The sequence below is a fragment of the Micropterus salmoides genome, unplaced genomic scaffold (assembly GCF_014851395.1).
Source record: "Micropterus salmoides isolate LMB-PRFRI ecotype aquatic unplaced genomic scaffold, ASM1485139v1 Ms_hic_scaffold_19, whole genome shotgun sequence".
Lineage (NCBI taxonomy): Eukaryota > Metazoa > Chordata > Actinopteri > Centrarchiformes > Centrarchidae > Micropterus > Micropterus salmoides.
The window spans coordinates 11,932,472-12,060,402 of record NW_024041039.1 but is presented as its reverse complement, the minus strand read 5'-3'; the positions used below and the strand labels follow the sequence as shown (position 1 = coordinate 12,060,402).

At 39.7% G+C, this 127,931-nt stretch overlaps 3 protein-coding genes, 3 pseudogenes and 7 gene segments (V, D, J or C); 7 read left to right on the top strand and 6 right to left on the bottom strand.

Moving 5' to 3' along the window:
* Positions 1-15,800: 15,800 nt before the first annotated feature.
* On the bottom strand, positions 15,801-17,507 carry LOC119910816 (annotated as a pseudogene).
* Positions 17,508-23,878: 6,371 nt separating this feature from the next.
* LOC119910443 lies at positions 23,879-24,564 on the top strand. The segment is given in 2 exon segments: positions 23,879-23,948; positions 24,138-24,564. Coding segments are annotated over 2 exon segments (363 nt in total).
* A 3,703-nt stretch (positions 24,565-28,267) lies between these two features.
* Positions 28,268-36,685, bottom strand: LOC119910814 (annotated as a pseudogene).
* Positions 30,276-30,901, top strand: LOC119910442. The segment is given in 2 exon segments: positions 30,276-30,361; positions 30,454-30,901. Coding segments are annotated over 2 exon segments (375 nt in total).
* Positions 36,686-37,111: 426 nt separating the features above from the next.
* LOC119910441 lies at positions 37,112-37,991 on the top strand. The segment is given in 2 exon segments: positions 37,112-37,320; positions 37,465-37,991. Coding segments are annotated over 2 exon segments (435 nt in total).
* A 1,239-nt stretch (positions 37,992-39,230) lies between these two features.
* LOC119910444 lies at positions 39,231-39,847 on the top strand. The segment is given in 2 exon segments: positions 39,231-39,300; positions 39,473-39,847. Coding segments are annotated over 2 exon segments (360 nt in total).
* Positions 39,848-40,766: 919 nt separating this feature from the next.
* LOC119910446 lies at positions 40,767-42,624 on the bottom strand. The segment is given in 2 exon segments: positions 40,767-41,333; positions 42,133-42,624. Coding segments are annotated over 2 exon segments (327 nt in total).
* A 144-nt stretch (positions 42,625-42,768) lies between these two features.
* LOC119910813 lies at positions 42,769-43,335 on the top strand (annotated as a pseudogene).
* A 4,865-nt stretch (positions 43,336-48,200) lies between these two features.
* Positions 48,201-118,650, bottom strand: LOC119910433. The segment is given in 4 exon segments: positions 48,201-48,804; positions 49,474-49,511; positions 118,121-118,442; positions 118,534-118,650. Coding segments are annotated over 4 exon segments (735 nt in total).
* On the bottom strand, positions 51,318-52,754 carry LOC119910448. The segment is given in 1 exon segment: positions 51,318-52,754. A coding segment is annotated over 1 exon segment (312 nt).
* Positions 83,760-87,418, top strand: LOC119910432 (tetraspanin-3-like). Of its 2 annotated transcripts, none has more exons than XM_038729060.1 (8): positions 83,760-83,902; positions 84,036-84,115; positions 84,746-84,937; positions 85,019-85,093; positions 85,210-85,308; positions 85,854-86,006; positions 86,117-86,200; positions 86,799-87,418. In XM_038729060.1, the coding sequence occupies exons 2-8, from the start codon at positions 84,053-84,055 to the stop codon at positions 86,874-86,876; spliced, it is 744 nt and encodes a 247-aa protein (XP_038584988.1). In that variant the 5' UTR covers positions 83,760-83,902; positions 84,036-84,052; the 3' UTR covers positions 86,877-87,418. The 2 variants fall into 2 exon arrangements, with proteins under 2 accessions (XP_038584988.1, XP_038584989.1); XM_038729061.1 differs by having other exon boundaries at positions 83,813-84,115; positions 86,799-86,912; positions 86,988-87,418.
* elavl1a (ELAV like RNA binding protein 1a) lies at positions 88,054-99,317 on the top strand. 2 transcript variants are annotated; one of them, XM_038729057.1, is made up of 7 exons: positions 88,054-88,200; positions 89,397-89,456; positions 91,508-91,700; positions 92,184-92,287; positions 92,901-93,054; positions 93,191-93,416; positions 96,272-99,317. In XM_038729057.1, the coding sequence occupies exons 2-7, from the start codon at positions 89,421-89,423 to the stop codon at positions 96,594-96,596; spliced, it is 1,038 nt and encodes a 345-aa protein (XP_038584985.1). In that variant the 5' UTR covers positions 88,054-88,200; positions 89,397-89,420; the 3' UTR covers positions 96,597-99,317. The 2 variants fall into 2 exon arrangements, with proteins under 2 accessions (XP_038584985.1, XP_038584983.1); XM_038729055.1 differs by having other exon boundaries at positions 92,901-93,063.
* Positions 100,314-111,252, bottom strand: slc1a8b (solute carrier family 1 member 8b). Its single transcript, XM_038729051.1, has 11 exons — positions 109,111-111,252; positions 107,401-107,480; positions 106,441-106,656; positions 104,319-104,361; positions 103,986-104,199; positions 103,642-103,741; positions 102,204-102,437; positions 101,835-102,029; positions 101,615-101,749; positions 101,367-101,514; positions 100,314-101,164 (listed from the first exon to the last, which is right to left on the bottom strand). Exons 1-11 carry the CDS (start codon positions 109,273-109,275, stop codon positions 101,018-101,020), a joined length of 1,677 nt encoding a protein of 558 aa, XP_038584979.1. The 5' UTR covers positions 109,276-111,252; the 3' UTR covers positions 100,314-101,017.
* Positions 118,651-127,931: the final 9,281 nt, after the last annotated feature.

Genomic DNA, 127,931 nt, shown 5'->3' with positions numbered 1-127,931 from the left:
CCCGCCATTAGGGCCACAGCGGTGCAATCACATGTATAGTTCTACAAAATTATTATTATTAGTGCTCAAAAGTTAAGAAAGTTTCATGTGCCCAGCGCTGTTTTCTGGGTTTTTTTATTAACAACGCCCGCTTAGGGTCTACAGTACTACAACAACAATCTGATCCAACATGACAACACTAAAACAACAGATTTATCTTAGTTTCTGAGCATTCGTCCGCAGCACGTCTTCGCTAAACAATGTTACGATTGCGCTTTAACAGAACAGTTGAGAATCATCCGTAAAAATTGTATGCAGTAGCTTGTAATTGCTGTCGTCTGATCACCAGCCCCATCAAACTCAACCGTCCTTTCACTCACGGTTTCAATAGTAAACTGCCATAGGATTGACAGATACTGATTAAAAAATATAATATTCTAACCAGAAACATCTAAGAAAACGTAAATTACAAGTATATTTGTATTTCATACAAATAGAAGGTTTTTCAGTAATTTAAACAAAACTCCACCGCAAAGCATCCCGGGATGTCTGAGGGATGGCCTTTAACGCTGATAGGCTAAGGTCCTCAAATTCCGCTGGAAGCCCTGAAGAAACATACTTACTCTGTGTTTTGCTGGCAACATCTTGATTATTAGCTAGTAAACAAAATACATCAGATGTGATACGTAAAAAACAAATGTTTCAAATGCATGCGTGGTTATTTTTCGTTCGCATTTTCGTAAGTAGTGACGTCACTGAGGGGGCGCGCACACACACACACAGACACACACACACAGACGGGTTGATCCCCGGAACTATTTTGGATTTGCCCATTTGAAAAGAGAGTGAACCAAATGCATCACGTCTGTGTTTAAACGTGTATTTAGGTTACACAAACAGTCCACTCACTTAAGCGCCATATCCGATCCCTTCAAACGCTTAAACTATCTATAATTGGTCAGTGGAATTAATATTAATACGTACTGACTGTGGGAAGAAAAGGAGGCAAACTCTGAAAGAGGAGCTACACAACGAGATTTAACTCAGTGGTTATACTGTCATATAACACAAAACAGATGGCTCTCACAAGATGTTTACAAACGCGTGCGTGATTATTTAGCATTCTTGTTTTAAACTGATTATGCATAAGGAGAACAAAACAGGCTCTCGAGCAAACGTGAATCGATATGCATATTTACAGGGTTGATATTATAGCTTTGAAGGGTGCAAGAATAGGATCCGTCCCCCACATCATATAGATGTTTTAGTGATCCATCCTTAATGTGTTGTGTATGATTTCTGCGAAGTTTCTCATGGAGGGAGAGAGTAATGCGCCCATCAACCTGTTGAAAGCAGGCGCCTATCGGCCTGCGCTGAAAGAGCGAATCTTGAATGTAGAAAACCTAACATCTGTCTGATCAACGTAATATCAGACGTGGGGTAAATCCGTTTTTTATCCTACGTGGAGCAAACGGTAGCCTATAGTTATGCGGATTATGCGTGAAAACATAAAACAGATGTCTCTCACATGATTGTAGTGAACAACGGTGTGGATTTGTGCATTTCTATTGAATAAATTTGGAGCTACTCTAAATTCCTTTCTCCTCCCCAGAAAAGAAGGGGAGGGGTCAAAGTTGCTTTCTCTAAGTGCTAGCCCAACCATAAAACTGGCACCTTTTTGATTCCGAAGCTGATAACGCGGGGCCTGACTGTTAAACTGACAAAGGGACACGAACCAGCCATTGGCATCTCCCTGCAGGGACGTGCACAGGGGGGTTGCTCTGGTTGCCCGGGCAACTGCCCGTTTGCCTTTCCTGACTCAAGTTGCCCTTCCGACTCGCCCTTCCGAGAAAAAAAAATAAAATAAAAAAATAATCGCGATCGCAAAGCCTCATTCACTTCCATTCGGGCACCGAAAGTGAAAGTCAGTAGGGGAAGGGCAAACTCTGTTTAAGTGGCTGCACTGCTGCAGCGCTGCCTGCACGTCAGTCAATTCTGTTCCCTACCGGAATTCCTGTTTCCTTCCTTTATGCAATCATACTACAACAAATCATGCGTAGTTTTGCCCAGTTACCATACGTGATACGTACCAACAGAAGTGAATACGAGCTAGAAGCGCAACTGAATGTACGGGAAGCCAAAAGGTTAAAAAAGGATTGTATTTTTTTCCGAAATCTAAGCGTTTTTTATTTAATATTTATTAGAAGCGAGTTTTCCCCATCTGTCAATTCAATCTAGATTATTTATTTTCAAAAAAAAAAAAAAAGGAAAAAAAAATAAAAATAATAATGATTAAAAAAAACAATAAACAATAATATAAGGAACTCTTTTTCTCATATGTATTTTGGTGACATATATTGTTAATACATTTGGATACTGTGTTTAGTGCCTTTTTTCAGGTCAGAGCAACTGCCCTTCAAAATTCCTGTGCACGTCCCTGTCTCCCTGAACAGCCTATCAAAACTGGCCCCCCACACGTTTCCGGGGCAACTGACCTTATTCTTTGTTTTATTACCACATCAAAAAGGAAAACCCCTGTCTCACTCAAGTGTGACATGGTCCAGACACTGAACTTTCAGTGTAAGAGAGTCTCCAAAGACTCAAAGCATTTAATTGAGTTAATTAAATCTTTAGTTACTTGATTACGTTTGCCTCTATTTGAGCAGTTAACATGTTGTTGCTATCTGTTGTTGATATTAGTGCTGAAAAGAAAGTTGCGTTTGCAGTGTTTTATTTTCAGCAAGACACTCCTTCATCTATGTAATCCAAGCTTTCCTCATGTAACCTGAGCTCCCCCAAGTGGACGAAATAAGTATTACATGCCCTCGTTGGAATTGCCGTTAAATGTATAAATATCCTGACCAATAATGTGACAATTGTTTCCTGTTACCAAATGCCTAGAACAGTACAACCGTTCAACCATTGAGGTTCGATTGTGGAAAATATTTGATTATAATACGTGCAAATAGATTTCTTTTTAAACATTAAGTTTAGAAAGGCAGTCCCTTGGGAAACCTGAGACGCCCCCTGGGGAACCACGCCCCAGGCAACAAAAGAGCGACACGCGACCTCGCTTCCCTCTCTTCTTCGCTGTTGGCTCTCTTCCGCTCTGCTCGGCCCTCTGGACGCTTCGGCACGCGCGTGGCGTGCCTCGCCAGGCAACGCCCAGACCTTTTGTTCGTCTGAAGCTACACACCTGAATTGCCGCGACATCGATCTGCCCTTCAGTTTGTTTTTATTTTCTTTATTTCTTTTGTTTGTTAAAGTTATCAGTCCGTTAAGTTACACTGGACTAATTCAGGAACGACCAAGTTCCATTTTAAGCCTTTTTCGTCAAGCCAACTTCACCGAGGTCAGACCAAGCCACGTGGGCTCGCCAGCTACAGCGAAGGAAACCTGAAAACAGCCGAATTGCCAGACGGAGGAGGCGTTTTCAATCAGACACGGAAAACCCCAGAGAATCCCTAGAATCCCAGAGAATCCCTAGCCAAAAGCCAGGATCGGGCAGCTAGCGTGGGACCCGTGCAACAGGCCAAAAGCAGGCTGTCGACAAGCAGTAAGACTTAACACATGTTCTGTGATCAGATATTCCCCTCTTAACTCCTAAAATCACAGCATTAGTTTACTTTCATTAGCTCTTCTATGCCGTATGAGTCAAATGCTTCCCACAATCGAACCTCCAGGCTCATTGTTCAGCAAATGTTTATGTTCCCTGTATCCAACCGTCTTTTTATCACCTTAGTTAGAGAATCAATTCACTGTAATATAATCAAGAGCTGTGTGTGTTGCCTATTTCTAGTTCCTGCCAAGAGAATTGACCCTTTAGATATGAGACTGACTGACTGATTTAAGATAATTGAGCGGTTATTAACTAACTGATCACTAGTAATAATTGTATAATTATTCAAAACTACCTAGAGGTCCGGAGACTCTAGGATTATAACAACTCGGTGGTGCCTGAAACGAGGAATAAAATTTTGATTTTATGAATCTTCAATTATGAATTCATAATTGGGTATCAATTCTCATAAATTTATTAAATTGCATGACTAAAATTTAGGTCTGCTATATGATGTTTGCAAATGCATGCGCGAGGTTTATTTATCGTTCTTGTTTAAAACTTTCTTTTAAAATTTAAAACTTTCTTTTAAAATTTCAAATGCATGCGCTTTTGCACCATAGGAAAAGAGGCTCCGTGGCTCTTCTTCCTTTATAACCGATCTAAAAGAACGGGTATTCCTCCTGCGTAGTGACGTCACTGACCGAAGGGGGACACTCATACACACACACACACACACAATACGGGATCGGGACACACATACGCAAGACGGGATGACAAAACAGATGCAAAACAGTCCACTCACAATGATGGCGATGAGTTAAAAGAAATAGCTTGTGACTTGTTGTAAACGCATTGAAATAGTGTATTTTCCATGACAAAAAGCGTATCACATCCATCCCATTTTCCGGTTTTATACTGCAACGCAGAGCCTCGGACATTGTGGGATTTAAGCTGAGATAGATATCACCCTATCTACTATCCGAACAATAGGAGACAATTTAAGTATCTGAGAAATAAAAGGCTTTCGAACTATAAATAAAACATTAGCTGCAAGACTTCAAGTTGTGTACACGATATGCAGAGTTTTTCCTGATCTGAGAACTTTACCATACCATGGCTGTTAGGGAGACTGATGGTTTTGATTTTAGACTACAACATCCTTTTAGTCTAATTGTGTCAGGTCCTTCAAACAGCGGTAAAACATATTTTGTGAAAATGTTGATTGAAAATGCCGATAAGCTCATTTCAAAACAGACTGAAAATGTTGTATATATTTTTTGTGCTGGCAACCATTGTATGACCAGTTATTGAAAATTAGAAATGTGAATTTCGTTGAAGGATTGCCATCTTCTTTGTGTGTTGATACATTGTTGCCTTTAGATAAAAATTATTTGTTGATATTGATGACTTAATGAGTGATGCTAGCAATAACATTGAGGTCCAAAATGTGTTTACAAAATATGTGCATCATAGAAATTTAAGTTGTTTATACCTAGTTCAGAATTTGTTTTTTCAAGGCAAAGTTAGCCGTACTATTAATTTGAATATACCAATTATCTTGTTTTGTTAAAAAATCCCAGAGATAAATACCAAGTCATGCTAATGGCTAGACAAATGTTCCTGGGAAGAGTAATTTTTTTATGGATTGTTTCGAGGATGCCACGAGTGTTCCTTACGGTTACTTGATGATTGATTTTAAGACACCTGATGATTTCAGACTCAGAACCGACTTGCTTTCAGACCTGCCTGTTGTGTATGTGCCTAAGAGAAAGTAAATAAACATGTCTGATTGCATTAAAAGAAACCTGTCTTTACTGCAAACTATGCACGGAGCATCTCCATCTCAGAGAGTGAATATTATTAAATCTGCATCACCAGACCTTTTGGTAGCGTTATGCAAAATAGCTTACAATGATTTAAAAGGTAAAATTCCTTTAAAAATGAAAAATGAAGAAGGCGGGGATTAGACTGCTCGCCAATAAAAAGGTTTGCGCTTCAAAGAAAAAGAAGACGTTGCTTAAACAGTCTGGCGGTTTTCTTCTCCCCCTCCTGAGTATCGCTGTGCCTTTATAACGAGTCTACCTACCTAAACAACAGCTTGATCTTTTAAGAAGACCTCTGGTACACGAGTCTTTTCGCGAAACTGTTGAAAATGACCTGGATCGTACTATAAAAGACATTCTGGATCAAAAGACTGAAGATCTTCATGAAAAAGCAACAAAATATTCCATCGCATTGCAGAGATTTCTCACCATGGTAAAACAAGGAGAAAAAGACCAGAACACACTAACTTTGTCAATGCCGGTCGCTGAGGATTTTCACTCTTCAGAGCAGAAGAATCACGCAGGAAGAGACTTTGTTTTTGAAGAAGTTTTAAAAAACATGCCAAAAAATAGCAGGAATAAAGCCCAGCATATTTAGGATAAAATGTCCTCCTCAAAAAACATATCTGCATGGACTGAACGTGGAGTTTGTGTTTAACGGTAAGGTTATTAATGGCAAGGCAATTTTATTTGTATAGCACAATTTAACAACAAGGTAATTCAAAGTGCTTTACATAAAACATAAAACTAACAGGGAAATATGTAAAAGCTTAAAAGCAACATAAAATATAATAAAACTTACAGTGCTACAATCAGGGTTAAAAGAGTTAAATGGAAAATAATAAAAAGCTAAAAACAAAGAAAAAGAAAACAGGACAGTGAAAGTTACAGTTCAGTGTAAGTTATCAGTAAAAAGAAAAATCTTAAATATTTAATTAAAAGCAATGGTAAAAAGAAAAGTCTTCAGTCGTAATTCAAAAGAACTGACTGTTTCAGCAGACCTGCAGTTATCTGGGAGTTTGTTCCAAATATACGGAGCATAATAAGTGAACGCTGCTTCTCCTTGTTTAGTTTTGACTCTGGGGACAGAAAGCAGACCTGCCCCAGATGACCTGAGAGGTCTGGATGGTTCGTAACGAAGCAGAAGATCGGAAATATATTTTGGCCCTAAACCATTTAGTGCTTTATAAACCAACAGCAGGATTTCGAAATCAATTCTTTGAAATACAGGAAGCCAATGTAAAGACCTCAGAACTGGAGTGATGTGATCCACCTTTTTGGTCTTAGTGAGGACTCGAGCAGCAGCGTTCTGAATCAGCTGCAGCTGTCTGATGGATTTCTTAAGGATGCTGTTACAGTAGTCAAGTCGACTGAAGATAAATGCGTGGATAAGCTTTTCCAGGTCCTGCTGAGAAATAAGTTTAACTTTAATCCTTGATATATTCTTCAGGTGATAGTAGGCTGACTTGTAATTGTGTTAATATGGCTCCTCAAATTCAGGTCTGAGTCCATGACTACACCAAGATTTCTGGCTTGATTTGTGGTCTCATGTGTATGATTTGATAAGAGGAGTAACTGCTTCTCACAATGTGTCTGACAGCCAGAAACCTACAGGTTGGGATGAATATCTGCAATCCTTGGCTATATTGAATATACCTTTATCAGTTGTACCAAATCAACAGGTCAAAAGAAAAATTGATCAGATTAAGAGAAAGACTTTTGGAGAATCTTCTTCTCTTATTAGTTTAACAGCTGGAGATACTGTGACTTTCTTTACAAACAGGCTTGCTGACATAATGTTAACCCGAAAGTCGTCCACAGTGTTGCGCATTAAGCAAAATTCGTTTTTAGATCTTATGAATTTTATCTTGAGGTCTACTCCATTTATCATTAACTTGTCTTGAAAAATCAAGACAGAATGTAAAGGGGATATTAGCTCCACTTCGCGGCCACCTTGTGTGTACTCCATTCTTTTAACTAATCCCTCATTGCGTCCTCCAGCCGTTGTGTCGTCCATATGACCTGCTGTATCCATGCAAAATAGTCCGGATCCAAACTGTGTCTGCAGAGCGTCCTTTCCGTAGTTCAAAAGGCACTCTATTATACCCCTTTAAGGATATGTGTTTGATGATTGCGTTATGAGTCGCTGTATCCTGGTAAATCACCACTCGCTTGGGCTGTATAATATGCAACGTACTTGTCCGCATTGTGAACATATGGATGGTACATGTTTGATATATTGGTACATGTTTGATGATATTTTACTGGTCGAGAGTGTAGCTTTATTATCACTTTGCCATACGTAAAAGGGATATGTTGATTCTGATCTGTCTTGAGAGAAATCTCGATACTATCAATGTGTGTTTTGCAGAGCCTCAGATAGTGTGGTCTGTTATAAGTATTTGTGATCATATAGTTGTTTGGACCCGATATATGTACTATTCTTAAAAGAGGGACGTAACTATCCCCTACCGTTTGATGATCAACAATATCTGTATAAACAAATATATTATACATCCTTACGTTAACATCGGCAGGATGTGGCACCAAATACGGCATCTGTGTCAACACTGTGTTAGTTCTCCGCTGAGATCCAAATGTTGCAATTCCCTCGTGAGTTTTAAAAGCCGCTCCGGGGATAAATCCCAACATTTTTCCTTGAAACGTTAATTCTACGTCTCTCGTTGGTAAAATGCTTACTCTGTTGGTAATGTTGTTGTAATCAAGCTCAATGTGACCCATGTCGTTTTCAGATAAACAACTGTTTAGTACAGCTATCATCTGTGACATTGTTGTATAGAATCCCTGTGTCACTGATAGAACTACCCTCTTGTTGGATTTTTTATCAAACACGACAAATTTTGAGTCTTCTGATGAAAATGATTTCCATGTTTTTGGATATTGTATTTCTATCAAACTCACCTCGTATGCTGACTTAAAGTGTAAAGGCTAGGATAGTTTTGTTCTAAAGTTTGCTATTGTATTGCTCGGGTAAAATAATGCAGACGAGTTGCTGGGCAGGGTGACAAAAAAATCCTCTGTATCCATTTATACATGTGTCTGTAATCTGCTAAGGTAGCTGAATGACCTGTATTTCCAAAATCCACGAGTTAAATTTATCTGACCATCCGACCCATTTGACTAACACCATGTCCCGGCCTTGTCTTTTCTTTCTAGATAAAATCTTTTCTATTTTAAATGTTTTGTTTTTATCTAATAACTTTTTGCATAAAATGTTCCCTGTAATTTCGCCATCATAGTCTTTTAACCTGTAAACAGGAGGGTCCCTTGACACGCATTCCTTTACAGTGAAATATTCATCAGTATAATTTTGCTCGTAACCTTTTTTAAAAGGACCACGTAGTTTTGAAATTCTTACAGTATCGCCCACCTCATATTTAAAATGAATTACTCTTTTATCTTTTGTTTTATACAAGTTGTCTTCAACTAAGATATCTTTAAAGGATGCTGTGACGCATTTACCACTCTTATGTTTTAAACAATGCACCCATGCGTATTTTGAAAACAAATCTATACACGTTAATAAATAGCGTACCCCATCATTTTCAGTATAAGCTGACATGTCAACTAGATCTATCTGGAATTGACAATCTATTGAATTCACTAAAACCTTGTTTCTCTTAAAATGCACTGGAGCCGTCTTGTGTAGAGTATAGGCATCTTGCTTCATGAGCCATTTTTCTACGTCTGAATCTGCGTACCGAACCCCAGTAGTGTCAAATATGGCCTTTTTTGCCTGCCTCCGTAACCCCCTGCATTTTCAGTTGCATAGTATATATTCCTCATCACCTCCTCCATGATCTTTGTTACAAAGACTGACGCTTCAACATCTGTGTTCAAGAATTTATTTCCAGCGACATACGCAACATATCCGTCAGCAATGATTACAAGTATATGCTTTTCAGAAAATCAGTACAAGCACCTATGTTTTTACAAAGATTCAGTTAAGCAATACATTACATCAGCAACATCGACATGTTGTTTTCTGGTTAGCATTAAAACACACAAATCAATGCTAAAAGTACAAAAACAAAACACATGACCCGTATGAAAATCATTTTTGTTCACAGGAAAAACATTTGCTATATCGAGTAGAGTAGATTTCACATCTGCATATTTATCCGCTGTCATTTGCGCCATGGTACGCCATCCAGAGGTCATTCATCTAACACATTCTGTCTGTTTGTCAAATCTAGAACAACATAGTGTCCTATCTGTGTCACATATAGCATTGTTAACAGCTTCACACAACAGTGTTCTCATCTTATACACGATGTATCTCTTTTTATTATGGTTTAGTAGACTAGACAAATTCCCCATTGTTTTTAGTGTTTTTCCCCCTTCCAGATATCCAGAGATTCCTTGACTACTGTGCTCACACTGTCCTCCACTCTAACTACCCGTTTAAGCGAAGCAATGAGAAAAGGGTTCCTCAGCCATATCTGTCGAGCAGCTGCTGCAATGTCTCGAATACTGCATTCACACGTTGGCACCAACCCAAGACCGCGTAGTACATACTTTTGAGCATCAGCATGTGTCTTTGTCGCAACAGTCCAGAGTGTCCAAACATGCACCCTTAAACGGCTTGGCCCTGCTCTTGTCCTCTTCTGCTTTTTCTTCAGGAACGAGAAATGTTAAATTTCTTTTCCACAGTTCTTTGCCATAGTCATCCACCCATGAGTTATCATCGTCCCATAGTACTGGAAAATATTTAGGGCTGCTCGATAGACCTCACCCGCTGCACATGTCCTCGTACCTGCACAAAACATTTTAATTAGAACAATGTCACCGTCAGCCCCATCGTGGAGGTCTTTGAGGTTGTCTGCGGTGTTGTTTGTCGTTCATCTTGCTTGTCCTCAGGACCAAAAGGTTTTCTTTTGATCCCTACATAGCTAACATAAGGTTTATACCATCTGAATAATTTATCAAAGTGCGAGAAGATTTCAAGGGTTCTATCCCATTCTCCCCACTAGACCACAAAGCCGGTGCTGAACCACATCTCCCACTCTTTAGACGTGATGGGTTAGCCTTTTTGTTGCTCTGGGGTTCCCATCCTAGCCTTTTGAATGATAGAATCGTCCTTGCACGATCTAAAAAAGATGTAGGATTCTGGGTCGTAGACTTCAAGGTCTGTTTCTACACGATAGAGCTCTCCTGGCACAGACCCGCACCATTGTGTGGTTTAGACTCCTTTTGAAGCACTCATATCTTTACAGACTTTGTTTCTGAAGTAATTCCAGTCTTTGGCTGAAAAACTAATGTGCGGTGTGCTTTCACAAAGAAAAATTTCATTTCTTGTATAAAGATGAACTGTTCCGTGCTCAAACAAGAATCCCGACATTCTAAAATCTTCCACCGCCCAATCAAACTGAGGCGCCCATGCCTTTCGGTTCAGAAAATCAGCCAGTGTTGTTGGGGGAGTATTCTTTCTGGGAGCCATACTCATTGCAACAGGATCTATAATTATACGTTGTTTTGGAGTCGTTACTCCTAATTGATTACCTGCGACGTCCATGATTGTGATGCTGCAAAGATGGCGCTGTTGTTCTGCAAGAAAATAGCTCTTTCCGATACGGATTCGTCCCAAAAATCGTTCAGTCACACTGTTCCACGCTCTCGCGGTCAGATGTAAGTCAAAAAACGATCCCGCTATATATATATACAACCATTGCTAAAGCCACTCCCAAACATCCGCTTTAAGAGGATAACACCAGACATCCCGTATACACAAACCCCCCTTTTCACGCCCTAATACACACCCCCATTTTCACACCCCCATGTCTTTGTTGTTCAACCTTGCTTTTTTAATTTAATTTTTTATTAATTTTTTGATTAATCAAAATTGTATTCATGTGCACGACTGTTACAAGCATTATGCGCGTTGCTGGCCTTTAGTTACTTTAAAAGGTCTGTGGGGTGGTGATGGTGCAATGGATAAAACACATGCCTTTGGTGTAAGAGACTCAGGTTCAATCCCCTACTGTGACCCATCCACATGCAACCTCAATTGTAAGTCGCTTTAGATCAAAGCGTCAGTTAAATGAATAAATGTAAATGTCTGAGTTTACTCAAATTAAGTAAATTTAAGGAAGTCTGAAACTGTCAAATAACCCTACTACAAGATTACTCACAATGGATTTCTGGTCTCTATTATAGGATAAATGAATATATGTAAAATAATGTGAACATGTGGTAATTTTTAATTATGAAAAAACAGGATTTAAATATGTTTACTTTAGGTTTTGATAATACACCTATAGCTAAGACTCTTCAATCAAGTATCTGTAAAATGGCATTAAAATTAATTTTTCATCACTAACCCGTAATTTTACAGGAAGTTTTTTAACCCCATTAAAAGGTGTGAATGCCTGTCATTTAACAATAAATAAAATATTACCTTTCTGTAATTTTACCACTTTGGGGCAATTATAAACTATGTTAATCTAACTTGTAATCTAAGAATTATAATAAAAGTCAAAAGCTGTGAAATTACAGTAATTATGGCTGTTTTCAATGATCAAAACTGTGTTTCAACAGTTTAACAATGCTTGTAGACACCATATACTGATTAAAATAACATTTAAATCAATGTTTTTATTTTCCATATATCCATAATTAAAGGAGATATTTGTCAATTAACAAGAAAATCTATGTCAAGTTACAGAACAAATGTTTTTTGTTACGGTTAACTGTTACTAATTGTACCAAGTTATATGGGAAATTCCTGAATGTATTGTAACAGTTTGTTTATGTCAACAATAACAATAACAAACAATATTTTCTTTAAAATAACAGAAATGTTATGGTTAATCACAGCTACGAGTTTTTCATGTATTTCAAAAATACAGGAAAAAAACTGTGAAATTAAAAGGAATAAAACTTTAAAATTACAGATTTTTTTTACAGTGTATTTATAATAGTGAGTACATCTGAACCTTAAATTCCCAGTTCCTCAACAGTTCTTGATCATACACTCTTGGAAGGCTTTAACTGAGGACTCCTCCTTGTGAACATGTGGGTTCACAGGTCCAGCTTTACATTCTGTGTTACATTTTGCATATCTATATGACCTTTACATTAATTTACATACGAATATTGACTAGTTAAAGAGAGTTCAGCTCCTTTCTGTCCTTGCTCCTCTTTTAGTTTGTCTCTCTCCCATGTGCAGAGTTTTCCCAAAAGTTCTTTGGCAAAGCGAAAGGAATTTGTTCTTTCCTTGAGAGTCTCTTATCTTTGCTGAGTCTAAATGTCAGTATTAGTAGATACTTTGCATTAATGTAATATCTGAATGCTCTCCACTAAAAGATCATCACACTTTATCTTGTTAGTAATAAGTGGAACAATTATTTGTGAAAAACACTCAACCATATGTTTGAAAACGTAAAAATGGACTACACTTTAGTGTCCTGACGATCAACAGTTATTAAGGTCACTTACATGTATCTGCTGAGCTAATCACATTATTATTTAAGATGTTGTTTTCCAAAACTTTACAACAGGTTTGTTCTCTGATTTCAGTCAAACTCATTCTTGTTGGATTGCTGTTAAACAATAAATCTGCATATAAATATTTTACCTTTTTCACTAAATATATCAGTTAATTACCACAAAAGAGCAGCTCCAACTGAGACATTTAATTTCATTTGTGTAACTATCTAAGATCCATGATGCCAAAAAGAGAAACCTCAAATTTTTCACATGAACAACTGGACTAGGTTTAAGTTACTCCAAGAGGTTTCACCTTTCTTCAACCTCATCCAGTTCCCTTTGATTTTCACTTAAAGATTAAACCTGTCATGATGTTTATATGAAATGTGAAGGGAAACATCAGGTGGTTCGTCACCTAAAACTCTGAGCAGGATCTAAACTCTGTGTGTGTTTTCACCAGAATGAGGAGGAGTACCATCAGGCACCATCTTATCTTAAAGAGCTCATAGTACCTTACTACCCCACCAGAGCACTGCGCTCCCAGAATGCAGGGTTACTTGTGGTTCCTAGAGTCTCCAAAAGTAGACTAGGAGCCAGAGCATTCAGCTATCAAGCTCCTCTCCTGTGGAACCAGGTTCCAGTTTGGGTTCAGGAGGCAGACACTATCTCCACATTTAAGAGTAGGCTTAAGACTTTCCTCTTTGATAAAGCTTATAGTTAGGGCTGGCTCAGGTGAGTCCTGAACCATCCCTTAGTTATGCTGCTATAGGCCTAGACTGCCGGGGGATTTCCTATGATGCACTGAGCTCCTCTCTCCTCTACTTTCTCTCCCTCTGAATGCAACCTCATCCCATTATTGCATGTTACTAACACAACTTCTCCCCCTTTCCGGTAGTCTTGTGCTTTCTCGTCCCTCTCCTCTGTCCTCCTATCACTTCCTGCAGGTTTTCTGGCTCTGGAGCTGTGGAGTCTGGATCTGTGGCTGCGGGTCACCTGCTGCCCCCGTGTTCCTGCTCGACACGCTCTGCTGCAACGACTATTGTTACTACTCCTATTGTTATTATTGTTGTTATAATAATTAACATTACGACTGTTATCATTAATACTACTATAAATATCTGTACCATTTTTCATTTAGTCTATAGCAACATCACCTTTACTGTCTGTACCTCTGTGTGTATATTGTGTAGGCTGCCTCCCTCCCCTCTCTCTCTCCTTCCATCCCTCTCTTTTTCTCTCTCTCTTCCTCTGCTGCCCTCTCTCTCTCTCTCTCTCTCCTTCACCCCAACCGGTCGAGGCAGATGGCCGCCCACCCTGAGCCATGGTTCTGCTTGAGGTTTCTGCCTCTTAAAAGGAAGTTTTTCCTTGCCTCTGTTGCCTAGTGCTTGCTCTTGGTGGGAACTGTTGGGCTTCTGTAAATAGCATCATAGAGTATGGTCTAGACCTGCTCTTTTATGAAAAGCTCTGTGAGATAACTGTTGTTGTGATTTGGCGCTACATATATAAATAAAATTGAATTGAACTGAATTGAATTGAAATTGAATGTGAAAATAAGGTAATTCAAAATCAATCAAATGTTGTGCTGGTTTGTCGTGAGTCCAGTGTTGATGCTATTTGCCCACAGGGGACGCCGTTCATCTGTTAATGAGCCTAAAATCATCTGGGACAAGACACAAGCAAGAGAAGAATGTTCACAGTGAAGAGAAACAATATAAGCCACAAAAAGTCAACATTTTCTAAATGTAGTTCTATGAATAAACGACAGAATAATCCTCAAAATTAACTTCCCCTCTATGTCACCGCTGCTTTCTGTTTCACAAGGACAGGTGTGTGTTTGCCTTCTTAAATATATTTTGCATGACTTTTATGCATCACTGCTCCTCAGAGTTTAAGTTCTTCTGTCACAGAGAGTCTGAACTGTTTTCATGCACTCACACTGAAAACTGCATCAGGATGATGTTGCCAATAACTCTGCTTGTAGTGTTGGGTTTTCTGAGTCAGGGTGAGAGAGCTTGAAAATGTGTCTGACATATTTTCATCTTTGGTCCAGTGGGCTTTTCTGTTTTTGTCTTTTTGTTACTATTTTAATCTAAACTTCTGATCCATGTTGTTGGGTATCAAAACATTCTTCTCAGGGTCAACATTTCATTTCTCATTTCAGAGTCTTCTGCAAACAAATTTCTGACTCAGACTGACAAATCCAAGTCTGTTAGTCTTGGGGGGACTGTGACCCTCAGCGCCACAGGGAGTTCAGATATTGGTGCTGATCTCAGTTGGTACCTTCAGAAACCTGGACAGGCTCCCAAACTTCTTATATACAAAGCATCAACTCTCTTCTCTGGAACTCCGTCTCGATTCAGTGGCAGTAGATCTGGTTCTGACTACACTCTGACCATCAGCGGTGTTCAGGCTGAAGATGTTGGAGATTACTACTGTATGGGCTGGCATAGCGGCAATGTGATCACACAGTGATTTAGAGCCGTACAAAAACCTCCTTGAGTTTGACAGTTTAGCTGGTCCAGTGAACACAACGCAAGAGTCATCAAGCAGAACCAAAGTGAATCTAAAACAAACTCACCTAAGCTCTTCCATATACAATTTTAAAGGTATATTCTTGTTAGTTTATAATGTCTCTTTATGAGTAAGCTGGGAAACTAAAATTCTTGTTGGACTATAGCCACTGATATCAACAAATGTTTAACAGTGTCTCTGATTGCTGCACAAAACAATTTAAAATAACAACAGAAACAAACATGTCAAATTTTATTATTCCTAATTTTTGTAGTATTTTCTATTTAAATGTCACAAAGTAAAAAAAACATTTAAATGTTAAGTATTTGTACTATCATGTATACTGTTAAAATCAGGAATGATGCTGAGATGATGTGTTGTAAAAGAAATACAAGGACACTTACTAATTATAATCCACAGTTTATTTTGATGATGGTTTAATATTCATGCCACATTTTTGATGAGTGAAAAGTTTCACTTGGAGTGAAAATAATATTATTCCGTTTAATTTGAAAAGTTAAGGACACAAAGAAGAATATGCAGAAAATATTAGAAAGCAACATGCACACTAACACTGAGTAGAGAGCTGTGAAACTTGCAGACATATGTGAACAGAGGAGATCTGTAGCTTCATCAACCCATCTGTATCAAAGAAGCAGCATCATTTCCAGACAGGAAGTGTTGCTGAAGCTCTACTCTGAGCAGCGGTCAGGGTCCAGGGTTTGAGTGACAGGGCTCTGGTCATTCAGACTGGCCTCACAGCTCACTGAGCCCGCCTTCCTCCACTGGTCTGCAGGGAGGCTCAGGGTGCTGCTCCAGCTGTAGTGGCCGTCCCTCCCCAGGACCTCCTGCTGCCCCCCACCTTCCAGCCCAGCCTCCATGCTGAGGGGAAGCCCCCGCTGGCCAGACACACCAGTGTGGCACTGCCCTGCTGCAGCTCCTCTGTGGAAGGGGGTAAGACAGTCAGGGTGGGCCGCACCACACCCACTGGAGGAGAGCGAGGGGGAGGAGAAGGGGAACAAATACAAAGGAATGAGAGTAGGGGCTTGTTAATAGAGAAAAATGACATGCTGGTAATTTCTCATATTTTATCAAATAAAATTGAACAACTTGTGCTGCTGTTCATAAATCACTCAGTATCAAACCATCAGACACAAGTGTAAATGCAACTAAAAAGGTTAACTGATAATGATTAATGATGACATCTTCATATGTGTTTCATAATGTGTGAATAACTCATCCCATTGAGGAGTTTCTTCTGTTTAATCTGACAGAGCTCGTGTGAGCAGTTAAAACATTGTCATCTGCCTCTTTCACTTCATTTTCACTACATGTAAAATGAATGAACTGTGAACACAAAGATAAGCTGCATTTACTGATAAAATCCTGTTTGTGTTTAACAGGAATCCACTGACACTTAAAATCGAAAAATACAGTTTGAATTTTCAAAATGAATTTAAAACAAATATAATGTTCACCTGATATTATTTTTATGCATTAAAAGCTTTACTTGACAAATTGTTACTTTAAACATTTTAGAACAATTCAACGTAATAAATAAAAATAGAAAACATAAAATAAATGAGTTATTTTTGGTTTCTTTAAATTACAGTGAATGTTATTAAGTTTTGTCTCAGAGTGTGAGCTCAGCCTGGTTTAAGAAAATAACCAAAATTATCAACAACATACAAACACTGAACTTGATCAGAGTCTACGTGAATATTAGATTAAAGTCACATTTGCAATATGTTGTATAAAACAAAAAATCTCTGGTACTTACAGTCAACGATGAGTTTGGTTCCTCCACCAAAAGTCCACCACAGTGATACAAACTCATTAAGTGGTCGTACAAAAACCTCCTGCACTGTGAACAAGCATCTATCCACTGAAAAAAATCTCTGTGTTTTCTAAATACACCGATAAATGTATACTTTATAGACTCTACAAAGCGATGGATTGAAATTATTGTATAAATTAAGGTTTTTTCTTCTTTATGTTTCTATACCTCAAAGAGAAACAATTACAGTCTCCTTTGTAACAAAGTATTTTCTCTCAGTTTTTATCTCTTGATATAGTCAAATGAACATGATACTTTTAAATAATAATTTCCAACACAATTTTTAGCAAATAGAGATGCGTTATTTATCTGCAGTGAACACTGGAAGTAAATTAAAGACCATCATACCAACCAAATGGACACAATCTTAAGTTGGAATGTATTTAATGTAATTATTTTCTTCTGTTTTATTATGATCATAGATGGTGTAAATCCAAGCAGTATTCCTCTTGATTTTGTCTCCCCTTCAGTCTGTTGAGAGCAGAGAAATCATTTCCATAGAGAGGAGGCTTTGCATCGTCAGCTGATCCTCCAGTGAACTGAGAAGATTTATAGTCCTGTGAGTTCAACACTGCAGGACTCAGATCTGTCAGTCAACACAGCAGAAACCACAACCACCATGACTCTCATCACCCTCCTCATCTGGACGCTGGCCTGCTGCTGTTTTACAGGTTCATTCACTCAGCAACATTTCAGACATGATGTGCTGCCTTTTATCTTGTTTCTTTCTGCTGATAAATGAATGATTTGTTTTTGTGTGCAGGATGCAGCGGTCAGGTGACTGTGACTCAGCCTGCAGTAGTGACATCAACTCCAGGATCCACTGTCACTCTCACCTGTAAAACCAACCAAGCTGTTGCCAGATGGTCTGATGGTGATGAGGGTATGTTCTGGTATCAACAGAAATCTGGACAGCCTCCAAAGCTCTTGATAAGACATGTCAGCATAAGGCACTCGGGAACACCAGCTCGGTTTAGTGGCAGTGGAAGCAGCTCTGACTTCACTTTGACCATCAGTGGAGTTCAGGCTGAAGATGCAGCAGTTTATTACTGTCAGAGTTACCATAGTGGCCCAGTGTTCACACAGTGATTTGTAGTCATACAAAAACCTCCCTCAGTCAGACTGCAGAGACACTGAGCTGTTACAGCAGGAACCGACTGCAGCTGCTGAAGAGGAAGAGACTCTGACGCAGACCACTGAACACAGAGCTGACAGTAACCTCACCAAGCACAAACTACATATTAACACTAACATGTTGATTTTATTTCAAGGTTTTTACTGTCACGTGTTTCAATGCAGTGTACACAGCAATGAGACAAATGTGAAGTTAGTAGACTTAATAAAGACAGTTTAATAAGGGCGATAAGATCAACGTTAAAGTAAAATTAGAAAATTCATAACAACCAAAAGAATAAGCACATATGGTATTTACATAAATAAAACCTTCAGTTAGGCTATGGGAATAACTGCACATGGTTGTCAGCAAGGAACAACAATGTTATATGTTCCTTGCAAAAGAAAGTGACAGTTATGAGGTAAACAGATAAAAACATAATAAAATAATAAAATGAATCGTACAATATGTCATGATATATTTCGTGCTACGTATGCTACAAGGTTGGTTAACAAGGAGTCAAAAGATAACACAACTCAAATGTTTATCATCTACACTTACTGTATTGCAGTGTTAGTAGATATTTTGTAATATCTGAATACTCTCAACTAAAAAATCATCACACTTCATCTTGTTAGTAATAAGTGGAACATTTATTTGTGAAATACATTCAATATTGTGTTTTAAAACGTAAAAACCGACTACACTTTAGTATCCTGACCATCAACAGTTATTAAGGACATTCACATGTAGCTGCTGAGCTAATCACATTATTCTTTAAGATGCTGTTGCCGTGCAGCGGCTTGTCTCTCCATGAAGGTCCTTCGTCTTCGTTGTCCTCACCCTCGGGTTTCTGCTGCCTGAGGTATCTCAGGCTTCCTGATCTTCCTGATGTACTCCTGGATCTTTGCCGTTTCATCCTGGACAGTGGTCTTGACACTCACTAGCCCTCGGGCTCCCTCGCTACGCTTGGTGTACAGTCTCAGGGTGCTGGATTTGGGGTGAAACCCTCCATGTATTGTGAGGAGATTTCTTGTCTTGATGTCAGTGGCCTCTATCTCCTCCTTTGGCCAGTTTATTATACCAGCGGGGTATCTGATGACTGGCAGGGTGTATGTATTGATGGCTCGGATCTTGTTCTTCCTATTCAGCTGACTTTTCAGGACCTGCCTTAATCTCTGTAGGTATTTGGCTGTGGCGGACTTCCTTGCTGCCTCCTTGCTGTTTCCGTTAGCCTGTGGCACCCCAAAGGTATTTGTAGCTGTCCTGAACATCTGCAATGTGGCCTTCTGGTAGTTCAACCCCCTCGGTTCTGATCATCTTCCCTCTTTGGGATACCATGCGAGCACACTTGTCCAGTCCAAATGATATTCCAATGTCATTGCTGTAGATCCTGGTAGTGTGGATCAGTGAGTCGATGTCTCGCTCATTTTTGGCATACAGTTTGATGTCATCCATGTAGAGGAGGTGACTGATGGTTCTTCCACTTCGTAACCAGTATCCGTAGCCAGTCTTTGTGATGATCTGGCTGAGGGGGTTCAGGCCTATACAGAACAGCAGCGGGGATAGTGCATCGCCTTGGTATACTGTATGGTGACTTGTGCAATTGGCTTTGAGTTGGCTTCCAGACTTGTTTTCCACAGCCCCATTGAGTTCTTGATGAAGGCTATTAGTGTCCTGTTGATCTTGTACATTTCCGAGCATTCCAGTATCCATGTGGCATTGAGTCATAGGCTTTCTTGTAGTCAATCCAGGTGGGGCACAGATTGGTCTGCCTGGTCTTGCAGCCTAGAGTGACTGCTCTATCAACCAGTAGCTGGTGCTTGGCTCCACTGGTATTACTACCCGTTCCCTTCTGGGCCTTGTCCATGTATTGAGCCATGTGCCTACTCATCTTAGCCGCTGTGATGCCTGACAGGAGCTTCCATGTTGTGCAGAGGCAGGTTATTGGCCGGTAGTTGGATGGGATTGTTCCTTTCTGGAGACCCTTCATGATCAGGACTGTCCATCCTTTGGTTAACCATTCTGGGCGGGTCCCATCCATCAGCAGTTAGTTAATTTGTGCTGCCAAGCACATATCCATATCCAAGCATCTCTAGGATCACTGTTGCTGTGGTGTACATCACTCATTAGTCTCGGTTAGGGCTTTAGTAGGGATAGTATGTTGTGCTGCATTCACATCTTCTAGCAGACTTTCAGAGGGTATACTTTGTTACTTAGCCTTGGCAATCTTGGTCGTTGTACTTAGGGGTCCAGCTGGGTTATGATCTTCAATCAATTTTCTGCTCTAGTCCTTGAATGTTTGTTAGTTCATCATGAGTCCAGTGGTGATGCAGTCATCTGTTAATGAGCCCAAAATCTTGTGGGTCAAGACAAAAGTAAAAGAAGAATTTCACAATGAAAAGAAACAATTTAAAGCAATACAAAGTCAACATTTTCTAAATCTAAGTCTTTGAATCAATGGCCGAATGATCCTCAAAATTAACTTTCCCTTTGCTTTCTGTTTCACAAGAACAGCTATGTATTTCCATCCATCCATCCATCGTCAACCGCTTATCCTGCGTACAGGGTCACGGGAGGGCTGGAGCCTATCCCTGCTGACATTGGGGCGAAAGGCAGGGTACACCCTGGATAGGTCGCCAGTCAGCTGTGTATTTGCCTTCTTAAATATATTTTGCATTACTTTTATGCATCACTGCTCCTCAGAGTTTAAGTTCTCATGTCACAGAGAGTCTGAACTGTTTTCATGCACTCACACTGAAAACTGCATCAGGATAATGTTGCCAATAACTCTTCTCATGTTGTGTTTTCTGAGTCAGGGTGAGAGATCTTTAACAGTAATTTAACATTGTTAATAAGTAAAAGGTTAATTTTTGGCATAAAGATCACTTACCTTTGTTTTTGCCTCAAGTCATTGATGTCTAATTCATTGTAATCTACCCTGCTAATTCACAAGGTTTGTATTCAATTTCTCATTTCAGAGTCATCTGCCAACAATTTTCTGACTCAGACTGACAAATCCAAGTCTGTTAGTCTTGGGGGGACTGTGACCCTCAGCGCCACGGGGAGTTCAAATATTGGTGCTGATCTCAGTTGGTACCTTCAGAAACCTGGACAGGCTCCCAAACTTCTTATATACAGTGCATCAACTCTCTTCTCTGGAACTCCGTCTCGATTCAGTGGCAGTAGATCTGGTTCTGACTACACTCTGACCATCAGCGGTGTTCAGGCTGAAGATGTTGGAGATTACTACTGTCTGGGCTACCATGGTAGTGGAGTGTTCACACAGTGATTTAGAGCCGTACAAAAACCTCCTTGAGTTTGACAGTTTAGCTGGTCCAGTGAACACAACGCAAGAATCATCAAGCAGAACCAAAATGAATCTAAAACAAACTCACATAAGCTCTTCCATATTCAATTGTAAAGGTATATTCTTGTTAGTTTATAAAGTCTCTGAGTAAGCTGGGAAACTTAAATTCTTGTTGGACTATAGCCACTGATACCAACAAGTGTTTAACAGTGTCTCTGATAGCTGCACAAAACAATTTAAAATAACAACAGAAACAAACATGTCAAATTTATTACTCCTTATTTTAAAAATGTAAATTATTTCATACTCAAAAGGTAGTATTTTCTATTTAAATGTCACAAAATCAGGAATGATGCTAAAATGATGTGTTGTAAAAGAAATACAAGGACACTTTCTAATTATAATACACAGTTTTATTTAATGATGGTTTAATATTCATGCCATTTTTAATGAGTGAAAAGTTTCACTTGGAATGAAATATTATTCAGTCTAATTTGATGCATATGCAGAAGATCAGTATTAGAAAGCAACATGGACACTAAAACACTGAGTAGAGAGCTGTGAAACTTGTAGAAATATGTGAACAGAGGAGATCTGTAGCTTCATTAACCCATCTGTATCAAAGAAGGACAGTCAGGGTGGGCCGCACCACACCCACTGGAGGAGAGAGAGGGGGAGAGAAAGACAAAGGAATGAGAGTGGAAGCTTTGTAATAGAGAAAAATGACATGCTGGTAATTTCTCATATTTTATCAAATAAAACAAAATAACTTCTGCAGCTGTTCATAAATCACTCAGTATCAGACCATCAGAAACACGATTCAAGTGTAAATGCAACTAAAAAGGTTAACTGATAATGATTATTGATGACATCTTCATATGTGTTTCATAATGTGTGACAGTGAATAACTCATCCCATTGAGGAGTTTCTTCTATTTAAACTGACAGAACTAAAACACTCATGTGAATACAGTTAAAACATTGTCATCTGTCTCTTTCACTTCCTTTTCACTACATGTAAAATGAATGAACCGTGAACACAAAGATAAGCTTCATTTACTGATAAAATCCTATTTGTGTTTTACAGGAATCCACTTCAGACTTTAAATCTAAAAATAATAATGAAAATAATAAATGAAAATTAAATAAATTACTGATTTTATGTTTTGAATATAAAAGGTTGTTCCTGACCAGATACCACTTTTAAAGATCTTCAACAGAGAACTTTAGAAAATAACTGAGCTATTCTCCGTTTCTTGAATTAAATAAAATAAAAAAAAACATTGATTTCATCAAAATTTCTTCTCAGATTTTGTGATCAGCCTTGTAATATAAAATAACCCAAATTATTACCAACATGAACTTGATCAGTCTGAGGGAATTTTAGATTAAATTCATATTTGCTATCTGTAAAAGTCTCTAGTATATTCAACGATGAGTTTGATTCCTCCACCAAAAGTCCACCACAGTGATCAAGTACTAAAACTGAAATGAACACAGAGCTGACAGTAACCTCACCAAGCACAAACCTTTTTGGAAACATTACTTTTAACTTCAAAGTATTATTTTTAACATTTTTAGATTGGTGCAGCAACCTTCTGAGATTTTGTCACTGCTTTATCACCCTGACCTTGGTTCAGAAAGACCGGGCCTCTTTCTTCATTAGTTTTGTTCATACTCCGATTCAGGAAATCATGATTTTTAACTACTATTTTTTCATCTGTAACAACCACCTACACCAAAACAATCTAGCTATTCTTGTGCCTCTGCCCCAAACTAGTGAATTCCATTATATTGTACCTATCAACTATATTTCTTCTGTAGAGGTTCACATTGGCTTCTCACTTTTTGTTATATTTTAGCGCACTGTCTGCCATAATCCTGACAAAAACATTATGACCTTGGGAACTTGGTACCCCTGGACTTGGTTGCTGTTCGTCTGGCACTTTCTTAATTCAACCATAATTAATCCAGGATTAACCAAGATTAATCCTTCTGTGGTAGACAAAAAGGTTTTACAAAATATGACACAATAAGTTTAATTTGAAGAATGTAAAATTATACTAATAATCTAATGGAGTCTGGTTTCGTAAAGATCCATATTAGAACAATGCCAAAGATATTTGTATGAATCTACAGCGGGAACAGATTTGACCTGCAACTGAAGTAAGCAAACATTTTACACAAACACAGATATTTGTTTGACTATTAAGGTGGTGTTTTGAATGACTGCTGTGCATCACTGCTCCTAGACCAATTTAAGATGAACCACTGAGTGACGTCTGTGCAGTCTGACAGTGAGATTAATCAAGATGATGATATTAGTGATTCCACTGCTGACTACACTGCTGTTTGGACTTCAAGGTGAGAAATATTGTGTTTCTTTTATGACCTGCCCACTGTTATATTGGAATCTAGGCTGTAAAAATGTCAGATAAATGTGTTATGATTTACACTTTCATTGTTTGGCATTGATTGTTTTACTTTACCTCACACTGACATTTTTTAAAGAAATGCATTTGAACTTTTTGTTTTTGTTTTTGTAATTTCCAGGTTCAGCAGCCAGTCCATCTGTGACTCAGTCTCCTGTATCAAAGTCTGCTAGTCTGGAAGAGACAGTCTCTCTGAGCTGCATAGCCAGTACAGGAGTTGATGATGATCTCAGTTGGTACCTGCAGAGACCCGGACAGCCTCTCAAATTGCTGTTTTACAAAATAAGTCGCCGTGAATCTGATACTCCAAGTCGTTTCAGCAGCAGTGGATCTGAACCTGAATTCACTCTGACAATCAGTGGAGTTCAGGCAGAAGATGCAGGAGATTATTACTGTATGGGTGTACACAGTGGCCCAGTGTTCACACAGTGATTTGTAGTCGTACAAAAACCTCCCTCAGTCAGACTGCAGAGACACTGAGCTGTTACAGCGGGAACCGACTGCAGCTGCTGAAGAGGAAGAGACTCTGACACAGACCACTGAACACAGAGCTGACAGTAACCTCACCAAGCACAAACTACAGATTTACACTAACATGTTAAATATATTTCAAGGTATTTATTGTTACATGTTTCAATGCAGTGTACACAGCAATGGGACAAATGAGAAGTTTGTAGACTTAATGAAGACAGTTTAATAAGGGCATTAAGACCAACTTTAAAATAAAATTCGAAAAATCATAACAACCAAAAAATTAGCATACAGTATTAACATTAATAACATTTTGAGCATTTTCAGTTATACAAACCCTAAAGCAGTACTGATGTATAAGGGGCTGAAAAATTAAGTGAAGGTGAAATGCAGTTTAACCTTAAATTATCTGAATAACTGCATGTGGTTGTCAGCAAATAAAAACAATGTTAAATTTTCTTTGCAAGTGAGATAGTTATGAGGTAAACAGATAAAAACATAACAAAATAATAAAAATGAATCTTATAGTCTGTCATGAGACATTCTGTAACATAGTGCGAAAAATGTATCCCCTTTCACATTATACTCAAACAAACCTCTATTTAAATTCTTTGTAGAGAAGATATGAAAATATATAAAATATAACTCAATATGTTCATCATCTACTCTTACTGTAGTGCAGTATTAGTTGATGCTTTCCATTAATATAATATCTGAATACTCTCCACTAAAAGATCATCACACTTTATCTTGTTATTAATTAGTGGAATATTTATTTGTGAAAAACATTTAACATTATGTTTTATAATGGAAAAACGGTTTTCTGACCTCTAACAGTTATTAGAGGTAGCTGCCGAGCTACTCACATTACTCTTTAAGATGTTGTTGTCCAGCACTTTACAGCAGGCTTGTTCTCTGATTTCAGTCAAACTCATTCTTGTTGGGTTGCTGTTAAACAGATAATCAACATATAAATATTACACCTTTTTCAACAAAAACATCAGTTAATTACAACAAAACAGCAGCTGCAACTGAGACACATTTGTGTGACTGTCTAAGATCCTAGATGCCAAAAAGAGAAACCTCAAATTTTAACTTTACATAAACAACTGGACTAGGTAGGTTTAAGTTACTCCAAGACGTTTTGCCTCTCTTCATCCTAGTGCAGTTTCCTTTGATTTTAAACCTCCTTGAATAACAGTAACCTGGCTGACTGAGAACATTCACAGACAGTATATTATATGTCTCTTAAAGTTTACACTTGTCATGATGTTGTTATGAATTGTGAAGGAAAAAATCAGGTGGCTTGTCACTTAAAACTCTGAGCAGGATCTAAACTCTGTGTGTGTTTTCACCAGTATGAGGAGGACAAAATGATTGTGAAAATAAGGTAATTCAAAATCGACTCAAATGTTGTGTTGATTCTTAGTGAGTCCAGCGTTGATGCAGTTTGCCAGCAGGGGACGCCGTTCATGTGGTAATGAGCCAAAAATCATGTGGATGAAGTCATGAAGACAAAAGTGAAAGAAGAATATTCAAAATGAAGAGAAACAATATAAAGCAACCCAAAGTTAACATTTTCTAAATGTAGTTCTTTGAATAAATGGCTGAATGAATCACCTCTGCTTTCTGTTTCACAAGGACAGATGTGTGTTTGCCTTCTTAAAAGTATTTTGCATGACTTTTATGCGTCACTGCTTCTCAGAGTTTAAGTTCTCATGTCACAGAGAGTCTGAACTGTTTTCATGCACTCACACTGGAAACTGCATCAGGATGATGTTGCCAATAACTCTGCTTGTAGTGTTGGGTTTTCTGAGTCAGGGTGAGAAATTTTTCACAGTTAGCCAACATTGGTAAATTCTCAAAAGTTCATATTTGGCATAAATATCACTTACCTTGCTCTTGCCTCAAATCATTGATGTCTAATTTATTGTAATCTACACTGCTAATTCTCAAGGTTTGTATTTCATTTTTCATTTCAGAGTCTTCTGCCAACAATTTTTTGACTCAGAGTGACAAATCTAAGTCTGTTAGTCTTGGAGGGACTGTGGCCATCAGCGCCACAGGGAGTTCAAATATTGGTGCTGATCTCAGTTGGTACCTTCAGAAACCAGGACAGGCTCCTAAACTTTCTTATATACAGAGCATCAACTCTCTTCTTCTCTGGAACTCCGTCTCGATTCAGTGGCAGTAGATCTGGTTCTGACTACACTCTGACCATCAGTGGTGTTCAGGCTGAAGATGTTGGAGATTACTACTGTCTGGGTGCCCATGGTGGAGCGTTCACACAGTGATTTAGAGCCGTACAAAAACCTCCTTCAGTTTGACTGAAGTGAAAACAACTTGCTGCAGGTGCAGAGGGTTGGTGAAGAGACTGTGATGAGGATAACTGTTCCAGTGAACACAACTCAAGAGGCATCAAGCAGAAGCACAATGAATCTAAATAAAACTGAAACAAACTCACACACACTCTTCCATATTACAGTTTTAAACTTATAATATTATAATATTATCAGTTCAGTAAATCTCTTTCTGAGTAAGTTGGGAAAGTAAAATTCTTGTGGGACTATAGACACTAATACAAATAAAATGTTTAACAGTGACTCTGATAGCTGCACAAAACAATTTAACATAACAACAGCCCTAACAGAAACAAACATTTCCAATTAATTTTAAAAATGCAAAATATATTTATACTCTAAATTTTTATTCATTTTCTATTTCAACATCACAAAGCAATAAAAATCCAAAGATCTCCTGCACTACATATTTATCCTCAGGAATAATGCTAAGATAATATAAAAGAAACACAAAAACAATAACTCATTATATTCCACTGTTTTTTAAGGATGCATTAATGTTCATACCACATTTATGATGAATGAAAAGTTTCTTTTGTCACCATGTAAAACTGTTACGATAACCAACATCCCATGATAATTATTTTAGGGAGAGTTAAACAATAGCTCTTCTTAGCTTTCTTGCTGACCGATACCACTTTCATAAAACAAGAAAGCAAACTATCTATCTGTCTATCAACATAATGAGACCACGATATGTTCTGTAAACATTTACTCTCTGCTCCAGACAAATGTTGCCTGATCACATATTTGAGCCGTGATTTTTACCTAATTAAAAATTACGTTTTGTCCATATTTATCTTCATAAAAATGTGTATTCTTTACTTTTCATTTCTACATAATGTTACATTTATTACCAATTCCAAAATAAAAGACATTGATATTTACATGATCAGCTTAATATTTTCCACTGAGAAGAGTATCAGTCGCAGTTATAAAACCACTTCATTCTTTCTGCTTTTTGGAAGATAAAAGACCAAACACTTCATAAAGATATTTTTCAGTGCAAGCTTTATTAGCAAAAACATTAATCATCAACTGGGTGCCCATGGTAGTGGAGTGTTCACACAGTGATTTAGAGCCGTACAAAAATTTCCTTCAGTTTCACTGTTTATCTGGTCCAGTGAAAACAACGCGAGACATCAAACAGAACAAAAATTAATCTAAATATATCTGAAACAAACTCACATTAGCTCTTCCATTTTCAGTTTTAAAGGGATATTCTTGTTTGTTTATAAAGTCTCTTTCTGAGTGAGCTGGGAAACTTAAATTCTTGTTGGACTAAAGCCACAGATATCAACAATTTAAATGTCACAAAGTAAAAAAAATAAAAAACAATGATTTGTACTATCACGTATACTGTTAAAATCAGGAATGATGCTTAGATAATGTGTTATAAAATAAATACAAGGACACTTACTAATTATAATACACAGCTTTATTTAATGATGGTTTAATATTCATGCCACATTTTTGATGAGTGAAAAGTTTCACTTGGAGTGAAATATTATTCAGTTTATTTTGAAAAGTTAAGGACACAAAGAAGAATATGCAGAAAATCAGTATAAGAAAGCAACATGCACACTAACACTGAGTAGAGAGCTGTGAAACTTGCAGACATATGTGAACAGAGGAGATCTGTAGCTTCATCAACCCATCTGTATCAAAGAAGCAGCATCATTTCTAGACAGGAAGTGTTGCTGAAGCTCTACTCTGAGCAGCGGTCAGGGTCCAGAGTTTGAGTGACAGGGCTCTGGTCATTCAGACTGGCCTCACAGCTCACTGAGCCCGCCTTCCTCCACTGGTCTGCAGGGAGGCTCAGGGTGCTGCTCCAGCTGTAGTGGCCGTCCCTCCCCCATGACCTCTAGGCTGTGTGACACCCCTGAGGAGCTGCTGCTGCCCCCCACCTTCCAGCCCAGCCTCCATGCTGAGGGGAAGCCCCCACTGGCCAGACACACCAGTGTGGCACTGCCCTGCTGCAGCTCCTCTGTGGAGGGGGGGAGGACAGTCAGGGTGGGCCGCACCACACCCACTGGAGGAGAGAGGGGGGAATGAGAGGGGGGGGGAGAAAGACAAAGGAATGAGAGTGAAGGCTTGTTAATAGAGAAAAAAGACATGCTGGTAATTTCTCATATTTTATCAAATAAAACAGAATAACTACTAAAAAGGCTAAGTGATGATGATATATGTGTTTCATAATGTGTGACAGTGAATAACTCATCCCTGTGAGGAGTTTCTTCTGTTTAATCTGACAGAGATGAAACACTCATGTGAATACAGTTAAAACTCATCTGTCTCTTTCACTTCCTTTTCACTACATGTAAAATGAATGAACCGTTAACACAAAGATAAGCTTCATTTACTGATAAAATCCTGTTTGTGTTTAACAGGAATCCACTTACACTTAAATCAAAAATACAGTTTGAATGTTCAAAATGTTCAAAATAATAAAATGTTCACCTGACATTATATTTCATTAAAAGTTTTACTTGACAGACTGTCTTTAAACAATTTTAGAGCAATTAAATCTTTCAATAACAAAAGAAAACATACAATGAATTAGTTATTTTTGTTTCTTTAAATTATATTCAATGAATGTTATTAAGTTTTGTCTCAGAGTGTGAGCTCAGCTTGGTTTAAGAAAATAACCAAAATTATCAACAACAAATAAGCACTGAACTTGATCTACGTGAATATTAGATTATAGTCACATTTGCAATATGTTGTATAAAATAAAAATATCTGGTACTTACAGTCAACGGTGAGTTTGGTTCCTCCACCAAAAGTCCACCACAGTGATACAAACTCATTAAGTGGCCGTACAAAAACCTCCTGCACTGTGAACAAGCATCTATACAATGAAAAAAATCTCTGTGTTTTCTAAATACACAGATATATATATATATACTTCATTGACTTTACAAAGCGTTTTTTAGTGATATGGATTGAAATTATTGCATAAATGAAAAATAAAAAAGTTTCTACACCTTGGTGAGGTTACGTCTCCTTTGTAACAAAGTATTTTCTCTCAGTTTTTATCTCTTGATATGGTCAAATGAACATGATACTTTTAAATAATTATTTCCAATACAAATGTTAGCAAACAGAGATGTGTTATTTATCTATAGTGAACCCTATCAGTAAATTAAAGACAGACAAACAGACATATCATACCAACCACATGACCACAATCTTAAGTTGGAATCCTCAACTGCACTTCTAATATAAATATTTTCTTCTGTTCCATTAACATCATAGATGGTGTAAATCCAAGCAGTATTCCTCCTGATTTTGTGTCCCATGTTGCCTTCAGTCTGTTGAGAGCGGAGAAATCATTTCCATAGAGAGGAGGCTTTGCATCGTCAGCTGATCCTCCAGTGAACTGAGAAGGTTTATAGTCCTGTGAGTTCAACACTGCAGGACTCAGATCTGTCAGTCAACACGGCAGAAACCACAACCACCATGACTCTCATCACCATCCTCATCTGGACGCTGGCGTGCTGCTGTTTTACAGGTTCATTCACTCAGCAACATTTCAGACATGATGTGCTGCCTTTTCTCTCATTTCTTTCTGCTGATAAATGAATGATTTGTTTTTGTGTGCAGGATGCAGCAGTCAGGTGTCTGTGACTCAGCCTCAAGTAAAGACATCTACTCCAGGATCCACTGTCACTCTCACCTGTAAAACCAACCAAGCTGTTTACAGCTCGGGTGGTTGTGAGCGTCTAAGCTGGTATCAACAGAAATCTGGACAGCCTCCAAAGCTCCTTATTAAATGTGTGAACACACGTGAATCAGGAACACCAGCTCGGTTTAGTGGCAGTGGAAGCAGCTCTGACTTCACTTTGACCATCAGTGGAGTTCAGACTGAAGATGCAGCAGTTTATCACTGTCAGAGTTACCACAGTGGTGGAGTGTTCACACAGTGATGTGCAGTTGTACAAAAACCTCCCTCAGTCAGACTGCAGAGACACTGAGCTGTTACAGCAGGAACCGACTGCAGCTGCTGAAGAGGAAGAGACACAGACCACTGAACACAGAGCTGACATTAACCTCACCAAGCACAAACTACAGATTCACAAAAACATGATTTCATGATTCATTACATACTTTCTATTAAGTCCATATGATACAGTGTGACAGACAGTGGGACCAACATCCCACTATGTGCATTTAAAAAAATATTTAAAAGAGACACCCAAATACACAAACATGTTTTATATAACATACTCAAATAATGAAAGGTGCATCAAGGAGGTGAAGCGGAAATGTCAGCAGAGACTGGAGAAACACCTCAACACCAACATCACCAAAGATATGTAGCAGGCCATCAAAACCATCACAAACTACAAAAGCAGGCGCTTCCCCATCATGTGTGAGGCCACATTACAAGATGAGCTAAACCCCTTTTATGTTTGCTTTGATGTCCTCAACAAAAAGTCTGCTGCAAAGTTGACTCAAGCGCCAGAGGACCACAGCAGATGTGAGGAGAGTCCTGCTGAGAGTAAATATGAGTAAATTAGTTGGGTATGATAACATTCGTGGCCGTGTACTGAAAACCTCTGGCAACCAGCTAGTTGATGTTATTACTGACATTTTCAACATCTCACTGTCTCAGGAGAGTGTTCCCACCTGCTTCAAGAAAACCACCATCATTCCTGTACCTAATAAGTCTGAAGTGTCTAGTCTGAACGACTACCGCCCTGTGGCACTCACCCCCATTCTGATGAAGGGCTTTGAGAAACTAGTTCTTCAGTACATAAAGAACAACATCCCAGCCTGCCTGGACCCTCACCAGTTCGCTTTCAGAACCAACAGACGACACCACCATCATCGGATGGATTTCACACAATGATGAGACTCCACATAGGAAAGAAATTGATAATTTGCAGAGTGGTGCTCAGAGAACAACCTACTGCTCAATGTCAGCAAAACTAAGGAGCTGATCGTTGATTTTAGGAAAAAGGGGACAAAGACGAACACTCCGGTCTACATCAGTGGTGCTGAGGTACAGCAGGTGAACAGGGAGAACGTGACATGGTCATCTCACATCTCCACGCTGGTGAAGAAACGTAAGAAACAACTGTATTTCTTGAGGAAGCTTAAGAAGGCCAAATTCCTGTGCCAAGTTTTTGTCAGCTTTTACAGAGGAGCAATAGAAAGCACCCTGACAGAAAACATCACAAACTGCCATGGGATGTGCACGGCCCAGGACTGGAGGGCTTTGCTGTGGGTGATTAAAACTGCTCAGAAGATCATTGGTACCCATCTCCTGAGCATCAGTGATATCTGTGAGGTGAGCTGTGTATGCAGAGCCCAAAGGATACTTAAGGACAGTACCCACCCAGCCACAGCCTGTTCTCCCTGCTGCCTTCTGGGAAGAGATATGAAGTTTTTGCTGTCACACCACCAGACTGCAGAGCAGCTTTTTCCCCCAAACTATCTGACTTTTAAACTCAAATTCATCCTCAGCACTGGTCCACTGACTATTGTTTATTTCTTTATTAATGTATATTGGGACAAAATAAACTTACCTTCCAACCTCTTATTTTATGCAATTTTAGAAAACCTAAAAGTGAAGGAGAAAGACCATGATGAACAGCCTGTTGTTAGTGTTCTTCCCCCAAACACAGTGCTGCGCCCACTGCCCGGTTCAAGCCTTCACTAAAATATTGTAAATAAGCTCTATTAAAGAAACAAAATATCTGGACCTCACTAATTTCGAACCCTGAACACAGTGATTCAAGCTGGTTAAAAACACAAAACCTCCACCACACAGCACTGAGCTCAAAACACACAAATGTGACAGAAAATGTTTTAAAAAGCTTTCTATCATTAATTGATGTCCTTCAAATTGCAAATTGATAACATGAATATTATGGTACAGTTTTTTTTAGCGTTTTGAAATATTTTGATAAAATGTCTAAATGTTGGAGGAAACTTAGTAACAGATATTTATCCAGTATTCATTTCCTTCATTCTTACAATGGAGAGTTTTCATACTGACACTTTGCATCGTCAGCTGATCCTCCAGTGAACTGAGAAGGTTTATAGTCCTGTGAGTTCAACACTGCAGGACTCAGATCTGTCAGTCAACACAGCAGAAACCACAACCACCATGACTCTCATCACCATCTTCATCGTGACGCTGGCCTACTGCTGTTTTACAGGTGAGGATGATTTTAAATATGAAATTCCAAAGTAATCAAATCACTAAAAGCATACATTAACTAATTGCTGGATATAACAAACGTGAACAGTTTACATCTTAAAATGCGCCAATTAATGTTCAGTGTTTTTCCTCCTTCTTTCAGGATCAAGTAGTGAAGTGACTGTAACTCAACCTGCTGTAGTCACATCTTCTCCTGGATCTACAGTCACTCTGACCTGTAAAACCAACCCAAAAGTTTATGTTTGGTCGGATGGAGATAGTCATCATAAATCACTAAGAATTATGCAACACAACTCTCCTGTAAATGTAATGGAAAAGTATCATTAATTATCATTCAATGAAACTTTTGTATCTACAGTAAATAATTTATCCCTGCAATGTTTGGCTTACTGCTACTTGCTACTACTACAACCTCCACTGTAGGACAGACTGCTACCATGGAATGGAATGGGAGAAATGAGGGACAGATGAAATAAAATGGTAAAATTCAGTGAAATGTGAATAACTGCACATGGTTGTCAGTAAGGAACAACAATGTTATATGTTCCTTGCAAAGGAAAGTGACACAGAACTAGATAAAAACACAATACAATAATGTAAACGAATCGTATAGTCTGTCACAATACATTCTGTGGTACATATGGTGCAAGGTTGGTTAACCTAATGCAGTGAAACCTATAAATGTCACCAAGCACATATTTCATATTCACTTAAAAAGTGGGAAAAATGGTGATCCTGTTTCACATTTTAGTTAAACAAACTTTTATTCATGAAGCAGTGGAGAAGACATGTGGCATTTGAGACCTGGATTCGATTCCTATTTTGAATTCCCATTCCTGCTGCAACACATCCACCACTGTGTCCCTGGCATGACACTTAACCTTTAGTTGCAGAGGAGTGTGACCTCTGACATATGTAGCAACTTCAAGTCGCTTTGGATAAAAAGCATCAGGTAAATGTATATTTAAATTTTTTGTTGAAAAGAGAGTCAAAAGATAAAATATAACTCAATATGTTCATCATCTACTCTTACTGTAGTGCAGTATTAGTAGATGCTTTGCATTAATGTAAAATCTGAATTCTGTCCCAAAAGATCGTCACAATTCATCTTGTTAGTAAATAGCGGAACATTTATTTGAGAAAAACATTTAACATTGTGTTTTAAAACGTAAAAACGGACTACACTTTAGTATCCTGGCCATCAACAGTTGTTCGTATCTTGCTGCTGAGCTAATCACATTATTCCTGAAGATGTGGTTGTCCAACACTTTACAGCATAAAACAGCAGCTCCAACTGAGACACATTCGTTTTTGTTGTGTATGTGTTGTGTGTCCTGAACCTGGAAAGCACTTTAGTCAGCTAGGGTTGTTTTTAAATGTGCTATATAAATAAACTTGAACTTGACTATCTGTTAATGAGCCCAAAATCATCTGGGACAAGACACAAGCAAGAGAAGAATGTTCACAGTGAAGAGAAACAATATAAATGTAGTTCTATGAATAAATGGCCGAATAATCCTCAAGATTAACTTCCCCTCTATGTCACCACTGCTTTCTGTTTCACAAGAACAGGTGTGTGTTTGCCTTCTTAAATATATTTTGCATGACTTTTATGCGTCACTGCTCCTCAGAGTTTAAGTTCTTCTGTCACAGAGAGTCTGAACTGTTTTCATGCACTCACACTGAAACTGCATCAGGATGATGTTGCCAATAACTCTGCTTGTGGTGTTGGGTTTTCTGAGTCAGGGTGAGAGAGCTTGAAAATGTGTCTGACATATTTTCATCTTTGGTCCAAAGACCAAGACTACACTTTGACCATCAGTGGTGTTCAGGCTGAAGATGTTGGAGATTACTACAGTCTGGGCTACCATGGTAGTGGAGTGTTCACACAGTGATTTAGAGCCGTACAAAAACCTCCTTCAGTTTGACTGTTTATCTGGTCCAGTGAAAACAATGCAAGAGTCATCAAGCAGAACAAAAATTAATCTAAATATATCTGAAACAAACTCACATTAGCTCTTCCATTTTCAGTTTTAAAGGTATATTCTTGTTAGTTTATAAAGTCTCTTTCTGAGTGAGCTGGGAAACTTAAATTCTTGTAGAACTAAAGCCACAGATATCAACAATTTAAATGTCACAAAGTAAAAAAAAACTAAAAATGATTTGTACTATCACGTATACTGTTAAAATCAGGAATGATGCTTAGATAATGTGTTATAAAATAAATACAAGGACACTTACTAATTATAATACACAGTTTTATTTAATGATGGTTTAATATTCATGCCACATTTTTGATGAGTGAAAAGTTTCACTTGGAATGAAAATAACATTCAGTTTAATTTGAAAAGTTAAGGACACAAAGAAGAATATGTAGAAAATTTTAGAAAGCAACATGCACACTAACACTGAGTAGAGAGCTTTGAAACTTGCAGACGTATGAGAACAGAGGAGATCTGTAGCTTCATCAACCCATCTGTATCAAAGAAGCAGCATCATTTCCAGAGAGAAAGTGTTGCTGAAGCTCTACTCTGAACAGCGGTCAGGGTCCAGGTTTGAGTGACAGGGCTCTGGTCATTCAGACTGGCCTCACAGCTCACTGAGCCCGCCTTCCTCCACTGGTCTGCAGGGAGGCTCAGGGTGCTGCTCCAGCTGTAGTGGCCGTCCCTCCCCATGACCTCCAGGCTGTGTGACACCCCTGAGGAGCTGCTGCTACCCCCCACCTTCCAGCCCAGCCTCCATGCTGAGGGGAAGCCCCCACTGGCCAGACACACCAGTGTGGCACTGCCCTGCTGCAGCTCCTCTGTGGAGGGGGGGAGGACAGTCAGGGTGGGCCGCACCACACCCACTGGAGGACAGAATGGGGGAATGAGAGAGGGGGGAGTAAGACAAAGGAATGAGAGTGAAGGCTTGGTAATGGAGAAAAATTACTTGCTGGTAATTTCCTATATTTTATCAAATGAAACAGAATAACTTGTGCAGCTGCTCATGTATCACTTAGTATCAGACTCATGTGAATACAGCTAAAACTTGTCATCTGTCTCTTTCACTTCCTGTTCACTACATGTAAAATGAATGAACCGTGAACACAAAGATAAGCTGCATTTACTGATAAAATCATATTTGTACTTACAGGAATCCAGTTTTTAAAATCAAAAAACATTTTGAATGCACGAAAAGAATAAACAAAAATTAAATTAAACTACTGATGTTATATAAGAGCACTAAAAGTTTTACTTAACAGAATGTTCCTTTGGACATTTTAAAACAATTCAAAGCTACCAAATAAAAAATAGAAAATCATAAAACAAATGAGTATTTTTTTGTTTCTTGAAATTTTAATTAAATGCAATACTGAATGAATATTGAGTTTTAACTCAGATTGTGAGATTAGCTTAATAAAATATTGAAAATGATTAACAACATAAAAACAATGAACATGATCATATTGTCGTTCAATGTCAAATAAATGTCATATTTGCAATATGTGTTATGAAATAAAACTTTCTGGTACTTACAGTCAACGATGAGTTTGGTTCCTCCACCAAAAGTGTACCACAGTGATACAAACTCATTAAGTGGCCGTACAAAAACCTCCTGCACTGTGAACAAGTATCTATACACTGAAAAAATGCTCTGGTTTTCTAATACACATAAAAAAAAAACATTTCATGGAATCCACAAAGCTTATACAACAATATGGATTAAATTTACGGTTTTAATGAAGTTTATTGATATTATTTTTTTTCACATATCTACACCTGACAGAGATACATTTACAGTCTTTTTGCAACAATGTAATTTCCTCCCCAGTTTTAAATGACTTAATCCATGGTTTAATTAACATAATGCATTTAGATGATAATAAAGACAATTTCATGTTAAGCAGACTGGAAATATGTTATTTAACTACAGTAAACCCTGTCATTAATTAAAAGCAGACAAATAAACATATCATACCAACTACAGTGGACACAAACTTATCCTTAAATCCTCAACTGCACTTCTAATATAATGTTGTTTTTCTGTTCCATTAAGATCATACATGGTGTAAATCCAAGCAGAACTTCTCCTGATTTTGTGTCCCACGTTGGCTTCAGTCTGTTGAGAGCAGAGAAATCATTTCCATAGAGAGGAGGCTTTGCATCGTCAGCTGATCCTCCAGTGAACTGAGAAGGTTTATAGTTCTGTGAGTTCAACACTGCAGGACTCAGATCTGTCAGTCAACACGTCAGAAACTACAACCACCATGACTCTCATCACCATCCTCATCTGGACGCTGGCCTGCTGCTGCCTCAAAGGTCAGGATTATTATGAACATAAAATTAGAAACTAATCAGATCACTAAAATCATTCACATACATGCAGTAATTGCAGGATTTAACATACGTGTCTACATGCTAATGTGAGTGAATTAATGTTCAATGTTTCCCTCCATTATTCAGGATCTAGTAGTGAACTGACTGTCACTCAACCAGCTGTTATCACATCTTCTCCTGGAGCCACAGTCACTCTGACCTGTAAAACCAACCCAAAAGTTAAGACATGGTCAGATGGAGATAGTAGAGTACACTGGTATCAGCAGAAATCTGGAGAAGCTCCCAAGTTGGTCATCAAACTGGGTAAAAATCCTACAAGTGAGTTTTCTTCCAGATTCTCTGGCAGAGGAGACGGAGTGAATGCTGAGATGACCATCAGTAGAGTTCAGACTGAAGATGCAGCAGTTTATTACTGTGAGAGATACGATGAAATAAGCAGTGCTTGGGTGTTCACACAGTCATTTGTAGTCGTACAGAAACCTCCCTCAGTCAGACTGCAGAGACACTGAGCTGTTATAGCAGGAACCATGTGCAGCTGCTGAAGAGGAAGAGACTCAGACCAATGAACACAGAGCTGACAGTAATCTCACTAAGCACAAACTACAGATTCATATTAATACATTGATTAAAAGACTTTTAAAATCTAAGGACACCACATCATATTCCATTCACATCTACTGTCAGCTAAACAGACTCTGACAGTAGCGACCTTCTCAGTTTTAGTTGCTGTATTATCACCCTGACCTCAGTTCAGAATAACAGGGCCTCCTTCTGCAACAGTGTTGTTTATACCCCAATTCAGTGAGTAAGGATTTTTGTAAAGCTGTTCTTTCATCTGCAGCAACCACCTACACCAAAGCAATCTGACTTCTGCGCTCATTCCTGATTATCCTCATCCTCATTATTACAAAGCATAGTATCACTTCTGCTGTTTGATCTGAACATTTCTCATTTTAATCCGCCCCAGCCTCAGTCTTGACTCTGGTGTAGCACAGAACAGCTGATATTTTCTCTCCTGCTCTCAGGATTAATTGTTTTGTAAACTTGGATTTGTGCTTGACTTTCACACACATGTTGTGTTATCATCTTCAAACTGAAGGTGACAAATCAACTCCAGTGAGGCTTCAACTCTTTTGTCTGTAACGCAATGTTAAATGGTCAATACTTACATAGTGGTCTTCCAACCACTCAAAACGCTTTTACACTTTGTCACAGTCACCTAATCAGTTTTATCAAAGTGTTTAACAATAAATAAATAAACAAGACATTATGAACTAATCGTCATATGAATACATTGTGTAAAATTCATAAATGAACCAACAATTTATAAATTAATTGAAGAAATGACTGAAACTTACCACACAATTATGAAAATAATTATATTTCACTTGATAAAGGCTTAAAAAGTTACTGATGTTGGCCTACTCTGCTGCAAATAACACACGAAGGCCTATGAATGCTAATGGTAGGAGGGAAATAAGGTTTAATGTCTGCTAACACTGAGGTTAAGTTTCATTCATGGCCTCTGTTTGAAAGTACAGTTTTATTTTTCTTTATATCCCAGCTGAAGCATCTGAATTAAGAGACTGATGTACATGATCATGGAAATAAAATACAAAATCAACCTCATGTCATTATAAAGTTGTTGTGAAGCTGGAGTGCCTGTATCTATTCATGAAGACAAAGGTATTACAGCAGAGAGGAACAGAAAACTATAGGTTTCCACATGTGCTTAATCAGTCCACAGGGAGATGTAGTCTGTACTTAATCCACCTCATCTCTCCCTTACACAACAGGTGTGCCCAAATGTATTTTGCATAACTTTTGTGCATCACTGCTCCTCAGAGTTTAAGTTCTTCTGTCACAGAGAGTCTGAACTGTTTTCATGCACATACACTGAAAACTGCATCAGGATGATGTTGCTAATAACTCTGCTTGTAGTGTTGGGTTTTCTGAGTCAGGGTGAGAGATTTATAACAACTAACCAACAACTTATCTAACCCTGTTAAATTCTCAATGTTCATTTTTTATATAAATATCACTTACCTTGCATTTTGTCTCAAATATTTTATGCCTAATTTCTTGGAATATACACTGCAAATTCTCAAGGTTTGTATATAAATTCTCATTTCAGAGTCTTCTGCCAACAATTTTTTGACTCAGACTGACAAATCCAAGACTGTTAGCCTTGGAGGGATTGTGGCCATCAGCGCCACAGGGAGTTCAAATATTGGTGGCACTCTTTATTGGTACCTTCAGAAACCTGGACAGGCTCCCAAACTTCTTACAAGCTCTGCAACAACTCTCTTCTCTGGAACTCCGTCTCGATTCAGAGGCAGTACATCTGGTTCTGACTACACTCTGACCATCAGTGGTGTTCAGGCTGAAGATGTTGGAGATTACTACTGTCTGGGCTACCATGGTGGTGGAGTGTTCACACAGTGATTTAGAGCCGTACAAAAACCTCCTTCAGTTTGACTGAAGTGAAAACGGCCTGCTGCAGGTGCAGAGGGTTGGTGAAGAGACTGTGATGAGGTTAACTATTCCAGTGAAGACAACTCAAGAGTCATCAAGCAGAAGCACAATGAATCTAAATAAAATTGAAACAAACTCACACACACTCTTCCATATACAGTTTTAAACTTATATTATCAATTCAGTAAATATCTTTGTGAGTAAGTTGGGAAAGTAAAATTCTTGTGGGACTATAGACACTAATATAAATAAAACAAACATTTCCAATTAATTTTAAAAATGCAAAATATATTTATACTCTAAATGGAGCATTTTCAATTTACATATCACAAAGCAATAAAAATACAAAGATCTCCTGCACTACATATTTATTCTCAGGAATGATGCTAAGATGATATAAAAAAAATACAAAGACAATAACTCATTATATTCCACTGTTTTTTAAGGATGCATTAATGTTCATACCACATTTATGATGAATGAAAAGTTTCTTTTGTCACCATGTAAAACTGTTACGATGACCAACATCCCATGATAATTATTTTAGGGAGAGTTATAACAATAGCTCTTCTTAGCTTTCTTGCTGACCGATACCACTTTCATAAAACAAGAAAGCAAACTATCTATCTGTCTATCAACATAATGAGACCACGATATGTTCTGTAAACATTTACTCTCTGCTCCAGACAAATGTTGCCTGATCACATATTTGAGCCGTGATTTTTACCTAATTAAAAATTACGTTTTGTCTATATTTATCTTCATAAAAATGTGTATTCTTTACTTTTCATTTCTACATAATGTTACATTTATTACCAATTCCAAAATGAAAGACAATGATATTTACATGATCAGCTTAATATTTTCCACTGAGAAGAGTATCAGTCGCAGTTACAAAACCACTTCATTCTTTCTGCTTTTTGGAAGATAAAAGACCACACACTTCATAAAGATATTTTTCAGTGCAAGCTTTATTAGCAAAAACATTAATCCTCAACATGATGCTCACATCTAGCTGCTGAGCTACACACATTACTCTCTAAGTTGTTGTTGTCCAACACTTTACAGCAGTGTTGTTCTCTGTTACACAAAGCTTTAGTTTCCTCTACAAACATTAAAAGTCATATTGATCAGAGCAGCAAGTGTGTTCCTCCTGCTCCCCACACACAGAGCTCCTGTCCTGGGCTTCAGCCTGCCCCTCTAACCCTTACACTGGCTCCTGTGGAGGGACTGGGTCTGGCTGTGGTCATGATGGAGGACCTTGCAGGAGTACAGCTCTCCTCCCATCCAGCGCTCCTTGCTCAGGCTCAGGGTGCTGCTGCTGCTGTAGCGTCCGCTCTTCTCCTCCTCTGAGCTGGTCAGGACTCCCTCTGTCACCTCTGTACCGTCCACCTCCCAGCTCACCACAGCTCCCTGAGGAGAGTAGCCAGTCAGCAGGCAAGCCAGCGTGGCCGAGCCCCCAGAAAGCTGCTCAGAGGAGGGGGGAAGCAGAGAGACTGAGGGCCTGACCATGGTGCCAGCTGGAAGGGAGAGCAGAGACACACAAGAAGCAGATCAACTTCCACTGTAGGACAGACAGCTGAACATGAGACACTTATGATAGAGGACAGAGGTTAACACTACTGTGGATCAGCTGTGTGCAGGATGCTGTGATCAGACAGAGGGGACGAGGTGAGGAATGAGAGGAAATGAGGGTTTAACAAATAAAACTTGATGTAATTTAAAGTTATAAATCTTCTACTGTAGCACTCATCATAAATCGCTAAGAATTATGCAGCATGACTTGCCTGTAAATTTAATTGAAAAGTATCATTACTTTTCATTCAATGAAATGTTCATAAGTACTTAATAAAGTGTGACAGTAAATAATTTTCCCTGAAAGGATTGTCTTTTTATATTTCTATACAGTTACAGACTTTGTCATCTGTTTGTTTCACTTCCTTTTCACCACTTTAAACAAACGAACTGTGAACGCAAACTGCAACTGTACAGGGAGTTCATATAAACCTATTTTTTTAAGGCATATTAGATTTAATTTAAACCCCTGTTAAAATGTAAAAATAAAAAAATAAGATATACCTGATATTCACTATTTGACTATTAAAATGACCCCAGACAAACTGTACAACTACATTTTGTTAAGCAAAAATTCAATTACTTTTGCCATATGTTTAACCTTAACATTATCAATAACATTAAAATAACATTTATCTCTGCACAAGGTTTATTCCAAAGTCTAATATCAGACAGCTTGATAAAAAAAACAATATATATATAACTAAAAAGGTACCCAAATTATTAAAAATCTCTGGTACTTACAGAACATGATGAGTTTGGTTCCTCCACCAAAAGTCCACCACAGTGATACAAACTCATTAAGTGGCCGTACAAAAACCTCCTGCACTGTGAACAAGCATCTATCCACTGAAAAAATCTGCTTTTCTAATAACACTTGCACAATGAAATTTTATTGAATTTACAAAGCTTATCTAATTATTTGGATAGAATTAATTTATTAATGAACATTTTCACTTGTTTTGCTTCACTTTTCTGCACCTGACAGAGAAATGATCACAGTATGCTTGAAACAAAGTAATTGTTATTAGAGTTTCATATCAGCTGACACATAGCTGAAAGCACATTACACTTTTAAATAATAATAATTTACAAGGTCAAATTTTAGCAGAACATAGAAACATTATTTATCCACAGTTAACTGTGTAAGTAAATTCAAGGCAGACAAACAGACATATCAAACCAACCACATGGACACAAACTTATCCATAAACCCTCAAAGGCACTTCTAATATAATTATTTTCTTCTGTTCCATTAAGATCATAGATGGTGTAAATCCAAGCAGTATTCCTCCTGATTTTGTGTCCTATGTTGCCTTCAGTCTGTTGAGAGCAGAGAAATCATTTCCATAGAGAGGAGGCTTTGCATTGTCAGCTGATCCTCCAGTGAACTGAGAAGGTTTATAGTCCTGTGAGTTCAACACTGCAGGACTCAGATCTGTCAGTCAACACAGCAGAAACCACAACCACCATGACTCTCATCACCATCCTTATGTGGACGCTGGCCTGCTGCTGTTTTACAGGTTCATTCACTCAGCAACATTTCAGACATGATGTGCTGCCTTTTATTTCTTCCCTGCTGATAAATGAATGATTTGTTTTTGTGTGCAGGATGCAGTGGTCAGGTGACAGTGACTCAGCCTGCAGTAGTGACATCTACACCAGGATCCACTGTCACTCTCACCTGTAAAACCAACCAAGCTGTTCACAGATACAGCGATGGAGATGAGGGTATGTTCTGGTATCAACAGAAATCTGGACAGCCTCCAAAGCTCCTAATAAGGATATGTGAAAACGCTTCAATCAGGAACACCAGCTCGGTTTAGTGGCAGTGGAAGCAGCTCTGACTTCACTTTGACCATCAGTGGAGTTCAGGCTGAAGATGCCGCAGTTTATTACTGTAAGAGTTTGCACAGCATAAACAGTGCTTGGGTGTTCACACAGTGATTTGTAGTCGTACAAAAACCTCCTTCAATCAGACTACGCAGACACTGAGCTGTTACAGCAGGAACCGACTGCAGCTGCTGAAGTGGAAGAAACTCTGACACAGACCACTGAACACAGAGCTGACATTAACCTCACCAAGCACAAACTACAGATTCACACTAACATGATGGTCTATTTCATGATTTACATTCTTTCTATTAATTCCAGATGATACAGTGTGACAGACAGTGGGACCAACATCCCACTATGTGCATTTAAAAAAATATTTAAAAGAGACACCCAAATACACAAACATGTTTTATATAACATACTCAAATAATGAAAGGTGCATCAAGGAGGTGAAGCGGAAATGTCAGCAGAGACTGGAGAAACACCTCAACACCAACATCACCAAAGATATGTAGCAGGCCATCAAAACCATCACAAACTACAAAAGCAGGCGCTTCCCCATCATGTGTGAGGCCACATTACAAGATGAGCTAAACCCCTTTTATGTTTGCTTTGATGTCCTCAACAAAAAGTCTGCTGCAAAGTTGACTCAAGCGCCAGAGGACCACAGCAGATGTGAGGAGAGTCCTGCTGAGAGTAAATATGAGTAAATTAGTTGGGTATGATAACATTCGTGGCCGTGTACTGAAAACCTCTGGCAACCAGCTAGTTGATGTTATTACTGACATTTTCAACATCTCACTGTCTCAGGAGAGTGTTCCCACCTGCTTCAAGAAAACCACCATCATTCCTGTACCTAATAAGTCTGAAGTGTCTAGTCTGAACGACTACCGCCCTGTGGCACTCACCCCCATTCTGATGAAGGGCTTTGAGAAACTAGTTCTTCAGTACATAAAGAACAACATCCCAGCCTGCCTGGACCCTCACCAGTTCGCTTTCAGAACCAACAGACGACACCACCATCATCGGATGGATTTCACACAATGATGAGACTCCACATAGGAAAGAAATTGATAATTTTGCAGAGTGGTGCTCAGAGAACAACCTACTGCTCAATGTCAGCAAAACTAAGGAGCTGATCGTTGATTTTAGGAAAAAGGGGATAAAGACGAACACTCCGGTCTACATCAGTGGTGCTGAGGTACAGCAGGTGAACAGGGAGAACGTGACATGGTCATCTCACATCTCCACGCTGGTGAAGAAACGTAAGAAACAACTGTATTTCTTGAGGAAGCTTAAGAAGGCCAAATTCCTGTGCCAAGTTTTTGTCAGCTTTTACAGAGGAGCAATAGAAAGCACCCTGACAGAAAACATCACAAACTGCCATGGGATGTGCACGGCCCAGGACTGGAGGGCTTTGCTGTGGGTGATTAAAACTGCTCAGAAGATCATTGGTACCCATCTCCTGAGCATCAGTGATATCTGTGAGGTGAGCTGTGTATGCAGAGCCCAAAGGATACTTAAGGACAGTACCCACCCAGCCAGAGCCTGTTCTCCCTGCTGCCTTCTGGGAAGAGATATGAAAGTTTTTGCTGTCACACCACCAGACTGCAGAGCAGCTTTTTCCCCCAAACTATCTGACTTTTAAACTCAAATTCATCCTCAGCACTGGTCCACTGACTATGTTTATTTCTTTATTAATGTATATTGGGACAAAATAAACTTACCTTCCAACCTCTTATTTTATGCAATTTTAGAAAACCTAAAAGTGAAGGAGAAAGACCATGATGAACAGCCTGTTGTTAGTGTTCTTCCCCCAAACACAGTGCTGCGCCCACTGCCCGGTTCAAGCCTTCACTAAAATATTGTAAAAAGCTCTATTAAAGAAACAAATATCTGGACCTCACTAATTTCGAACCCTGAACACAGTGATTCAAGCTGGTTAAAAACACAAAACTTCCACCACACAGCACTGAGCTCAAAACACACAAATGTGACAGAAAATGTTTTAAAAAGCTTTCTATCATTAATTGATGTCCTTCAAATTGCAAATTGATAACATGAATATTATGGTACAGTTTTTTTTAGCGTTTTGAAATATTTTGATAAAATGTCTAAATGTTGGAGGAAACTTAGTAACAGATATTTATCCAGTATTCATTTCCTTCATTCTTACAATGGAGAGTTTTCATACTGACACTTTGCATCGTCAGCTGATCCTCCAGTGAACTGAGAAGGTTTATAGTCCTGTGAGTTCAACACTGCAGGACTCAGATCTGTCAGTCAACACAGCAGAAACCACAACCACCATGACTCTCATCACCATCTTCATCGTGACGCTGGCCTACTGCTGTTTTACAGGTGAGGATGATTTTAAATATGAAATTCCAAAGTAATCAAATCACTAAAAGCATACATTAACTAATTGCTGGATATAACAAACGTGAACAGTTTACATCTTAAAATGCGCCAATTAATGTTCAGTGTTTTTCCTCCTTCTTTCAGGATCAAGTAGTGAAGTGACTGTAACTCAACCTGCTGTAGTCACATCTTCTCCTGGATCTACAGTCACTCTGACCTGTAAAACCAACCCAAAAGTTTATGTTTGGTCGGATGGAGATAGTCATCATAAATCACTAAGAATTATGCAACACAACTCTCCTGTAAATGTAATGGAAAAGTATCATTAATTATCATTCAATGAAACTTTTGTATCTACAGTAAATAATTTATCCCTGCAATGTTTGGCTTACTGCTACTTGCTACTACTACAACCTCCACTGTAGGACAGACTGCTACCATGGAATGGAATGGGAGAAATGAGGGACAGATGAAATAAAATGGTAAAATTCAGTGAAATGTGAATAACTGCACATGGTTGTCAGTAAGGAACAACAATGTTATATGTTCCTTGCAAAGGAAAGTGACACAGAACTAGATAAAAACACAATACAATAATGTAAACAAATCGTATGTCTGTCACAATACATTCTGTGGTACATATGGTACAAGGTTGTTAACCTAATGCAGTGAAACCTATAAATGTCACCAAGCACATATTTCATATTCACTTAAAAAGTGGGAAAAAATGGTGATCCTGTTTCACATTTTAGTTAAACAAACTTTTATTCATGAAGCAGTGGAGAAGACATGTGGCATTTGAGACCTGGATTCGATTCCTATTTTGAATTCCCATTCCTGCTGCAACACATCCACCACTGTGTCCCTGAGCATGACACTTAACCTTTAGTTGCAGAGGAGTGTGACCTCTGACATATGTAGCAACTTCAAGTCGCTTTGGATAAAAAGCATCAGGTAAATGTATATTTAAATTTTTTGTTGAAAAGAGAGTCAAAAGATAAAATATAACTCAATATGTTCATCATCTGCTCTTACTGTAGTGCAGTATTAGTAGATGCTTTGCATTAATGTAAAATCTGAATTCTGTCCCAAAAGATTGTCACAATTCATCTTGTTAGTAAATAGCGGAACATTTATTTGAGAAAAACATTTAACATTGTGTTTTAAAACGTAAAAACGGACTACACTTTAGTATCCTGGCCATCAACAGTTGTTCGTATCTTGCTGCTGAGCTAATCACATTATTCCTGAAGATGTGGTTGTCCAACACTTTACAGCATAAAACAGCAGCTCCAACTGAGACACATTTGTTTTTGTTGTGTATGTGTTGTGTGTCCTGAACCTGGAAAGCACTTTAGTCAGCTAGGGTTGTTTTTAAGTGTGCTATATAAATAAACTTGAACTTGACTGACTGAGATACTGGACGCCAAAAAGAAAAGATTTTTACTTCACATGAACCACTGGACTGGGTTGAGGATACTGCAGGATGTTTCGCCTCTCTTCAACCTAGTCCAGTTGCCCTTAATTTTAACCTTCCTTGGATAGCTATAACCTGGCTGACTGAGAACATTCACAGACATATGTTACTTAAAGTTTATACTTATGATGTTGATATGAAATGTGAAGGGAAACATCAGGTGGTTCATCACCAAAAACTCTGAGCAGGATCTGAACTCTGTGTGTGTTTTCACCAGTATGAGGAGGAAAATGTAAAAATAATGTAAAAATAAGGAAATTCAAAATCGATCAAATGTTGTGTTGGTTTATCAGTCCAGTGTTGATGTAATTTGTCAACGGGAGATTATCTGTTAATGAGCCCAAAATCATCTGGGACAAGACACAAGCAAGAGAAGAATGTTCACAGTGTTGTTCACAAGAGAAACAATATAAATGTAGTTCTATGAATAAATGGCTGAATAATCCTCAAGATTAACTTCCCCTCTATGTCACCACTGCTTTCTGTTTCACAAGAACAGGTGTGTATTTGCCTTAAATATATTTTGCATGACTTTTATGCATCACTGCTCCTCTGAACTGTTTTCATGCACTTACACTGGAAACTGCATCAGGATGATGTTGCCAATAACTCTGCTTGTAGTGTTGGGTTTTCTGAGTCAGGGTGAGAGAGCTTGAAAATGTGTCTGACATATTTTCATCTTTGGTCCAAAGACCAGGACTACACTTTGACCATCAGTGGTGTTCAGGCTGAAGATGTTGGAGATTACTACAGTCTGGGTGCCCATGGTAGTGGAGTGTTCACACAGTGATTTAGAGCCGTACAAAAACCTCCTTCAGTTTGACTGTTTATCTGGTCCAGTGAAAACAATGCAAGAGTCATCAAGCAGAACAAAAATTAATCTAAATATATCTGAAACAAACTCACATTAGCTCTTCCATTTTAGTTTTAAAGGTATATTCTTGTTAGTTTATAAAGTCTCTTTCTGAGTGAGCTGGGAAACTTAAATTCTTGTAGAACGAAAGCCACAGATATCAACAATTTAAATGTCACAAAGTAAAAAAAAACTAAAAATGATTTGTACTATCACGTATACTGTTAAAATCAGGAATGATGCTTAGATAATGTGTTATAAAATAAATACAAGGACACTTACTAATTATAATACACAGTTTTATTTAATGATGGTTTAATATTCATGCCACATTTTTGATGAGTGAAAAGTTTCACTTGGAATGAAAATAACATTCAGTTTAATTTGAAAAGTTAAGGACACAAAGAAGAATATGTAGAAAATTTTAGAAAGCAACATGCACACTAACACTAAGTAAGAGCTTTGAAACTTGCAGACGTATGAGAACAGAGGAGATCTGTAGCTTCATCAACCCATCTGTATCAAAGAAGCAGCATCATTTCCAGAGAGAAAGTGTTGCTGAAGCTCTACTCTGAACAGCGGTCAGGGTCCAGGGTTTGAGTGACAGGGCTCTGGTCATTCAGACTGGCCTCACAGCTCACTGAGCCCGCCTTCCTCCACTGGTCTGCAGGGAGGCTCAGGGTGCTGCTCCAGCTGTAGTGGCCGTCCCTCCCCATGACCTCCAGGCTGTGTGACACCCCTGAGGAGCTGCTGCTACCCCCCACCTTCCAGCCCAGCCTCCATGCTGAGGGGAAGCCCCCACTGGCCAGACACACCAGTGTGGCACTGCCCTGCTGCAGCTCCTCTGTGGAGGGGGGGAGGACAGTCAGGGTGGGCCGCACCACACCCACTGGAGGACAGAATGGGGGAGGAGAGAGAGGGGGGAGTAAGACAAAGGAATGAGAGTGAAGGCTTGGTAATGGAGAAAAATTACTTGCTGGTAATTTCCTATATTTTATCAAATGAAACAGAATAACTTGTGCAGCTGCTCATGTATCACTTAGTATCAGACTCATGTGAATACAGCTAAAACTTGTCATCTGTCTCTTTCACTTCCTGTTCACTACATGTAAAATGAATGAACCGTGAACACAAAGATAAGCTGCATTTACTGATAAAATCATATTTGTACTTACAGGAATCCAGTTTTTAAAATCAAAAAACATTTTGAATGCACGAAAAGAATAAACAAAAATTAAATTAAACTACTGATGTTATATAAGAGCACTAAAAGTTTTACTTAACAGCATGTTCCTTTGGACATTTTAAAACAATTCAAAGCTACCAAATAAAAAATAGAAAATAATAAAACAAATGGTATTTTTTGTTTCTTGAAATTTTAATTAAATGCAATACTGAATGAATATTGAGTTTTAACTCAGATTGTGAGATTAGCTTAATAAAATATTGAAAATGATTAACAACATAAAAACAATGAACATGATCATATTGTCGTTCAATGTCAAATAAATGTCATATTTGCAATATGTGTTATGAAATAAAACTTTCTGGTACTTACAGTCAACGATGAGTTTGGTTCCTCCACCAAAAGTGTACCACAGTGATACAAACTCATTAAGTGGCCGTACAAAAACCTCCTGCACTGTGAACAAGTATCTATACACTGAAAAAATGCTCTGGTTTTCTAATACACATAAAAAAAAAACATTTCATGGAATCCACAAAGCTTATACAACAATATGGATTAAATTTACGGTTTTAATGAAGTTTATTGATATTATTTTTTTCACATATCTACACCTGACAGAGATACATTTACAGTCTTTTTGCAACAATGTAATTTCCTCCCCAGTTTTAAATGACTTAATCCATGGTTTAATTAACATAATGCATTTAGATGATAATAAAGACAATTTCATGTTAAGCAGACTGGAAATATGTTATTTAACTACAGTAAACCCTGTCATTAATTAAAAGCAGACAAATAAACATATCATACCAACTACAGTGGACACAAACTTATCCTTAAATCCTCAACTGCACTTCTAATATAATGTTGTTTTTCTGTTCCATTAAGATCATACATGGTGTAAATCCAAGCAGAACTTCTCCTGATTTTGTGTCCCACGTTGGCTTCAGTCTGTTGAGAGCAGAGAAATCATTTCCATAGAGAGGAGGCTTTGCATCGTCAGCTGATCCTCCAGTGAACTGAGAAGGTTTATAGTTCTGTGAGTTCAACACTGCAGGACTCAGATCTGTCAGTCAACACGTCAGAAACTACAACCACCATGACTCTCATCACCATCCTTATGTGGACGCTGGCCTGCTGCTGTTTTATAGGTTCATCCACTCAGCAACATTTCAGACATGATGTGCTTCCTTTTCTCTCATTTCTTTCTGCTGATAAATGAATGATTTGTTTTTGTGTGCAGGATGCAGTGGTCAGGTGACTGTGACTCAGCCGGCTCTAGTGACCTTTACTCCAGGATCCACTGTCACTCTCACCTGTAAAACCAACCAAGCTGTTTACAGAGACAGTGATGGAGATGACGTTCTGCACTGGTACCAACAGAAATCTGGACAGCCTCCAAAGCTCCTAATAAAATATGTGAAAATGCTTCAATCAGGAACACCAGCTCGGTTTAGTGGCAGTGGAAGCAGCTCTGACTTCACTTTGACCATCAGTGGAGTTCAGGCTGAAGATGCAGCAGTTTATTACTGTCAGAGTGTACACAGTGGCCCAGTGTTCACACAGTGATTTGTAGTCGTACAAAAACCTCCCTAAGTCTGTTACAGCAGGAACCGACTGCAGCTGCTGAAGAGTAAGAGACTCTGACGCAGACCACTGAACACAGAGCTGACAGTAACCTCACCAAGCACAAAGTACAGATTCACACTACATAATGGCCTATTTCACAATTTTTATATTCTTTCAATTCCACATGACAAGGTGTGAAACTTACACAGCTATGATATCCAACGTCCCACTATGTTTATTTTCAAAGAATTTATATAAAAAAAAACATTAAACTTAGAAACCCAAATACACATTAACATGCTTGCAGACTAGTACCATTCTCATACCTATTTTTCGGAAATACTTTTATTTGATTTTTTCTGATCAATACCACTCTCATTTCTGTCCATTAAATATAAAAAGTAAACTACATAATCATACAAATAATTGAATTTATCAAAATATTCTCAAAAATCTAATGACACGTCACGTTCAACATTTACTCTGCTGGAGACATTTAATGCCTTATGACATATGAAGTTTTGTCTTTTATCTTCAATAAAACATGTGTTCTTTCATCATCTTGTCGACCATAAAATATCACTATTACCAATTAAAGTCAGAAAACAATTTAATTCTTCTCCTCCTAATAAGATAAAAGAACAAACATTTCATAAAGATTTTTATCAGTGCAAGCTTTATTAGCAAAAACATCAATCATAAACATGACAGTTATTAAGCACGCTCACATCTAGCTGCTGAGCTACACACATTAATCTCTAAGTTGTTGTTGTCTAACACTTTACAGCAGTGTTGTTCTCTGTCACACAAAGCTTTAGTTTCCTCTACAAACAGTAAAAGTCATATTGATCAGAGCAGCAGGTGTGTTCCTCCTGCTCCCCACACACAGAACTCCTGTCCTGAGCTTCAGCCTGCCCCTCTAACCCTTACACTGGCTCCTGTGGAGGGACTGTGTCTGGCTGTGGCCATGATGGAGGACCTTGCAGGAGTACAGCTCTCCTCCCATCCAGCGCTCCTTGCTCAGACTCAGGGTGCTGCTGCTGCTGTAGCGTCCGCTCTTCTCCTCCTCTGAGCTGGTCAGGACCCCCTCTGTCACCTCTGTACCGTCCACCTCCCAGCTCACCACAGCTCCCTGAGGAGAGTAGCCAGTCAGCAGGCAGGCCAGCGTGGCCGAGCCCCCAGAGAGCTGCTCAGAGGAGGGGGGAAGCAGAGAGACTGAGGGCCTGACCATGGTGCCAGCTGGAGGGGAGAGCAGAGACACACAAGGAGCAGATCAACTTCCACTGTAGGACAGACAGCTGAACATGAGACACTTATGATAGAGGACAGAGGTTAACACTACTGTGGATCAGCTGTGTGCAGGATGTTGTGATCAGACAGAGCAGAGGAGGTGAGGAATGGGAGGAAATTAGGGTTTAACAAATAAAAAAAAAAACCCTTTTTATTTTTATAGATTTAATTTAAACTAATGAATCCTCATGGCACTCATCATAAATCGCTAAGAATTATGCAGCACAACTCTCCTGTAAATGTAATGGAAAAGTATGATTACTTATCATTCAATGAAATGTTTATATCTGCCTAATAACATGTTACAGCAAATAATTTATAGCTGCAATGTTTGTCTTATTAAAAATGTAATGTCTCTTACAGATAAAGACTTTGTCATCTGTCTGTTTCACTTCCCTTTCACCACTTTAAACTAACGAACTGTGAACACACACAGCAGCTATACTGGATGTTCAAAAAAACTCACTTATTAGTTTTGAAGTCATTTTAGATTTAATTTTAAATACTGTTAACAATTAGAAAAAATAAGAATATTTATTTTTTTCAGTATTAAAATGTTCCTCAGACAAATTGTACAACCATTTTTTGTTGAGCACAAAATTAAACTGAAAATTTAAAACAAGAAAATTTCTTTCAGCATACATTTTAGCATAACATTGTCTTTAATGCTAAAACAATAATAATATCTGCACAAGGATCATTCCAAAGTGCAATATCAGCCATCTCCTTGGTAAATAACAAAAAATATCCACAACATATAAGGTGCCCAAAAGAAATTCTTGTTTAATCACGTTATTCTGCAAAATGTAGTGTTAAATTTTATGTTGTAGAAATAAAAAATTCTCTGGTACTTACAGTGAATTATGAGCTTGGTTCCTCCACCAAAAGTCCACCACAGTGATACAAACTCATTAAGAGGCCGTACAAAAACCTCCTGCACTGTGAACAAGGATCTATCAACTGAAAAAACTCTCTGCTTTTTGCAATTGCACAAAAAAGTTATACTTTATTGAATCTAAAAACGTTTTTAAATGATATGGATTGACTTTATTGTAAAAATCATGTTTATTTCATCACTTTTCTTCACCTGAGAGAGAAATGATTAGTCTGCTTGTAACAAAGTCATTTTTCACACTTTTATGTGAGTTGTTACACAATTAAATGTACATCATACTTTTAAATAATAACAATTTACAAATTCACGTTTAGTAGAACTTAAATATGTTAATTATCTACAGTAAACCCTGTGCATATATTAAAGGCAGACAAAAAGACATATCATACAAACCACAGTGGACACAAACTTATCTTTAAATCCTTAACTGCACTTCTAATATTAATATTTTCTTCTGTTCCATTAAGATCATAGATGGTGTAAATCCAAGCAGTATTTCTCCTGATTCCCATGTTGCCTTCAGTCTGTTGAGAGCAGAGAAATCATTTCCATAGAGAGGAGGCTTTGCATCGTCAGCTGATCCTCCAGTGAACTGAGAAGGTTTATAGTCCTGTGAGTTCAACACTGCAGGACTCAGATCTGTCAGTCAACACGGCAGAAACCACAACCACCATGACTCTCATCACCATCCTCATCTGGACGCTGGCCTGCTGCTGTTTTACAGGTTCATTCACTCAGCAACATTTCAGACATGATGTGCTTCCTTTTCTCTAATTTCTTTCTGCTGATAAATGAATGATTTGTTTTTGTGTGCAGGATGCAGCGGTCAGGTGACTGTGACTCAGCCGGCTCTAGTGACCTTTACTCCAGGATCCACTGTCACTCTCACCTGTAAAACCAACCAAGCTGTTTACAGATACAGCGATGGAGATGAGGGTATGTTCTGGTATCAACAGAAATCTGGACAGCCTCCAAAGCTCCTAATAAAATATGTGAAAACGCTTCAATCAGGAACACCAGCTCGGTTTAGTGGCAGTGGAAGCAGCTCTGACTTCACTTTGACCATCAGTGGAGTTCAGGCTGAAGATGCAGCAGTTTATTACTGTAAGAATTACCATGAAATAAATAATTCTGATGTGTTCACACAGTGATTTGTAGTCGTACAAAAACCTCCCTCAGTCAGACTGCAGAGACACTGAGCTGCTACAGCAGGAACTGACTGCAGCTGCTGAAGAGGAAGAGACTCTGACACAGACCACTGAACACAGAGCTGACAGTAACCTCACCGAGCACAAACTACAGATTCCCATTAATACATTGATCAAAAGACTTTTAAAAATCTAATGACACCACATCATGTTCCATTCACATCTACTGTCAGCTAAACAGACTCTGACAGTAGCGACCTTCTCAGTATTAGTTGCTGTATTATCACCCTGACCTCGGTCCAGAATAACAGGGCCTCCTTCTGCAACAGTGTTATTTATACCTCAATTCAGTGAGTAAGGAATTTTGTAATGCTTTTCTTTCATCTGTAACAACAACCTACACCAAAGCAATCTGACTTCTGCGGTCATTTTTGAGCCAAAATATTTTACTTTTGATAAACAGGTCCAAGCACGTGCACACATAGACATCAAAAGGGGCTTCAGCACCTGCCTTTTTCTTCCTCAAGAGAAGGTGCCCTTTTTTCTGGGATGCTTTTTTGTTTTTTTTTGTTTTTTTAATAAATGAATATATAGTATATTTATTCCTGTTTGCAACAGATTCCCTGTCAAACAAATGTGTTTATTGGGAAAAAAATCTAAATCTATCAGGTCGGAAGATGAAACTTTGGAGTTCCGATGCGCTCTCTCTCCCGCTCTCAATTCAATTCAATTCAAATTAGCTTTATTGGCATGAATGTGTAACAACAATATTGCCAAAGCATCATATATACAACATAAGAACAATCAACCCCATACATTTCACAAGTAATTAAAGCGTAAAGTAATCAAAGCGTATGTGTGTTTGTGTTAAAAAAAGAAGAAGAAATATTAAAAATTAAAATAAAATAAATAAATAAAATGGTAAGTGTGTGTGTGTTAAAAAAATAAAAAAATACATAAAACAGTGTGTGTGTGTGTTGAAAAAATATATATCTATATTAAAAATTAAAATAAAATAAATAAATAAAATGGTAAGCGTGTGTGTGTGTGTGTTAAAAAATATAAATATATATAAAAAATAAAATAAAATAAATAAATGAAACAGTAACGTGTGTGTGTATATATTAATAGACAAAAAAATTAAAATAAATAATAAATTGATTTAAAAAACAAACACAAAAAAAGAAATCAGTATCAAATGTAAAAACAAAACAATTACTAAAATATCAAATAATCAAAACAATAATAATTTGAACATCTGTACAATTATTTATCAGTCTGAGGTTCCACTGGTTCTACTCACTTCATGGCATGAGGAGACATATTTTGCAGCAATTATTTCACATTTGGGCATTTCTCTTAGTATATAGGGGAGTTTCTGTGTGTCTGATATGAATTTGAATTCGGGGTATATTTGGAAAATGTCTGCAAAGTGTTTTTGTCTTAGTGTTATATTTGGGGCATGAGGTTAGAAAGTGCAGCTCTGTCTCTACCTGTCCCCTGTCACACTGGGAGCAGAGTCTCTCCTCTTGTGGTAGCCAGCTCTGTCTGTGGCGACCATTTTCTATGGCCAGGCTGTGTTCACTCAGTCTGTATGTTGTCAACATTTTTCTTAGTTTGGGTTGGGTTTTCTTATCTTTTTAGGGTCAGATAACATTGGAATTTACTTTGTGTTTTGGTCATTTCTTTCCAGTATTCAATATATTTTTCTTTCTGCTTGCTGATAATTTGGTTTGGTCTGCTTGAGTTGGTATTGCTGTCCTGAGGCTGTTGGGGACTTGTTACTGCAGAGAGCCTCAGGACCAGCTGGCTGAGGGGACTCTTCTCTGGTTTCAGCTCCTGGTATGTTAGGGCTTTGTGATGATATGTCTGGGGGTTAACTGATTTTAAGTGATTGTAAAATTTAAGTGATCTTTTCTGTATTTTTCGTAGGAGGGGGTATTGGCCGAGCTCTGCTCTGCACAGGTTATTTGGTGTCTTTCTCTGCACCTGCAGGATGCGCTTACAGAACTCAGTAAGGAAAGATGATTGTTTTGTCCCCTTTGTCAAATTCAGTATGAAGTTTTGGCCCCCAGATTTTGCTACCATAAAGAATTATTGGTTCTAGTACAAATTGGAAAATTTTAAGCCAGATTTCAATATGAATATATATTTAATGTTTCTTTTATTGCATAGAAAGCTCTCCTTGCTTTGTCCCTCAGATCTTTCACAACCATGTGGAAGTTCCCTGTGTATGTAATGTTGAGGCCAAGGTAAGTGTAGTTTTTTGTGTGTTGTAATTTAGTGGTGTCTAAATAGAAAGTGTGTGTAACCTGATTTCTGTATTGTTTCTGAAAGATGATTATCTTAGTCTTTGCTGTGTTTACTGTCAGGGCCCAGGTCTGACAGAATCTCTGCTGGAGATTAAGGTGCTGCTGCAAACCTTCTTTAGTAGGTGAGAGCAACACTAAGTCATCTGCATACAGCAGACCTCTGATCACTGTGTCGTTCAGGAGGAGGCCAGGTGCCGTGGAACTCTCTAATTGGTTTGCTAATTCATTGATATATAGCTTGAAGAGAATTGGACTGAGATTGCATCCCTGCCTCACTCCCCGGCCCTGGGAGAAGAACGCTGTTTGTTTGTTTCCAATCTTTATGGCACATTCACTTTTTGTATACATGTTCTTAATCAAATCATATGTTTTCCCTCCAATGCCACTTTCAAGTAGCTTATAGAAAAGGCCCTCGTGCCAGATGGAATCAAAGTCTTTTTGGAAGTCAACAAAACAGGCATATACCTTTCTTTTCTTTATGTTTAATTCTTGATCAATTAGAGTCTGGAGTTTAAATATATGGTCCGTTTTGCGGTAATTTGGTAAAAAAAACAATTTGGTATTTATGCAGAATATTGTGGTTATCAACAAAGTTGACAAGTCGTTTATTAATGATGTTGCAGAATATTTTTCCAGGTTACTGGATACACATATTCCTCTGTAGTTATTTTGGGTCATATTTATCTCCGGATTTATGAATTGGGGTTATTAAACCTTTGTTCCAGATGTCTGGAAAAGTTCCAGTTGCTAGAATAGTACTGAATAGTTTTAGTATAGCCGATCTGATTTATGGTCTGAGTATTTGATCATTTCGTTGAGGATTCCATCAATACCACAAGCCTTTTTCCTTTCAGGGACTGGATGATTTCTGTTAATTCTTGTTCTGTTACAGGGTAATCTAAAGTGCCACGCCGGCTGCATCATGGGTTTGATCTCCACGCCCGCTGCGAGACCTGCCTTGGTCCTCAGCACGCTGGCCTGGCTCTGACTCCCTGGACCTCAACTCCCTACTGTGCACAGCTGCCCGTGGAGGAGAAGCGACGGTGGGTCGATGCCTTCGCGGCCCTGCAGGAGGAGGAGGCTGACGATGCTAGCTGGGCTAAGCCAGCAATGCAGGGCTTGAGTCCTCTGACTCTGCTCCCTCCATTGCTGGCTCCCCGCCAGGCTCTCCCCTCTTCCCGCTGGAAGACCTGGAGTTTGATTTTGAGTTGGATAAGAAGGCGGCGTCGCTAGCTCCTGCTCCACTTCCGTCTTCAAGCTTGCCGTCCTGCGGGGCTCTCTTCCGGGATCTCCTCGACATAATCAAGACGGCTGCTGAGCGCAAAGGCGTGCCGATGCCTGCTGAGCCTCCTGCACCTGCTCCTAGCGCCATGCTCGGCGACATCTACCAGCCAGAGCAAGTGTCCAGACAAGTCCCTGTGTGGCCCCTTTTCCCACCGCTTCGGCCCTTTCTCTCCGAAGCGGGGGCCGAGCCTGGGAAGCTGAAGGCGCCTGTGGCGAGGTACGTCAACTTCACTAAAGTTGAGGGCCTCACTGACCGTGGTTTTCCCTCCGTTCCACCTCTGGAGCCCAGCCTGGCAGCCATCCTGCTGCCTAAAGCCACTTTTTTTGGCAGGAGGAAGCCGACTCCGCCCTCTGCCCGCGACCAGGTGACTGCTCGAGTCACCGACGGCTCCCACCAGTGTGCCGCCCAGGTAGCAGCTGCCATCAATAATATATCGCTGCTGGCCTCGTCCATGTCGTCTGCCGCTGCTCAGCCCGACGCTCTTTCCCCGAGCTTGCCAGCGAGTTTGGGAAAGACACGGCCGCCATTTTGTCGCTCTCCACAGTGGTGGCGGTCAGCCTGTCTCGGATTATGGCGTGGATGACGATGCTGCAACAGAACATGTGGCTGTCCCAGCTGCCGGAGGAGATCAGGAAGGAGTTGCTGGACGGTTTATTTGCACAATAAGAAAACATGCAATGCAATGTAAACATAGAAGAAGCATATGTGCATTGTCCAAAAAAAGTAACTTAAGCTAAAAGAAAAAGCTGCTGATTACTGCATTATATTGTTATATTTTGAATTGTCACCTGCCAGCTGAATTGGTGCAGAATATTTCTCCAGAAGTCAGAAAATGAAGTGTTTAATGTTCAAAAACATCCGGGGGAGGACCCTCAGACTCCCCACTCATATATCTCAGCATTGAATATATACTTCAAAATAGGGTTAAATGGTTAAAAGGTGTATCGTCACACCCCTAATGTGAGTCCCCCACCACTTTTCAACACAAAGTTACTCTTTCTATCTATCTATCTGTATATGTACACACATATACACAATAGTATGAGGAAAAGAAAGACTTGCTGTGAATTGCCGCTATAAATAAATTTAAGTGAATAGATAGTATGTTGATTAGTGGTTTTAATTAATACATTTGCTGAGTGACATATTAATTAATACTGCAGCTGTGCAGCTCTGCAGCTTCTTTGTTTACTTTTTTAAAAATTATGTGCATTTTTTCATCATAAACCTTACACACATAGTGAGTAACAGCAAATACAGTACGCTGCACACGTCTTTAATGGGTTTCAACATCAATGAATCTGTGATCGACCGTGTGGTCTCTCGAAGAAAGCTGTTGACGCCCACTTATCTGAATTACTTAAACCTGGCTTGACATAGTCGCACCTTCTGAGCCTGGTTTGGCCTTTGTGAAACTGATAAAGCCAGGATGCACTGATCACACTAGGTCAAGCCTAGTTTTATCTTATCCTGGATTTCTAAATTCTGCTTTGTGAAACAGTCCTCAGATGCTCTTCCAAACGTTTATGGTCAGGACCCCCTCTGTCACCTCTGTACCATCCACCTCCCAGCTCACCACAGCTCCCTGAGGAGAGTAGCCAGTCAGCAGGCAGGCCAGCGTGGCCGAGCCCCCAGAGAGCTGCTCAGAGGAGGGGGAAGCAGAGAGACTGAGGGCCTGACCATGGGGCCAGCTGGAGGGGAGAGCAGAGACACAAGGAGCAGATCAACTTCCACTGTAGGACAGACAGCTGAACATGAGACACTTATGATACAGGACAGAGGTTAACACTACTGTGGATCAGCTGTGTGCATGATGCTGTGATCAGACAGAGGAGAGGAGGTGAGGAATGGGAGGAAATGAGGGAATAACAGATGAAATAAAATGGTAAAATTATGTGACCTGCATCTCAGAGACACTTGGCGCCATATAAATACAGGTAAGCAGATACTTTTAAAATTCTGCATAATAGTGTGTCTGAGTGCAGGCCTCCACCAGGCCTCCCAAGTCAGTTTCCAAACGCCACCTCGCTCAAAAGAACCTAACACAATTATAAAACAGCTAAATAGACACAAATTTGAAGTAATTTCATCTAACTTAAAGTAAAACATGCTGGAGTGGCAGAGATTGATGCAAACGTGTATTTGATGCAGACCAAGCATGAAAGTGAAAGGGCCCTAGTGCATGAATGTGAAAACCATGGTGTGGAGCGTATGGATGACATATTGTTGAATGTTTGCACTGTTTGTTGATTATTTGCATGTTTAGTATTTGCAGGGGGTATGATTTGGCTGTCTTTACAAGCACCCAAGCCTAAAGAACCCTAGCTTGAAAATAGAGAACAAATGAGAATAGCGTGGAGATTTGCCTTTAGTGTAGATGGAGTTAAAATAGTGTGTTAAAATAGAGATATATCAGGAGAAAGCAGGAGGATTTGTTAAAATTGGTGAGTATGTTTTGGAAGTTGAGCAGCTGATTGCTAAGAAGGAACAGTAGGGGTCTAGCTGTGTTGTAGGGCCCAGCTGAGTGTTGGAGCTTTCTACTAGGGACAGGAGTCTACATAATAATAAGAAAAAGAAAGCTGCAGACCTCGTTACTGTGTTAGGGAAGTGGATCAGTAACAAAAGGAAGAATAGAGGACTGAGCACCTTATCACTGTGTCGAGGAAGTGAATCAGTGATAAAAGGGAAAATAGAAAACTGTATACCTTATTGCTGTGTTGAGGAAGTGAATCAGCAATATAGGAAAGAAGATAAGAGAAGTGAAGTATGACACAGGTGGTTCAGGAAGAATCCAACAGGAATTACAGTACTGTAAAGTGTCAGAGGCCCAAGGAAAGGGTAAAGTCAAGGAAAAGTAGTGCACACATCACTGTGATTGCTGCTAAGGGGTTAAGTGGTAAGGCAGCACTGGCCAGGGTAACAAAGGAGGAGAAAACGCACGTGCATGTAAATATTGTTAAAATAACATATAGCCAATTGCATGAGTATAATCATAAAAATCTAGGTTATAATACCAAAAATTGAAAATTGTTTGATGTAACCTGTACGTGACATACTGTAAAGGATAAACATAATTAAGATTAATCACAACGTGGCAGCACCAAAGCGGTAAGAACAGGGTTGTGATATTCTGATGGAAATAGGAGATAACAGTGAAAAGGAGGTGTGGCGCCCAGATCAATACAAGGACGAAATATATATATCAGAAGATTATGAGGATGAGAAAGGTGTAGAGACACATGGAATAAGAACATAGTTTTGGTTAGAACAAACCTATAGAGATAAAACAGGCACAGAAAAGTGGCAGTGTGAGCAAGAAATCAGTCGAAAATTGTGGAGCATCACAAGTATTTTTAAATTAGAACAGGTACAGCAGGAATTCCCCAGTAAACCTTGGAAAAGAGTGCTGCGTGATTGGTGGACCACAAATACACTTAAATATATAATATTAAATAAATTGTGTAGAGACCCTGACCTGACGGCAGTCGTTTACCTGGCAACAGAATTAGGGTTACCAAAGGGGGATAAAGTAGCAGGTGACAATAGAATAGTTGAAAATCCACGTTTCTGTATCAGGGTCATACCCAGGAGAGTGAAGTGGGAGACAGGCTTACTGGGCTGTATTGAATATGCTACAGACAACGCAGTAGAATTCAGTCCCAGACAAAGTATAACATACACACCAGGTGTCACTGTTGGTAAAATACTAGCAATTTTACTTTTTACTGATAATACTGACGTGGACTTACAGACTTTTGTAGCATTTACAAGTACAATCAGACAAAAGCTCATGGGGGCCAAGGTGGCAAAGGGATGTGAGAGACTCCAGTGGATAAAGTTATAAGAAACCATCCAAAGCAGAAGAAACACATTCAAAATTGTATGAACAAATGGTACAATAGGACCACAGGAAAGCTGAGATGGCCACAAGAGGGCACCTTCATAGAGGCATACTGTGACGCAGTGGCTACAAATATCACACATCACAAAGCTATTGATAAAAGTGACAAACGACAGGGAAAGAGAGGTGTTGGGATGGTTTAAATCTGAAGGATACAAACACAGATATAAAGGAACACCTCCCAGACCTGCAGCAAGAAAAATAATGTTTAGCCAGAGTACAGGGACAGAAGACCAGGGACAGCAACCTACTGCCTCACTGTGGCCTGTAAAGCCACCTCCACTTTATCTAGCAGACAATAACCCGCCAGATGTAGGACAGTTCCCAATGGCAGGAATTTTGGAGGGAAGGAAAAGACAGGAAATAGAGGGAGAGTTACAGGGAAATTTCTTTCAAATCTCCCCTTCTCAAGCTCATCAATTAAGACAATAGACTTCTCTGGGAAAACTCAAGTGATACCCCTCACACAGCTGGTCCCAATGTTGATTGCAGGTAAAACTGTCATTGCATCCTTATTATATTCGCATAACACACCAGTAAACCTATTAGGACGGGACATTCTTTGTCCCCTGAAGGCCAACATAATGTGTACACAGAATGGCCTGTATGTAGACTTCCCAAGAGATCTACCAACTAGCATAATGCCAGTGTTAAGGAAACTAGATGAGGTAGATCAAGCCCAATCACAAGTATGCTGGCTTCAGCTGATGCAGGAATCCAGGTTGCTTCAAGAATGGAAAATATGGAACCAAGAGTTCAAGCTCAGATGAGAGTCACTTTGGAACCACATCTGCCACTACATTGTACTCTCCTATACGACGAACAGAAAAGACATTGTGACTATGAAGAATGCTGGAACGAACTGATAAATGGAAAGCCCTTTTACATAGTCAGTCAAGACATATATCTGGGACCACAAGGAGCAGCGGCTGCTATCATTCTTCCACCAGAATTAAAAGAATGGTTCCAGGTTGTAGACTCTATATCTCACATCACTCTGCTTGTGTCTAAGGGACATGTGTTGGGTCAGATGTACGACCAGGCTGGGCCAGTTAGGCCTGGTCCCCACCTCAAAAAATACTCTATTAAATCCCCACAATAGTCAAAAAACTTGCAGACAAGAACTTCTCTGGAGGCGGTCAAGAGTCGGTGCAAACAGAGTTTATTCCAAAACAGGACAAATAAACCCGTACAACATCCCAGCAGGCCGGAGGATGAAGTCCATCCTATAGTCTGCAGACAGCCTTATATACATCTCTTCTGGGCTGGTTTGCCCCCTCCTTTCCTCATGATGAACTTCTTTTCCTCTGTTTTTGTGTTTTTTGTACCAACTAACACTGTTCCCCAGCTGTCATTTATTACTGTATTGTAGACTTTCTACATCTTTATACTACTGGATAAGAAGTTCATCATTTACATTTCAACTTCAGTCTCACCGTGTTTTTTAAAGGTTGCGCATGCTTAATTTGACACATAATTGTATTTTTTAAACAATTAATATAAGAATAATATAAGTAAAGTTGCATTTCCCATTAATGCTCGGTTTCTTACAGCATTCTTGATGTTATGCTGGCTGCTTTCTGCTTTCTGCTTATCATCTGTCTGTCGTGTTTTTGCCAAGCGTCTGTCGGTTTTTTGGTCATCCTCTGTAGTGTTTTTGCAAAGCATCTGTCGGTTTTTTGGTCATCCTCTGTCGTGTTTTTGCAAAGCATGAATTCCTTCAGCAAGTTCACTCAAAGCTCACATAGGTCATAAGCAAATTCACTCAAAGCTCATACTGGCTTTAATTACCAGAGGTTGGAAGTTGACAATCAAACCCCCTTAATCAGTAATTAAGCATATAGTCTTAATGTTAGCAGATTAACACCTCAGCGGTTCCTCATGTAGTCACAACAACAGTAGATAACAGTAGACCAAAGCATGCACTGTCACAGTGTCAGCAGATCTTGCACACCTGCAGCCTTTCCTATGGTCATAATCTACAGTAGATGACAGCTGGACAAGGCAAACCACCTGCAGCCACTTCCTGCAGTCATTCCTCCCACTCAAGGATCTGTTTCTGTGTTCATGACTACAGTTCACTACTTCTAAGTAAAAACTAAAGCATATCTATGTAAAAAGAAAATGATTAAAAATGATTAATGATTAATACTAGTAAAATGATTGAAAATGATGATATAAGAATGATTACTTAAAGTAACTGATTAAAGATAATAAAACTGATTAAAATGATTAACAAAGATTATTATTGTTGATTAAGGGTAATCACTGATGAGTGTTTCTTGACTAATGTCTAACTTTTTGTCTGCAATGCTCCCCTTCTCTGTGTCCTAGGCATGCCCTCTGCTGATCATGCTATTTTAACCAAAACCCTGACTTTTTGGAACAAGCTGGTGTCTCTTTGCTGTGTGCTATAGACAGGACATTTGTACTGTATTGATGTCTGTTTTGTAACACAATTTTCACTAATTCTGCTTCTACATTTTCCTCTGCTAGGGTTTTTGATGATGCCTTCTGTGCTCATCCTGCTCCTTACACACATGCCTGCTTACACACGCATGTGCTACTGTTACCGCCTCCGGGCAGCTAGACACAGAGAGGACCACACACTCTCAGAGCTATAGAGTGTCAGCGTTGTGATCTTAACTTTTTACCCTATAAAATAACTCTTTAACTGGTGACAACTTCTACCCTCTGAAACAATACTTTAAATGATAAACGCTATACGTAATGGAATGATGGCAATACAAATAGCAACAATTCAGGCTGTAATGTTCTAAACTAATTTGTGACCCATCACATGAGTCGCATGAGTTAGGACCTATGGTTAAGGCAGCATTGCAGGTACACACATGGACACCCACTAAGGACAGGTACATTTTTACCTCACATGATAGTATGTATGACATACCGCCTGGCTCTGCAACAAGGCCACGCATGAAGGCAGCCTGTTGCATTGGTGACATCTTCAACCTTGTAGCCAGTGACACGACACTTGGTGGGCTAAGGATCTCATGTGGAATGAAGACGTTTACCGCAGCTTGTTGTTAGCGTTGACTAGGTGTAATGAGCACCAAATACCTATAAATATGACTTAAATGACATGATAAATAAGTATACAAAGACACAACTACAGATATGATAGTAATATGTAATAATACATACCCAACACAGAAAGATCACCTCAAAAAGAAAGATCACCTCAGTTTTCTTGAGCTGTAGTATTGTTTACCTCAGATCTCCATGGCGACTATTGAGCACTGTTAACCACTTTATCCAACAAAAACAGATGTGCGGTGGCACCCCTAAATCACCATGTACTGGAAAAATATCTTTCATGTGTTGTTTCTACATATATTGGAACACTTTTAGCACCCAGCCATATCAAAATTCAAGAATTGTGTTTTTTGATGCACCCTAATATGTAAAAATAACACTAAGAGCATGTGATGAGGGAACAGCTAAGAAGATTCTAGTCGATGGAAGGGCATCCGCACAGATGACACTCACAGCTGAACATGAGACACTGATAAATCAAGTGCCACAGGAGGTGTGGTCAAGGCATAAAACAGACAGATTAGTACGGTCAGCAGTCCCCATACGCATTAAGCTTAAGGAAGGAGTTAAGTTACCATACCAAAAACAGTATCCACTGAAACAGCATGCCTTAGAAGGAATCAGATCTAATTGAGGTGCTGAAGGCAGCCAGGGTCCTAGTAAAAACAAGGAGTCCCTCTAATACTCCTATCTTTCCAATTAAGAAACCACATTCAAAAGATTATTGATTGGTGCATGATCTCAGGGCAATTAATGCTATTGTAGATGCAGAGACCCCATCGTCCCAGACCCACACACTTTGCTCTCCAACATTCCATCAGACACAAAATGGTATACAGTGATTGATCTTTGTTCAGCTTTCTTTAGTGTACCCTTGCATCCAGATTCGCAATATCTGTTTGCGTTCACATATCAGGGGGATCAGTATACCTATAGTTGTATGGCACAGGACTTTGTTGACATCAATCTTTAACAGAGTGTTGGCCCAAGACCTGCAAAATATTGATGTTCAGAGTATGTTGATTCAATATGCAGACGACCTACTAATTTGTAGTCCCACTAAACAACAGTGTGAAGCCGATTCTGTTGCAATACTAACTGCACTAGCAGAAGGACACAAAGTGAGTAAGGACAAACTGCAGTTCTGCCAGAAGTGGAGTATTTAGGTAGAAAACTATGTGGAGACAAAAGGCTGATCTCGCCTTCACAAGTAGAGGCAATCACTAAGGCACCAAAGCCACAGACAGTAGGACAAGTGCTCTCATTTCTTGGTATGACAGGATACAGTCGCCCGTGGATTTGTGATTATGCAGTCAAAACATCCCCTTTGCGTGCCCTGATTAGAGCAACAGGTGGAGCAGATAGCTCAGCTATGTTACAGTGGTCAGAAGAAGCAAAGGAGCTAAAAAGTGACATGCAGTCAGCCCTAGCACTTGGTAATCCTGATTACTCAAAGCCATTCCATTTGTATGTAGCTGAGAAGTCTGGTTATGCCTGTGCAGTGCTGATGCAAGACTCTCCAACAGGTAAACATCCATTGGAGATCAAAGCTTTAACAGCTGACTGTATGCTAGCACAAGGAAAACGACAAAATATGTATACTGACTCAGAATATGCCTATGGAGTGTGTCATGTACATGGTAACATCCGGAAACAGAGAGGTTTTCGTTGGGCTGATGGTACTCCAGTGACCCACGGAGAAGCAGTGTCTGCACTGCTGGAAGCCATACAACTTCCAACACCGATAGCTATTATAAAATGTCCCGCACACCAGAGGACGAATACGCTGGTAGCAAAAGGCAACAATGCTGCAGATGAAGCTGCAAAGCGTGCCGCTGTAGGAGCAGTAATGGGCCCCATCCTTGTAGCTGAGGATTGTGAGCCACTAACTACCTTGACATCTCTTATTTTGATGCAAAAGAATGCTAGCATTTATGAGAAATCTCTGTGGCTGAAAAGGGGGGCCATTCAGGTTACTCAAGATGGACCACAGAAAGGGCTATGGAGGAGTGCACATGGTCATTTTGTGTTGCCTATTTCTCTGATGCACGCGGCTATAACAAATGCACTTAACATAGATCATAGACTCTGCACCCCTTGAATTTTTCATTCCAGCTAGTACAGAGGACGACGCAACGGCTGGAGGACGCAATGAGGGACCAGTTAAAAGAATGGAGTACACACAAGGTGGCCGCATAGTGGAGCTAATATCCCCTTTACATTCTGTCTTGATTTTTCAAGACAAGTTAATGACAGTAGAACTCAAGATAAAATTCATAAGAGTTAAAAACAAATTTTGCTTAATGCGCAACACTGTAGACGACTTTCATTATGTCAGCAATCCTGTTTGTAAAGAAGGTCACCATATCTCCGACTGTTAAGCAAGCACACGCTAAGGCATTAACGCATGGCAATGTTAAATATCCCATAGACAGAGTCTGTCTGTATGACTGAGGATAATAAACATAAGCGGAGATTCTGTTTCTGCAAAAGAACACCTCAAATGTTGGACCGTTTCTGTTTCTGCAAAAGAACACCTCAAATGTTGGACCGTTTAATCAGGAATCATATTAATTACTTGTATGCAGTACAATTTATTCTCATAATAAGATGAACAGGAGGACAAATTATATTTAAATTGATGCTGTTTTCAATGCGTCAGTCGAGCAAATACTAGTGCATAGTTTCATACTATATTGTTATCACATATTCGCTTCCTAATCGAGCCAAACGCTGTGTGCCAGAGTATGGATGTGATGCGCTGTTTGTCGTGGAAATAACACTATTTCATTGTCGTTTACAACAAGTCACAGGCTGTTTCTTTTAACTCATCGCCATCATTAAGTGTGTGGGCTGTTTGTGTAACCTAAATACATGTTTAAACACAGGTGGAATGCGTTTGGTTTACTCTCTTTTCAAACAGGGGAATCCAAATTAGTACCTGGGTCATCCCGTCTTGAGTGTGTGTGTCCCCCTTTGGTCAGTGACGTCACTACTCAGGAGGAATGCCCCGTTCCTGCAGATCGGTTATAAAGGGCATGGAGCCCTTTTCCTCCGGTGAACAAGCACATGCATTTGAAACATTTTTGTTGCCGAGAGTTTAAAACAAGAACGAAAATAATCACGCACGTATTTGAAACATTTCTTACTGAGAGCTTAAAACAAGAACGATAAATAATCACTTGCGCATTTGAAACAGCTTGTTACTGAGAAAGTTTTATTGTTATAAGACAGTTTAGCCACAGCCAAAAAGCATACATAAAATCCACACTGAATCTCAACACACCCGCCTCTACAGCACATTTTCACAACTAGATGTTACTGCATTGTAAGAGACAGAGGCTCACACACCCGCAACGCAGTCATTCAACACAAGAGGAAGGAAGATTCTCATGGCTTCCAGTGGAATTTGAGGCCTATCAGCTTTAAAGGCCATCCCTCAGAAATCCTGTGATGCATAGCGGTGACGGGAGCTTTGTTAAAATGTATTAAAAAGCTGCCTATTTGCTTGAAACACAAAAGATACTTTGTAATTTATGCTTTCTTAAATGTTTCTGGTTAGAATATAATGTTTTTTTATCGGTGATTGTCATTCCTATGACAGTTTACTATTGAAACCATGAGTGAAGGGACTGTTTTATTTAATAGGCTTGTGACCGGACAAAATGCTCTATCAGGTAAAGTTATGTAGCCCATAATTTTAATTTAAGTTAAACTGTGTAGCGCACAGAAACCTTTGCCATTGTTACTATCCATAGAGCGTCTGCCATTTAGCGCTGTCTCCCTGTCTTCACCTAGGGAGCGCTGAGCAACCCCGTGGGGCCAAGCGACGTCGTTGTGATTTTAAGAACGTTCCTAAGACCAACATCTTCCCCAATACTAATCAGCATGCAGTGTGTAGCTATCCACTTTGCTATGGCGTTTGATCGCTTGTCTTGCTTTTATTTATCTACTTCTCCCACATGCAGCATCCAAGTAGTCTGCCGAAGCCTCCCTCCCCTGCTTTTTTGGGTGGGTGATTTGCTGGCTGATCAACATCCCACCCCTCCTGTGACCCATGGTTTGATTGTGTGTGTATTCAGAGCCGGTGAGCAATGGACTTTCAAAATAATGATAACTGTGTGAACATGCAATATAATAATTGTTGGCGTTAATTAATTAGTGCGTTAACACAATAATTACATGTTAATGTGCCCAGCCCTGAATAAAATAATAAAAATTAATTGTATGGTCTGTCATGATGCAGTCTGTGGTATATGCAAAAGGTTGGCTAACGTAATGTTGTAAAACCTATAAATATTGGTAACCTCACCAAGCACAAACTTCATACTTACCGTGTATAAAAGTGGAAAATATGTTGATCCTGTTTCACATTTTACTCACATGCTCACAAATAGCTGCTGTGCTAATCCCATTATTTTTAAAGATGCTGTTGTCAAAGACTTTACAGCAAATATATATTACATTTGGTTCACAGTTTGAACATCACCATGGTACATCGATAAGAATGCAGAAGGGCCAAGTGGTTCTGTTTAAGCCATTTATAATCACTATTTGCACATTAAGAGCAACAGGAGATGATGAGGATTGATGATTTTTTTTTATCACGCACAACCATAGATGTATATCTGAATCACAGAGATGGAGGGCAACAAAGGAAACCTCAGCCAAGAATTCCCCAAATATAGACAGCTTATAAAGTGCCCAACCAGAAAGGGGAACACTTTTGATCACTGCTACACCACAGTTAGCAGTGCCTATCACACCGTCCCCTGCGCTGCACTGGGACACTCTGATCACGTCATGGTCCACCTGAATCCTACATACAGGCAAAAATTAAAGCTCTGTACGCCTGTGGTGAGGACATCAAAGAAGTGGACCAGTGAAGCTGTAGAGGATCTTCAGGCGTGTTTGGACTGCACTGACTGGGATATTTTCAGGACTGCTACCAACAATCTGGAGTTTACTAATGCTGTGACGTCCTACATCAGCTTCTGTGAGGCCAGCTGGTAGACAGAGAGACAGCTGGTACCCTCAGGTATTCCAAGGACAAACACTGGTTCACAGCCAAACTCAGACAGCTAAGGCTGGAAAAGGAGGAGGCATTTAGGAGTGGGGAGCGTTAAAGTACAGGTATAGCAAGGAGGCACGAGTAGCTAAACGACTGTACTCAGAGAGGCCAAAGGACCAGTTCTCTGCAAACGATGCCACTTCTGTCTGGAGGGGTTCAGACAGATCACAAACTACAGACCCAAAGCACCCCACTCCATCAGTGACTCTCACCTGGCAAATAAGCTGAACCAGTTACTGCCATTTTGAGAGTCAATCGGACACGATTCCCCGTGACTCCTCCACTCAGCTTCAGCCCCAGTCCACCATTTCCTCCTCCCTATCCTCAGAGTTGGACAGCTCCCCACCTCCCCCCCTCTCCATCTCAGAGAGGGAAGTCAACAATCTATTCAGGAGGCAGAAACCCCGCAAAGCAGCTGGGCTCCCCATCCACCCTGAAGCACTGTACTGATCAGCTGTCTCCGGTGTTCACAGACACCTCGCTGGAGACATGCCTTCAAAGCCTCCACCATCATCCCTGTCCACACAAAAAACAAGGACCACAGGACTAAATGACTTCAGACCCTTTGCCCTGACCTCTGTGGTAATGAAGTCATATGAGCGCCTTATGTTGACCCACCTTAAATCCATCACAGACCCACTCCAGGACCCCCTGCAGTTTGCCTACAGAGCCAACAGGTCTCTAGATGATGCAGTAAACATGGCCCTTCACTACATCCTCCAGCACCTGGACTCCCCAGGATACGCCAGGATCCTGTTTGTGGATTTCAGCTCTGCTTTCAATCATCCCATCATCCCGGCCCTGCTGCAGGACAAGCTCTCTCAGTTGAACCTGCTTGACTCCACCTGCAGGTGGATCACAGAAGCAGTTGAAGCTGGGAAAACATGTCTCTGATTCCAGGACCATCAGCATCGGTTCCCCTCAAGGCTGCGTACTTTCTTCTCTTCTCCCTGTACACCAATAGCTGCACCTCCAGTCACCAGTCCATCAAGCTCCTGAAGTTTGCTGATGTGACCAACCCTCATTGGCCTCATCTCTGGGGGGGATGAGTCTGCCTACAGGTGGGAGATTGACCATGGTAACCTGGTGAAGCCAGAACAGTCTATAGCTCAACGCTCTGAAGACAGTGGAGATAGCAGTGGACTTCAGAAACAGCCCAGCCCCACCCTCCCCCATCATCCTGTGTGACTCCCCAGTCACTGTGGACTCCTTCTGCTTCCTGGACACCATCATCTCCCAGGACCTCATGTGGGAGCTGAATATCACCTCCCTCACCAAGAAGGCCCAGCAGAGGATGTACTTCCTGTGGCAGTTGAAGAAGTTCAGCCTGCCAATGACAATGACGGTGCACTTCTACACCGCTATTATTGAGTCCATCCTCACCTCCTCCATCACCATCTGGTACGCTGCTGCCAGGGACAAGGGCTGGCTACATCGTATCATTCGCTCGGCAGAGAAGGTGATTGGCTGCAATCTTCCATCACTTCCTGTACACCTCCAAGACTCTGAGGCGAGCAGGAAAGATTGCAGCTGACCCCTCCCACCCTGGACACAAACTGTTTCAGACTCTCCCTTCTGGCAGGAGGCTGCGGTCCATCAGGACCTAAACCTCTCGCCACAAAAACAGTTTCTATTAACAAGTCCCCCCACTGACACGCCCCTCTTTCATAAAATACAAATGTCTCTGCACATTTAAATATTATTTCATTTCATTTCATATCATACACAGAAACACATGCATAAAGACATTCATATAATATGTATCAATGAAGAATGTAAATCATGTCAAGAAATATTGTGGGGTTGGATAAGAGAGTCGGTCTATAGAAACCTTTTAAACGAGTCAAGAGTTTTTTCCGTTTTTATAGTTCCAAAGTACAGCTGCTGAGAAGGCCCTATCACCAAGAAGTTTCTGATAAGTATATGGGATAGTTAGTAACCCTATTGAAGGTGTAATGTATGGGTATAGAAGTTCTGCGATGTTGTACAGACCATGCAAGGCTTTGAATAAAAAACAGTAGACGTTCGTAAAGGATTTGATACCGAACCATGAGCCATAGCCAAGTAGAGGTGTAATTTGCATCTGCATTCGAGAATAGGGGGAAAGATCAGGTGGTTTGACACTTAAAAGTCAGAGCAGGATCTAAACTTTGTGTTTGTTTTCACCAGTGTGAGGAAAAAAGGAATGTGAAAATAAGGTAATCAATCAAATATTGTGTTGGTTCATCGTGAGTCCAGTGTTGATGCACTTTTCCAGCAGAGGACAATGTCCAAAATTGTATGGGACAAAACAAAAGTAAAAGAAGAATGTTCACAATGAAAAGAACATGAAGCAACACAAAGTCAACATTTTCTAAATATAGTTCTATGAAGAAATGGTCGAATGATCCTCAAAATTAACTTCCCCTCTGTGTCACCGCTGCTTTCTGTTTCACAAGAACAGATGTGTGTTTGCCTTCTTAAATATATTTTACATGACTTTTATGCATCACTGCTCCTCAGAGTTTAAGTTCTCATGTGACCGAGTCTGAACTGTTTTCATGCACTCACACTGAAAACTGCATCAGGTTGCCAATAACTCTGCTTGTTGTGTTGAGTTTTCTGAGTCAGGGTGAGAAATTTTTAACAGTTTGCTAACATTGGTAAATTCTCAAACATTCATATTTGGCTTAAATATACTTTACCTTTCTTTTGCCTCATATCTTTGATGTCTAATTTGTAATTTACAATGATAAGTTTGTATTTCATTTTTCATTTCAGACAATTTCGACTCAGTCTGACAAATCCAAGTCTGTTAGTCTTGGAGGGACTGTGGCCATCAAATATTGGTGGCGATCTCAGTTGGTACCTTCAGAAACCGGGACAGGCTCCCAAACTCCTGTATACCATACATCAACTTCTCTGGAACTGGCACTCGCTTCTTTGGTTCTCACTACACTCTGACCATCAGTGCTGTTCAGGCTGAAGATGTTGGAGATTACTACTGTCTGGGCTACCATGGTGGTGGAGTGTTCACACAGTGATTTAGAGCCGTACAAAAGCCTCCTTCAGTTTGACTGAAATGAAAACAGCCTGCTGCAGGTGCAGAGGGTTGGTGAAGAGACTGTGATGAGGATAACTGTTCCAGTGAACACAACTCAAGAGTCATCAAGCAGAAGCACAATGAATCTAAAGAAAACTGAAACAAACTCACAGACACACTTTAGTTTGAACCCCTTGATGCCTGAATTTATTTACAATAAAAAAAATTACAAAATTATTTTCATTTGCTTTCAGGTTGATGTTAAATTAAGTGGAATTTTTTAAATTTGTCTATAGAATATAGAAAAGATATAAATTCAGGTATAAAGGAAGAGGTGTGATGCAAATTTGCGACAATCAGCGTTAAGGGGTTAAATTTATAATCTTGTCTTTTCAATAAGTGTCAAGATTTGTGGTTGGGTGAGCAGGTTGGTGGACCCAAATGCTAGGCTGACAGGTTCAGTTCAAAGGTTTAATTAAACAAAAGGCGAGCACACTTTTAGGCACAGTGGCTGAGCTGAGGTTGAGTCCAAATGAAACAAGGTACTCCAACAGAAAATCCCAAAATACACTGAAACAAGCTGGGCAAACAAACAGGCTGAATACATCCACAAGATATACATGCTACAAACATTGCAATGGCCAGACAAAGACTAAACAGAAAGACCAGGTATACATACACAGGGTTAACAAGCTGGGAGGAGGTACACAGGTGGGGGACATGAGGCTAATGAGACACAGGCAGGCAGAGAGAGCAGGGGAAAACAGAGAGACTGGCATGCAGAGTGATAACTGGGGAAACAGACATGACACAGGTTACTGAACACAAAACAGATCAGAAACTAATAAACACACAAGCAGACAGATCACGAAGAACTACAACCAACAATGAACCAACTGGGAAACAGGACAACATTAAACACAGACATAAACTAGGTTACTAGACCCAAGACAATAGACAAGACAGAACCCAAATACCCAACAGACTAAAATAACAGATAATCAACTGACCAAAACTCAAGAGTGCAAAACATGTCATGGCTGACAGGCAGAGTGTGACATTAAGTCTCTTAATGAATAAGTTCGTAAAACCCCTGTTAAAATTTAACTATTAAAATGACCCCCAGACAAATTGTACAACCACATTGTCTTGGGCAAAAACTCAATTGAAATGATGTAACATCAGAGAATTTAATTATTTTTGACATATTTTTAACCCTAAACTTATCAATAACATTAAAATAACATTAATCTCTGCACAAGGTTCATTCCAAAGTCACTGTGAACAAGCAACTATGCACTGAAAAAACTATCTGCTTTTCTAATAAAACATAGCAAACTGTATTTTATTGAATCTAGAAAGCTTATCTAATTATTTCGATTGAATTAAATTTATTAATGAGCATTTTCAATTGTATTGCTTCATTTTTCTAAACCTGACAGAGAAACAATTACAGTATGCTTGAAACAAAGTAATTGTTATTATAGTTTCACATCAGTTGACACATGGTTGAATGTACATGATGCTTTAAAATAGTAATAATTGACAAGTTCACATTTAGCAGAACATTTAGCATTTAGAACATTTAGCATTTATTTATCTCCAGTTAACTGTGTAAGTAAATCAACGGCAGACAACCAGACATATCATACCAACCACAGTGGACACAAACTTATCCTTAAATCCTCAACTGCACTTCTAATATAAATATTTTCTTCTGTTCCATTAATTTCATAGATGGTGTAAATCCAAGCAGTATTCTTCCTGATTTTGTGTCCCACGTTGCCTTCAGTCTGTTGAGAGCAGAGAAATCATTTCCATAGAGAGGAGGCTTTGCATCATCAGCTGATTCTCCAGTGACACATTCTCAACTGAGAAGGTTTATAGTCCTGTGAGTTCAACGCTGCAGGACTCAGATCTGTCAGTCAACAGCAGAAACCACAACCACCATGACTCTCATCACCATCCTCATCTGGACGCTGGCCTGCTGCTGTTTTACAGGTTCATTCACTCAGCAACATTTCAGACATGATGTGCTGCCTTTTCTCTCATTTCTTTCTGCTGATAAATGAATGATTTGTTTTTGTGTGCAGGATGCAGCGGTCAGGTGACTGTGACTCAGCCGGCTCTAGTGACATCTACTCCAGGATCCACTGTCACTCTCACCTGTAAAACCAACCAAGCTGTTCACAGATACAGCGATGGAGATGAGGGTATGTTCTGGTATCAACAGAAATCTGGACAGCCTCCAAAGCTCCTAATAAGATATGTGAAAACGCTTCAATCAGGAACACCAGCTCGGTTTAGTGGCAGTGGAAGCAGCTCTGACTTCACTTTGACCATCAGTGGAGTTCAGGCTGAAGATGCAGCAGTTTATTACTGTAAGAGTTACCACAGTGGTGGAGTGTTCACACAGTGATTTGTAGTCGTACAAAAACCTCCCTCAGTCAGACTGCAGAGACACTGAGCTGTTACAGCAGGAACCGACTGCAGCTGCTGAAGAGGAAGAGACTCTGACATAGACCACTGAACACAGAGCTGACAGTAACCTCACCGAGCACAAACTACAGTTTCACATTAACATAATGGCATATTCATTTTTTGTCCAATTCTTTCAATTCCGTATGACAAAGTGTGAAACTTACACAGTTATGATATCCAATGTCCAACTTTGTTTATTTTACACAGAATATTTAAAATTTAAAAAAACTTTTAACTCAGAAACTCAAATACACATAAAAATGTTTTGCATCTCTTCAAAAAATACATTTTAGTTTACTTATGACACATATTTGCTTTCTTGATGTCTAATACCACTCTCTAATCTTTCCATTAAATATGAAGGTACAGGTAGTAGTGAGGTAGCTCATCTTAGCTATAATACAAGATGAATTTCAATAGAACTTATGAAAAAACATGTAACTTTGAAACCCAAAATGTTGCGGATCACTTAAAAAAATACATTATTTTTCGGAAATAGTCTTATGTCCTTTGAATATAATAATAATAATAATAATAATAATAAATCTTTATTTGTAGAGCACTTTTCAAAAACAAGTTACAAGGTTCTTTAACAAGTGTAAAGACAATAATACAAAAACAATACATGACAAAAGCAAGAAGACATTGAAAAAACTAAAATACACGTTTAAGATAAATATAAAACAAGTAAAATAGAATAAAATAAAAGGGATAAAATAAAGTCAAATAAGATCGGGAAAGGCTCTCCTATGAAAGTGTGTTTTAAGAAGGGACTTAAAAGATGATTTCCTGATTTCCTCGGGCAGGCTGTTCCAGAGCCTCGGGGCCCTGACAGCAAACGCTCTGTCCCCTTTAGTTTTCAGTGGAGACTCTGGAACAGACAACAGACCTCTGCCTGAGGATCTCAAGGTACGTGCTGGTGCGTATGGGACTAAAAGGTCAGAAATATAACAAGGTGAGAGGCCATGAAGAGCTTTAAAAATGATCAATAAAATTTTAAAGTCAATTCTAAAACACACTGGGAGCCAGTGTAATGAAGCTAAAATAGGAGTAATGTGGTCATATTTCTTTGTTCTGGTTAAAAGCCTGGCAGCTGAGTTCTGGACAGTCTGGACTCGATCAGTAGATTTTTGGGTTAAACAAGTGAAAAGGCTGTTGCAATAATCCAGGCGTGATGAGATGAAGACGTGTAAAATGGTCTCGGTGTGCTTAAAAGTTAACATAGATCGAATTTTTGTTATTTTTTTAAGTTGATAAAAACATGATTGAACAAGCTTTGGTGTGCTGCTCAAAATTGTTATTTAAATATAAAAAGTAAACTACATAATTATACAAATAATTACATTTATCAAAATGTTCTCAAAAATCTATTGACACCACATCATCAACACAGCAGAAACCACAACCACCATGACTCTCATCACCATCCTCATCTGGACGCTGGCCTGCTGCTGTTTTACAGGTTCATTCACTCAGCAACATTTCAGACATGATGTGTTGCCTTTTCTCTCATTTCTTTCTGCTGATAAACAAATGATTTGTTTTTGTGTGCAGGATGCAGTGGTCAGGTGACTGTGACTCAGCCTCCTGTAGTGGCATCTACTCCAGGATCCACTGTCACTCTCACCTGTAAAACCAACCAAGCTGTTTACAGATGGTCTAATGGTGATGAGGGTATGCACTGGTATCAACAGAAATCTGAACAACCTCCAAAGCTCCTAATAAGATATGTGAGCACTCGTGAATCAGGAACACCAGCTCGGTTTAGTGGCAGTGGAAGCAGCTCTGACTTCACTTTGACCATCAGTGGAGTTCAGGCTGAAGATGCAGCAGTTTATTACTGTAAGAGTTACCACAGTGGTGGAGTGTTCACACAGTGATGTGCAGTTGTACAAAAACCTCCCTCAATCAGACTGCAGAGACACTGCAGGAACCGACTGCAGCTGCTGAAGAGGAAGAGACTTTGATACAGACCACTGAACACAGAGCTGACAATAACCTCATCAAGCAAACTACAGATTCACACTAACATGTTGAATACATTTCAAGGTTTTTACTGACATGTGTTTCAATTCAGTGTACACAGCAATGAGACAAATGTGAAGTTAGTAGACTTAATAAAGACAGTTTAATAAGGGCGATAAGATCAAAGTTAAAGTAAAATTTGAAAATTCATAACAACCAAAAGAATAAGCACATACGGTATTTACATAAATAAAATTTTGAACATTTTGAGTTATACAAACCCTAAATCTGTACTGATGTATAAGGGGCTGAAAAAATAAGTGAATGTGAAATTCAGTTTTACCTTCAGTTAGGCTATGGGAATAACTCCACATGGTTGTCAGCAAGGAACAACAATGTTATATGTTCCTTGCAAAAGAAAGTGACAGTTATGAACCTAATAAAATAATTAAAATGAATATTACAATCTGTCATGATACATTTTGTGCTACAAATGCTACAAGGTTGGTTAACAAGGAGTCAAAAGATAACACAACTCATATGTTTATTGTCTACACTTACTGTATTGCAATGTTAGTAGATACTTTGCATTAATGTAATATCTGAATAAAATCATCACACTTCATCTTGTTAGTAATAAGTGAAACATTTATTTGTGAAAAACATTAAATATTGTGTTTTAAAACGTAAAAACCGACTACACTTTAGTATCCTGACCATCAACAGTTATTAAGGACATTCACATGTAGCTGCTGAGCTAATCACATTATTCTTTAAGATACTGTTGCCGTTCAACGGCTTGTCTCTCCGTGAAGGTTCTTCGTCTTCCTGGTCCTCACCCCCGGGTTTCTGCTGCCTGAGGTATACACTAAGCCCTTTATTTTTGGGGGCCATCTTCCTGATGTACTCCTGGATCTTTGTCGTTTCATCCTGGACAGTTGTCTTGACACTCACTAGCCCTCGGGCTCCCTCGCTACGCTTGTTGTACAGTCTCAGGGTGCTGGATTTGGGGTGAAACCCTCCATGCATTGTGAGGAGATTTCTTGTCTTGATGTCAGTGGCCTCTATCTCCTCCTTTGGCCAGTTTATTATACCAGTGGGGTATCTGATGACTGGCAGGGTGTATGTATTGATGGCTCGGATCTTGTTCTTCCTATTCAGCTGACTTTTCAGGACCTGCCTTACTCTCTGTAGGTATTTGGCTGTGGCGGACTTCCTTGCTGCCTCTTCATGGTTTCCGTTAGCCTGTGGCACCCCAAGGTATTTGTAGCTGTCCTGAACATCTGCAATGTGGCCTTCTGGTAGTTCAACCCCCTCGGTTCTGATCATTTTCACTTTTTTTGGATACCATGCGACCACACTTGTCTAGTCTGAATGATATTCCACTGTCATTGCTGTAGATCCTAGTAGTCAATGTCTCGCTCATTTTTGGCACACAGTTTGATGTCATCCATGTAGAGGAGGTGACTGATGGTTGTTCCACTTCGGAACCGGTATCTGTAGCCAGTCTTTGTGATGATCTGGCTGAGGGGGTTCAGGCCTATGCAGAACAGCAGCGGGGATAGTGCATTGCCTTGGTATATGGTGACTTGTGTTTTTGGCTTTGAGTTGGCTTCCATACTTGTTTTCCACAGCCCCATTGAATTCTTGATGAAAGCTATTAGTGTCCTGTTGATCTTGTACATTCCCAAGTATTCCAGTATCCATGTGGCATTGAGTCATAGGCTTTCTTGTAGTCAATCCAGGCAGTACACAGATTGGTCTGCCCGGTCTTGTAGTCTCGAGTGACTGCTCTATCAACCAGTAGCTGGTGCTTGGCTCCCCTGGTATTACTTTCCATTCCCTTCAAGGTCCTGTCCATGTATTGAGCCATGTGCCTACTCATCTTAGCCGCTGTGATGCCTGACAGGAGCTTCCATGTTGTGCAGAGGCAGGTTATTGGCCAGGAGTTGGACGGGATTGTTCCCTTCTGGAGATCCTTCATGATCAGGACTGTCCGTCCTTTGGTTAACCATTCTGGGTGGGTCCCATCCATCAGCAATTGGTTCATCTGTGCTGCCAGGCGTTCATAGAGTGCCGTTAGTTTCTTCAGGTGGTAGGTGTTATCTGGAGTGCTGGATCTTGTTCTGGGCGATTGCTGTGATCTGTTCTTAAATTCACTGTCCACTGAGCATTGGCGTTGGCCTCTTTCTCCCATATGTTCTTCCAGTACTGTTCAGTCTCAGCCCTGGGTGGATCTGATCTTGTGTTATTACTCTGCCATTGAGAGTATATGTTGGATGGTTCGGTGAAGAACATCTGGTTTATTCTCCTGGCTTCTGCTTCTTCCTCGTATCTCTTTAGGCGGGTAGCCAGAGCACTAAGTCTTTGCTTGGCAGTCTCCAGAGCCTCAGGTATCGACAGCTTGTTGTAGTTCTTAGGTAGCCCTTTCCTTGCACCTTTCTGTAGCTCTGACAGCTGACTAACCTCTCTCCATGTTGCCTTGACCTTGGCCTCTGGCCTTCTCCTCCACGGGGGTAATGCTCTTTGTGGCTTGTGGTGTTCATCTTATATCCAAGCATCTCTAGGATCACTGTTGCTGTGGTGTACATCACTCATTTGTCTCAGTTATGGCTTTAGTAGGGATAGCATGTAGCGCTGCATTCATATCTTCTAGCAGACTTTCAGAGGATATACTTTGTCACTTAGCCTTGGCAATCTTGGTCGTTGTACTTAGGGGTCCAGCTGGGTTATGATCTTCAATCAATTTTCTGCTCTAGTCCTTGAATGTCTGTTGGTTCATCATGAGTCCAGTGGTGATGCAGTTTGCCAGCAGGGGACGCCGTTCATCTGTTAATGAGCCCAAAATCATGAGGGAAAAGACAAAAGTAAAAGAAGGATATTCACAATGAAGAGAAACGATATAAAGCAACACAAAGTCAGCTGTGTATTTGCCTTCTTAAATATATTTTGCATGACTTTTATGCATCACTGCTCCTCAGAGTTTAAGTTCTCATGTCACAGAGAGTCTGAACTGTTTTCATGCACTCACACTGAAAACTGCATCAGGATGATGTTGCCAATAACTCTTGTCATGTTGGGTTTTCTGAGTCAGGGTGAGAGATCTTTAACAGTAATTTAACATTGTTAATTTCAAAGTTCATATTTGGCATAAATATCACTTATCTTTATTTATGCCTCAAGTCATTGATGTCTAATTTATTGTAATCTACCCTGCTAATTCTCAAGGTTTGTATTCAATTTCTAATTTCAGAGTCTTCTGCCAACAATTTTCTGACTCAGACTGACAAATCCAAGTCTGTTAGTCTTGGAGGGACTGTGACCATCAGCGGGAGTTCAAATATTGGTGCTGATCTCAGTTGGTACCTTCAGAAACCTTACTTATTATATACAGTGCATCAACTCTCTTCTCTGGAACTCCGTCTCGATTCCGTGGCAGTAGATCTGGTTCTGACTACACTCTGACCATCAGCGGTGTTCAGGCTGAAGATGTTGGAGATTACTACAGTCTGGGCTACCATGGTGGTGGAGTGTTCACACAGTGATTTAGAGCCGTACAAAAACCTCCTTCAGTTTGACTGTTTATCTGGTCCAGTGAACACAACGCAAGAGTCATCAAGCAGAACCAAAATGAATCTAAATCTTTCTGAAACAAACTCACATTAGCTCTTCCATATTCAATTGTAAAGGTATATTCTTGTTAGTTTATTAAGTCTCTTTATGAGTAAGCTAGGAAACTTTAATTCTTGTTGGGTTGTAGCCACTGATATCAACAAAGGTTTAACAGTGTCTCTGATAGCTGTACAAAACAATTTAAAATAACAAGAGAAACAAACAAATTGACAAATTGTCAAATTTATTACGCCTCATTTTAAAAATGCAAATTATTTCATACTCAAAATGTAGTATTTTCTATTTGAATTTCACAAAGTAAAAAATTTTAAAATCAGGAATGATGCTGAGATGATGTGTTGTAAAAGAAATACAAGGACACTTACTAATACACAGTTTTATTTAATGATGGTTTAATATTCATGCCACATTTTTAATGAGTGAAAAGTTTCACTTGGAGTGAAATATTATTCAGTTTAATTGGAAAAGTTAAGGACACAAAGAAGAATATGCAGAAGATCAGTATTAGAAAGCGACATGCACACTGAAACACTGAGTAGAGAACTGTGGAACTTGCAGAAATATGTGAACAGAGGAGATCTGTAGCTTCACCAACCCATCTGTATCAAAGAAGGACGGTCAGGGTGGGCCACACCACACCCACTGGAGGAGAGCGAAAGGGAGGAGAGGGGGAGAAAGACAAAAGAATGAGAGTGGAGGCTTGGCAATGGAGAAAAATGATATGCTGGTAATTTCTTATATTTTATCAAATAAAACAGCTTGTGCTGCTGTTCAAAAATCACTCAATATCAAACCATCAGACACACGATTCAAGTGTAAATGCAACTAAAAAGGTTAACTGATAATGATTAATGATGACATCTTCATGTGTGTTTCATAATGTGTGACAGTGAATAACTCATCCCTGTGATGATTTTCTTCTGTTTCACTTCCTTTTCACTACAGATAAGCTGCATTTACTGATAAAATCATATTTGTGTTCAACAGGCATCCACTTTGGACTTATAGTTTGAATGTTCACAATTAATAAAAAAAAAAATACTCCTGATATTATTTTTATGCATTAAAAATTTTACTTGACAAATTGTTACTTTAAACATTTTAGAACAATTCAATGTTTCAATAAAAATAGAAAACATAAAATGAATGAGTTAGTTTTTGTTTCTTTAAATTTAAATTATATACAATGAATGGTATAAAGTTTTGTCTCAGAGTGTGAGCTCAGCGTGGATTACAAAAATAACAAAAATTATCAACAATATACAAACTCTGAACTTGATCAGAGTCACATTTGCAATATGTTGTATAAAATTTAAATCTCTGGTACTTACAGTCAACGATGACTTTGGTTCCTCCACCAAAAGTCCACCACAGTGACACAAACACATTAAGTGGCCGTACAAAAACCTCCTGCACTGTGAACAAGTATCTATACACTGAAAAACCTCACCAAGCACTAACTACAGATTCACATTATCACTGCTATAACAACTACACCATACTTTTTGGTTATAAACTTTGTAGCACAATATTAGACTTTGGGCATTAAAGCACACCATGCTGCATAATTTTTGTATCCATCTGATGAAATAGTGTAGGTTTGAGTGGAACATAAATACATTTACTCACGATGTGTAGGCTACTTCAGTACAATTTTCAGGCACTGTGAGTTCTCTAACACTTTTAAAATGTACTCCACCACATTTCATTGGGAAATTTAGTTTTTACTGTACTGCTGTCAAGGATGGGTTTGCCAGGGCAATGAGGATTGGACCCAAATGCAGGCAAAATGGGCAAATTGGTTACTTACAGGCAAGTCTTAGTACTAGTGTTATTTTGGTCGTGATTTTGGTCGTTATTTTAGGTCATTTTCAACTAATCTTTTATATGACTTGGGAGTAACAAGTAGTCTCAGTGAGTGATTCGCTCATTTTCACGCATGCATGAATGGTCTTGGACTCTTACGTTCAGTTGTCACATGGCAGCTGTATTGGCTCAGTCAACAGAAATGATTAGTTCGAACTCTTAACTTCTTTGGGTTTGAGTTGCTTAATTGTCATTGGGACAGCCAACAATAACCAGTCAAAATGAACAACATGAATCTAAAAAAAATGTGTTCAATTTACTGAGCAAGATTCAAAGATCCGAGTCAATAAAAAGACTCGGCGTTCCCATCACTATTTGGTTTGTAAGCAGGCAGCCAGGCAGGCAGGCAAACAACTGGGGCAGACATTGGTCTAGGTAATGGAAATGCAAAATTCAGCAATCAACTAGCAACATGGCAAACAGGATACAATGACAACAAACAAACATGTAACTGCAGGGCTGATGAGGGAAGTGAGTAGTTCTGTGTGGTAGTCAGATGAAAGGGAAAGGAGGAAATGTCTGAGGGAATCTGGTGGAGAGCTAGAGGATGGCAGGCGTGGGGAACCAGAGAACGGGACAGAGAGCAATCTGGAGGTTTATACATGAAACAGTGTGGTAGAAGAGAGGGACTGAAAAGCAACCAGTCACAACTACATTTGTTTTACAGCTTGTTACCTGACAGATTAAGACATTAAACAATATAATCTGTTTATAAAGTGAATACATTATTATAGATAATACAGTAGATAAAGTGGGTAAAATAGCTTCTCCTAGAAGTTAATTAATCAGTAACAACAATGATTGAACGTTGTACATAATGATAACACAGAGGGGTCCTTCGGCTTTTGTTGATAGTCTACACTTTTACTTGAGTTATGTTTTGAATGCTTCCCTTAAGTAACAAAATAGGCCTTTTCTCCCACCACTGATCATGAACCGCCTGGTCCCAGATCTGGATAGGATTGTTCATGTCTCCTTTTGCAGTTATTTCGCTTAAATCCGCTAGAGAGTAGCATTGATCACATGTAGAATTGCAAAAATGCATTTGCGGTGTCATTATCGTCTCAAACACATAATGTTGACAAATGAATGTTACACTATTTTAAGTTTTATTTGAATAAAAAAAATTGGCTGCACATCAAGCAAAGGATGTCAGATCTTGTGCAGGATCTTCTAAAACTATAAACCACAGTGCTGATTCCACCAACCCTCTATGTTTCCGCGTTCTTTGGGGAAGTTGGTCTTTGTCCATCGCGGAAGAGAAGTTGCACTTGTTTACAGCGCTATAGCCATCCTCGTGCCTGTAAGTTATCCTAATTTCATCAAACACATTGCATTTTCTTCACATTAAAGCTTTATTGTTCAGTTATGATTGAGCCATATTCGCAATAGCGCGTTCAGATTTGCGTCCATTACTGCGCGCTCCTTCCCCGCAGCTCTTAAAGTCCCGAAAATGAGTGATCGGAGGAGAAACGCTTTAAAAACAGCACTCCAGTTGACGTGTCAACTTCTGTGGGTATGTAAGACCTTATCACTGTTGCCGTATTTGCAGCATCTTGTATTGTTTTTTTATTCTGTCACTTAGGATTATTATGTTACCATAAAAAACAATCTTGATAGACTATTTATCTTTGGCCTAGGCCTACTTCTGTTTAAAATCATATAAAAAAGAGCTACAAGTAGTAAAATATACATCGTTTGTGAATTAAATGCCCAATATAATATGCAGGTATTTGATTTTTTCACATGTGACATGTCATGTGACACTAGAGTGCAAGTGTGCACGTGTTGCTTAGAGAAAGGAACTAACAAAATGGATTGGCTGTCTTTCCATAAAATTTATAACCATAATAAAAAAAAAATGGTGCATTTCATATCATTTAATTTTATTTTTGGCAGTCATGTAACTCAGTTCTATTGTAACAAGACATGTTCTGTTTAATGATAAATACAAAAAAAACGTATTTCCTAAATGGTTGAACAAATCCTTTATCCCTTTAAAAAGAGTTAAGGAATGTCAGAAAGGGGCTGGTGACTGGTCCTGGAGCTTATGAGTGTTGCCATGCAGCAATTACAGACACAATGCTCACACTGTCTGTTGTGTAATATTGAATCTTATTATTATTATTATTGTTTTATCTAACAGGTTTTGGGGTTGGTGGTGGGCTTGAGTGGAGTCTACCTGCTGATAAAATACAAACAAAACAGCTTATTTTTTTCTCACACCTACATCACTCTGCCAGCTGGCCTAGCTCTTTGCAGCGCTGTGTTCCTGGTGACCAGTGGGTGCTTCGGCACGTGGCTGAACCTCAGAGATTCCACCTTTAAGCAGGGACTGGTAAGGTTGTTTGTGTGAATGTGGGTATCTGTATGTAAGTCAGCCTTTAGAATGATAATAATAAAGTGTTTTCTTCTTCAGTTTGTTTATCTGCTAGTTTTGGTCTTTTGTCTGGAAAGTACAGCTACTGCCTTGGCTTATTTTCACTCTACAAAGGTATGTTATTTGAACAAAAATTAATGTGCACTGGAAAGTTTTGTTTTCATGACACTGTAGACTATTCGGAGGGGTGGTCCCATTTATATTCTTTGTGTGTACTTCCTTTTGTTTAGCTGGATTTAGACATAGCTCCCCTCAGAGGGGTGTTTCAGAAATACACAGGCAGCAGCCAGGACCCCAACTCTCGAGCTGTGGATATCACACAAGAAAAGGTGTGTGTTCAGTCATAACCCAACTGGTTCATCCACAGACCCTGTGCAGGTCTGTATCTGGTGTGTAAAATGTGTAAATACCTAATTAGAATGCCAATATACCCAACACAAACACTTACTTAAGCAAAACACACAATTAGCAGGGACATGAAAACAAGCAGCAGCAACTAAGTGTTGGTATATAAGTGCCTTGGGCATCACTTCCTCTAATGGTCGCCAGATTCTGTCTTGAAAATGAAAATTTTACATGGCAATTTGGAAATGTATTTTTCCTTAAAATGACATTGAAGCTTAAAGAGGGCTATGTCGGGGAGGTAATTGTCTTGATTGAAAGGTATCAGCTGTGATAGTTGGCCCTGATTTGCTCCACCTCACCTCAACCCAAACCAAACCTCAGGCCTCACATAATCCATTCATCAACTTATGGTGCCATCACAGATGTCTTGTCCTGCCTACAATAACTCTCACATTAACTGAAGATGTATTTTTGAAGATTTTTTTCTGATTGATATTATTAGAATATTTTCTGTTTTGGTCCCTGTTAGTTGCAGTGTTGTGGTGTCCATGACTACAGAGACTGGCTGGAAACCTCCTGGTTTAACCAAACAGGAGGACTCTTGGTTCCTCGCAGCTGCTGCAACTCTACTTTCCCCTCCTGCAATGGCACTGTGGACCAGCCATGGCAGCTTTATGAAAAGGTAGACATCTAGATATAGATTTAACGCCTATAAACATTAGCTCCAGTATGAATGTTCAATAGAACCCTTCTGTTTCTCTGTCTAGCTTTTCAAATGTCTTTCTTTTTCAGGGCTGCCATGTGAAGCTGGAGATGGCCTTACAGTTTGTGCTGAGTTTCATCATCTGGGGCTCCCTGCTGGTTTTTGTGGTGGAGGTGTGAAAAACTTAATAACATTTTTGGACTATTTGTGTACACTTAATACAAAATGTATCGTGACATAAAAATAAAACACAGATAGAAAGGATATTTTGCTACTTTAGATTGGTGGTTCCTTAAAGGTTCATTTCCTGATCTTTTAATTTCTTATAAAATTATTTTGTCCAAGATCTATACACAACATTGACATATTATCACCTTGACACCTTAAAAAGTTGTTGTGGCGAATGTGGTGAACAATAGCATTCATTTGTTGTGTTTCTGATCACCCACTGAATTTAAGTCCAATCTTCACTCTGCTTTTAGCTCTGTTTTTGTCTCCACCAACTCCAGGTGGAAATATCTGGCTCTTTAGCTGCTAAATGCTCCACTGTTTCTGCCAGTTAGCATACTATGGCTGTCAGTAATGATTATTTTCATTATTGAATAATCTGAATATTATCTCTTTGTATCATTTGCTGGTCATCAGAATTGTGAAAACATTTTGATTAATTGACAATAGTAATTATTCCAATCTGGACATTAATTATTGAGCATTATTTATTTTGGCAGTTAACCAGAAACCTCCTCTCCTTTCTTTCCTTTTATAATGCAGGTTGTTTTATTTCTGACGGTGGCACAGCTGATGAAGGACCAACCATATATAGAATACCAAGTACTGGGCATAAACTGAAGACAGATAAGACAGATGGGACAGCATTGCAATTATGTATGTAGTATGTGGTATTATGTTGTGTAAATATTCATCCATCCATCCATCGTCAACCGCTTATCCTGCGTACAGGGTCGCGGGCGGGCTGGAGCCAATCCCAGCTGACATCGGGCGCAAGGCGGGGTACACCCTGGACAGGTCGCCAGTTGTTGTGTAAATATGCAAATTATTATTGGAATGATTGTTCCTGAGCTGCAGACATTCTCACTACTGCTGATTAATCTTCCAATACACTAAAAAACAAGGATACATAAAAGTGGTGAAAGATCCTTTGTGTAATGCAGTTGTAATGTTAATTATTGGTATTTTTACACCAAAAAGATGACAATAGTTCATGTCTGGGTATGTAAGCTTACATTGTGTTGTCCTTTATGTTATTGTTTTATACAGAGCACATTTTACTGTCTCTAGTTGTATTTTTTTGTTCTATGTATCTGAAATTATAAACACAACAGAGAGTTCATTTCTGAAGGGACAATAAACTAAAATAAAACTAAACCCCATTTGCATGCACTGTGCACTTTATTACATTTGAATGGCGTGTTTATTGATCTGAATACTTGTTCTGTATATCCTGCACTCAATTGTCCCTAGGTAGATCTCTGCAAGTATTCCAAGGTACCAAATATGTACATGGTTGCATATCAACCTGAAAATTTGAAAAAGACACTAAGTATCAAGGAGATTAAATAATGTTAAGTATGTTTTTTTGGGCAAACAGGACATCAGGGCTATGACCAATGCAATATGTATATTGCAGCAAACCAGTCCACTGTGAGCGTGGAACATCCTAAGCTGCAGACACTGTATCCATGAATAGAAGACCAAAAGCATTTTGCTACAGGAAATGTAAAGTAGTTCAAAGAATGTGCGTGTTACTGCATGGTTCCAATTAATCAGTCTTAATTTCTCCAGTAACTAGAACAAACATTTTCTCCATGAGATTACAATTTCCTTCCTTACAAATTGAAAAGGATCTGTGCAAAATACTAGCATATTCTTTAACATGAATTGGCACCCTAAACGTTTGAAGGACCTTTAATTATACAACAGAAAAACACCGTTTAGCTGGATTTCAGTAGTGGATGTTGACCATTGGAAGATGACCACGCGGTCTCCTCTGCAGAGGCGTGGCTGGACGCGAGTGGGCGTGGTGGGATTCGTCACGTAGCTCCTTCATCGGCTTCTTCGCTACGTGTGGCCGACTTGGAGGGAAGGGATTGTCACCAAGAAAGGGAAAAACAGGAGAAAAGAGCAGAAACAATAAACTATCCCCTAAAAGCTGGTAAGATTTAACACAATGACGCGTGTCCCCTGAAGACTCAGGTTTATAACGTTACTTCGATATTTCGATGTTAGCAGGCTTGTCAGATGCGAACGACTGCCATGCTTTTCTCGCGGCCCTTGGAGTCGTTACTTAGCTGGCGGTGGCTAAAGTTAGCCTCCGTGGCCTGTTAGCAGGCCGCTGGGGTTTAAGCGCGGGGACAGACATGCATTGATCCGACGCTCTCCAAAATAGGGGCACGGTGCTCTACGTTCGCTAGCCGGAAAGAGACCGCCACGTAATATATCCCCTTTGCATGATGCGAGTGGTTGTGTTGACTGTATGTTAAGTTCAGAGTAGTAACATTGTGCCTTGTTTTTGTCGAAGCTGGTTGGACGTAGGTTTACTCTTCTAACCAGAGATGAGAGTGGACATGCAGCTGGCTAACGTTAGCCTGCTAGTGAGGCTAACTTAGTCAGGCCTCCGCACTTAGAGCAAGAGATCACCTCGTGAATTGATGAGCTCTTCACCCCTGACAAAAACACAAGTGCGCCATTAAAACTGAGATTGTGGTTGCATTACACGGTGTTTGGTTATTTCTGTAGTAATTCCTGTTTGTAGAACTACAAAACATTGGAGAAATGTCAGTGGATTTTTTTGACAGCTTCAGCTGCTGTCTCAGCATTAGCTAACTTACTAATGAAATTCAAGTGCAAGAGCAAGGTTGTTCATCCAGAGAAAGCTGGTCAAATCGTCATGAAACCGCCTTATGTTTGCACGACATTTCGTAGTACATTCATTCAAATACTGCACAGGCAAATTTAGACCCAACCCTCCTGCCACAACAGTTTCACTTTGACGCTCCCCTTTCCTCTGGATACTATACAAAATACTAGCACAGAGTAGTAGAGTAGTTTTCCACTAGGGGTACTGGTGCTCATTCATTAAAAACCTATGAGTTACCACTGAATTAATACAAATTGATCACTTAAAAACAGTCCCTTATATCGTTGTGTGAGAGATATTCCTACAGTTGTGCATCAGTCATCTGCACTGAACCTGGTGATACTTAAAACATAAATTAAAGAGTGATTCAACAAGAAGAGCCTTTTTAAAACTATATCCTTTCAAGTGTATTATTTTCTTAATGTCAAGTTTACTTGTTTGCTCACTGTCATATTGATTGAGTTGTTTTGATTTTGTCTTATCCCGCCCAGCCTCAGGAGCAGTGAAGTGTCTTCATGGCAGTTCGTCGAGGACACATTAAGTACTTGAAAGTAAGTATGATCTCGGCTCCCGTTTCAAACAACTTCACAGCCTTTGAGCTTATCTGAATGTTAGATCAGATATTTTTGGTGACTGGGTGGTTGACTTGAATGCTTAATTCTCGTTAGGCTATATGGTAGCAATCACATTTGTGGCTATGTTAAGTAATCTGGCTGCAGGAAATGTACAGACTCACTATAAAGTTTCACTTCATGTTGACACATTTGTGGAAAAGATGGCATGACTCTACACAGTGATTTAATATTCTTTAAATGTGAGATTAGCATTAAGAGAAATCAAAAACACGCAAGCATGCTAGCTCCCACAGGCTATGCCCATGTTTACTGGTTTAATACAGGACTCTCATTCATCCTCTCAGGCTGTGTATGTTACCCACCAGAATACACAATCACAACCCTTCTCTTGTATGAATGGATCTCTGTCAGGTTGACCGCTGGACTGGTTCCCCTTTCAGGCCCGCTCCCGTTTCAGCCACAAGCAAATGTGCCCACCAGGACGCGTTCTGCTGAACAGATAGCAGGAGCAACTTTTACCGAAGCATTTAGAAGTTGGGCTCCATTCTTGTTATGGGAACTTTAAATTGTTAATTCAATTAGTCTTGGACCCTGTCAGACTAAATTGCAGATGGATATGTGGCTGAGGTAATCTGGGGTTAAAAGTTATCTACTTGGCAAATGTAAAACGTGTGTGAGGGCTTTTTTTATTCCATTCCATTGTTTAAACTTCAAGTTGGATTACTGTAAACTACTAGATTGAGACCAATTTGCAGCTATAATCCAATCACATGCTTGTGTAATATAAGTCGTTACCATTATGTGGCCTTGAACCTTGGGACGTTTGAGTTGGATGTACAGAATAAATTAAAATGAGACACGCAGAGGTGGAGAACGAGACCCAAAGCTGGCATTCTGCAGAGTGTTTGGTGATTATTTATTTCAGCTTTAGAAAGTAACCGCCATGAAACAGCATGTTTAATTTCTCTTGTTCACACGCTTTGTTCTCTCATCACAGCTCCAGCGCTCGCTCTCTCATTCACTCGTGTTCATAGTATGTTCACACAATTCATCATTTTTTTAAACGAGAAGACAAGGCATAACTTTGTTTTTAACATTAATGAACAACGAGAAATGTCTGCTCCTCATCCTGATATCTTCAGTACTACAGTACTTTCTTTTTTATGAATGAAGCAGTTGTCAACCATATGAGTTAAAGCAGATGCTGTGTCTGTGTTTCACCGGTCAACAACAGTCATCCCTGCAAACTCCGCCGCCTTGAGTTCCTAATCCTTTGGAAATTACTACCCGTGGAGAAGGGAACTTTTCATGCTTTTTAACTAAATTTAGTCCCTGGTTCCTCCGGTTCACTGATAATTCGATGTGCTTTTTGTGGGAATTGCTTAATGCTTGAGAGAGAAACCACAAACAGACTTCTTCTTCTTTTTTTTTTTTTTAAAGAGTAGAGGTTTGTTTCTTGTGTTACCTGCTGTATGCTCTCGTTTGTGTGTTACTGTATCCGGGTCAGTGATGTAATGGGGTTGTTTGAGAAAGCAGGGTAGAGGTGAGGCCAGTGAAGCTCGAAGAGTATAAATTATAGGAAGTCTATGAGACACTGACAATTTTACTCTATTTTTAATTTGTGCTGCTGGCCACTGAAAAGATGACTACACTTTAATTTGAAAGTAATGTGTTTTCAATTGACTTCCTTTAGTGCCTGATCTTTTTTTTTTTATTCCATCTAGGTTTAGAGTTGACAGCCTCTAGGAAATTGTTAGTGTTTTTAGAGAGAGCTCAGTCTGTTTGTGCATTAAAATATTTTAAGACCTGTGTCGGGCTGCAACTAGTTATTAAATTTAATTATATCAAATGTTTGAAAATAGTGAAAAATGCCTATTATAGATTCCCAGAGCCAAAGGTGACACATTCAAATAGCTTGTTTATTTCCACTAACACCCACAAATCCTAAGATGTATTAAAATAGTTAGTTAATCGTTTCAGCTCTTCCTCGGTGTAACCCGTGCACTAACCTTGCTGTTGTGTGCCAGGCCGACCTGCAGGAGGTGTATGACATGTCTAACGGTTATGAAGACCACATGGGAGGGGACGAGGGGAAGGACGCCAAGACCAACCTGATAGTGAACTACCTGCCTCAGAGCATGACACAGGATGAGCTGCGGAGCCTCTTCAGCAGCATCGGAGAGGTGGAGTCTGCCAAGCTGATTCGAGACAAAGTCGCAGGTATGCTACAGTCTGAAGTGATAAGACCTGTCACAGACCAGATCGACGATTTTTTTTTCGTTTTCTTTTTTAATGGCAAAGGATTTGTGTTACAGACTTAACACAGACTGAATGTATAGGTGGTGGTTCAGTTCATGACATACAGAATAGGTTGGCCTGGCGCTCATTTTCAAATGACCTTGTCTTTAATGGCAGGAAATCCACTAAAGGCCTGCATTCTGGCTCCTCTGTCCTCAGTGTAATTTTTATTTGAACATCCCAAATTGATTACCTGTTTGAGTTGGGTAGTTTTTCACCACCACAAAGTTTTTATTTATTCCAACCCTGTTTAACTGTAGACAGTTTCTTTGTTGGTTTGTTTAGACTAGCATGCAATGTTAAGATTTGCTTTTGTTTTTAAACATTTATTTGTTTGCAGATTTTTTTTTAACTATACAAAGTTTTTTTTGTTTTATTTTATTGTTTTCCTTTTTTTTTCTCTAGGCCACAGTTTAGGGTACGGATTTGTTAACTATCTTAACCCTAGTGATGCAGACAGAGCTATCAGTACACTGAATGGACTAAGGCTACAGTCCAAAACTATCAAGGTAACGTGCAATAAGGTGTTCTACAATTCTCAAACCAAAGATGTCATGTCATTTAACTCTCCTGTGGCTCTTGTGCTGTCCGCTAACTAGCTAGTACATGTCAGCCCGAAGAAGTGAATACTGCTTTTACAGCTCACTTATTGCCCTATCTGACATGTCTGTTGAGTTTGACTTTAATTTTTACTTATTTTATTTGACACATTCTGTCAAATTCATTGTATTTCATGTATGTAATTCCTTAAAAGTACCTTTTTGACCAGTTTGATTTAATTTTTTTGTTGCTGTAGTTTTCTTTTATGCTTCTGACTCCACTCATTTTTGCTGAGACCAAAGACTTAATACCTAAAAGTTTGCAGTTTGCTTATCAGATAATTTTGTTTTTCATCTATACAGTCAAAAAATGTTGTTTTGATAGACAAAACTTTTCAGATGAATGAGTTGATGATTGTAACTTACAAAACACCTGATATATTTGCCCTTGTAAATCCAAAACATTTAAAATTTTGACAGTTCGATAGATTTAAGTACTTGTATTGATTGATTTTTGTTACTTTGTTTTGTACCTGTGTATCAGTGGAGTTTTAATCAAGCAGTTGTTGCTTCCTGTTGCCAGGTTTCATACGCACGACCCAGCTCTGATACAATAAAGGATGCCAACCTATATATCAGCGGCCTGCCAAAGTCCATGACCCAGAAGGATGTGGAGGACATGTTTTCACGTTATGGACACATCATTAACTCTCGAGTACTTGTTGATCAGGCTACAGGTATGACAGGTGAATTATTTCCTTACTTTTCAAACATTCTCTTCAAATAACAGATAGAGCCTGTGTTTGACAAAAAAGCCATCATTATGCTGCTTGTAACAGAATAGGCTGTCAACAACTGCCCTCTCATACCCAGGCGGGTCCCGCGGGGTGGCCTTTATCCGGTTTGACAAACGGGCAGAGGCAGAAGATGCCGTCAAAAATCTTAATGGCCAAAAACCACCTGGAGCCTCTGAGCCAATCACCGTGAAATTTGCTGCCAACCCAAACCAGGCGAAGAACACGCAGCTCATCTCTCAGCTCTACCACAACCAGTCCCGACGCTTCGGGGGGCCCTTACACCACCAGGCACAGCGGTTTAGGTAAGAAAATTTGTGAACACTTGCATGTACTGGATACGACTTAATCTTCTTACCTTTTGGTGATCACTAATTATAAATGTTATTTATCTACAGATAGTCAGTGTGCATAACAGTAGGAAACAGATGTTGACTTAAAAAAAACAGCCAACACACGAGTCAAATCTAAAACATGGATAAGTCTGTCTTCCACTGAGAATATACAGGTGCATCTCAAAAAATTAGAATATCATGGAGAAATTCATTGTTGGCACCAGAACCTGACTGAGAGATTAAAGGTTCAGGGCCCTGTTCCAGAAAGCTGGTTTTGTGAAAACTCTGAGTATGTTAAGCCTGAGATGAGAGAAACTCTGGGTTTTCAGTTTCAGAGACCAAGATCAGATAAACCCTAGCTCACTGAACGGTAATCTTTCATATTGTAGTCGAACTGATTGGAACATCAGAACTGAATGTGTTTTGACAGTATTTCATAAAATATGAAATGAGAGAGATTTTATTAATGTAAAACAGACGTCTAAAACTTTACAATCAGTTTGAACCTAGACACATTTCCCACTGCAAAAATCATTAATAGGCTAACTTGCTTGGTCAGACTGTGACTTTACAATCACAGGTCCATGAGTAGCCTAAACTATGTCTAACCTGTTCGATTAATATTTTCATCATCAGTTAATGCCACCAGCATTTTGTTCCGTCAGGTTACAGCTCAATAAATACAGCCCATTTAAAATTAATGTAATGGGCTGTAGGAGAATTCCAGCACATTCATTAGGGAAATTCCGGTCTGGTAAATGATGAATGTGCAATGCTGTATAAAATTTAATATTGGTAACGTTTTGGGACTCTTCCTCCATTCTTTTAACATAAATAGTAGATTTCACTTGAATCAAAATCACAGTTAATTGAACATTTCATCTCGATTACAATTTATTGAACTATTATTTTGTTTTTTGTGCAGTCATATTTCACTGACAAGGTTTGTAGTGTAAAAATACTATTAAAAATAAAACTAAAAAAATTAAAGCTGGGTTTATTTATTCAGATTTCACAAATCCATTATCTTAATGTTAATTAATAAGGTAAGGTTGACGTCCATATTACAGACATGGTTCCCATATATTCGGTGCTTCGCTTTCTGAATTATGACCGCTGCTACTAAACTTTCACTCAATTATTTAATGTCATCCGGAACAAATGATTTTCACCCGCACACTGTGTGAGCGAGTAGTCAGTCTGGCAGTAAATGTACAGTGTAGGTCACAGTGTGTCTGATATTAAAAGTCTGTCTGTTGTTTCCACAACTGCTGGAAAGTGAAGGCGGTTAGCGCTAGCTTACATCTCCCTGTGCATCAGACAGTCTGAAGGCTGAGCAGGACTGGATGGGGCGGAGTCACGTGACTACACACGGGGTGTTTCAAAGGGAAAGTACATGAACATACACACAATATTACCAGGATTAAATAACCGACATGGGGAAATTACGTCAGTTAGAGGCTCTGAATTGTGGTTTCGGTTACTTCAATTAATTGTCCAGCCCTAATAAATAGCCTATCGTGGTCTGCGTTGGCATGCATTCATATTTATAGCTCTGATTAAAATGGAGGCTCTGCCTTTATTTACCCTTTGCCATGGTGAATCGTAATATCGGCGCTCCATTGATGATAGCTTTTTTCATCTCCACGCACGCGCTTCCATTAGGTTCAACATACTCGAAGTTGACTGAACTAATTCTGATCGGCTTTTCTGAAACCAAAAACTCTGAGTTTCATATCTCAGGTTCAATCAACTCAGAGAGTTAAGCTCATAGTTTGTTAAACCTGCTTTCTGAAACAGGCCCCAGGAAACTTGTGCAGGTGTTTTTAGTGAATTAGAGCTCCTCTCAGGTGGACATTTCTATATTATAAATTATTTATTCTAAATGTCTGATACACTTTGAGATACTGGAGTTTTGATTTCCATGAGCTGTAAGCCGTAATCATCTAGATTAAAACAAATTAAAAGGCTTGAAAGATTTTACCTGTGTAATGAATCTAGAAAATATGAAATTTCACTTTATGAATTCACTTATTAAGAAAATGAACTCTTCCACAAATTCTAAAATTTGGAGATGCACATGTATAACTGCAGGACAGCCTTCTTGATTTTGTGTGCAAAAACCCCCGCAGGGTTTGGTCAGAGTTGAACTTGAATATTAGTTTTACACCTGAAAATAAAAAACATTTGTGGAATGGCCACAGTAGCTTTTCCTGTGCGCTTGGAAAGGGAGGGGTGAGTGGTGATTGATGGTGTATTCATGTGGTGTCGGAATAATCAGAATTTGTGTGTGTGTGTGTGTAAATAAATAAAATAAAGTTTTCATAGCTTTTTTTGTTGTTGGATTTAGAAATTAAATTGTTCTAATTATGCTTATCCAGCACATCTTTGTTGTAGCGTCTATGTTGATTCCACGATCGAACTTAAGAGAACATGAACACACAGTGAAGTTGGAAGAATGACTTCACAATTCAGGAAACGGGGCCGTTCGAGGAACATGTGAATGCATTGCGAGCCGTTGGTTGCAATTTGCAACCTTCACCACTAGATGCCACTAAAACTTACACACTGAATGTTTCATTAATGATACAATGAATTCACACACAAGGGACAAAGGTGGGATGGACCGGAAATGTTTTGAAACCTGTGATTGAAACAGTTCTTAAATGCAACAGAAAATCAACGGATTAATCAATGCTGAAAATGACCATTAGTTGCAGGACAGATCGTTATATTAAATACATTCTAGAGGTAATGACAGACTTTCCCTTTGATGTCCGTGTTATTGATAAATCCACCAGTACTCAAAACATTCTCATTTCCAGGTTCTCTCCCATGGGTGTTGATCACATGGGCAGCATGGGAGGCGTCAGTGTCCCTGGGAACGCCACTTCCGGCTGGTGCATCTTCATCTACAACCTGGGCCAAGACGCCGACGAGAGCATCCTTTGGCAGATGTTCGGCCCCTTCGGCGCCGTCACCAATGTCAAGGTGATCCGTGACTTCAACACCAACAAGTGCAAGGGCTTTGGCTTCGTTACCATGACTAACTACGAGGAGGCGGCCATGGCCATCGCGAGTCTGAACGGCTACCGGCTCGGAGACAAGATACTGCAAGTGTCCTTCAAGACCAGCAAGGGCCACAAGTAGAAAGATCTGGACAATCTGGTGTAGAGGAGAGATGGAAGTGACCTGCGTCAGACTTTTATTGCAGTTTGCAAAGTCTGACACATCTGTCTGGGTTTTAGTGTATTCAGAATTAAGTGAGATGTTCACTCTCCTGCCCCTTTGTACTCATTGTACCTGTTTTTTCCTTCTTTATACTCATGCTTGTGGCTTGAGGACACTCAGTAGTTTTAATTTTAAGGGAGGTGATGGAGAGGGAAAAATCCCATGAAGCCCCTCCCCTCAAGATATCTCTTGAAAATTATCTAAAAAGCTAAAATACTGTCTGTATGTGTTGCATGTATAACTGTAGGGACTAGATAAAGGAGAATGGCAAATGGTTCTTAGCAGTGCACTGAAAATATGGAGCATAAGGAAATCCCTGCAAATTGTTCTCCAAGTGTTGATATTTTAGTGGATGGTTTAGTGTAAAGAAAATGTTGCCCGTAGCCAGTGGTTGTTTCATTTTTGGAAAAGCATCGCTCTGTTCTGGATCCTTGTTATAATTAGAAATAGATGCCTTAAATTATCATCCAGTGGACACACAGACCTAAAATACCACTTACTGTCTAAAGTCAGTCTAAGAGCAAAGCACTTTTAACCAATCTGTTTTAGGTTCATATGAGGATCAGTCTTTTTGATGTTAATCTATGACATTTGCTCACCCTCGTACCAGGATAACACTTTTAAACATGACGAGCTCTGGAGGGAAATGTTGCTGTTTAGATGTCCCTGTGTAAACTGTCTTTTTATTATAAGTTGTATTTCAGAATAGTCCTGTTGAATATGAACCCCAGTCAATGAGTAGGGAATTAAGATGGACCAAAGGCAGGGAGAGATTGTGAGAGATTTGATCCTAAAACCTCAGAAGGGTTTTCTGACCTGGTTTTCCCAATGAAAATTTATAATTTTTTTTTTTTTTTTTTTTTTTTTGAGGTACCAAGGTTATATTTAGCGTTGACTGAGAGCAATGTAACTATGGCTCAGTTTGCCATTTTGTTTTTGGTTTTCCTTTTCTTTCAGTAGATTTGTTTTCTTTAAAGGCATAGATTGTTATTTGTTATACTATAAGTTACAAACTTGTTTAAACAAGTGCTTATCTCAAGTTTGGAGAGACATTAATGGCCTTTGTTAATGATTTCAGTTTAGATTTGCTTTCTTTTCTTCCTTTTGTTTTGGTTGTTTCACTTTGAGCATAAACCATTAAATTTTATTTCTTTTTGCTGAAAGTTTTGTTTGGTTTGTTTCTTTTTTAAATTTTTATTTTTTTTTTCCAAGGTTTGGTTTGGAATTTTGTTCTATTATTTTTCTGGTGGCAAATCTACAGTGACGACAAAAGATCCCTGGTCAAGGAAAAAGCGTTTCCAGTGGAGGCTTTTAAACGTCTGAAACAGGCTTAAATTAACAACATATGGACCAATGTTAGTTGAGATATGGTATTTAACTTGTACACCGACACCTGAAAGACAGTGATTGTCCTGCAAACATAGCTACTTTCTTACTTACTTTTGCCAGAGATTGAACCACTGAAAAGAAACATAATTAGCACGTTGAAGCTGTACGTTGGCACTTTTGGTACGGTTGTCTTTTCAGCAGTTGTTACTTGAATGTCAGGCGTATTTATTGACACCTGGCTCAGTAAATCTGCTCTTTGGTACCTGGCTGTTTAGGGAGGATTAAATTAGATTTCTAAGCTTGAGTGTAGAAACTAGTGAAGTCAGATTGGTTGTGCATTAGTCGGGTTTGATATTTCAACAAGGCAAATAATGAACACTGTTCAGAAGATTTAGGCCTTCAGACGCAAACCCATTACATTACTCTGATCTTTGTCTAATATGGATATCCTTTACTAGTGTGGATATGGCTTTATTTACTTGTTAAGTGAAACATTTATTTATATCATCCATTTCTGGAAGATCATTGGTATATCACAACTCATCTTTTTATAGTGATGAATTTGGTAGATTGTCTTGTTCTCCAAGGTGGTTGAAAATGGAGTTTTAGCATCGGTACTGTAATTGTTCATGATTAACCTGACCATGAAAATGACCATGACCCGGGAGCAGTACTGTCCGCAGGTACTGTTAGGATTTACTTTAAAGAACATGTTTGGTTTTTTTTCAGCAATAATTCCCCTGATTCTTCATTGAATGCCTATTTAATATGTGTGCCGCCTCTGAAAGGAGTATTCCCATCACAAGCTTCAGATGTTGGTCTTTAAAAGTGCTTTATGATTTAGTATTTACATGTTATATTTGTGTCCCAATCCTTAACTTTGTGCAATATTTCATGACTTGCTCAAAGCAGGTAATAGACATGTGTTGTGGTCTTGGGCAGTTGTCTGTTTTTTATATAATTTCTTTTTTCTACTGACATTATATGTTACTGCTTAGTTTTCTCAGCAGTCTAGTTGGAGTTGCATGAAAGATGCAAGTGAATTTGCTTTAGAGGCAGTCAAAATAAACTGCATTCTGCCTTAATTTATGTGGAAATGGTGTATTTTACATCAGAGGAAGCGCAAATATTTATTTGGCAATGTATGCGGTCATACGTGTTACTTATTGGAGTGTTTTAATGATTGACTTTTGTTTTCTTGGTTTTGAAGGATACTAAGTTAAAGCCCATTAAATGTCTTCTAACATTGAATCATTTCAATAAAAACATGGTGGCTTTTCAAAATTGAAATAATTAAATGTCTCTCCAGAAGCTTATTGTGGATTTGCTCTAAATGAGTTTCTTGACAAATGCTAAATGTATGGACGTGAATGCACCATTTGACTTTGACATCAATGTTTTGCATGTTAGTATTGTTAATACTTACTCATCAGCATGTCAACAAGTGGAAACAGAAATGAAGTGACGGAACACAACAGCAACAGAATATAATTCAGTTGTGACATTTGTGCTGTTGTCACTGAAGATGATTTATCTTGTAATGTCACCAGGCCTTCAGCATCATGTCGGTATAAGCCCAATGATTACCTTCTGAGACCAGATGTTGGAGACATTTGTATATATATGTAGTTTAACTGACTCCACTGTCCACACCGAGTATATTTGAAAACGGGAATATTAGTAATCTGAAGCAGTGGAAGGACTGCCCTTCCAATAGAAATTATCTTATAGGTTTAGAATTACGTTTTTGTTATCACTGCAGAGGAAACTGACAAATGTCAATTATATTTATGTATCACTTTTATCCAAAGCGCCTCTCAATCTCACACACACATGCCCCCCACTGGCAGCGAGCTTTAGGGCAAAAGCCTGATGTTTGGGAGCGATAGAGTTTACACATCATGAAGACAAGAGCAGCTGGGGAACCTTCAACCTGCACTACCTCCGGATCCACAGTCAACACTACAAGCCATAATGATCCTGCAAGTGGTGTTTTTTAGGATGGGCTTCTTTATTTTTCTCCAGTATATTTTGTCAAATATGGAATAGTATAACATTACTGCCACTTACAGGAGTACAAGCTGGATATTTCAACCAAATATCTGTTACTTTTATCTGTCAATGTGTACTTATGATGGCTTGCTCACTACTTTTTATGTTATTGTGACAGTAAATTTATTCTCCCTTTATTCTCCTTGTGTGTGATATTTTTTCTTGAAAACACATATGTAGAGATTGTGGATGTGTGTGTGTGTGTGTGTATTTAGATATACATAGGTCTAAAATTTAAAAAAAGTAAGTGAGGACTTGGAGTACAGCAGGTTTTTATTAGAAAACAATGAACACAAAATTAAGAGCATTGGTACAAAAACGCAAATGACAATCGAATTAGCATAATGCAAATATTCTTATTATGGTGCTTCAATATTTATCCATAAATGCATTGTCTAACAGATAAAGGTTCACTTCAACAATAGGAATTTTCTCCTTGTCTATCAGTTTACTTTCAAGTCTTTCAAGTTCTCAGAATTATTGTCAAAACTGAGATCATGTTAAGGCAACTCAAAACCTTGACTAAAGTCTAAACCTGCAATCAAACTGCATTCGGGTACATCTTCTGTGAATCTCTTATCTGTCACCACCACTGACCAATGAACACTAATCTATCTAATGCATGTCAGTGCAACACATTATCATAACTGCAGGTGCATTCATATTGTCTGTTTAGGTTACATGTGAAACTTGTGCATTTCCTCCCAACTTCTGCTTAAAGTGAATGGAGACATACAGTACATCAAGTAGTTTCCGGCTTGGCAAAGGCAAAATCCAAAAAAACTGCTAAACCCCATCACCACAAGATAATCGATAGTTTCATTAAGGACGGAAACCTCACTGGATTTTAACCAAACTAGACTTTTCCGGGCCTCTGATGACGGTCCCTTTGCTAATGAGAGGTGAATCTATGTGCTGTAAAAGGCAGTATCCCTTGCTGTCCATCCTGTAAAAGTGTCTCAGACTTGACAAAGGTTGTAGGATCCCACAGGTTTCTCAAGCACGTTGTCTCCATCCACCTCAAAGACATAATCGCAGCGGTGTGCAATGAGAGGAGCATCTGACAGTGCCACGCTCTGATTACCAAAGGAGATTACTGTGTCTCTCTGTAGGGAAGAAGTCACCAACAGTAGCCTACAGTTAGTCAAGATAGTAAAAGTAGTTCTGAAAGGTTAAAAAGGCTATAATAGAGTTAAAAAGTCTTGTTTTCCCATAGTGGCTTAATATTCAATCAAGTTTTTAATGCTTTGAAATGCTCTCACGTGCATATGCACTTTGACTTGAACAAATAGAAATTGTCCTCCTTACCCGTTGGGGGCCTCCTCCATTACTGGCAGCAGCAGAGGTAGTAGCTGCAGCAGCGGCTGCTTTCTCAAAGTCCTTCTTACATAAATGAGCCATAATCCCAGCAGCTAAGGCATCACCAAGAACATTAATCATCGTCCGGAACCGATCACTGAGAATGAGACGGAATAAATTATTTACACATTGTTCAAACAGCCCCTATAAGACCAACTGATGCTCCATAAAGTATGATAATTTTTGGTGGGACTCACAGAACCCAATCGATGGCCACAATCAGGGAGATGTCAGCAGGCGGTAACCCCACAGAGGTCAGGACAATCACCATGGTAACCAGACCGGCTTGAGGGATCCCAGCTGCCCCGATGCTGGCTGCTGTTGCTGTTATACTGATGAGAAAAGAGACAGGATCTTAGAGGTGTGAAATAAATCTACTCGTCACGAGAGGATAATGAGCTCAGTGGTTGCTCTCACCTAATTGTGACCAGCTGGCCAAAGTCCAAGTCATACTCATTGACCTGGGCAATAAATATGGCCGCCACTGCCTCGTACAGGGCTGTCCCATCCATGTTGATAGTAGCTCCCACTGGCAGCACGAAGCGAGCGATCTGCCGGTCCACTCCACAGTTCTCCAGGAGACACTTCATCGTGATTGGCAATGTGGCTGAACTGCAGAGGAACAGAAGGTCAGGGTACTCAGTGTGCTTCAGTCCCAAATATGACCATTTAAAACTGGTAGGATGTCCCCACAGGACATATTTTTAAGATTAAATAAGAGATAGCCAAGACACTGTGATCTACCTGGCAGGGATAAAGAAAAATTATAAACCTGTCTCCTCTTACCTGGATGATGTGGCCAGTGCAATGACAAGAGCCTGCAGCAGCCCTCTGATAAATGGGAAGGGGTTTTTGCGAGTGAAGAAGTAGAAGAAGCTAGGCAGCAGGATGAGGCCGTGCACAAATAAACCAGCCAGGACTGTGAGGAAGTACATGCCCAGCTTCTCTCCCAGGTGGGCCGGGTCATGCATATCCAGGATCTTCCCTGCCACGAGGAACACAATGCCGAAGGGGAAGTACCTACATAGGGGAGCGGAGAGGGAGAAGATCATGATCATGGATGTTGTTGTGAAAGTGTTGATTGCACACTTCACCATTTGGCTCAGCATGTGTATGTACAGCAACAAAAATAGACTCAGGAGGAAATGAGCTGTATCAGGCTTAAATATGGAGCTTCACTCCACAATATGAAAGACATTGTGTAATTAGACTTTGATGCAGTAGGTTTATTCATACACTATATTTCCAGAAACATATATGGACTCTGACTGCATATTTTTGTGCAGTTTTTCCTAGTTTGGTTTAGACCTCTTAGTGACAATAAAGGGAAATGACCAACAGAAACTCCACCCCCCAAAATTTTAAATGTGCCGGTGTATAGAACTCCCCCCTCCCACTGCCCCCTCCCCCTATCAGCACTAACTGATCAGCTGGGACAATGTTGTGTGGCAAGGTCCACACCACTTTTGTTGTTTTGCATTGACAGAGCCAGGTCTGTGTGGGAAAACCAGATTTTTTAAGAGCACATACAACACAGAGAGCGAGCAAACCTAAATATTCACTAAATTTAACAAAAATTTTACTGGATTACAATCACTTACTATCCCTTCAAAAACTGCACAGCCCTCTTGAACATCTGACCAATATGTATGTCTTTATTGTACATGTTTCACCTTTTCAGTATGAGCATGTAAAAAATAAAATCTGTCTGACCTCAACCCCAGCACCTTTGGGATTAATTGGAATGCAGACTGTTAGCCTTATCTGGTCTTATTGGCCAGCATCATTGTTGGACCTCACTAATGCTCTTGTGTGAGCAAATCCCTTCAGCCAGGCTCCAGGAGCGCTGAGGCAGTTACAGCAGCAGATTAATGCCTGTGACTTTGGAATGGTGATGTTCAAAAATCACATAGGCCTATGGGTGTAACAGTTTGGGGGACACAGTGTTGGCTCAAGTGTCCACAATCCCAACCAATTGTATTTATTATTGTATTCTATTATTGTATTATTATTTATTTGTATTTATATATGAAAGTGCCTCTTTGCTCCATTCACACAAATGTTAACCCCAGTTGCCTCATAAGCGCCCGTGATGAGCAGAAAAGGACACCGCCACTTCCCTGAGTTGCTGCGTGAGATTTATTTTTAGATGTAATCTGGTTCTGCTGTGCTAACTGTGTAGTCTGTTGTTGCGCGTGACAACAGCGTAGGAGTGCAATCTTACCACATGGCAGCGTTAATGATCTTCATGACGCACTCATTAATGCACTGGCACACATTGACCAGTGGCGCTCCACGTTCTCCCATCTTCCCAAGCAGCAGACCTGAGCGCAGACAGTACATTCACATGTGTTTTTGGTACCACTGTCTTACAAGTTAACACTGATAAAGGGTTCATAAGTCGTACCTAATTACTTAAATAATGGTTACTAGATCCTTCACTAATGCAAGTCTTCTTGATTAACTAAAGAACCAAAAAGAAATTAGTAACATGATTAAACTTAAATAAATAAGGGTTAGGGTTTTGAGATGTTTACTGTGATAAAATGAGCTGCGTGATTGTCTTACCCATGGTGGCAGAGAAGATGACAATCCCAAGTACGTTCATGCCCTTGCTGGTACTGGGGGCAATTTTATACTTGATGTCAGGAGCAGGGGTGATCTCCAGGAAGACTGGGTGGCCCAGCTTAGGGTTGTGGTAGTCGGGCATGACATATACATAGTTTGCCTGAGACTCTTTTACATCAGAGTTTTGTATAATAGGTACCAGGTCTGTTCGGTACTGCAGTAGGGTGAAAGAGAACAAACACACACAGATTTGTTAATATGTGGATACTAAAGAGTGAATGAAAGAACATTATTGCACAAGCCATTGTGAGTTTCCTCCTTTTGTCCACTCACCTGCTGAAAAGTTGCTTCGATTAGATTTGACGGGATCATGTTCCTGTAAAAGACAATATACAGACAAATATATCAGATCATGTCTGTAATTAAAGATATCATTCAACCTGTTGCTTTTGTATTCTTTTCATTTAATTTTGCAAATAATTAACAATTTCCATGTAGTCCACGGCTGTTTTACTGTACTTTTAAAGAGCTGAAGACTTTTGTGGTTCATTCTTAATCTTTGAAACAGCAGGGGAAAAAACAATATAACCACAAGGTTAATTTAGTATGAGGGCCCAGTTTCTTTTCTCAACTGTTGTTGTCTTTGGATCTTGTGTAACAAGGAGGAAACACAAGATAATTGTGCCTTTAAATGCCAAAGCAGTTACAGCGTGTTGATGTTCAAATGCAAGGATTTAGAATTATCTGGTGAAATCATTTACACTGAGGTACAAGATTCAAGAGATATGTTGGTGAATTTCAGACCAACCATCCATTTGTAAGAAATATAATGACTTGTTATGTACTTACTTAGTCTTACTTGCTATAAGTCTGTATTAGTGTCTGCTTGTGGATGGATATTAGTTGAGGTAATACTGTAATGACACTGGCAGTTGCCAGTGGTGAAGTGTACATTTACTGAAGTTCTGCACAAATTCAAAGTGCTTGTCTGAATATTTCTATTTCACTTCATTGTCCTATTCCACTTCATCAAAGGAAAATCACCTGACAACACATGAAGCTAAAGTAGCTCCAGTAAAATGAGAAAGAGGCCTTCACATGTACAGCCAGCATCATGAACTGGGACAGTATTTATACAGCATGCGTCATTGACACTAAAGTCAGACACAAAGCTTGTCAAAGACATAAGAGGACTGAAATGTACACTTGGCTTTTTGGCTTACAGCAAAAGATACACTCCGGCCACAGCTTACAAAAATAGTCAGGTTTAAGAAGAAGGAATTAGCTGATCTCCGTCATGAATGGCGCTGCAGTAAGCCCGAGCACGCAGACGAGACCGCAGGCTCTATCTTAGAAAGAGTAACATTGCCTAAAGACTTTCTGAGAAAGTGAAGGCTTAACAGATCACAATTAAGTGTTTCCCTATTCTTAGCCAACCGGCTGCGTAAAAGAGTGACCCTGTAACTAGGACATTTCCTCTTTAATTTAATGCTGAATTGCCTGGCAAAAAGACTTTTAGGTGTATATTGTGATTGGTTTTATCATATGTAAGCACTGATTCAAATGTGCTTAATTTGATTTATTTTATTGTTTGTTTCCTTGGTGTTCACTAAATGTTAGATGAAACCACATTTTTTAGGAAGGCTTACATGCAAAGGATTTCATGATTTCTGTCTTTCCCACGTTTTGTTGTGAAAAGTATTAGCTCCCAGGATCAAACTAGTGTCTTGAGATCTGGCGATTACAGGAGCTTCCTGCTCCCAAGGAAGCACAGGTATGTCATAAGGGCTGAACTGGATCTTACTGGATTTAATTGATCCGTACTGATATTTCCGAAGTTTTTCACACATATTAACGAGTATTACACATCAAATCCTCCTCCTAGAAAACAACACGACTCTACGGATGGCAATGTAAATCTGTAGGTTGACCGCTTTGGTCCAAACTGAAATATCTCAACATCTGTTTGATGGATTTCCATGAATTTTGGTATACATATTTATAGTGCAAAGTGGAAAAATCCCAGAGAGTAAGTAAAACATTTTGACTTATCCAGTAATATATATTCAATCTGCTAGAAGGACTGGCACCGAAACTTATGTAGACCTTCATTGGTTCTCAGATGATGAATCTGATTTTGGTCATCTTCCTGACTTTTACCCTTTTAATGCTGTCATGGCAAGCATGTTAGCATGTTGAAATTAGCATTTAGCTCAAAGCATTGCTTAAGGTGAGCCTTACAGAGCTGCTAACATAACTGTAAATATTATGGAAGGAAGAATTTTATTGTCAGAGGTCCTGTCAGAGGTCAGACAGAGAGCAGCATGCGGAGTATAGGGACCCAGCATCCTTGCTTAAGGGCACTTCAGTAAGGTAAATTTTTGAATCACAGCGTCCCCATCACTATGTTTAGGGCCTACTTTGTCAAAGGGTGATAGTGCTTGTATATATTAACCTGATAAGGTCCAGCAGAGCATCAGCGGAGGTCATAACAGGCCCTGAACTTGTATGGTGGCCATCTTTCTCTGAGCCCGTGCCCGGGTGGATGATGAGCACAAGCACGATGCCGACGATGACAGCGATGAAGGTCGTCCACAGGTAGTAGGTAATGGTCAGAACTCCCAGCCGACCACTTGCCTTCGTGTCCATGGCGGACAGGCCAGACATAAGACTGGATGTGAAAACAGGAGGTGTCTGATTTACTCTGGCTTAAACGGTGAACAGTTGTTTAACGCATCTCAAAACAATGAATTAAAGAGTTGTATAATTTAGTTTCAATGTATCTTTCTTAAGAGAAAACATTGGGATTCAGTGACTTGTTAAATCAAGCAAGTTCATTAGTTCAAAGAGAAGTAGGCGGCGATGATGTGGAAACATTTTTCCCATGACAAAATTCTAAGTCAGCATTTTGTTTGAATGCTGCATTAATCTTTGTGCACCACCAGCATTGCGCAGACTTCTCACTTCATACTTATATTTTTCTTTGATGCATTGCTCAATAAAACAATCAGCTTACACTAAATTGAAAATCCAGGTCTCGCTCTTTTAGTGATGAAGGCTTCCATTAAGACATGCAAGTAAAAACTTTTCATCCAGAATTCCAGGTGACAGGATGTGAACAAGTACTGCAATTATTGTGTGTGGGAAGTTTTGTGTTGCCAATGCTTAATGTTACAGTTGAAATAACATCAATATGTTTATTTGTTGGTATATTAGGGGTCTTCTCTGACCAGTAACAGTGAGACCCAAAGAAGCCTCTTTAAGTATCTTCAACCAAGTCCAGTTACCCTTGATTTTACCCACATTGGATAACTATGACCCGGATGGATGAGAATCTTCAATTACATATTTACTATAGCAGCTTCCACTGCATTTGACCTGAGTCTGGACTAACACGGGTGAGGACTTTTCTTACCTGGAGGTGATGAGTGGCAGGATCAACATCTTTAACATCCGCATCAGCAGTTCTCCAGGGAAGGAGAAGTAGATCTTAGCCTGAGTGTGAAAGATAAACATATTATGATTTATGCCACCCACAGACTTGCAGCCCTGTAAAACGCTCCCTTTAAAAGTTCTTATTTTACTACAGATTTGGATTCAGCACTTGGACGAGAAGTGTTTTGCAAATAGATTTACCTCTGATATTAGGAAATCTTATTATCAAGTACAACTAACTGTTGCTCGTTTTGACCAAATTAGTTTTGCTTATGTTGAAAAAACAATGCTCTGTTAATTCTTTTTGTCAAAATTTATCACATTTTTAAAATGCTTTATTTGTCTCATTTGAGTGTAATTCATATGTTAAGATCTTGACAGTAGCTCAATTATGGGCCTATGTTATTGTTAACCTTTAAATTGCTTTTTTAATGCCAATATCTTTCTTTGTGAATGTGTTAACTGATTTTAACTTCTTTTATTTATTTGCTTTTTTTTCTTTGCAGATGATAATGCTGATGGGAGTAATGAATAAGCTCATGCCAGCACACATTTAACCAAAACAACATACAATTGCTATAGATGTCAGAGGTCGCACGCCTCTGGAGCAACTAGTGGTTAAGTGTCTTGCTCAGGGACACATTGGTGAACCCGGGTCTCTCACACCAAAGGCATAGTCTTATCCACTGCGCCATCATCACCCCAACGGTTACATTGCCAACACTAATCACTGATTCAGCCTCTGCCAAACACATAAGCTACTTGATCCATTTAGAGCATCTTACATCACAGTAACGTAAAGTCAGGAGAACAAGCAACCTCAAAACAGATATTTTAACATGTCTAAATATTTTTCTGCGTACTGGAGAAAAAAATTTAATGAGAGAAATTTATCATGAAATGACAACAAAACACATTTAAAAGAGTTTTATCAAACAGTTGACTGAATTTGTGGCCACCAGTGGAAACAAACTGTAAACAAAACACTGACTTCACCTTTTGAGTTGATACTGTATGGCAAACTTGTTAGAAAATAGTTACAGTTACTGAGGAACATTCATTCATCTGGAGTTGTGTTTCTGTCCACCTGTTTAATGTAAATTCAGTCTCTTTTAGCTCTGTTTTGGTCTCCACCAGCAGCTGAGGGCAAAATCACTCTTATCTTCTACTTAGCTGCCAAATGCTGCATATAATCACCAGCTAGAATGTAATGGTGTCTGTCAGTATACAGTGGCAGTTTCCAGAACCTTTTTTTGGTTAGAACATCTGCGGCTAAAAACGTTGTTATGAGACTGGTGAGAGTGAACCAAGGTTGTAAATCCAAAACAATAAGGTAAAAGATGCGTTAAAACTTAATGCTGAGGGGAAACTTCAGTCGGGTGACAATTCACTGTGGTATCTAATGATCCAATATTAATATACAAATATTGACTGTAGCTGCAGTTCTTCTGACACCCTGTTGTACCGGCCACCTGCTTCTGTCCTCACTATGATATAACTGGCTTTAACTGCAGCATCAGTGCACGGAAGAACTGAACAGGACAAACTGGCTGTCAACCATCATGGATGTTGAGTTAATTTGCTCACAATGTTAAAAATCACACCACATTTTTTCAAGGTAATATAATGGAAGCCTGTAAGACATAAAGCCAGTCCCATTGCCACCTGTTCCATTTCTACACACACATACCTGTGTGGACAGGTTGAGCGACCTGAGGATGAATCCAAGCACACAGCCCGTTATTACAGCAATGACAGAGAGTGTCAGCAGGCCATTCCTCTTGCAGTAGTCCTTTATGTACGCTCTGACTTTTGACGACAACATACTCTTCAACAACTTCTTCAACCCCTCCATGATAATTCAGGCTCAGTCCGTAACCCAGAAAGACCCCCCTCCCCCCTGAGTTATTACAGATATCCAAATCTCCTGATGAGTGAAGTCGATCAATATGTGTCCTACGAGATCTGAGGCGGAGAACAGCCAGTTAGACTGATCCAGTGCGGGTCCTGTCTCACAATGAGGAGCTCATCCAGTCTGAGAGAAGAAGTGTTGACTGTTAACTGATTCCTGGTACAGCATTGCTTAAAAGGATTATCCCTACCCCTTGCTAACAGAGGCTCCTCGACAGCCACTCAGGCTTGGATAAAGACTAGACTTCAACACTGATTGGCTCCCCCGTTTGTAGCTCATTATGACTTATTACTACCTCCTCAAAGTCATCCCATTGATGAAACAGGTGTTTGAACTTTGCATAGGGCTAACATATATGTTCTTTACATTCTCAAATCAATCATCTTTTGGGTTCATTTTCTAATTAGATGACACTCATGAGACAAAAGTTATTGAAAGGAAATGTAAATAAGAGTAATCTAAACAAGATAAAAGCATTGCATTAAATGTTCATTATCATTCATTATATGCTTACCCTGGGCCGTGTGGCAACAGGCTAAGCGAGTTAGTCCTAACAGCAATCTTTTCCAGCTCCTCCATATGAGATATATAATCTCTCCACTGTGCTCTGGGTCTACCCCGGGGTCTCCTACCAGTTTGGAAGGCTCCCATCCTGTTTAAATGACCACTGATATAATTGTTCCTTTCTAAGGACAGTAAGTGGATCTTGATTTCACTATGTTTAAGTGAACGAGTTGCACTGTAGAGGCAGGATTATCAGAGGGCAGAGGCCAAAGGTAAGACACCAGCAATAGTCCTCAATGTCCAGGACATGCCTGAACTTACAGTGACATTAGGCTTTGTCAACTGTGCAGCCCTTAACAGAAATCAAGGCATGCCGTCCTGGTAACACTAGTGTGCTGTTTGCTTGTTTTGTTAATTCTTGCAGTTGACCTACGTCTGCTGACGTCACACCGTCCATGCTGACCCGGGAACAGATCCAAATTTGACTACGTCCTTTCCACAACATCAGCCTGTGTCACCTGTAACCAATCCAATAACATCTAATCCTTGTCTTGGACAGCGCATGCAGCAAGATCAATGAATGGTACAAAAGGACACACGCACTTAGAAAGATTTGTCTCTGTTTCTTTGTAAACATTTATACTTTGAGTCCTAAGATTAACAAATGATGCAAATTTAAACTTAACTTAATTCTAAATTTACTGTCGTACCAGAGTTGTCACCAATGTTTTGTATTCCCCATTCAGAAAAGAAATTTGGGTGTCACTACAGAAAGAGTTTACGGAAAAATGTATATCAGTAAAACTGATCTTCTGGGCTCCATGGTTATCTGAACCAAATTTCATAGCGTTCCTTCAATAGGTTATTAAGCCATTTCACTTAAAACCAAAAATGATAGCATGCTGGTGGTGCAAGCAGTGCTACTGAGTGAATGAACCTGATAACCTGGTATTTGCTATGTTGACTTGACAGTCCTGCAAAATTATATTACAGTATGGATTTTCTTCTAAAATGTAATGGAATAGAAAAAGAATGTAGAAGAAAATGAAAACACTTGAGCAGTTACAAGTGCCTCAAAAATGCACAGCACTTAAATGGTTTTAGATCTTCTATTTTTGGTCAGTGGTCTCTGTCAGAGTCTTTTCCTTTTCAGCAGCTGCACTCGGTTCCTGCTGTAACAGCTCAGTGTCTCTAAAGTCTGACTGAGGGAGGTTTTTGTACGACTACAAATCACTGTGTGAACACTAGGCCAAGGTGTACACTCTTACAGTAATAAACTGCTGCATCTTCAGCCTGAACTCCACTGATGGTCAAAGTGAAGTCAGTCTGCCACAAAACCGAGCTGGTGTTCCTGATTCACGTGAGCTAACAGATTTTATTAGGAGTTTTGGAGTCTGTCCAAACTTCTGTTGATACCAGTGCAGACAATTAGAGTAGGGCATATCAAACAAGTGGGTTGGTTTTACAGGTGAGAGTGACAGTGGATCCTGGAGTAGATGTCACTACTGGAGGCTGAGTCACTGTCACCTGACCGCTGCATCCTGCACACAAAAACAAATCATTCATTTATCAGCAGAAAGAAATGAGAGAAAAGGCAGCACATCATGTCTGAAATGTTGCTGAGTGAATGAACCTGATAATCCTCTCTGTGGAAATTGAAAAGCTTTGATCATGTAAATATTAATGTATCCCTGTATTTTTTGATACCAATGGCATATGTATATGGAAGAGCGTCTGTTAGCTTGTTTTAGTTTTATGTAGGTTCTTTGTGGTTCTGCTTGATGACTCTTCTGTGTTCACTGGACCAGTTATCCTCATCGTTACATCTCTTCACCAACCCTCTGCACCTGCAGCAGGCCGTTTTCACTTCAGTCAAACTGAAGGAGGTTTTGGAACAGCTCTAAATCACTGTGTGAACACTCCACCACCATGGTAGCCCAGACAGTAGTAATCTCCAACGTCTTCAGCCTGAACACCACTGATGGACAGAGTGTAGTCAGAACCAGATCCACTGCCACTGAATCGAGACGGAGTTCCAGAGAAGAGAGTTGATGTATCGTATATAAGGAGTTTTGGTGCCTGTCCAGGTTTCAGAAGGTACCAACTGAGATCAGCACCAATATCTGAACTCCCTGTTGCGCTTATGGTCACAGTCCCTCCAAGACTAACAGACTTAGATTTGTCAGTCTGAGTCACAAATTTGTTGGCAGAAGACTCTGAAATCAGAAAAGAAAATTTCCCTTGAGAAAAAATCTTTGACAACCAACAACATGGAGCAGCAGTTTAAATTAGAATAGTAAGAAGTAGACAAAAAAAAAAGCAAACTGGAAGCAAGCATGAAAAGAACAGACAGAAATTTCAACACATATACAATACTCCTTAAAAGTCAGATCCACTTTCAAGATCTCTCACCCTGACTCAGAAAACCCAACACGACAAGCGGAGTTATTGCCAACATCATCCTGATGCAGTTTTCAGTGTGAGTACATGAAAACAGTTCAGACTCTCTGTGACAGAAGAACTTAAACTCTGAGGAGCAGTGATGCATAAAAGTCATGCAAAATATATTTAAGAAGGCAAACACACACCTGCTCTAAAACAGAAAAGGCAGATGTGAGGTGGAGTGAGAATTCTTCATCTTGGAGAGCATTTAGCCATTTAAAGCCCATCTACAACATTTTGACTCATGTTTTTTTATTTGTCGTCTCTTTGTTGCAAACGCTGTCCATTTTACATTGTCAAGTGACTTTGTCCTCATGACCAGCTCTGTAGCAAATGTCCTTGTGCCAGGTTGTCCTTGAAAATAAGAAGCTGTTCTAAAGTGTCCTGCCTGTTAAATAAAGGTTTAATTAAAAAAAATGGATCAAGATTGAACTAACTATGAACTTATTTTTGAACTGATTTCTTTCTTTCTTTATTAATTTCCTTTATATAATATAATAATAATCCTTATTTGTAGAGCACTTTTCAAAAACAAGTTACAAAGTGCTTTAACAAGTGTAAAGAATAATACAAAAAAAGAGCATGAAAAATTAACATAAAATAGTAAAATACAATAAAATAAAAGGGATAAAATAAAGTCAAATAAGATCGGGAAAGGCTCTCCTATAAAAGTATGTTTTAAGAAGGGACTTAAGAGTTCACTGACTCAGCCGACCTGATTTCCTCGGGCAGGCTGTTCCAGAGCCTCGGGGCCCTGACAGCAAACGCTCTGTCCCCTTTAGTTTTCAGTCGAGACTCTGGAACAGACAACAGACCTCTGCCCGAGGACCTCAAGGTACGTGCTGGTGCGTATGGGACTAAAAGTTCAGAAATATAACAAGGCGAGAGGCCATGAAGAGCTTTAAAAGTGATCAATAGAATTTTAAAGTCAATTCTAAAACATACTGGGAGCCAGTGTAATGAAGCTAAAATAGGAGTAATGTGGTCATATTTCTTTGTTCTGGTTAAAAGCCTGGCAGCTGAGTTCTGGACAGTCTGGAGTCGATCAATAGATTTTTGGGTTAAACAGGTGAAAAGGCTGTTGCAATAATCCAGGCGTGATGAGATGAAGGCGTGTAAAATGGTCTCGGTGTCCTTAAAAGTTAACATAGATCAAATTTTTGCTATATTTCTAAGTTGATAAAAACATGATTGAACAATCTTTGTGGTGTGCTGCTCGAAATTTAAATTACTATCAAACCAAACACCAAGGTTCTTTGCCACAGGCTTAATGTGATTTACTAGGGAACCAGCAGATGGCAGTATTTGATTTGCCATCTGCTGAGACCCGATGACCAGGATTTCTGTTTTGTCTGAGTTCAGCTGGAGGAAATTATTTGACATCCATTTTTTAACTTCACAAAGGCAGTTGTTAAGTGAACTCAGCATTCCAGGGTCTGTGGATCTGACGGGCAAGTATATTTGTGTGTCATCAGCATAAATATGAAAAGAAATGCCATGTTTATGGATAATATGTCCAAGGGGAAGCAGATACAAGGAAAACAAAATGGGTCCTAAGACCGACCCCTGAGGCACACCATATTTAACTGGACAGAATGAGGAGACATAGTTGTTTACAGACACACAAAACTTCCTATTTGACAGGTAGGATGAAAACCATTGTAGGGCAGTACCAGAGATCCCCACCCAGTGCCTCAGTCTGTCTAACATGATGTTGTGATCAATGGTGTCAAAAGCAGCGCTAAGGTCCAGGAGTACCAGGACTGAGCACATGCCTTCATCAGCAGGCATTAAAAGGTCATTGGTGACTTTAAGCAAGGCAGTCTCAGTGCTGTGGTACTTCCTAAAACCAGACTGAAACTTTTCAAATATTTGTTATTTTCCAGTACAGTGAGCAGCTGTTTGGACACAATTCTTTCTAGAATCTTTGCAATAAAAGGCAGTTTTGAAATTGGTCTAAAATTATGTGGGAGGGAGGGATCTAAACCAGGTTTCTTTAAAAGTGGGTTCACTCAAGCCGTTTTAAAATAATCAGGGACACAACCAGTAGATAGGGAGCTGTTGAAAACAGAGATCAAATGGGGCCCAACAGAATCTATTACTTTCAGTAAAAATTTGTAGGTATTACATAAAGTGGGCTGGAGGACACTCTCATTTGTGATACTGTTTTTAAAAGCTCAGACAAGTCGATGGGATAAAACTGGTTAAAACTCTCTTGTTGCTGGTGAGGAACCTCTGAGTAAGAGGCAGTGGGGGTAATAGAGGCTCTGATTGACACCACCTTATTGGTAAAATAAGATAAAAACAATTCACAGTCATCATTACTTCCAGCTGAGGCACAAGGAGGGGTTGGGTTTACCAGCTGATCCACAGTCTTAAACAGAAACCTGGGATTGTGTTTATGTGTAGTAATGAGTTCAGAAAAATAGTGTGTTCTCGCATCCTTAACCATTTATTGTAGTTAATTAATAAATCCTTCAGACTGAGGTAAAGGACTTGGAGACTGGATTTTTTCCATCTGCGCTCTGCTTTCCTGCATTCTCCTTTTAGGCTGTGAATGCTGTCATTTATCCAGGGTTGCTTACTAGCTTTAGACGTAGGCCTAACCTTTAGAGGAGCAGTAATATTTAGTGACGACAAGCAGATATGATTGAAGTGATCGACTAGATTGTTGGTGTTGGAATCAGACAGGTTACATTGTTGGGGGTCATCAACATGAATATTCAAAATCGCCACAAACCAACCAATTCTGTCATAATTTAAAACATCAGAGTAGATAAAAATTCAGGAAGTTCTGATAAAAATCCTCCAGGCGGTTTTGGGGGGCGATAAATTATAACAAGTATGATAGGTTGCAGCCCTCCAAGTTTAAGAGTGAGAACTTCAAAGGAGTTAAATTCATCACAGCGTACTTGATGACATTTAAAATTTTTCCTATACACGCTCACTAGCCCACCACCACGACCACTGACCCTCGGTTGACTAAAACAATCATATTGAGGCGGACACAGTTCAGCTAGCTGGCTATAGTCATTCATCTGCAACCAGGATTCAGTTAAAAACATAAAATCTAGATTTGCAGACAAGATAAAATCATTTAAGATAAAAGTCTTACTTGAAAGTGATCTCACATTGAAGAGATCCATTTTAAATGAGATTTTAAATTACTAATATTTCTGTGTGGGATGTGCACATTTCGGTTTACTGGTCTATGCCTGATGATGACAGGAATATGAATCTTTGGAACAGCGCTGGGAGCAGACGGCTTTACATGCCAGCAGGTGGAGACAGTTGTTTGTGGCAGTGAGCCAGAGATCTGTTCAGTGGTGGTGTGTCCAGGTGTGCTGCATGAATGATTAGTCATTCACGTAAATCATGTGTGGACCGCACCACATGCTGTATGTGCGCAGCTAACATTTCTGAGCCCCGTTTGTTTGGGTGAAGTCCGTCTGTCTTAAAAAGAGACATTCTTTGCCAGAAAATATTAAAATTATCCACATAACACACACGATGAGCCCTGCAGGCGGACTGGAGCCAGTCGTGGAGGCCAAGGAGTCTACTGAAGCGGCCAGCACCGCGACCAACTGTGGGAATGGGACCAGAGATAAAAACGGACTTTCCACACTGCTTTAAAAAGTTAAGAAGACAGTTAAAATCTGATTTTGTCAGTTCAGACTGCTGAAGAGCTGTGTCATTTGTTCCGACATGGACTATCACTCTTGTGATGGAGGACGGGAGCGACGGCATCAGGTCCTGGAGTTTTTTTTAAATGTCAGCTGTGGTGGCACCGGGGAAGCAGTGAGTGGTAGCGTTAAAGAAACGGAGGTTTCTGGTTAGGGAGTCACCAATTATTAGTGTGGTTGGGGAGAAAAGGGGACGAGGAGATGCCGGCTGTGTGGTTCCAGAGCAGAATCTGCTTCAACACTGCGTGCGGACTGAGGATGGAGTGTGTGAGCTGCCGCGTGCTGTGTTGGAGTAGCAGTAACAGACCTGAGAGAAGGGCTACCCGACGGTGCAGGGTAGATACGGCCTCCGGAGCGTCTGAGCACAGCCTCCTTCAGGATCCTACGTCGGGAAGTGGAGGTTTTTGACCGGGATGACGGCCGCCGATCAGTCCCAGCGGCAGACCGGCGGCCAAGTGCAGGAGATGTAGCCGGTGGAGGAGATGCAACAGTGTTGGCAGGCACTGTCCGTCGAAAGAGATCTGTATCAGGGAGACTCGAAGCCACAGGTGCATCAGCTGGATAGACCGGAGTGTCTTCAGATAGGGCTGCATAGCGGTTTGAGAGGCCGATGTGCGGAGGAGAGGCAGCCCCGTCCGAGCCTCTCTTGCAGCCACGGGCCACCACTTCAGCCCAGGTTGACTGATGCTTTGGAGTCGAGCAGGATGAAAGCCTGGGAAGGCTAGAGGGGTCCCAAAACAGGGTGTCCTGGATGTTAGCGGTTGCGCTAAGAGAAACAATCTGTTTGGCTTGTACTGAAGCCACATCCATAAAGCCAGTCAGCAGGGAATCTTTCTCTTCGAGTTCCTCTGAAAGTCGTCGGATGTCTTCCATAAGGTCAGCAATCTTCTTGTTCGCTTTCTTAAGGAGTGTGCAGTCCTCACGGGGCAGCGTTATCTCGGCCAGTATAGTCACCGCAGCTTTGTTGCGATCAGTAGCGTTGATCGCGTTTTTACGGTCATCTAGCTTAAAATCCATGTCGGATGGCTAAAATCCTTAACCCACGTAAAACTTAAGTTAAATAAAAAGGATATAAAAAATGTAACGAAAAAGTGTGGATTAAAACTGGATAAGAGTCCGGTTTAAGACGGAGCTTCCGACAGGTGGCTACAGACGCCAACGCATGCGCAGAGTGCAGATTACTTACATTTATGTCCTAAATTTCCAGATCCATGTGTTGCACTTAGGATAATGGGATTCAAACCCATCTGACCTCAGTGTATTTATTTTAGAGCCGGCTCAGTGTTTCAGTTAACCATCTCATCTACCATTTTTCTCATCACTTTTAAAGGCAACATCAACACATGATTCCTCTTAAAACAAAGTTTTAAAACGTTGAATAATAATTTTTTTTGTTTGGTGTTCATCTTAGACAGCCACTAAATAAATGTGATTCTGTTTGGGTTGTTGCTTTGTGGTAATGCAATGTGTTTGTATAAATTTCAATGAGATAATATAATGTGCTGATCTGCAGAAACATGTGTCCATTCTTGAAATTATTATGTTGTTGAGTGATGTTTACATATTAAAGCTTATAGAAATGCTTGTCAACATTTAAGGAAATACACACTGAGAATTAAATGAATGACACCACTCTCATGTCTTAAGGTAACTGTGAAGCTAAAGCCAGTAGCCACTTAGCTTATAAAATGGAAGCAAAGGGACAATCCTGTCTCTGTAAGGAAATGTGCCAATCATCACTTCTAAAACTCAGTCTTAGATTACTAGAATATCAGAAATATAAATCTTTTTTGATTTTTGTCTTTGGCTGGCTGTATAGCTTCATGTGTAACAGAAAGTGAATAAACATACTGGGTTTGGGTTTCTGAAGTTTTCAGATTTTTTTTTTTTTTTTTACTTCCCCTGATATTTATGTCAGTGAAAAATAAACATCATGTGATGTTGGTTGTCATAATGTTTTTTCACACATGTTGTCTGTGAAGAGAATTACGGAATATGTAATTTGAGCTTGGTGAGGTTACTGTCAGCTCTGTGTTCAGTGGTCTCTGTCAGAGTCTCTTCCTCTTCAGCAGCTGCAGTCGGTTCCTGCTGTAACAGCTCAGTGTCTCTGCAGTCTGACTGAGGGAGGTTTTTGTACGACTGTAAATCAATGTGTGAACACATCAGCACTGTTTATGTAGTGTACACTCTTACAGTAATAAACTGCTGCATCTTCAGCCTGAACTCCACTGATGGTCAAAGTGAAGTCAGAGCTGCTTCCACTGCCACTAAACCGAGCTGGTGTTCCCGAGTGACTAATGCTGACATGTCTTATTAGGAGCTTTGGAGGCTGTCCAGATTTCTGTTGATACCAGAACATACATTTACCATCACCACCACAACTTGCAACAGCTTGGTTGGTTTTACAGGTGAGAGTGACAGTGGATCCTGGAGTAGATGTCACTACTGGAGGCTGAGTCACAGTCACCTGGCCTCTGCATCCTGCACACAAAACAAATCATTCATTTATCAGCAGAAAGAAATGAGAGAAAAGGCAGCACATCATGTCTGAAATGTTGCTGAGTGAATGAACCTGTGAAACAGCAGCAGGCCAGCGTCCACATGAGGAGGGTGATGAGAGTCATGGTGGTTGTGGTTTCTGCTGTGTTGACTGACAGATCTGAGTCCTGCAGTGTTGAACTCACAGGACTATAAACCTTCTCAGTTCACTGGAGGATCAGCTGATGATGCAAAGCCTCCTCTCTATGGAAATGATTTCTCTGCTCTCAACAGACTGAAGGCAACGTGGGACACAAAATCAGGAGAAGTTCTGCTTGGATTTACACCATCTATGATTTTAATGGAAAAGAAGAAAATATTTATATTAGAAGTGCAGTTTGTGACTCTCTGATAAATGACTTGTTTTTGTCTGCAGGATGCAACTGTCAGGTCTGTATATACGTATATATAAAAAAAAATAAGAGGAGGTTATATACAGTACATATAGATAAAATCATTTTGATTTTTAAAATGACGAATAAATGGGAAATGTTTGCTTCCGCAGATAGACACTGTAAAAAGATTTCAAACTTTTTCAAACTTTTTTTCAATATCAGTAGCTATAGTCCAGTAAGAAATTATCTTTCCCAGGTACTCATAAAGTGACTGAATGAATTGATAAGAATATACATTTAAAACGGTATATGGAAGTTTGTTTCAGTTTTATTTAGGTTCTTTGTGGTTCTGCTTGATGACTCTTGTGTTGTGTTCACTGGACCAGTTATCCTCATTACAGTCTCTTCACCAACCCTCTGCACCTGCAGCAGGCCGTTTTCACTTCAGTCAAACTGAAGGAGGTTTTTGTACGGCTCTAAATCACTGTGTGAACACTCCACCACCATGGTAGCCCAGTCATCTCCAGCATCTTCAGCCTGAACCTCTCTGATGGTCAGAGTGTAGTCAGAACCAGAAAGTCAAATACATTTACAGGGCACACCTGTTCTTGTGAAACTGAAAGGGAGAGATTAGGTGGCGTAAGTATAGACTACATCTCCCTGTGGACTGATTAAGCATGTGTGGAAACGTTTGGCTTTCTCTTCCTCTCTGCTGTAATACCTTTGTGGTCATGAATAGATACATGCTGCCCTTTGCTGGTACTCCAGCTTCACAACAACTTTATATTGACATGAGATGGATTTTGTATTTTATTTCCATGATCATGTACATCAATCTCTTAATCCAGATGCTTCAGCTGAGATATAAAGAAAAATAAAACTAAACATTCAAACATAGGCCATGAATGATACTTAACCTCAGTGTTAGCAGACTTTTATTTTCAGAAATAAAGACTTCTTTCCCTAATAGGTTACCAGTAGAATTCATAGGCCTTCGTGTGTTATTTGCAGCAGAGTAGGCCTACATTATTTACTTTTTTAAGCCTTTATCAAATTAAATAATTTTTTTTCATTGTAGTTTCAGTCATTCAATTATTTTACGAATTGTTGGTTCATTTATGAATTTTACACAATATATTCCATGATGATTTATTTCATAATGTCTTGTTTATTTATTCAATGTTAAACACTTTGCGAAAACTGAATAGGTTACTGTGACATAGTGTAAGCACTTTGAGTGGCTGGAACTATGTAAGTGCAAACCAATTAACATTCATTTACAGAGAACAGAGTTAAAGCCTCACTGGGGTCATTTTTTCATTTCCAGTTTGAAGATGATAATACAACACGTTTGTGGAAGTCAGGCACAAATCCAAGTTTACATAACAAAATTACAAAACTGATTGTCTGCTTTTAAATTTTTAAGTTTTACTGTAGATAAATAACATTTCAGTTCTGCTTAATAAGAGTTTGTAAAGTATTTTTATTTTAAAGCATAAGTACTGTAAGTTCCAGATATTTTTATTTTACGCAACATCTAGCAAATGTAACTTTTAGTAAATGTTGAATAAGAAGGAGATCAAGTTCAGTGTTTGTATGTTGTTGATAATTTTTTTGTTTTATCAAGCAAGTCTGATCTCACAATGTGAGACAAAACTTTGCAAAAATCAATATTCATTAAATATTCATAACATTAACAGAAACTGAAAATAGTTAATTTTCATGATAACTTAACATTTTACTTAGTTAAAATGCTTGAAAGTAATTTATTTTTTTTTAAATCTTATGTGAATTCCTATTAAACACAAATAGGATTTCATCAGTAAATGCAGCTTATCCTTGTTTCATGGTTCATTAATTTTACTGTAATGTAATGAAAAAGAAGTGAAAGAGACAGATGATAAAGTTTTAACTGTATTTGCTCAGTGAGCTGTGAGGCCAGTCTGAATGACCAGAGCCCGTCACTCAAACCCTGGACCCTGACCGCTGCTCTGAGGAGAAACAAAAGCACTGAATCACTACGCAGTCTAATTTTGCCTTTCAAAACAAATCAAACCTGTTGACATGCAATACTGCCATTCTGCTTTTCATGTTTTTTTTTATATATTTTCTTCCAAATTTTACATTATTACAGTTGCATGCTGTATTCTTTGTGGTTTTGTGACACTCATGCACTCATGTTATATTTGGTAGACATTTTATATGTCATTTCTTTTATTCCTATTTGTTTGTGTGAAAGAATATTGTTATGGCAGAAAACTGTGTCTTCTTACATTTAATCTTTTATGTATGATCTTTTTATATTATTTTCATTACTATTATCGTTATGGCTTATAGATATATATGTATTGTGTTTTTTATCCTTAATCTTTCCTTCTTCTATACTCCTTATTAGTCCGTTCACTTTTACTAGGGTTTATGACAGAGCTGTGAGATTGTTTTGGTGTTTTCCCCCTCTTGTTGTTCTTCTCCTCCCCTGGAATGTTCATTCAAGGCTGAGAGAGGATCTCTGTTCCCCAAAACATAGAAACCTAGACTGTGTAAATGATTATGCATCTCTTTGCTCGGGACCAGATGTTTGTGACTGTCCTAGGAGACAGAACCTCTGGTCCGGCTGATTTGTGTTATAGTAATTCTCTGTTTATTCTCTTTTGTTAAATAAATTCCTCAAAGACAACGGTTTGTTGTAACTCAAGTATTTGTTCAACCCTTCACCAGGAATATAATTTCCACAACAAATATCACAATATCACAACAAATGAATCATTGCTGGGTTTGGTTACACAACTGCAGGTGTTTTATTCTTGGAGGGACAAATGCCAACTGTCATGTTCATGTAAAATTTTCACTTCAGCTTTGACTTCAACTGATGAACTTCAACATTATAACGTGCCAGGAGAGAGTCTTCATGGAAATCTAGGTGTGGGAATAGTATGTAAGCAATTAAAACATGCAGTGCCAAAACAGAGAACAAAAATATTTGAGAAAATTAATATTATTACTTTATTTTTATTATACATTATATAAAAGTATCACAAGAAAAAGATTTTATTGCGGAGAGCAATCATTTGTAGATATTTAAATTATACGTTAATTGTAAGAATGATCTAATATTCATTTTCTATGTTTTGTTGTGGTAAAAGTACATGAAACATGCCAAAATAAAAATAAGAACACCACATCAACAATTTTATTTACGAAAACGAACAGTAACATTCTTAAGAAAAACACAAACACAAACACAAATATATGACTTGTAGAGGTAATTCTGTTTGTCAGACTGATTTCAGAATTAAGGAAATTAAAAGTATTTTTCAATGAATAAAAGTATTGCAAGTGAATTTTGAAGAATAATCCCTAACAGAGATTTAAATTATACATTTATTGTAAGAATTATTTTAATGTTGTAAATTTTCCATGTTCTGGCATGTAGAGAGAGCATTCATTTAAATTTAAGAATCCATTAAATAAAAAAAGGGGTAAATGAGAATTAGATGCGCTAAAAAGCTAGCTTTATGCATTGTTTAAATGAAATAAATATCTAAGCAGGTTGAAGAATTGTGCAATTATTTTTGAGTAATACTTCTTACCGGGTTGATCTCACTGCATTAACTCAATATACTGTGTTGATAGAAAACCACAAAATATCTGGGTTTAGTGGACAGTTTGTGAGTTTCTCTGAGATCTTACTTCGTAAAGCAACTACTTGTAAGGTAAATGTCTTGGAGAAACTACCCCAGATGGAGAACTGAAATGTCTCATAGAATATATTTCCGGTTCTTTGAATGTCTACCCAGGACCAGTGAATGTACTTTGTTAACTTTCACCTCTGAAACTACAGTGGGATTATCAGTGAAGCAGTTGTCCATGTAAGAGTCTGCTGCAGAAGCTTACAGCCGCAAACGTCTCGGGTAACATATGTAGCATCTCGGGTTAGATATGTAACCCTTGTTACCCGAGAAGGGGAACGAGACACTGCGTTGGTGACGACACTATGGGAACGCCTCTGGCCGTGGCAGGGCTGAAATCATGAATGAAACTACTCCAATCCTATGGCGTTGCTAGAACAGTAGTGTATGACGGCGTAACTGGAGGTGTATATAAGCACGCCGGCACACCGGACACATTAGCTCTTTATGAAGCAAGGCACTACCTACCATGGCGGGCCCTCCAGGAGCGATATTATGTCCGAGAATCACACTTGGGCCGGCCAAAACGGGGCTACTAGCAGTAGGCTGACACCGTCCTGACGGACCCACTCCAGAAAAGCATACAGATGCCGCCTCGGCCACGTCTGCACCATGGCATCCAGCCCTAGCGGGGCTGGGGGAAAGAGGGAGAACCACAGTGGACAGTGCGTAGTCTCTTGAGACGCAAACAGGTCCACGTCTATAGGGTCGAACCTTTCGCACAATAACTCCACCACCTCGGGGTGGAGTCTCCATTCCCTGGGCCTCAGCCCCTGTCTCGACAGCAGGTCTGCTCACTGATTCTGGGTCCCCGGGATATATGTCGCTCTGAGAGACAGCAATCTCTGCTGGGACCACAGGAGGATCTGATGTGCCAGCTTGCATAATGGGCTCGAGCGCAGACCCCCCTGGTGATTCAAATAGGCCACCACTGCCGTGTTGAAAACTCCTCAGAGCTCTGAAAACCGCCAACATTTCCAGGCAATTTATGTGCCAAGAGAAGTGATGCTCCTGCCAGGAGCCTCTCGCAAAGCGGCCGTCCATGACTGCACCCCACCCCGTGAGTGAGGCGCCTGTCGAAATAATTGTCCTGCAACATGACACTCCCAACACAGGACCCTGGGACAGGAACCAAGGTTTCCTCCATACTGACAGGGAGCGAAGGCACCTGCTCATAACCCGTATCAGACGGAACAGATTTCCCCTGGGGGGGGGGGTTCCCTTGGATTTTAACCACCACTGCAGGGCTCTCATGTGCAGTAGGCCAGATGGGATTACGCTGGACGCTGCCACCATGAGACCCAACACCCTCTGAAAGTGTTTCACAGTGATGGTGCAGTCTAGCTTCACTCTGGTCACTGAGGACAAAATGGACCCGACGCGTGCAGGCGACAGGTGGGCCCGCATCATCGTTTAGTCCCACACCACCCTAGGAACGCGCCCCGAAGGCGAACATCAGGAACTTCCTGTGAGAGGGACAGATGGAGATGTGGAAATATGCGTCTCGCAGATCTATCGTGACAAACCAATCCTCGGATTGGATGTGGTTGACGATGGCGGGGATGGTGAGCATCTTGAACCTGAATCTCCTCAGAGATCGGTTCAGGGACTGCAGATCTAAAATCGGACGCAATCCTCCGTCCTTTTTGGGTACTATGAAGTACCGGCTGTAGAACCCGGACTCCCTGACTGGCGGGGAAAGTTCTATGGCCCCTTTCTCCAGCAGAGAGCAAGCTTCTTGTCCCAACACCTGGCTCTGCTCCGAGTGCACCGCAGTCCAGACCACCCCGTTGAATCTGGGGGGGCAGACCTGGAACTGCAGCCTGTAGCCATCCACTACCGGCCGTCTCTTTGTGACTCGGAGTGACAAATCCATAGCTCTGCGGAGCTCAGCGATGTCCTCCTCAGAGTCCATGTCCTTCAGCAGGTCGGCCTGGTATGCCTGCAAAACCGCCATCGTGTGCAGGCTCGCACCAGCCCTGCCCACCGCCATGTACGCCTTGCCTACCAGAGCAGACCAGGCTTGGTGGGCGGTGCCGGCTCTTTAAGGGATGATGCAAGACCGGGCGAGAGATAGCTGGCCAAAGCATCCTCAACCCGGGGCATCATCCCATAGCCGAAACCCTTAACCCCGCGACGTCGCTGTAAACCCGGAGCGGGGGAGTAGTCAGTAGTGCTGAGAAGGGCTTGCCCCAGGATTTGCACAACTTGTCATGCAAATCCGGGAAAAAAGGCAGAGACCGGCGCAGAGACCGGCGCAGAGACCAGCGCAGAGACCGGCGCGGAGGCAGCGCGCGGCGCCACAGGAAGCGCTCATCCAGCTTACTGGCAGCCTGTGTGTCTGGCACAGCCTGCGACCAATCCAGCTGGAGCTTGCCCACTGCCCATGTCACCACCTCCAAGAGCTCGTCATAGCTGGACGCTGACTGATTGATCCGGCTCCCGGAAGTCTTCCTCCTCCATAATGCTGAGCACATCCAGCTCCTCAGAACCGGACAGCCACAGCTCTTCGGGCTCACACTTCGAGCGGGAGAAGAAAAGCGGGCTCCTGAACGGGGAAGAGGGGAGTCGGAGCCAACGGGAAAAAGCCTCGGCAGTCCCGATGCCCCCCGGAGATGTCGCGCTGGGAGCCCCATGACCGAAACCGCCGCGCCGCCTCAGCGACCGCCGGGCCTGAGCCACGGGGAGAGCGCATCCAGCCATCTTTGGAAAAGAGAGCCGCACGGGACCTCAGCACCAATGACCAATGGAACACACCAGACAGGAAACACACAGGGCATGAGTGTCCCTAGCCGTGATGCAGCGCGGGCATAGAAAAACACACTGCCTGAACTGCTCACCAGGAATCTCCTCTGCTTCTCCTTCCAGGTAAGAAAACTTCCTCTTGTGGTTGCTTTTTTTTTTCTGAGTAGTCTCGAACATGCCAGGAGTGCCTGCTGAATAGAAAAAAGCTAATGTGTCCGGTGTGCCGGCGTGCTTATATACGCCTCCAGTTATGCCGTCACACGCTACCGTTCTAGCAACGCCAATAGGATTGGAGTAGTTTCAGTCACGATTTCAGCCCTGCCACGCCCAGAGGCGTTCCCATAGTGACGTCACAGATGCAGTTCGAGTTCCCTCGAAGGGGAACTGTATGCGGTCTGACTGAGGGAGGTTTTTGTACAACTCTGTATCACTGTGAGACCCACTAGTATACACTCCCATACAGTAATAATTTCCTGCATCTTCTGATTGTCAGAGTGAATTCAGGTTCAGATCCACTGCTGCTGAAATGACTTGGAGTACCAGATTCACGTCTACTTATTTTATAAAACAGCAGTTTGGGAGGCTGTCCAGGTTTCTGCAGGTACCAACTGAGATCATCATCAACTCCTTTGCTGGCTGTGCAGCTCAGAGAGACCATCTGTCCAAGACTAGCAGACTTTGATATGGGAGATGGATGGACTGGCACCTGAATCTGGAAATTACAAAAAGAAAAAGTTAAAAATATTTCCAAAAAATGGGAGTGTAAGGTGAAGTACAACATACAATGCCAAACAATGAAAATCTGTTTCTGCAAGTATTAAATAATACCACATTTAACTGACATTTTCAAAGCCCAGATTTCAACATAAGAGTGAGCAGGCCATAAAAGAAACACACTACTTCTCACCTTGAAGTCCAAACAGCAGTATGGTCAGCAGTGGAATCACTAACATCATCATCATGATTAATCTCAGTGTCAGAGAGACTGCACAGACGTCACTCAGTGATTCATCTTAAACTGGTCCAGGAGCAGTGATGCACAGCAGTCATTCAAAACACCACCTTCATACAAATAGCTTTGTTTTTATAATGAGAGAAAACATTTGTTTACATCACTTGCAGGTCAAATCTGTTCCTGCTGCACATTCACACAAACATTCTTGGCTTTGTTTTAATATTGATCTTTACACGACCAGGCTCCATTAGGTTATTAGTATAATTTCACATTTATCTTATTAAACTTCAGTCGTATGGTTTTAAACATTTCTGTCCACCATAGCAGGATTAATCTAATACATCAATGACTGTATCATCGTGTTATAATACATAAGTTTCCCTCATATCAATGGAGCTGCTGTATTCTTCAAGAATTCTCTGTGGAACATTATACACAGCTCAGTGTGGAACTCAAAGTGAATTTTATTAAATAAATAGAAAAGATATATGTTCATAATAATATTTCATAATGGTGTGGAATGTTTCAATCATTTCTTCAATTCGGAAGACTAGAGAGACGCTGTACAAGTGCAAACCATCAACCAATTAACATTCAGTTACAGGAAAAAAAGAGTTGAAGCCCCAAGGGTCAGTTTGTTACCATCCGTTTGAAGATGACAATAAAACGTGTCTGGAGGTCAGGCACAAATCCAAGTTTACAAAACAATTCAGCCTGAGAGCAGAGATGAGCAGGGAAGAAAATATCAGCTGTTCTTGGCTACACGAGAGTAAAGATTCAGGCTGGGAGGCACTTAAAGAGGTAAAACGTTCAAGTCAAACACCAGATATGATGCTATACTATGCTTTATAATAATGGTTACTATGTTCTGGTTATTCTTGTATCTTCTTCGAATTAACAACCATTATAGTTTACAGGCTTGTATCCAATCCAGTCAAATCCAACTTTATTTTTTAAACTGCTGTACATTGACATGAAACAATACATAGACTAATACAACACCAACAAAACAGCAACATACAGCTGTCATCCAGGATTAAAAGCCAAGGAGTGAAAATGAGGTTAAAGTTGCGATTTAAAAACTGCAAGGCCGGGGGCCAGTCTGACATGAAGAGGCAATTCATTCCACAGTCTCGGTGCTGTGACTGAGAAAGCTCGACGCCCTCTGTTCTTGAGCCGTGTTTTAGGGACAACAAGAAGTGACTGGTTTGCTGACCTTAATGACCTTGAAGGAGCAAGCGGCTTCAATAGATCAGGCGTGTACAATACAATAATTACAATAATCAAGGTGTGTTGTGATAAATGTAAACCCTCTCAAAGCTACAACAAACTTAACATGAGGTTGCAAAGTGCCCAGGTCTATTTGAGAGACATCAGAGGCACCACTGGGTCTAAATATCATGACCTAATGTTTACTCTTGTTGAAGTTTAAAAAATGTAAGGCCATCCAGGCTTTAATATCATTAAAACAGTCAACCAATCTTTTTAAAGAGCTACCCTCATTTCTTTTAATGGGCAGGTAGATTTGTGAATCATCTGCGTAAAAATGGAAGCCCAAGTTATGTTGTTTTAAGATTGATCTAAGGGGAAGCAAATAGAGTGAGAAAAGAATTGGCCTGAGAATTGAACCCTGGGGAACTCTACATGTGAGGGACATAGAAGTTGAAATAGAGCCACCAAATCTGACAAGTATGACCTAAACCATTTT

Coding starts and splice junctions, on each gene's coding strand:
- slc1a8b (XM_038729051.1), bottom strand. CDS start 109,275: ATGGAGGGGTTGAAGAAGTTGTTGAAGAGTATGTTGTCGTCAAAAGTC. Junction 104,200..104,318: donor TCGAAGCAACTTTTCAGCAG/GTGAGTGGACAA, acceptor ACCCTACTGCAG/TACCGAACAGACCTGGTACC. Junction 101,750..101,834: donor GGCCAGCTGGTCACAATTAG/GTGAGAGCAACC, acceptor TTTTCTCATCAG/TATAACAGCAACAGCAGCCA.
- LOC119910432 (XM_038729060.1), top strand. CDS start 84,053: ATGAGTGATCGGAGGAGAAACGCTTTAAAAACAGCACTCCAGTTGACG. Junction 85,309..85,853: donor TGGATATCACACAAGAAAAG/GTGTGTGTTCAG, acceptor GGTCCCTGTTAG/TTGCAGTGTTGTGGTGTCCA. Junction 86,007..86,116: donor CATGGCAGCTTTATGAAAAG/GTAGACATCTAG, acceptor TTTCTTTTTCAG/GGCTGCCATGTGAAGCTGGA.
- elavl1a (XM_038729055.1), top strand. CDS start 89,421: ATGGCAGTTCGTCGAGGACACATTAAGTACTTGAAA. Junction 91,701..92,183: donor GATTCGAGACAAAGTCGCAG/GTATGCTACAGT, acceptor TTTTTTCTCTAG/GCCACAGTTTAGGGTACGGA. Junction 92,288..92,900: donor TACAGTCCAAAACTATCAAG/GTAACGTGCAAT, acceptor TCCTGTTGCCAG/GTTTCATACGCACGACCCAG.